General features: G+C 42.0%; 2 protein-coding genes across 6 annotated transcripts; one reads left to right on the top strand and one right to left on the bottom strand.

Moving 5' to 3' along the window:
* Positions 1–24,844: 24,844 nt before the first annotated feature.
* On the bottom strand, positions 24,845–56,833 carry CHST10 (carbohydrate sulfotransferase 10). Of its 3 annotated transcripts, none has more exons than XM_045981346.1 (8): positions 56,628–56,833; positions 54,629–54,698; positions 45,902–46,037; positions 45,230–45,361; positions 36,819–36,910; positions 30,586–30,820; positions 28,224–28,329; positions 24,845–26,709 (listed from the first exon to the last, which is right to left on the bottom strand). In XM_045981346.1, the coding sequence occupies exons 3-8, from the start codon at positions 45,942–45,944 to the stop codon at positions 26,172–26,174; spliced, it is 1,146 nt and encodes a 381-aa protein (XP_045837302.1). In that variant the 5' UTR covers positions 45,945–46,037; positions 54,629–54,698; positions 56,628–56,833; the 3' UTR covers positions 24,845–26,171. The 3 variants fall into 3 exon arrangements, with proteins under 3 accessions (XP_045837302.1, XP_045837301.1, XP_045837303.1); XM_045981345.1 differs by having other exon boundaries at positions 45,902–45,996; XM_045981347.1 differs by lacking the exons at positions 36,819–36,910; positions 45,230–45,361; positions 45,902–46,037; positions 54,629–54,698; positions 56,628–56,833 and adding an exon at positions 34,719–35,195.
* A 279-nt stretch (positions 56,834–57,112) lies between these two features.
* Positions 57,113–102,981, top strand: NMS (neuromedin S). 3 transcript variants are annotated; one of them, XM_045981350.1, is made up of 10 exons: positions 57,141–57,200; positions 67,585–67,609; positions 72,269–72,470; positions 97,494–97,517; positions 97,610–97,663; positions 98,987–99,064; positions 100,178–100,213; positions 100,814–100,855; positions 101,921–101,968; positions 102,846–102,981. In XM_045981350.1, the coding sequence occupies exons 3-9, from the start codon at positions 72,357–72,359 to the stop codon at positions 101,957–101,959; spliced, it is 387 nt and encodes a 128-aa protein (XP_045837306.1). In that variant the 5' UTR covers positions 57,141–57,200; positions 67,585–67,609; positions 72,269–72,356; the 3' UTR covers positions 101,960–101,968; positions 102,846–102,981. The 3 variants fall into 3 exon arrangements, with proteins under 3 accessions (XP_045837305.1, XP_045837306.1, XP_045837304.1); XM_045981348.1 differs by lacking the exons at positions 57,141–57,200; positions 67,585–67,609; positions 72,269–72,470 and adding exons at positions 91,107–91,337; positions 93,699–93,754; positions 94,061–94,099; XM_045981349.1 differs by lacking the exon at positions 67,585–67,609 and having other exon boundaries at positions 57,113–57,200.
* Positions 102,982–144,179: the final 41,198 nt, after the last annotated feature.

The following is a 144,179-nucleotide window of genomic DNA, read 5'->3' as shown; positions in this document are numbered from 1 at the left end:
AGCTGAAGGCAGACGCTTAACTGACTGAGTCACCCAGGCACCCCGACAATTATTTTTTTAAAAAGCAATACAGAATGACTGAGCCATCCAGGTGCCCCATATCACCACTCTTTATCTATTTATTTATTGATGGACCCTTGGATGCTTCCATAGTTTGGCTATTATAAATAATGCTTCAATAAACATAGGAGGGCAGGTATCCTTTTGAATTAGTATTTTTGTATTTGGGGGGTAAATGCGCACTAGTGCAATTACTGGATTGTAGGGTAGTTGTATTTTTTTTTAAGATTTTATTTATTTATTTGACAGAGAGAGACACAGTGAGAGAGGGAACATAGGTGGGGGAGTGGGAGAGGGAGCCTGATGTGGGGCTCGATCCCAGGACCCGGGGTTCATGACCTGAGCTGAAGGCAGACGCTTAACGATTGAGCCACACAGGCACCCCGGGTAGTTCTATTTTTAACTCTTTCAGGAACCTCCATACCGTTTTCCACAGTGACTACCTGGGTTTGCATTGCCACCAGCAGTGCACAAGGGGTTCCTTTTTCTCCAAATCTTCACCATCACCTGTTGTTTCTTGTGGTGTTGATTTTAGCCATTCTGACAGGTATGAAGTGATTTCACATTGTAGGTTTGATTTGCATTTCCCTGATGATGTGTGATGTTGAGCATTTTTCATGTGTCTGTTGGACAGTGGGATGTCTTTTTTGGGGGGAAGTGTCTGTTCATGTCTTTTCCCTATTTTCTAATTGGATTGTTTGGTTTTGGGGTGTTGAGTTGCGTAAGTTCTTTATATACTTTGGATACTAACCCTCTATCAGATAGGTCATTTGTAAATATCTTCTTTCATTCAGTAAGTTGTCTTTTGGTTTTGTTGTTTCCTATACTGTGCAGAAACTTTTTATTTTGATATTGTCCCAATAGTTTATTTTTGCTTACTTCAGGAGACAAATCTTTAAAGAAAGTCGCTACAACTGATATCAGAGAAATTACTGCCTGTGCTCTCTTCTTGGAATTTTACATTTCATGTCTCACATTTAGGTCTTTAATCTGTTTTGAGTTTATTTTTGTGTGTTTTTTAAGAAAGTGGTCCAGTTTCATTCTTTTACATGTAGCTGTCCAGTTCTCCTAACACCATCTATGGAGGAGACTTTCTGTTTTCCATTCGATATTTTTTTCCTGCTTTGTCAAAGAATAATTGACCATATAATTGTGGGTATATTTCAGGGTTTTTCTATTTTGTTCTATTGATCTATGTGTCTATATTTATGCCGGTATATTACTATTTTAATTACTATGGCTTTGAAATATCACTTGAAGTCTAGAATTTTGGTATCTTCAGTTTTGTTTCTCTTTTTCAAGATTACTTTGGGTCTTTGGTGTTTCTATACAAATTTTAGGATTGTTTATTCTAGCTCTGTGAAAAAATGATGTTAGTATTTTGATAGGGACTGCATTAAATGTGTAGATTGCTTTGGGTAGTATAGACATTTTAACAATATTTGTTCTTCCAACCCATGAGCATGGCATGTCTTTCCATTTCTTTTCATTGTCTTCAATTTCTTTTGCCCGTGTTTTATAGTTTTCAGAGTGTAGATCTTTTACCTCTTTGGTTAAATTTATTCCTAGACATTTCATTCTTTTTGGTGCAGTTGTAAATGGGACTGCTTATTTACTTTCCCTTTCTGCTGCTTCACTATTAGTGTTTAGGAATGCAACAGATTTCTGTACATTGATTTTTTATGTCATGACTTTACTGAATTCATTTATCAGTTCTAGTAGTTTTTTGGTGGAGTTTTTATGCTTTCCCATATATAGTATATCATCTGAAAATAGTGAAAGTTTTACTTCTTTACCAGTTTGGATGCCTTTTATTTCTTTTTATTGAACAGATTTCTGTACATTGATTTTTTATGTCATGACTTTACTGAATTCATTTATCAGTTCTAGTAGTTTTTTGGTGGAGTTTTTATGCTTTCCCATATATAGTATATCATCTGAAAATAGTGAAAGTTTTACTTCTTTACCAGTTTGGATGCCTTTTATTTCTTTTTATTGTCTAGTTTTGTTGCTAGGACTTCTAGTACTATGTTGAATAAAAGTGGTGAGAGTGAAAAAAAAAAAAAAAAAAAGTGGTGAGAGTGGAAATCCCTGTCTTGTTCCTGACGTTAGGGGAAAAGCTCTGTTTTTCCCCATTGAGTATGATGTTAGCTGTGGGTTTTTCATATAAGGCCATTATTATGTTGCAGTATGTTCCCTCTAAGCCCACTTTGTTGAGGGTTTTTATCATGAATGGATGTTGGACTTTGTCAAATACTTTTTCTGCATCTTTTGAAATGATCACATGGTTTTTATTCTTTCTCTTTTTAAAAATATTTTATTTATTTGACAGAGAGAAATCACAACTAGGCAGAGAGAGAGGAGGAAGCAGGCTCCCTGCGGAGCAGAGAGCTGGATGTGGGGCTCGATCCCAGGACCCTGGGACCATGACCTGAGCCAAAGGCAGAGGCTTTAACCCACTGAGCCACCCAGGCGCCCCTATTCTTTCTCTTATTGATGCAATATATCACATTGATTGATTTGTGAATATGGAACCACGCTTGCATCTTGGGAATAAATTCCATTTAAATGTGGTGGATGATTTTTTTAATGTATTGTTGGATTTGGTTTGTTAGTATTTTGTTGAGGATTTTTGCATTTTTGTTCATCAGAAATATTGACTTGTAATGTGCTCTCTCTCTCTTTTTTGGTATCTTTATCTGGTTTTGGTATCAGGGTGATAATGGCCTTGGAGAATGAATTTGGAAGTTTTTCTTTTTTCATTTTTTGTAATAGTTGGGAGAAGAATAAAGATTAACTCTTCTTTAAATATTTGATATTATTCCCCCTATAAAGCCTTCTGGTCCTAGACTTTTGTTTGTTGGGAGTTTTTTGATTATTGATTCAATTTCATTGCTGGTAATCAGTCTGTTCAAATGTTCTTTTTCTTCCTACTTTACTTTTGGTAGGTTATATATTTCTAGGAATTTACATATTTCTTCCATGCTGTCCAATTTATTAGCATATAATTTTTCACAATATTCTCTTATACTACTTTGTATTTCTGTGGTGTCTATTGCTAGATCGCCTCTTTCATTTCTGATTTTGTTTATTTGCCCCCCCCCATTTTTTTTGATGAGACTGGCTAGAGGTTTATCCATTTTGTTGATCTTTTCAAGGAATCAGCTCCTGGTTTCATTGATGTGTTCTATTGTTTTTTTTAGTTTCTGTTATCATTTATTTCTGTTCTAATCTTTATTATTTCCTTCCTTCTGCTGAATTCAGGTTTTGTTTTTTTCTTTTCCTAGCTCCTTTAGGCGTAAGTTTAGGTTGTTTTTTGTGATTTTTCTTGCTTCTTGAGGTAGACCTGAATTGTTATAAAATTCCTTCTTAGAACCACTTTTGCTGCATCCCAAAGCTTTTTGCACCATTGTGTTTTCATTTTCATGAAATTTTTATTTCTTCTTTGATTTCTTGGTTGACTCATTCATTGTTTAGTAGCATGCTTTTAACCTCCTTGTATTCATGCTTTCTTCAGGTTTTTTCTTGTGGTTGATTTCTAGTTTCATAGTGTTGTGGTCAGAAAAGATGCATGGTATGACTTCAATCTTTTTGAATTTGTTAAGGCTTGTTTTGTGGCCTAATATGTGATATATTCTGGAGAATGTTCCACGTGCATTTGAAAAGAATGTGTATTTTGTAGAAATTCTGAATATATTTATTAAATCCATCTGGTCTGGCATATCATTCAAATCCAATTTTTTCCTTATTGATTTTCTATTTGGATGATCTGTCCATCCAGGTAGATGGATTATTAAAGTCCCCTACTATTATTGTGTTATTCTATATTAGTTCCTTTATGTTTGTTATTAACTGTTTTATGTATTTGGGTGCTCCTATGTTGGGTATATAAATATTTATAATTGCTATGTCTTCTTGTTGGATTGTCCCCTTTCTTATTACTTAGTATCCTTCTTTTTCTCTTGTTACAGTATTTGTTTTAAAGTCCATTTTGTCTGATATAAGTAATGCTACCCGAGTTTTCTTTTGACATCATTTGCATGATACGTGTTTTTTCATCTCTTCACTTGTAGGCAACATATAGATGGGTCTTATTTATTTTATTTTATTTTATTTTATATTTTTGTCTACTCTGTCATCCTATGTCTTTTGATTAGAACATTTAGTCCATTTACATCCAAAGTAATTATTGAAATATGTATTTATTCCCATTTTATTACTTGATTTGTGGTTGGTATTATAGTTTTTCTCTGATCCTTTCTTCTCTTGCTCTCTTTCATGGTTTGTTGGCTTTCTTTAGTGATACTTGGATTCCTTTCTCTTTATTCTTTGCATATCTATTACTGGTTTTGATTTGCGGTTACCATTAGGTTTATATATAACATCTTCTGCATGTTGCCATCTATATTAAGTTGATGGTTGCTCAAGTTTGAACCCATTTCTTACTTCTCTCCCTACCCCATGTTCTAAGTGTATGGTGTCATAGTTAACATCCTTTTGTTTTATGAATTCCTTGACTGATTTTTACAGAAATACTTATTTTTACTGCTTTGGTGTTTTTGTTTTTTTTTTTTTTAACTTCTCATACCCTCACTTATGGTCTTTCCTTTCCACTTAAAAGTCCCCTTTAATATTTCTTATAGGACTTATTTAGTGGTCATGAACTCCTTTTGCTTTTGTTTGTCTTGGAAACTCTTTATGTCTCCTTTTCTTCTGATGATAGCCTTGTTGGGTAGAGTATTCTTGGTTGCAGAGTTTTTCCTTTCAGCACTCTGAATATATCATGCTAAGTTCTTCTGACCTGAGAATTTTCTGCTGAAAAATCTGCTGACAGCCTTTGGGATTTCCCCTTGTATTTAACCGTCTTTTCTCTTGCTTCCTTTAAAACTTTTTCTTTACCACTACTTTTAATTATTGTGTGTCATGTGGACCTCGTTGGGTCAATTTTTTTAGGGAGAATCTCTGTGCCTCCTGGATCTGGATATCTGTGTCCTTCCCCAGATTAGGAAATTTTTCAGCTATTATTTCTTCAAATAATTTTCTACTCCCTCTTCTCTCTCTTATTCTTCTGGGACTCCTATAATATGAATGTTATTATGTATGATGAAATTACGAATTCCTTAAGACTATTCTCAGTTTGCATAACTTTCCCCTCTAATTTGCTCAGATTTATTAATTTCCAATTCTCAGTCTTCCAGGTCATTAATTCATTCCTCTGTTTCATCTAGCCTTCTATTTATTTCATCAAGTGTATTTTAAAATTCATTTATTATCTTCTTCATCTCTGACTGGTTCTTTTTTTATCTCTTTATAAAGGGTCCCACTAATGTCCTCCATTTTTTCTCAAGTTAAGTGAGTATTTTTATTATCATTACTCCAAAATCTCTATCAGGCATACTACTTATATCCTTTTCACTTTGGTCTTTTGTTGTGGTTTGGTCCTGTTCTTTCACTGGGGAGATATTCTTCTATCTTCTCATTTTGTCTAACTCTATGTCTGTTTTTTGTGTATTAGGGAAGTAGGTTATATCTCTTGCCCTTGAAAATAATAACCTTATGAAGAAGAGGTCCTGTAGTGCCCTGCAGTGCAGTGTGTCCTGTTCCCCAGGACCTGGTACTTCAGAGTGATTCCTGTGTGTGTTGCTCATGCCCTACTGTTTAGTCCTAGCATCTTTACCCTTCAATCCAGTTGTCTGGAGAGGCTCTCTTTGCCTGTTGTGAGTAGCGTTTGTTCCCTGGCCAAGTGGAGAACATTTTAACAAGATTTGTGCTGGTCTGCTTACAAAATGAGACCTGCTACCATTGCCACTGGAACTAAGGCCATGCCGACATTGCAGGTGGGAAGTCAGGGTGCTGGCAAGTTTTGTGCTGCTTCTCAGGTAGGAACCCTGCAGCACCAAGTCTGAGGCAAACATGACTGGGAAGTGGGGATCTGCTGAAGCATCATGGGGGGCTATCTTGGTGTAAGCAAGTCAGGTAGGGAATATTGGTGCCATGCTGGCTCCCGCAAGTGGTACTGTGTTTGTGCTTGGGGGCAGAGGAGGGAAACGCTGCCTGACATTTCTTTTGTTCCTGGAGGGGTCTTCCTGTGATTCCTGCCTCTCTGGGCCACACTCCAAGATGAGTAAACACTCTCCCTCCAGTCTGCCCATGACATTTTTTCAAACTGCTTCTTCCCTGCTATATCTCTGCCATTTGAATGCTGTCTCCTTAACAATGGGGTCTCAGATTCTTAATGCCCTGTAGACCCACCGAGACCAAGCCCTCTGATTTTTAAAATTCTAGGCTTTAAGTCCTGCTGATTTTAAGAACTCATGAGATTTGGCCCCTCTCACTTTTCAAAGCCAAATGTTATGGGGATTTGTTTTCCCAGTACAGACTCCCTAGTGTGATAGTCTGTTTTGTCCTTCTCTGTGCCACCTGCTCCCTACACACCACGGACCGCCATCATCCATTTCAGTCCCAAACCATATCTTCACTTTCCTACTTTCCTTGATGTAGCCTCTTCTCTCTTTAGTTGCGGAGTTTGTTCTGCCAGCCTTCGGATCATTTTGGAGGTTATTTTGGAGTTATGTTCTATCCATGGGACAAGGTAAGTTTAGGGTCCTCTTACTTCACCATCTTCCCAGCCTCTCACCCCCACCCCATCCAGTAATCTCAAGATTGTTTTTAATGTCTAGAAATTCCATTTGGTTCTTTTATATATTTTTCACTTCTTTCCTTAGTATATTAATCTATATTAATATTTTATTAACTTAAGCAGAATTATAGTAGCTCTTTTAATGTACTTTAATGTCAATTCCATCATTTCTATAATTTCTGGCCCTGCTTCTGTTGTCTAATTTTTCTCCTAGTTATGGGTCACATTTTTCTGTTTCCTGGCATGTCTGGTAATTCTTAATTGGATGCTAGAAATTATAAATTTTTTTTGATAAGTATCTGGATTTTCGTTTGTTCTTAAATGTGTGTGGGGCATTTTTCTGATAGGTTATCTTCAATTCTTTTTGATGTTTCTTTTAAGTTTTGTTATGATTCTTTTGGAGTTGCATTTTATTTTAGGGATAGGGCAGCTTAATTTTTAAAAAAATTATGTTTTTAAAGATTTTATTTATTTTTTAAATTTTTATGTATTTATTTATTTATTTAAGGGCAGCCCTACTTCTAAGATGTGGCTCTTTTTGATGTTTCTTTTTATTTATTTATTTGACAGACAGAGATCATAAGTAGGCAGAGAGGCAGGCAGAGAGAAAGAGAGACGTAGGCTCCCCGCTGAGCAGAGAGCCCAATGTGGGGCTCGATCCCAGGACCCTGAGACCATGACCCAAGCCAAAGGCAGAAGCTTAACCCACTGAGCCACCCAGGCGCCCCTCTTTTTGAAGTTTCTATTGAATGGCTTGAACAATTATGGAGGACTCTTTACTCTGGCTAATGTTGAATTTGCATAATTTGTAGGACTGTCTGAATTCTGGGAACCATTCAGCTCATTACTCTCTGACTTTTGTCCTACCTCATGGAGTTTCATCCTGTTATTCAGGAAAGACTCAAGGAGACATCCATGCAAATTTCTGTGGCCCTTTGCCTCTTTCATTCTGTTACTCTCTTCTCTCTTATACTCTGCCCCACAATCTCTAGTGGCCTGTACTCCTATCTCTGTTTCCTAAACTCCATGAGAGTTTTCTTCTCTGTTTGGGATACCCTCCCTGTTCCATGATCCAAACAAGTAGATGGTTAGGATATTATGGGGATAAATATATACATGCTTTTTGCATGAATGGAATAATACAGAATAAGCTGTCTCATTTATACAATATTTACTACTGAAACAGAAACAACCCATCTCCCATTTTAGGATCTAATTTTCTCTAAGCTTTAGGTTAATCTGATGCGTAGATGAAGTAAACCCATAGAAGAAAGCTATTTAAGCAAACAACTTTTCTCCCCCAGGCATTCCAGAAGAAAAGGAGGGAAAAAAGAAACTGATATTTTCAAGTTTTCTTCAGGATCTTCACTCAGTAAGATTAATTAAAAACTATTTCAGTGTAGCATGGATGTTAAGTGAAATGACAATGCAGGAAACATGAAACATGATGGGAGGATGACCAGAATGAGAATAAAGAGACTTAGATTCTAGTTTCAATTATAAACTGTTACTCTGTGATTTGTGGCTTTAATTATCTTATCTATAAATGAGGCACTAACCAGTGTTCTGCCCAATCCCAAATTGTTTTCAGGATTGAATAAGCTAGTATACACGGAAGTGCTTATAAACTATAAAGGGTCAGACTGAAAGATTATTAGAATGATCAAGATTAAATCATTTTGGGAGTAATTTAAGGCATCCATAGTGACACGTCCAATTAGGAGAAGCCAGTCAGATTAAACATCGTGAACATGCTTGACAAGGGTTTTCAGACTCTGAGCAGAGTGGTAGGCGAGTACTCCAAGGCCAGATTGTAGGTACCCCTATTTTTATCATGATAGGACCCCTCAGAAGCCAACTTTCAGATATAAGTCTATTGAATGCTATCTCCTCTGTGCTATTTTTTTTTTTTAAGATTTTTTATTTATTTACTTGAGGGAGAGCATGAGAGGAGAGAGGTCAGAGGGAGAAGCAGACTCCCTGCTGAGCAGGAAGCCTGATGTGGGACTCCATCCCAGGACTTCAGGATCATGACCTGAGTGGAAGGCAGTCGCTTAACCAACTGAGCCACCCAGGCGCCCTTCCTCCATGTTGTTCTAAAGTCTCCTTTTGTCTCCTTTGCTACTATTGTAGCAAGCTCTGTCCTTCCCAGTTAGTGCTCATGGCCCATCCCAGCTCCCTCCCACAACATCCTTCGCTGGCAGGGCTTCAGGTCCTCTCCTTGTTGTTCCGCCCCCATTAAGAAGTATCATTCCTGGGCTGCCCACCCAACCAGATGGCATTCTTCTGGACTGTGACAGTCAGAAACTCTAATTAACTGCTGCCTAATTATCAACCTAATTAAGGACACCTGCTAGGGATATCGGCCCCTCTGATCCAGGTTCCTGCTGTAGCTGTCACAGTTCATTTATTCCTGGATAATCAAGGGCTGACTATGGCCTTGTTTTCACCATGATGTTTGATTATCTGTAAATTGGCTCCCCCTTGGTAATCTGGATAATTGGGAATAGCCTATACTATAGAAAAAGCAGAGTGGGGTTTCTCAAACTTTACTGCTCAGAAGGAGGGGTCTACAAACCAGCATCACTGACATCACCTGGAGCGACTTAGAAATGAAAGATCTCAGGTCCTGCCTCAGATATATTGAATCAGATCATGCGTTTGTTTTTTTTTTTTTAAAGATTTATCTATTTGACAGATAGAGATTACAAGTAGGCAGAGAGGCAGCCAGAGAGAGAGAGAGCGGAGGAAGCAGGCTCCCCGCTAAGCAGAGAGCCCGATGCGGGGCTCGATCCCAGGACCCTGGGATCATGACCTGAGCTGAAGGCAGAGGCTTTAACCCCCTGAGCCACCCAGGCGCCCCCAGATCATGCGTTTTAACCAGAGCTGCTGTGCTTTGAGTTTGAGAAGCTCTGTTCTAGACCAAGCCATACCCCTCAGAGAGCTGTGGGAAGTTGCCAGAGGCACCAGCAAGCATACAAGGACAGCATCTCCCACGATGTGAGGAGATCAAATGGACAATGACCACACTGGAGGAATGAAGGGGGAGACAGTTACCACCGACATGGAGGGAAAGGCAGTGGATCACTCTCAAGGCCAGAATCAGAGGGTTCCGACCACCTGTAGAGGAAGTTCCCCTTATCAACAGTGGGGCAGTGGCAATTTGAGTGGGGCAGCCCATCTACCCAAATAAGCTCTAAGACATATTAATATGAATAAACTCTGGTTTCTGAATAATTTTAATTTCAAAACAGCAATTTTCACCTAACACACTTAAACAAGATCAAAATGAGCAAGAGTGTACAGAATGAAGCAAGGATTTATACCAAAAAGCCAAGAAAGGTCAAAATCTAAGAATAAGAATACATTAAAATAGACGACAGTTATATACTCTATTGTTAAGTGTTTGTCATCTTGGTATCAGGGAGAACAGACCAGAAGATGTCATCACAGAGAAATGGTGGGAAAAAGTTGAGATAAGGAATTAGAAGACCTGGCTTTGAATTTTGTTTCTACCTTAGTACTTAATAGTTTCATGCCTTCAACTTTGTTGGCAATCTTTGATAAAATAGGCTCAAAATACAAGTCTCAAGGGGGTGTTGTGAGAATCAGCCAGGACAACTGGAAAACACCAGCTTTACCTGGCACCCTCCTCAGTGTACAGTATATAATTCATTCCTTCATTCCTCAATGCAAGATGATGTTGCTCGTAGCAGGGCCTGGGGTTGGCAGCAGTCCTGGGCATGGGAGTGCTGCAGGACGAACTCCTGTCTCTTGTAACATCAAACAGTCTCTTTTAGAAAGGAGTCATTTTCAGGTCTTTGGATGGAGTTCTGGTTAATGTACCCAAGAGTAGGGACCCATCCCAGTCCTGTACTGGCCAGAAAGATCCAAGACAAAAGTGAAAATCATCCTTTCAGTTTTGAAAAATATGAAACTCCCTCACTCTTCTCCAGGTATTTATTATGTTTTCTGCAATATTGCTTAACATGGAGAGCCTGCTTTTTCTCAGCCCAAAGGGACCTAGATACACTCCTCTCAATTTTATTTTTATAGCTAACTTGATCATATAAAAGGGATTCAGGTATTTTGATATATTGCAAGTCTCAGCAGAAAACCAGAAAAGAAAAGAAAAAAAAGTCAAGCTTATGAGGCAGATAGAAAATTTATATGTATTATTTTTAGTTGAGTGAAATGGAAAGAAAAAAATAAACTGGAAGAAAAGAGGTGGATAAAATCACTGAGAGAAGTTCTGATTACAAAATAAGACATAGGTAGCAGATTTTATAAACCTACATGCTGAGCCAAATGAATATTCACCCATGCAGCCCATAATGCAACAATAGTGAGAGCAAGGAAGGTACAGGCCACAAATGAATGAGTCATTAATAAAACATTAAAAGCCTTTTCTCACTGGATAGTCAGTACAAGATGTGCTGAAGCATAAAAATGTGCAATTTAATAAATAGTATGGCTTAACAAGTGGGTGGAAAAAACACTCAAATCCATGTAAATCATGCTGAAGATATTGTTAAAAGATTTTATGAAATGCCTTGGGAAAAATATGCTGATCTGCTCACAGATGTTGGTGGGCAATTTTGTACACATTTAAGGTTTTAAATTCGTTTTCTTTTTCTAAGTCACTCACTTTGTTGTTTAAAAAGGGCTGGGGGAGGAATGCTCAGAAAAAAGAAAAAAGTACACAAATGAGGAAGGAGGAAGGGGAGGGAAGAGAAACTGTGAATAAAAAAAACAATTGGGACTTTCTTTCTATTTGGGATAACAAAAGAAAAGGATCTAGGGATCATAGTGAACCTCACACACAAAAAATTGAGGCAGTATTATGGTATACTTAGATAAGAGTTAAGTGTATTTATTTGCCATAGTTAAAAACAAGAATACAGTGTGTTTTAAGAGCACTGGATAGGGGTTAGGAGTTTCTAAAAGTGACTGCCATGTACATTGTGTTCATAAAGATTTTGTGGTTCTATTCAGGCTCAGTGGGAAATAGTGCAGGACTGATTTCTGCCAGAGATTACTCGTTCATATTAGATAAACTAGCAAGTTAGTTCATATTGTTATGAAGAAACTCTGGGAATCTGCATTTTTCCCCTAATTTATTTAAGCCTAAATTTCCTCATCTATAAAGGAAGGAGAATAAATAAAATGATTCTTCCATGAGACTCAGAGGAAACCTGGGAGCATAGCTGAATTGGACAGGATACCCACTGTCAGAGCTGGGTTCTGTGGTGAAGTATTCAGAACAAGGGGCAAATCAAGTCTATCTACTTGAAATGGCCACATTCAGGCTCTAGAAAGGCCAACATAAACACCATGTTTGAGGGATAAGAGCTAGAATTAAAGTTTGAATCTCAGAGTCAAAAATCCAAACTCAAGACTAAGTTCAGAATAAATTTGAGGAAAAAATAAAAAGGAGGATTTCTTATTTTGAAAGAAGGATGCAAAATTCTAATGGCATCATAATTTTCTCTCTCCTTTAAATCTCCTCCTAAAAATGGATACAAAAATGAAGCCAGCAAAAGAAAACCCATGGACCACATCTTCAGTAAAACTAAGTGGCAAGATATCCCACAGCACCTAAAGTACGTATAAGTAGGACAGACTTTCTGCCAAAAAGAAGGCCTTCACAGGTCCCACATGCGATATGCAGTTTGTGGAGGGGAAAGAAGAGTGCAACAATGGACCCCCACTTGTGTGGAAACCTGTACAGTGGGTCTGAAAACAATTGGCAGAATGGGAGTAGTCTCTACAGAAATAGAACAGAACAGTCTCAAAGTTCCTGGGTAAGCTCAGAGTATACAGTCTAATAGTATAGATGACAGGGGGTAGAACTGATAAATGTGAGGATAGATCCATAAAACTCTCCCAAACTAAACAGCAAAAAGTGACTCAGAAGAAGGGACAGAGCCCTACAGAATTATTATGAATAATAGAAGATCTGGCATTGTTATCCCTGGAGTCCCAAAAAGAGGCAAGAAGGAAAGTGGAACTAAAAGAATAAAACAAATAATCAGTGCACATTTGGTGAAAGATGCAAACTTGCAGATTCAAGAAACATAATGAATCCCAAATAAAATAAACCCAAAGAAAATGAAATCAAGATATATGGTATTAGTTTTCTATAGCTGCCATAACAAATTACCACAAATTAAAAACATAACAAGCTTATTACCTTATAGTTCTGTAAGTCAAAATCCAGTATAAATTTCATCAGACTCAAATCAGGTTGCTACGTTCCTTTCTGGAGACTGGGGAGAATGTGTTTCCTTGCCTTTTCCAGATTCTAGAGGCTGCCCATGTTACTTGGCTCCATCTTCAAAGCCTGCAATGTCACATTTCTCTGTGCTTTCTTCAGCTGTCACGTTGCTCTCTGATGATTGCTGGGAAAATTTGGTTGTACTCACCCAGATAAACCAGGATAAGCTTTCCACTTCAGAGACCTTAACCTAATAAATACATCTCCAAAGTCCCTTTGCCATGTAAGGTAATACATTCACAGGTAACAGGCATTAGAGCCTGGATATCTTTGGAGGTGTTATTTTGCCTACCACAGGCATCGTAATTAAGCTTCTGAAAACCAAAAGCAAAGAAAAAAGTCTTGAAAGCACAGATAAATGAAAAAGTCAGCTGCAAGTTCATTACCAGCAGTGAGCTATTCCTAAAGAATAAAGGGGAAATAAAGACCTCAGATGAAGGACAACTAAAGGAATTTGTCACTAGCATATCTACTATCCAACAATAGAAAATGGCAGAATGTCTGAAAAAAAAAAGATTAACTGTATGCTGTTGAAAAGAAATTCACTTCAAATTCAATAACATTAAGCAGGTTGACAGTAAAAGGATGTAAAAATATATCCCATGGAAACATCAATTTAAAAATTAAAGTGTAATAATTAAGATTATTAAAAATATGTGTAGGGATATCTCCTATTTCATTCTTGCTATTACATTTAAATGATTAAAATTTACTTACTTTTAATTTAGAATTTTAGTTTTTTAGACAGTGGACTTTACTAATATGTGATAAAGTAGAATTGGAGCAAAGAAAATTCCCAGATACAAAGAGAAGCATTGCATAACGATAAAAGAATCAATTCACCAAAAGACATAACTATCCTAAGTGTGTATCAACCAAACCACAGAGCCTTAGAAGAAATGAGACAAAAACTTATTGAGCTAAAGAAAAAAAAAAAGAAACTGACAAATCCACAGTTATATTTAGAAACTTTAACATCCTTCTTCAGCAACTAATAGAACTGCCAGACTAAAAATTAGCGGGGATACAGAAAATCTGAATAACGCAATCAACCAATGAATCTAATTGATACATGTATTGCATACTGTACCCAATAACAGCAGAATACGCATTTGCCCTCCCCAAAAAACCATGAATATTCATAATTTAGACCATAACCTGGGTCATAAAACAAATTTCAACAAACTTAAAATAAATTGCATCATAAAGAATATATTTTCTGACCATAATAGAATCAAGCTAAAAATTAGAACAATAGAAAAAGTTATAAACATGAGGAAATTAAATATAGGTCTCCTATGAGTAATTTTGAAGTGTGTTGTTTAATTTTTCTGTTGTTCTAATTTGTAGCTTGAGTCTATTATGGTCAGAAAATATATTCTTTATGCTACAATTTATTTTAAGTTTGTTGAATGGATAAAGAAGATGTGGTGTATATACACAATGGAATACTATGCAGCCATCAAAAGATATGAAATCTTGCCATTTTCAACGATGTGGATGTAACTAGAGGTATTATGCTGAGTGAAATAAGTCAATCAGAGAAAGACAATTATCATATGAGCTCCCTGATATGAGGAATTTGAGAGGCAAAATGGGGGGACTTGGGGGTAGGGAAGGAAAAAATGAAACAAGATGGGATCGGGAGGGAGACAAACCATAAGAGACTCTTAATCTCACAAAACAAACTGAGGATTGCTGGGGGAGGAGGATAGGGACAAGGTGGTTGGGTTATGGACACTGGGAAGGGTATGTGCTATGTATGGTGAGTGCTATGACGTGTGTAAGCCTGACGATTCACAGACCTGTACCCCTGGGGCTAATAATACATTATATGTTAATTAAAAAAATTTTTGTTCTTAAATTACCCATAGGTCAAAGAGAAAGTCTCAAAGAAAATTTAAAATAAATATGCAGAACTGAAAATAAATTAAAACACATATCAAAATACATGGGATGCATTGAAAACAGTTCTTTTTTTTTTAAGATTTTATTTATTTATTTGACAGAGAGAGCACAAGTAAGCAGAGTGGCAGGCAGAGGGAGAGGGAGAAGCAGGCTCCTTGCCAAGCAAGGAGCACAATGTGGGGCTCAATCCCAGGGGATCTCAACCCGGGGATCTCAACCTCAGCCAAAAGCAGATTCTTAACCAGCTGAGCCACTCAGGCACCCTGGAAACAATTCTGAGAGGAAATTTCATAGTACTAAAGCAGTGACACTAGAAAAGAGCAAAGGTCTCAAATCAGTTGAGTTCTTATCTCAAAAAAAAAAAAAAGACAAAAAAAGAAAGAAAGAGAAGAAGAATAACTTTAGAAAATGTATAAGAAAGGCAAAAATAAAAACCAGAGTAGAAGATGATGAAATTGAAAATAGGAAAATAAGAGAAAAATCAATGAAACAAAAAATATGTTTATTTGAAAAAAGTCATTAACATTAATAAAGCTCTAGCAAGATGGACAACAATAAAAAGAAGGAAGACACACATCAGAAATTATGTAGGGACTATCACTACAGATTCTACAGCCATTAAACAGCTAATAAGAGGGTGACATGAAGGGAAATATAGTAGTAAGTACCTTCAAACACTATCTTCTCCATAAAAGCAATGAGACAACTGGCAAAAAAAAAAAAAAAAAAAATTCAGAATCAACTTTTTTTTTGGAACTTTGGCAAGATTTTGCAGCAATCCAGGATGTATTTAAGATAAATGTTGGAATCTCAGTAAGAACAGTGAGCTCTTTGGTGTTTTAACTTGGTCTACTCTCCTCCCTCCTATTTAAATTTTTTTATTTTTTATTTTTTAAGATTTTTGCCTATTTATTTGAGGGAGAGAGAGATCACACCGGCAGAGGAGGAGGCAGAGGGAAAGGGAGAAGCAGGCTCCCTGCTGAGCAGGAAGCCCAACTTGGGGTTCAATCCCAGGATCCTGAGATCATGAGCCGAGCTGAAGGCAAATGTCTAACTGACTGAGCCACCAAGGTGCGCCTAGTCCCTTCCGCTCTTGCCAGCCCCAGAGTAACTTTGAAAAGCAAGAGCCCACAATCACAGTGAAACCTAGCACCCGCCAGCCATTGAAGAAGGAAGAATGGGATTAGGGAGTTCCTTTAAAGCCTTATTCACAGGGAACTGTCATTATTTGATAAGTCTGGTGGTTCTCTAGAAGATCCTACTTACAAGGTTATCTTTATTTGACATGATTTGTAGCTCACCCAATACAGAAAAGCCTGTCCTCTATGGGCAGTTGTAGAAAACATTTAGAAGCAATTGCTCAATTTACAGCTGCCTGAGGAGGTCAGCAGACTAACCATAAAGCCTAAAAGTAAAAGCTGGTGAATGAGATATCTGTAAGGCTTAAGTACAGATACAGAAAAGATTTTTAAATTAGAAATAGATATTACTTTACTTCATTAACTTTAAAAGTTGGATGAAAGAGATACATGAGCATAGAAATTTACTGAAAGTAAAGTGAAAAGTTTGTACAGACCAATAACCATAGGAAAAAAATGAAATAAAATTCAAAATGCTATTCTCCCTGCCAAAGGTTTAAGGTACATTTAGTGGTTAAGGTGTAGTTTCTTAAATCTCTGGGGAACAAAGATCTTATACAAACTGTTCCAGGGCACAGAAAATAATGGGCAACATTGCTTTATGCTCAGATGAGACAAAGAAAGATAAGAAAATTATCTTTCTTGTGTTCAATCATTGGTTTAAAATATTAGCTGTCAGGGGCGCCTGGGTGACTCAGTCAGTTAAGCACATGACTCTTGATTTCAGCTCAGGTCATGATTTCAGGGTCGTGAGACTGAACCCTCCATTGGGCTCCATGCTGGGCATGGAGCCTTCTTAAGATTTTCTCTCCCTCTCCCCCTGCCCCCACTCATACTCTCTCTCTGGCATTACTATTGATTTGTTCTATAAATATATAATTTTTTTTCCTGTTATTGTTAGGGAGTTTGGTTTCCCCTTGATTGTGCTGTTTTCTTCCAAGTATCTGATGTTTCTTGATTGTATACCCATTCATCGTTAGGTTTCCCTGTTCACATGTCAGTAGCCGCTGTTCTTGTTTACGGTACTCTGCCTCTAATATTTTATTTTATTTTTTTTTTTTTTTAAAGATTTTATTTATTTATTTGACAGAGAGAGATCACAAGTAGACAGAGAGGCAGGCAGAGAGAGAGAGAGGGAAGCAGGCTCGCCGCTGAGCAGAGAGCCCGATACGGGACTCGATCCCAGGACCCTGAGATCATGACCCGAGCCAAAGGCAGCGGCTTAACCCACTGAGCCACCCAGGCGCCCCTGCCTCTAATATTTTAGAGGAAGGAGGAAAACTTGCTCCCTGGGGAGCTGGGCAAGAAGGAAGTTGGAGAGAAATAATGAAAGAAGTGGGAAGGAGGGTAAGTGTGTGCGCTGTCAGCCCTCTTGATCCCATCTTTATGTCTATTCTTATTTCAACTACTTCAACTTCATCCCACTACAGACTTATGGTGCTGGCATTTAAATAGCCATCCTGAGATTACGTCCTATAAGAGGTTTGACTTCTCCTAAAATATATTTGCTTAATTTTACTTTTTTCTCATTTACCCAAAGGACACTGTTAGTTGATTTAGAGTGTATGTTCCCTGAAGATAGGCTCTCTCACTAGATTACAAGTTCTTTGTGGATCTTATGTTGAGCATTCCAAAATGATTCCTATTTGATGGTAACAATGGCAAGAATATTGGAATGCTTTATTCAATGTGTCCTTCTGTTTCTGATAGGGTCACTGAGCTGACAGTACTTTGGAAAGCCTATTGCTGTGTCCATTTATCAACCTTAAAGTGAAGAATACTTTCATTATAAATTCTATAGCTTTATTATTTAATAAAGCATCCAAGGTCTTCCTGGTTGTAAGTATTTTTAGCCTGGTATCTCCTCTTATATACTAAAACTTGAGGAAATGTCATTGGGTTTCATAGCATCACATCCCAGCATTGTAGCTGGCATTATTATTCTTACTGAAAAACAAAAACAAAAAACAAAAGGAACACACAGTGGTGAGGTAATTAATCGTATGCTAATGGAAGGAAAGAAACAAAACAAGATGTTTTGTATGGGGAAACCCATACAACCCATCAGAGTCTACCCAATAGACACCGATGCCAGCCCTTGATGAGCACTGAGTATACTTGCTCCTTATTCTCACAATTATACCTACACTACAATTGCATTGCAAAAACACGCTGATGCCAAAATGAGTAGGACTCTCTATGCATTAAAGCTGAATGTTGGATAAGGAATTCCTATAGGACGGTGATGTGAAAGCTGGTCAACACATTTAACATCCCCCCATCACTTCATTATATACTGGCCCTTAGCAGATGTTTTTTTGTTTTGTTTTAAAATCAGGCTCAGACTTTACAGGCTTCATAGAGTATAAAAATAAACTATGGGAAACATTGCAACCATCTGGGACACAGATGCACAGTGAGAAGGAGATAGTGAGGATGCCTGTAGAAAGTGACCATCAGTCATTCTTCAAACTTAGAACTTGTTGCCAAAAGCGGAAACCAGCTCTCAGTGTTAATGGAGTTATTAGCTGAGCAGTAATGAGGCTACTGATTGGACAAAAACTCTGTGGCCTTTTTCTTCTTTGGAAACTCTGAGCCTGAGCTTGCACAGCGTTACAAGGGACATTTCTCTTCACAAATACTTTCCAAAATGCCCTAGCAAATTTTCTTCACAAAGTAGTCTTTAAATATATAACTCAGTTTCATATGCCACCTAGCAATTGATTTCCATTCTCCAGAATCATCTGGTAAAAAACAAGCAAGTAGGCTAAGAAGAAATTAAAGGCATAAAACCATCATACCTATTCTATATTGTCTTCATTCATAGCTCTTTCTGAAAAAGCCATGTCCCTACTTCTTGGACTCACTATACACCTCTCTCCTCTTTACTTTATGGCATTAAAGGATTGTACCCACCAGGCCTCTCCGGGTGACTGCATTCACATTCAGGTTCCCACCTACATTTTTAAAGCCACCTTCCATTAATACTGGGAAGGCGAAATCAACAGGATGCTGTGACTTCCATGCGCAGGAGACAATTATCTTAGGTGGTACAGGTGAAAGGTTGTCAGTGAAGTGTGTATGCAGTAACAGGGGAAGCAACACACCAGCCAACGTGTGGAGCACACAGCTTTTACAGAAGGAAAACCCCAGTGAGCACATGAAAGTAAAGCATGCATTTCATATCTGTTTGCCAAGACTGGAACCTATAGGCCTACTGAAATGAACCTAAATTACACATAACTACAGATAGACGGGTATGTGCATATGTTTACGGATAGACGCACATGCACACACAGACAAACACACACAGAAATCTGTTACTGCATATATTTTTACTGGTTGCTGGGCTCTTGTTAAGCAGGAAAGCCTTTCTGTAGAATAATTAGTTTATCTGTAAGTTTGAGAAGCTGTCGAATAAGAAAACTGCTCACAACTACATGCCTAACCATTCATTGCTCGGTTTCAGTTAGCTGGGTTTTATCGACGTCAGAGAGTATGCAATTGTTGACAGACATGGGGGAAAGATTTCTTTTGAAACTCACACCAAAGCCTTGAGGAGTGTCTGTTCAGGCAGGGGCATCTGTTTTAAGGTTTTATTTATTTATTTGACAGAGAGAGGCACAGTGAGAGAGGGAGCACAAGCGGGGGCAGTTCGAGAGGGAGAAGCAGGCTTCCCAGGGAGGAGGGAGCCCGATTTGGGGCTCCATGTGGGGGGTCGATCCTGGGACTCTGAGATCATGACTTGAGCCAAAAGCACTTCTGCTCAACCGCCTGAGCCACTCAGGCGTCCCAGGCAGGGGCAGGTTGAGCCCTCTGCAGTGGACTGTCAGTTTCTCCACTGCAGTTGAAGACCACCCTCCACAAACAGAACAGCTGCTCTGGACTCACAGTCGGTCCCCATTCCTTTCTGAACAAGACATACAGTTAGCTTGATTTGCTCCAACTATCCCTGGGGTGAGCATGAGTAAAATCACAGGGGAATCGTATGAAGACCGAAAGCAAGGGGTTCCAGATTTAAAATGAACCACTACCATTGCCTCCCCCACCCAACAACAACAACTGCAAGCTTCAGCAGTTTTTACTAAGAATAACCTCCTGAGAAGGGAAGATTCCACTCTTTGTTTCCAGAGCTTACCATTTAATGAAATAGACAAGATTTCTGTTTCCATGGCTCAGAAATTTTCGGTGATCCCTCTGGTGATTTGACCTCTTATTCTCTACGGGTAATTTAGCAGAGAGAAATCTGTCCATGTACATCCTGGGCCTAATTTCCGTACAGTAGTGTTTTCAACAGTCATCACTGTGCTAAGAATCTTACAGAACTTTCCTGCTTACATAAAGGGAACCTAGGTTTTGGGCAGGCAGGGGCGCGAGAGACCGAGAATAGGAAACAGCGCCCCCTGGAGGAAGATGGTGAAACAAAGCTGGCGGAGAAAAGGTTGGTGAATGAGGGGTGGCCCTAAAGGCCCCTTAACTTCTGCAGCTCTTGTTCTGTGATATCCCCAACTGTAAAATAGGTATTTTCACATCAGTCTTCCTGTTCATCTTATACTTGGGAGTGTAATAATACCATGCAGATCAGAGTCTCTTGACCTTTTCCTTCTAAGGAACCACTTGCGATTTATCCAAAATTTTATGTGCTCCCATATTTGGCTGTTTTTAAGATCAGTAAGAGATACCATCAATGGGAATGCCAAAATTGTGAAACATCAGGAAATTAATGAATCACGAGGTTTCGTGCGTATATATTGGGGAGGTGAAACGGGTTTTCACTTCTTTCTGCCGTAGCAGATTGGAGGTACTGGGGTTTCCCCCCACTTCCTGACCTACATGGGGGTGACCACGCCTTCCTATGGGGTGGTCCCTGGCCGGAAGTCCACAGCTTTTGGTCCCAACTGGCTAGTATCTACTGACCCACTGGAGACTGGAGAATACACCACGGCTATTTTTATCATCCTTCTAGTTTTCAGATAATTTCTCAGAGCAATAGGCTTACGGCTAGTTCTTCAGTCTTATTCTCTCCATTTTATCTCTTCTCTTAGAATATCAATTAAATTTCCTTTTCAAACTGTTTAGCAGTTGTTCTTAAATTTGTTTGCATATACATGAATAAATAACCTAAGTCGGCCTTTAAACAGCACCATAGAGCTGCAGATACCGTTCTGGGTCTACTGGTGAGTCCTTTAAAGGCATTCTAGATCTGTTACATTGTTGTGGATTCCTAGCATTTTCTTCATATTTTTCTTAGTTTCCATCTCCAAGCTTACATTACCCATCTGTTCTTTCATGGGGTCTGCTTTTTTCCATTGGAGCCCTCAGTGTATTAATTAGTTGTTTTAAATTCCCTGTTTGATAATTCCAACATCTGTGCCCTATCTGAGTCTGGTGTCAATGCCAGACTCAGTGTGGGGTTTTTCCCTTGTTTGTTTAGCATGCCCTGTGATTTTTTGTTAAAACTCCAGCCCTAACGTATCAGGTAACAACAACTGAGGTAAAAGGCCTTTACTGTGAGGGTTTATGTTAATCTGGCTAGGAGCTGGGCTGTGTTTAACTTTTGTTGTAACTGTAGGGTCAGAGGCTTCAGCTTCCTCTAGCGTCCCTGCTTCTGTGTCCTCTGCTGTTTTGGGTCTTCCTGAAGAATTCCTCCTCACAGTCTACACCTTGTTCTTTCCGCTCTTTCAGTTGTAACTCATTTACATTTGATTCCTGTTGATATGGTGGCAAGCTGTAAGGGAGCGGAAGGACTCTACAATTCTAATAATTAAATCTCAGTCTTTTAGGGCCTGTGTCTCTGGGCTTTGACCTTCACAAGGGATTTTTGGTATTATCATTATTATTATTATTGATGTTGTTTTACCATTAGGGTGAGATAGGGAGGCTTGAGGGGGCTGGAATTGGATTAAAGCCCTTCTTCCTGCAGGAAGGCAGGGAAGGCTCTGCTAGTCTCTTCCCCTAGAAAACAGGGCTTTCTTGTGGAGAATGTTTAGGGAGTATCTCAAAATGGTTCTTTCTCCTCCGCGTGCCAGAGCCAGCAGAAGTATCTATTGACCCGTTGCCTTAAGAAACTGGTGGAGTTCCTGGAGGTAAAACCCTTGAAACTCTGGAAAATCCCCTGTGACTGTGACCTCCAGGAGTTTCTCACTCTCAAGCTAGCCCACACTCAGCACCCAGTAATTTGTTAAAATTGCCATCTGAGTGATCCTGCCAGTTCGACCCTAGGTAAGGAGAGCTCAGCTGTGAATTTCTGTATTCACCCTTCCCTACAAATTTCACGACAGCAGTTTGTCTTGCAACCTCATGTCTCTGATGAGTATAAGAAAAGGTATTGGTTTTCAGGGTTTTTCTTTCATTTTTTGTTACTGTTGTCGTAAGGGCAGGAGTGATAACTTGCCAACTCTTTACATATTGGATCTGAACCAGCAGTCTGGTTGTATAATCCTGCACCAGTTAACATCTCTGAATCCATTTCTCCCTTTATGACATGGAGATAATAAACCTTTTAGGCCTACTTCGTGCCTACAAGGAAGGCTATTGGTTGTTATGTGTGCAAGAAAATCATTTTATTGTCTTAAGCCACTGAAATCTTGGTGTTATTACAACAGCTAGTGTTATCCTATCTAATAAAGAAATTAATACCTTGATACTGGAACTAGTTACTTATATACATGACCTACTAGTTAGGTGCTGAGTGGTGCAAAAAAAAAAAAAAAATAAATAAATAAATAAAATACCGTAGACTAGAAGGATTGAGACTCAGGTCATACTGTGGTACAATATTGAGTAAAACTATCACCTGGGATAAGGATGACAAAGACAAAACAGAGACTGCTTTGTTATAAAAATTGAGTGTTTAAAGATTCCAGACAATAGGAAATAAGATGGAAAAAATACCTGAAACAAAGGCCCATTAAGATTTGTCAGGTAAACAGAGACTCAGCCTGAGAAGAAAGATTATGGGTGTGATATTCTCACTCAAGCCTTGTTTAAGATGGCTTTAGGGTAACAACTAGAGACAGGGAGACTGCCCTGGGGGCAAGGAAGCAAAGCTATACTTTCTGCTCCCTACACCTTCCCTGATCCTTCCCATATACCTGCCACTTCCACCTGAAACTTTCCCCACTTACCAGGGGGCCTGTGCTGCCCTGTTCCAGCACTTTCCACACCTCTCCTCTCTTGTGAGCTTGTTGTTCCGGGTTCAGGTCTGGAACCTCACAACCCTGGTAGTAAGGCTCAGAAAATGTACCTGGACAACTTAAATTTCATCCAGTGGGGTGGCGAGGCTTGCTTCCTCTCACATTGCCACCATCTTGATTATTCCCCTCTCCTAATCCAGGTTTCTGCTGTTTCCTGCTTCTGGAGATTCCAGCTGAACAGGCTATGCTGGGGTTTAGAGGGGGGAAGCAGGGGTATTGTGGGGGTGTGGGGGGAGTAGGGTGAAGGGTTGAGTGTGGGGCTTGGGAAACCAACATCCCTGAGAACCTTCTGGGACCCCTCCCTTTAACCCCTGCGTTAAAGGCTGCCTGCATGTGGTGATCTGCCTCATCCCTGTGTACAGTTAGCCACTATGAAAATCAAATTTCATCTCGGCTCTCAACCCTTCACTGTAATGGTTTTTGGAGCTAAGACTAATGAAACTAAAATGTGTGAGGAGAGAAATCCAATAAGAGAAAGCAAATTAAGATACAACCCTATTAAGTCAGCCTACGATCATTAAACTTTTAAACTTAAGATAGGGATTGCCCTCCCTATCTTAAGATCACTCCTGGGATGCAGAGTGGCTTATTTCTTTTAAGTCCAGGCTTAATGTTACTTCTGAGTTCTCACCTAGACTTTCCCAGGGGCTGCCCTCTGGCTGCCCATCTCTTCCTTACCCAGAGGCAGAGGACATGCTCCCTGGCAGGTGGTGGCACCCCTCTGGCCCGGCCTCGCCCCACCCCCACAGCAGTGGTGGGGTCAGGGAGTGTGGGCAGCAGCAGAGAAGGCCCCCACTGATTGGGACTGTTGGGAGAGGGAGGTCCTGGCTGTTGCCAGTAAGGACATCAGGAAGGATGCAGTCAGGTTTGCTCCAGGTTGCTGCTGTTAATCTCCCTCCAAGCAGCAGCGTGGCGGGGAAAAAGCTGCTTCAGGAGACAGAGGCATGGATGCTGTCTCAGGCTCCAAAGGGAGGCAGTGGGTTCTGGAGGTGGAAGGAAGCCAGATGACCTCAGTGAGGGGTGAGGGCTGAGGGGCTGCATAGTTCCAGGGGGCCGTGCAGAGTCAGGAGCCCCGCTGGGTAGGGAGGGCTGCAGGAACGCAACGCAGGTTTTGGACACACTGTGGAATGCCCAGGAGAGGTTGTGGTGGCAGTCTCTACTCCTTTGGCAACATGTTAGGAAAATGAACCAAATGCTAGAGGAAAATGACCTAAATCTAAATGCCAGAAGTGGGGGGGTGGGGCTGGCACCCCAGTGTCCAACCTTTTGTTTCTAAAAGGAAGTGCTATATTTTTAAATCAGGGCTGACTTTAAGGCCTTAAATTCACAAATGTTATTCAGACTATTATGTTTCAAACAGAAAGAGGTAATCAGCTCATCAGGTATGAAATGATTTTAACAAGACTCCACTAAAACTTTCTAGAAAATAACTCCTTTACATCCTTTGTGTGTCAGTTGAGGATGAAAGACTACCACACTGGCTGCCCTTCGTCAACGCAGCCAACGGTCACACTCGAGCCTCATTTCCCCTCCACAGTCCTGTTACCAGCAGCCATCTAAGCGGCCAGAGCCGCCCCTCACTGTCACCGGGCCTCAAGGACCACTGTAGCCACAGAGCACGTTCCCTGGAACTGCAGCACATGGCAGGTTTGGCACATATTTTTTATTTCCTTTTACTTTCACATTTACAAACTCAGGAAGCCATTTGGAGAAGGGGGAGGTTGAGGCTGCCTGAAGAAAACCTGGGCTCGTGGGCACCACGCAGATTCGGGACACTTAGGACTTCTCACAGGGAAGCCTGGTCTGTCTCCCCAGAGCCCTCACTGTCACAGACATCTGAAACAGTAGCTATGGCCTGGAAGCCTCCGTGCCTGGAAGACGCCTTGGCCCGGGGTTTTATTGCTGGTGAATTTCATTATCCAACTTGAGAGTCCAGGACGATGGCCTTATCAGAAATGGGTCCAGTGGAAGCCTTTTGCAGAGATGAAAGGAAACTGGCATGTGTACACTGCACTGATTCTGCAGTGCCGGCCAGGTGCCCAGGCTTGCCTCTGGCCTGGGAGGGCCCTAGAGATAGGCATTGTCCATCCAGAGGGGACAAAGAGGAGAACAATAATCAGGGCCGGCGTGCTCAATCCCACAGCAGCTAGAGCGCAAGAACCCAACCAGCATTCCCTTTCCCCCTGCTACGTGCCCTTAAGGCCCCCCAAGATGTTCCCTATCTCAGGTGGAAAGAATATACACACCCTTCTTTCCAAAGTTGCATCTCTTGGGCTGAGGGGAGACAACTGTTTGGCAGGCAGTTTAGAAACATGGACTAGAGGTACCTAGGCATAGATCCTGGAAAGATGTACTGCCGAAAAGTACCCCCAGGTTACCTCTGAGTTTCACAGAAACAAAAGTCATGGAAAGAATGGTTTGCCTCTGTGATTATAGCAGCGCCAAGATGAAAGACAGGTGTAATTTTATTACTCAGATTTGATCCTGTATTAGCCCCGTATGATTTTTGCAGACCATTAGCTTCTCCATCTCTCCTCAAAGTGCGCGGTGCCATTCTTGCAATCCTTCAGTGACAGGCGGGACCAGTGGATCCCGAGCCTCCAGTGGGTCTGACATAGGAGGGAAATAACTCCTCCACCATGTAATTTTTCTTCCCAGACTGTCGGATTGCAAATGTTTGGTCCCATTCCCCTTTTGAGGAGAGTAAAGGCCTAATGGCATTGACAGGGGAGGGGACCGAGGGGGGACCTGCCAGGGCCCTCAGTGCACCTTATGTCCAAACTAAGTTGTAACGGTCAGGGTCCAGCTTCATCGGCCAAGGCATGCCCAGGTCCATGGGAGCTGCGGCGTCTCCAGAAAGAGTGGAGGGGAGGACAGGGCATTTCTGTACTCACATCTCCCACCTGGTTAGCCTCTGGTCTAACAGATATTTGAATTCACAGTTCTACACATTAGTTTAACAAAAAATCTGGCTTCTGATACCCGAAGAGTTTAAAGTCTCCTTCAAAACGTGCATACAAGCGCCGGATGTCCCGTTTGCTGATGCCCAGGAAGTAGCGCTCCACCTTGGTTTTATTGTACACGGTAATGCCCGGAGGGATGGTGGGGTAAGACACCAGGTGGTCTATGCCAGCTTCTTTTAAGATGTAGGGGGCATCGTCCTCCAGGGTCTCATGGTGACCGATCACACTGTACTTTATCTCGCAGGGTGCGCACAGTTCAACATACGTCACCCAGTGAATGATGTGGTCCCCAAACTGAAGGTCCAGCCATCTGTGGTTTGGATCGCCCAAGTACCGTACAAAATCTTCGAACTGGATGCCCCGGGTCTCCGTGCGGTTCTTCCTGTATTTCCTGATGATGCCCGGGGCAATCTCGTGCCTGTACCATGGCTCAAAGCGGGGGTTGTGAACAAACTTATCTTTAAATGCAGAAATCAGTCTTTCGAAGGGATCTCTGACAATAAAAAACTTAAAATACGTTTTCAAGCTAAGAAGAGAAATGAAGAGAAACATGCAGTTAGGCCACTGGCTGCCAGTGGTAGCCAGGGTGAGGGGCACAAGGACAGAGTGCCTGCTGGAGCGGCAGTGGCCGCAGCAGCCAGAACGCGCCCTCCGGTGAGGAGCCAGTTCCACGCATTTCTGAATCCACCCAGCCGCCTTCGGCATCAGAGCCTGTTACTGGCCCACCTTATGGTGAGGAGAGGCTCAGAAACCATTAACCATTAACTGTCCCAGGCCACAGGACTCATCACCCCAGAGGGCCACCGTGAAGACACTACTTAACAGTTAAGTTGAGTTGAAATATACTCGAATATTTCAAAACTTCAAAGATGTCTGAAAGTCTTGTTTTGGGGTACAGACGTGATAAGGTCAGGAACCCTGAGTGAGGTAGGAATGGTGGAGGCCAGAGGAAGATACTCTAAGGGACCTCTGTATAAACACAATTCACAGTTGCCAGGGGAAGGGCCAGCCAGAGTAGGGGGCAGGTGAGAGGGGAGTGGCGAAGCTGTGGCTCTAGCTGGCAGGAAGGCGGCCCCGGGGCGCTGCCCACAGTGGTGAGGTTGGTGCAGAGGCAGCCGGGACAGGCCTGTTATGGTGCTGACAGAATAATGACAGTGCTGGCCACCGCCGTAATTACAGTGCCTCCTCCATGCCGGAAAATGGCTCATGGCCCTATACACCTGAGCTCATCTTCTCTCACAAGAGCCCCCAAGACAGCGCTCAGCCGGACAGACAGGACTGCACTTAGCTGGGGGCCTCTCAGATGCCGCATCTAACACCTGCGTTCAACAGGTTTTGCACAAACTGGGAAGACTAAACAACCAGCACTAGAAGTAATGAGAATCAAATAGCCAAAAAGCAAGGGAGGTCAAAGTTCCTTTGGTGCCCTGACATCGACTTGCCGCTCATGGGTTCGGATTCCTTCTAAGCCTTGTTCTGCAGCGTCATTTCACAGCTAATAACAAGAAATTTTCAGTTTCCTAGCTAAGTCATTTTTAACATGCTTAGTCTCTATCCTCGCTGTGATCAGTGAGGTCTGACTCTCTTAGCCTGTGTTAGGTCCAGTCCCCAACACCTGTCCTCCGGGCAGCTACCACGGAAGCAGGTGCAAGGCCTCTGGAAGAAAATTGGAAAACTAAGTGGGGTTCCCCTGTAATCCCAACCCCTTCCCTGTGACCTAAAGGTTATATTCAGTAAAGAATCCATAAAACTTAACAGAATCAAAGCAGAACAAAAATGACTACTCAATTCTATTAAGAAAATTATATAACCTTTGTTTTAATGGACTGCAGAAGGTAAGGGTGGAGAAGACTTCCTGAAATTCTCACAAAGGTTTGTGAATTTAAATGCACTGAACATGGGGCATATGCTCAGCTGCCTCTCACAAATGTAAACCAAAAGCCCCCAGCAGTCCTTGGAGCAATTTGAAGCATTTGGCAAGGACAGAAATGAGCCTCGGTTTTTACCCAAGTTCCCCTCCCCTTAGGAACCTACTCCTACCGCTTCTGAATTTCTGCATCACTGAAGGAAGATAGACGAGGGAGGCCATTCTTCTCATGGTCATGAACCACATTTTCAGGGATCTCTTCAATGGAAGGAAAAGCTCCTGGGAAGGAAACATGGGAGAACAGGTTGGCTGCCTCAGTGCTACCCTTAAAGGAAGATGCCTGGTCTCTCACCTTGGCCCCCATGTTCCCTGCAAGCTCCCCTTAAATCCCAGTTTAGTCTTTTAATTCCAACTGCTTCTGCCAGCAGGATGAGAGGGTGAAGAAAAGCTTCTGGTAATCCATAAGCCAACTAGAGGAAACAGACGAGCTGGGGTGGGGAAAGCAGGAAACAAGGTGGGGGGTAAACACTGCCAATACCTACCCCTGGCAAAACACCTAAATTAGGTGAAATTGTACATTTAAAAAAGATCCCTGTGTGCAGAAAGGATTCCTAAAATGAGCAATACTCATTCTACTCTGAAACTGGGGGAAAATGCCAGAGCAGCAGGACCAAGAAACATACTGCTGGCTGATGCCCCCATTGGGGGCCCACCATCCCCAATGGGCTTGGCTCTCCCAGCAACACATCCCTAAGCCCAAGGTGGTTCCTAGGTAATGTCACCATGTACCAGACTGCAAGTGGCAAAGCCGACTACTGCTGGGAAAACCTAGCCAATGCTGTGGGAATAGTGTGATAAAGCTGAGGCAGGGGATGAGGAAGACAAAGTGTCTAGGAAGGCAGGACAGGATCAAAGCCACAGCGCCAAGGTCAGTGCTGGGGTCTTGGGTGGACCCCATCCTCAGGTTGGTGGACTGGGCGGGTTTTTCATTCTCTTCTCAAAACAAATAGACACAAAGCACCAGTATCCACGAAGGTTCTAGCCAAGCCGCCCCAAACCTTCGCATCTATCGTTGTGTTAATCCCGTCGTGTTGAAGTCTGGCAGGGAAGGATCTCTGTTGGGCCATCTACACAGCAGCCCTCCCAAGTACGTAAGCACCACTCCAGAACTCTGTGCTAAGTGCTATGGATGGCCACGAAATGAGCAAGACAAACATCTGCTCTCAAGGGATAATGGAAGAACCAGCTCTGGACCTGCTCAAGTACTTGTCCCCATGCAGGCGTCTCTAGGGATGACTGAAGAGAGCCACAAGGCCCATCTTCTATTTTATGACCTGGCAACCTGCCCCCATTTTTATCCCGTACTTGTAAATTGGTGTTTACTTCTTTAAAGTCTAATGCTTTGAACTGTGGTGGCAGATTTATAAGACTTTTGTGTATTCATTGTTTTAAATTTGATTTGTGACCTCATTTTTTTGATGTTAAAAATCCAATACACTGTCAGATTACTCAAGAAACACATTAGTTATACACCATAAGATGAGGCAAGTGCCCCCCCCCCCCCCCCCCCCCGCCAAACAACCACAAAAAGGCCAGATGAAGCAACCAGGAAAAGGACCATTGACCACCAACTCTGAGAACAGCAGCAGGAGTGGTGGGCTGGAGGACAGAGACCACAGGACCACCTCCCACGGAGCTCGGAGGGCTGATTCCTGGTCCTAGAGTCAACTGCTGTCGACTGGAATTATGTTCCTTTTGAGGCTGAAGTTAACAGACAGGGCCCATAATTATCTTGGACCAATTCAGGGTAATTGGGGCTTAAACAAACAAACACGGTATCTGAAAAGAGCAGTGAGTAATCAAAACCAGTAGAGTATGAGGTCACTTTTCAATGACCTAATTTGTTCCCAAATAAACATCTGATTTCCTGAAGCAAGTTGATTCAGTCTTCTGAATATGGAAGCTCAGTATAAAATGGGGACCCTTCTTTCTAGCCACGTGGCACAGAATACTTCATCTGTGGGTGGAGGGGCCCCCAGGTCCACTTGGCAGGGCTCCCTTCCCAGGCATGGGTGCAGGCGCTTCCCTTACAGAGGGGCAGCCGGGAGGCCAGTGAGTGTGGAGCCTCAACGTATCAGGACAGAGCTAACCATCAGTAAGGCGCCAAGGCAGTGCACTGAAGAGAAGAAAAGGGATCAGCCCAGGGGAGGGTGGTGGTGGAGAGGGGTGGACAGGCTGCTTGAGACAGGAATTCCACTCTGGAAAGTGAGGAAAGGAGATTCTGACCACAGATGTGGCCCTTTGAAAACCTCAATATCTAAAACTTTTAAGCCACCAGCTTTGAAAGTACACCACCAGCAGGGGAAACACTCCAGAGAACCATCCATAAGGTTACCAGCCCTTCCACAACTGTCCCTGCCTTTGGCCCCGCTCTGCTGCCTCCATTGCCCAGCCCCAGGCTGCCGCCCCCACGCCCCCAGCCAGGCAAACCCTGCTGTCCACTGACCACAGACATCCACCCAGCCCTGCACCCACCATTTAACACGATCAACACTTTCTTCCACTGGGTGTTGCCCACTTTAGGAGTCTGGCAGAAAAGAATCTTGTGCTTGTCACAGACGAATATCCGGTCCAGGACAAACTTGGAGACCGCGGTGTGCGACAGATTTTTCAGGGCTTCATCCCTGCAGACGTTTCTGATGAGTTCCAGGCGCTCCACATAGACGAGGGGTTGAACAAGCCGGCTGTCTGAAGGCACCTTCCCAGTGGGCTGCAGGTAACAAGGAGACAGAAGCAGCCCAAGGGCTCGGTCAAAAGCAAACAGGAGTGAGCCCGCAGGAGCCCCCGGGGGAGGCCTTGTCCCCTGACCTCATGCTGCCTGCTGACACGCAAGGGCAAGAACCAGAGCTGCGGGAAGAGGACGGGGGAGACTCCTTCAGGGGCCTGGCATTCAGGCAACATGGCTGGGCTGGACCAAAGCTCAGCCAGAGACATGAGGAGGCTCCTTCACCCTCAGCGGCTCAGACCGAGGAGGAGGCACGGCTGAGAAGTCTGCCTGCCACTTTGCTGATGGCAGGCATTAGGGCCCATAGTGTCCTGGACACAACAGGATACTTTGCATTCTGGGATTTCAGTGAAGGCCAGGTTCCACCCCCTTCCTTCTCCCTAGCACTTCCCTCCACATAATTCTGAGTGTACGTATGCGGACGGTACGTGAGGACCAGTCATCTACACACATGCTGTTTCAAAGACTCTGGTACACCGGTAGAATGGTTTATTAACTAGAGAAACACACCCTAGGTCATTCAGTACAGGTTTTCAAAATGCTGAAGCCATTATTCCATCTCCTCAGTGACAAGCACGTGGGTATGCCTCTCTGGCATGCAGTTTAAGGAGAGGGCTCTGTGTGGTAGCGGTGTCTGCTGTCCTGGAAGCGTGGCCCCTGTGGGCAAGTGCTGGAGCATCCCGGCGCTGGTTTCTGCCGTGTCCTCCCACCAGGCGGGAAAGTCCATGTGAGCACTGGGCAAAGACTCTGATCCAGAAACCCTGTCTGCCAGGAAAGCGGGCCTGGGAGTGAGCCGATGTGGACCACAGGGCCTGGGGGTGGGGGGCGTGGTCCCCGGCTGGGTTTGAGGTTGGGTGCACCTGCACAAGGCACTGCTGGGCTGTGTTTACTCTGTGACGTCTTGATTCTGAAGTGTTTGATCACCTCGGAGTGAGACATGGGAAACATGTCTCTCAGAAGCTTTCCCCCTCAAAACCAGTGTAATTTCCAGTGTGTGTGTCTGTGTGTGTGTGTGTGTGTAGCTAGGATGGTTCCTCTGCAGCCTTCACACACGGAGTCATCACTCTCCCTACGTGGGCTCCAGCTGACACCCAACACTGCAGCTGTTGTCCGCAGCCCACCCTACCCACCCCTGCCTCAACTGCCACTCTTTGCGGGCAACCCATTTTTAATACCTGGGCGCTGGTCAGATTTTTTCCATAATGTTCCAGCACATTACACATTTTACCAGGATAAGTCAGTGTGGGCTTCTCTGTGGATTTGCCTGGAAGGCAGGGAGCCCTGTCTACCTGCATCGTTGGCTCAGAAAATGTCCTTTTTCCTCAGGATGCTTAGGAGTGGAGCTCAAATGTGACAGTGTGTGGAAGTCATCTGAGGTTAGGTGGTAGGCGGGGGTTTCTGGGTCAGAGTGTCCCACAGTTCACACAGATTTTCCCACCTGGTGGGAGGACTCTTTAGAGCAGAAACCAGCACCAATGTGCCCCAGCATTTGCTCACATTGGCTATGCCTACGTATGACAGACACCACTACTAAGTATAACCCATCCCCTCTGATTACAAATAGTTTAAGAGGTATGATTGTGTGCTTACTCAGGAGATGGGAGTCTTATACCATATATTTGTTATACCTCAATGAATGTCTTTAAAAAAGGAGACATACAAAAGTTCTGACGGTGGGGGCGCCTGGGTGGCTCAGTGGGTTAAAGCCTCTGCCTTCGGCTCAGGTCATGATCCCAGGGTCCTGGGATCGAGCCCCACATCGGGCTCTCTGCTCCTCAGGGAGCCTGCTTCCTCCTCTCTCTCTGCCCAGTTGTGATTTCTCTCTGTCAAATAAATAAAATATTAAAAAAAAAAAAAGTTCTGATGGTGGTTGAAGAGAGCTATGGATTGCAATGGGCCGTAGTTGCTGTTTTTCCTTTTAATGCAGGATATTTCTTTAAAATACATGAGTATATCTTCCTTCTTCATAAAAACAACAACAACAACAACAACAACAAAACCTTGGTTTAAAAATATTGGCTGCTGGGGGAGCACCTATAAAGACTTCTACAAAGTCCTATTAAACTGTCTCAAGTCCTCTGTGACTGATTTCTACCACACTTGGGTACTTTCTGTATCCAAAGGTGGCTCTGCAAACACAGCACATTTATGTCTCTCTTCCTTCAGCATGATCTGCAGCAACTAAAAGCCACAACTCTGCCATAACACCCTCTGAATTTCCTTCCAGGGCTTACCTGTCCCTTTCTTAATAGCCATGGGCCACTTCTCATCTTTCCTTCCTCCCCTTTTCTACAGAAAGACAGCCACTATTTCCAGCCACTTCCTGAAGTGCCCCATAAATCAAAGATGAGTCAGTACGGTTGGCAAGGAAAGGAGACGCAAAATGGGTTTGACTTTCCTTCTTATGAGAAAGTTGACTTAAAAAAACAAAAAAGATGATGGGGCGCCTGGGTGGCTCAGTGGATTGAGCCGCTGCCTTCGGCTCAGGTCATGATCTCAGGGTCCTGGGATCAAGCCCCGCATCGGGCTCTCTGCTCCGCAAGGAGCCTGCTTCCTCCTCTCTCTCTGCCTGCCTTTCTGCCTACTTGTGATCTCTCTCTCTGTCAAATAAATAAATAAAATCTTAAAAAAAAAAAAAAAAAGATGAAAAAGCTCAAGTTCCAAATCATGCCAGATACACTTTGGGACTGCTTTAGAACCTAACACCGTATCTATAACAGAAAAGGGCTTTTGTTAACACTTGACTCAAAACTCTACTGCTCTGTCCACTCGGCAGAATGAACTGTTCAACAAATACTTATCGAGTCTTTACTCTGTGCTTGGATGTAGTTGCAAGTGTTCTGTGCAGACACTGGGAGAGCCTCAGCTGAGGAAGAACATGTGTGGCGCTGTCCACATGTGTGTGTACATGCGGAGGTGGGGGTAGGAGGCGAGGAAGACAGCGTGGTCAGCGGGAGACATGCCAGCAGTTCAGTGCCACCCTGTCCCCAGCGACTTACTAACCCCTCCCCGTTCACATCACGGTGGAATGTCTGCCCACAGAGATCTTCTGGCTTTCCAAGAAGCATCCCAAAAGGTAGTTCTGAATAAAGAGTCTGTTCCTCCAAGTCCACTCCTTTGGCCACCTCAGTCATGGCCCTTTTCCTCAGTCCTTTTCCTCAAAATGTTTCTGCTGCTGTTTATTGTCTATTCATTCCCTTTAAGTTACACAGAATTTCTTCCCAAGAATTCAAACCAGACGGTCCCCTAACTTAACTTTACTAAATGGACCAAAATGCCCTTTTGTCTATTAAAATGCACTAGGGTTTAAAAAAAAAATGCACTACTGTATTTAGGCAATCCATTTATGGGGCAGTTGTAAAACCAGTCCTCCCTCAGGGACTGGGTCAGTTACAAAATCGGGAGAAGAGCATGGCCTTCCAGAACACATGAGAATGAGGACCCTGGAAATACTGGGAGGACAGAGGTTTCCACCCCTCCACCCCAGCTCCCTGGTCTTCCCTCATGGATCTGCCATAACCAAACTCCCTGACATAGTTTCTCACATGTATGACTCAATTTCCTGGGTTTCCCTGGTGAAGGGAAGTGTCTTCCTTAGGTCAACACATTCTGGAAGTGAGGGTGGGCACCCGCAGACTTACCCAGCTCTGATCCTTCATGGGGACCTCCCTTCCTCCCCGGGGCGCACGAGCACAAGCCTGCCACACTGGCCCCTGCCTTCCTGCTTTCACAAATGGAGTCTAATTAAACCTCATTCCCTCCCTCACCCCAACTCTTGCTCACTTCTCTCCTCTCCTCACTCCATTTCAATTGCTCTAAACCTCAGCTCTAACCTGGATTGTGGATGACACTCAGGAGCTGTGCATCTCAGGGCAGTACCTACCTCCAAATAAGAGCTCTTGAGAAACTGCAGAAAAATCTCCCTCATTTTCAAAGCTGTTCTTCTTCAAGCTTAATCATTGTATATAGAGAAAAAACCATTTCTATTCAGTTGTGCTTATAGACTGGCATGGTTTTGTTTTCTTCCTTTGCAAATATACTAAGCAAAACGCATTATATTAGTTTCGGGTATACAAACACATTGATTCGACAGCTGCACACAATAGACTTTTAAAGGCAAGCTACACAACCTAATTACATTTATAAGTCTCTTCCTTTTGGAAAGACATATGCTGAGTTTAAACAACTAATGACCCCTGGTTTCAGAGAATCATGTTTGATCACTGTTTCCCACTCTCTTTACCTTGCATCTGAGTTTCGTGAGCATCAAGGGGACAGGGAAGCAAGAACAGGGGACAGAGGACAGGTAGTTGAAAGTCCCAGCCCACTACTTGCTGTCCCTGACATACTGGTTCTGTTCCTTGAGCCTCACACTTTCCAAATGCAAAATGAGAGTAAAAATACTTACAGCACAGGAGTGCCTGGGTGGCTCAGTTAGTTAAGCATCTGATCCCACGGTCCTGGGATCGAGCCCCACATGGGCTCCTTGCTCAGCTGGGACTCACATCCCTACTTGTACTTACTCTCTCTCTCTCTCAAATAAATAAATAAAATCTTTAAAAAAAATACTTACAGCTCAGAGGGCTGTTTTTGAGGACCAGTAAGGTTAAAACCCAGTGAAGTCTTCTGTGGACTGCAAGGCATGTTCTGGTGCAGTATTTCCCACCACGATTACTCCCTCAGGCCCACAGTCTTTGCAGGAAGAGTGCTCCTCCGTCCCTCAAGAGTGACCTCCCAGGATGGTCACTTTTGTTCTTCATGAGCCTCAGCAGCCTAGCAGCACCCTGTCTCAGAGCGCTTCATTCTTCTTGTGAAACTCTTGCCCCACCTCCTTGTCACTACTGATCCCAGTAACTAAACATTCATTTCCTTACCTCCTTTTATTAAGGCCACCCTCCTACTTCCTACAGGTTTTTCTGGTTTCCTGTCTCTGGGGTTTATCCACTCTCTTTCCTTGTCCTGGAAAGCCTCAACCTAAAGGCAACATTCCAGGCCTACTTCACGAAGTTCTGCAGACTTAACCCATCAATTAGTGACTTGCAACCTATAAACTCCAACAGCATGTCACTCTGACCACATGCACACTCACTAGACTTTGTTGGGTTCTAATCTGTTGTCCTTACCCTGCAAATCAAGGACGGGAACTGTCTCTTTCTCTGTGGCTTAATGCTGGGTTGGTAAACGTCTTATAGCTTGATCTACCCATTTCATTTCTTTAGACATACATGCAACCCAAACTTTCCAGACCCAGAATGGGGGGTAGTAAGCGAGAGGGGAATCTCAAGAGTGTGCCCCCCCACCTCAGCTGGGGAAAGATTAGGAATTTTTGTGAAAAAGGAGACTGAGGACGAAGAGTCAGAATACCAAGGAAGGTGAGCCCTGGGTAAAAGTCAGTAGCCTTGGGCCCTGCCACTAAGTCCCACACAATTTGGAATGATTACCCTTTTCCCCAAACTCTGCTCTCTCATCCATGCCATCCAGAGGTGAGATTAGCTGCTCTTCTGTCCAAGAACCCTTCTAATTTGAAAAGTCCATGATTCTGGGTCACAGACCTTTCCCCACTCCCCTGGTTTTCTCCTGACCTAGCCCAACATCCTCCATTCCCCCGGAAGGCTCCTTCTCCTCTGGTCAGGGATTCAACACAATCAACATTAACAGAGGATCCATGATGTACAAAGCGCTGCGAGGAACATAAAAATAGATGTGACCATACCACCTCCTAAGAGAAGCTAAAAAGATGAGCGGAAATGTGCCGAAGTGACACAAGGCACAACTCCACAGCAGCAGAATGTGACAGTCAGAGGACACCAGCTGATGTGAGCATAGACAGAGGGGAGGCTAGTTCCATGTGATGGGAGTACCCACTGGGGCCACAGGGGGTGAGAAGGGGCCACCACAGCTCATTTAGGAAGCAGCAACCCTGCGCCTCCCCCAACGCTGACCACGTCACAGAGGACAGCGCCCTCTGCCTTGCTGTGCCCACCTTCAGCTCCTCAGGAAAGTGCTTCTCTCCAGGCAACTTCCCCGCATCTGGCACAGCTGTCAGGAACAGGAACTCCTGTTTGGCGCTGTATGCTAAGAGACAGAGAGGTTAAAGCGTCTTCTCCTGGAGGAACAGACACACAGATCAGCAGGACAGAACAAAGGCCCCAGAAATAGACCCACACAGATATGCCCGACAGACGTTTGACAAAGGTGCCAGATCAGTTCAGTGGAGGAGAGTCCTTTCAACAAATGGTGCCCCAGCAACTAGACATCTGTAGAAAAAAAGAGCCTTTACTTGACCTCACACTTTATTCAAGAACAAACTCAAAATGGATCAGCACTTCAATGTAATAAAACTTTTTTAAATCAGGAGAAAATCTCTGGAAAAGATTTCCACCTTTTCTGGGCTCTCATCAAAATCTAAAACTTACACTCTGCAAAAGACCCTATATAGAGGACGGAAAGACAAGCTACATGCTGGGGGAAAATATCTGCAAATCAAGTATCTGACAAAGGTCTCATACCTAGAATATATAAAGAATTCTCAAACTCTACAGAAAACAAACAAACAATCTAATTAGACCCTCTCACACTGTTGGTGGGAATCCAAGTTTGTGCAGCCATTTTGGAAAATAGCATGGAGGTTCCTCAAAAAGTTAAAAATAGAGCTATTCTATGACCCAGCAATTGCACTACTGGGTCTTTACCCCAAAGATACAGATGTAGTGAAAAGAAGGGCCATCTGTACCCCAATGTTCATAGCAGCAATGGCCACAATCACTAAACTGTGGAAAGAGAAAAGATGCCCTTCAACAGATGAATGGATAAAGAAGATGCGATCCATATATACAATGGACTATTACTCAGCCATCAGAAAGGATGAATACCCAACTTTTGCATCAATATGGATGGAACTGGAGGAGATTATGCTGAGTGAAATAAGTCAAATAGAGAAAGTCAATTATCTTATGGTTTCACTTATTTGTGGAAGATAAAGAATAGCATGGAGAACATTAAGAGAAGGAAAGGAAAAATGAAGGGGGGGAAGTTAGAGGGAGAGACGAATCATGAGAGACCTCGGACTCCAGGAAACAAACTGAGGGTTTTAGAGTGAGGGGGTTGGGGGATGGGTTAGCCTGGTGATGGGTACAAAGGAGGGTACCTATTGCATGGAGCAATGGGTGTTATAAGCAAACAATGAATCATGGAACACTACATCAAAAACTAGTGATGTACTGTATGGTGACTAACATAATAAAAAAAATAAAGGGGCACCTGGGTTGATCAGTGTGTCAAAGCCTCTGCCTTCAGCTCGGGTCATGATCCCAAGGTCCTGGGATCGAGCCCCACATTGGCTCTCTGCTCAGCAGGGAGCCTGCTCCCCCCCCACCCTGCTTGCCTCTCTGCCTACTTGTAATCTCTCTCTCTCTGTCAAATAAATAAATAAAATCTTTAAAAAAAATAAAAACAAGAAAATGGGTATGATATGGACGGACATTTTACCAAAGAGGATCTACAGATGACAAATAAAACGTGAAGAGACATTCAATGTCATTAGTCATCAGGCAAATACAAATGAAAACCACAATGAGATACCACTACACACCTATCAAAATGGCTAAAATAAAACATAGCGAAAACTCCAAATGCTAATGAGGATGCAGAGAAACTGAAGAACTTATACGGCTGGTGGAAATGTAAAATGGAATAGGTGCTCTAGAAAAGTTTGGTAGTTTCTTTAAAAACTAAGCATTTAGGGGTGCCTGGGTAGCTCAGTCCTTAAGAGTCTGCCTTTAGTTAGGGTAGTAATCCCAGGGTCCTGGGATTGAGCCCCGCATCAGGCTCCCTGCTCCATGGGAAGCCTGCTTCTTCCTCTCCCACTCCCCCTGCTTGTGTACCCTCTCTCACTGTGTCTCTCTCTGTCAAATAAATAAATAAAAATCTTAAAAAAAAACCCAAAACACCAACTAAGCATTTAACTGCCCTATGACTTAGTAATTGCATTCCTGGGCACTTATCTCAGAAAAATGAAAACTTATATCCACATAAAAACGTATACACAAATATTTATAGCAACTTCATTTGTAATAGCCCCAAACTGGGAAAAAAACCCCAGATGTCCTTCAACAGGTGAATGGATAAACAACAGTGGGACATTCATATGATGAACTACTACTCAGCAACAAAAAGGAAAAAAGTATCGAGACACACAGTAATAGTTGGATGAATCTTCAGGAAATTATGTTACTAATTGAATTATGAATCTTCAGGAAATTAAATTATTGTAAACAGAGCCCAGGGCAAAAGGTCATATACTGTATATAACATATTTTTTAAAGATTTTATTTATTTATTTGACAGACAGAAATCACAAGTAGGCAGAAAGGCAGGCAGAGAGAGAGGGAAACAGGCTCCCAGCTGAGCAGAGAGCCCGATGCAGGACCCCGAGATCATGACCCAAGCCTAAGGCAGAGGCTTTAACCTACTGAGCCACCCAGGCGCCCCTGTATATAACACTCTTAAAAAATATATTAGGAGAGACTAGACTAGTTGTTTCCAAGGCGGGTAGAGGCCAGGGTATGGAAACAGGAAGAGGGAAGTAAGTATGGCTACAGGGCACCTGGGTGGCTCATTTGGCTGGGTGTCTGCAGTTGGCTTGGGTCATGGTCCCATGGGGCTCACTGCTCAGAGGGAGTCTGTTCCTGCCTCTCTCTGCCTCACTCCTCATGCTCTCTTGCTCTCAAATAAATAAATAAATAAACCTTAAAAAAAAAAAAAAAAAAAAAAAAGGGCAACCCAGGGCTCCTTGTGGTGATGGAGATGTTCTGCATTTTGACTGTATCAATGTCAATACTGTGATTCCAACTCTGCACTATAGTTCTGGAACATGTTACTGCTGGGGTAAAGTGAGTAAAGGGTACATAGGATTCTGCATTCTCACAACTGCATATGACTCTACAGTGATCTCAAAATTAAAGGTGTAATTTTAAAAAACCAAGCTAGGGGCGCTTGGATGGCTCAGCTGGTTAAGTGTCCGACCCTTGGTTCTGGCTCAGATCATGATCTGAGTTGTGAGATGGAGCCCCCAGTTGGGCTCTGTGCTTGAGATTCTCTTTCTCTGCTCATCCCCCACTCTTGTCTTCTGTCTGTCTCTCTCTCTCTCATAAAAATCTTAAAAAAAAAAACAGAAAACAAAACCAGAAACCCAAGTTAGCAGTCAAGTTAGTATTTACACATTAGTTTAAAAATTCATGCAAAGCGGGGCGCCTGGGTGGCTCAGTGGGTTAAAGCCTCTGTCTTCGGCTCAGGTCATGATTCCAGGGTCCTGGGATCAAGCCTCACATCGGGCTCTCTGCTCAGCAGGGAGCCTGCTTCCTCCTCTCTCTCTGCCTGCCTCTCTGCCTACTTGTGATTTCTGTCTGTCAAATTAAAAAAAAAAAAAATTCATGCAAAGTGAGATGAGATCAGTCCAATCTTCCAATCTTATAAAATTCTAGTCCAGAGTAATAATTTACTACAAAAAATTGCTTTGGGAGAAACACTTGGGTAGAATTTTAAGATAATTTTTAGATCTCTACAACCAAAGAAACATTTACTTTCAAAATTCTGCAATGTCTAAAAACATAATTAGAAAAAGTAGGTAGCAAAAGAAAGCATAAAAAATGGGTGTAACAGAGCATGAACAAAGGCACATTTATTTCATTTAAAAAACAATCAAAACCTCCTCCTCTTGGTTATGAACACACACCGGCCTGCAGCCCTCCACCTGTACAGGCTGGGCTGCTACACCTCCCCTAGGCCCCAGCTGCATGCTGTAAGTACACACCATGGTCTGGTGTCCTCCCTGCTAAGGGAGGGTAAAGACGTCTTCCAAGTATCTGACAACAATAATAATCCCATCCCTGCTCATTAAATACCTTTGGGTTGTCCGACTCCAATATAAACATTTGCCACACACCTTTAGCAATGCCACTAAAATCTCTGGTCTATTCTATGTGTGATTCAAAACACCATCCCAGCCAAAGCTGTACACGGGAGCTGCGACAAGGTCAGAGAGCCCTATCTGCGGTATGAAATAGAAAAAGCATCAGTACCCTCAGCCCCCAGAGCTCCTGAACGCACTCTGAGGACTCCAAGAGACCACCCTCTATCCATTCTCCTCCTCTGCAACCTTGTCATCTTTGAGCACTCACATGCTAACGAGAAAATTCACATTCTAAGCTTTTCTGGTCACTTCGTGTTCTGACAGTGTCTTCTAAGACGAGCACTGCAATGCTTAGCTCTGCCCCAGGCCTGAATGGGTTTTGCAGAATCCTAACCTTCCTTAATAACATTTTAGATGGGACAATGTATCTTGAATTCTAAACAGCTGACTTATCAATGAATTTCTGAACCAACCTGTTTCCAGTACTTGGAAGCACAGAGAACAAGCTTTGGCAGCCGTGGAACATCTCATCTTCCAACATGACACACACCAGCCAGTCACCCACCAATTTTTATTGTTTTTATGATTTTGAACTTCTTGACCTTTGCTTCTTCCCTCCCCTGGGTCCTCATTCAAGTAGCTTCAAGTAAAAGTGGTAACACGGTTTACATTTGGTTTTGTTTGTTTCTGTTGCTCTGCTGACAACCATTTCTTTTCAGCCGATTCTGTTACCCCTGCTATGATCGAAGAGCAGTCTCTTTCCCCACCCTGACACCTTAGGAGCAAGCCTCCAGCTCCAGGATCAAGGATTCTCAGCCTGTAGTTATGGCCAAGTGTCCTCAGCGTTTCGGATCACTTTGTTACACTCATCATTATATTTACAGTGTTCTATAAAACGTCTTTACATTTGCCAAGTGATGCACCGCCTTGTTCCTCTAGAAGTGAACACATCTGCGAATCTCCCTGACTACCCCGCATCAGTCCCCCAGTGGCAGTCACCTCCCATCACACGCTTGGCAGAAGTCAGGCAAAGACATTCAAGGCATGGGCTCTGCCCTTAAATAGCTTACAGCCAAAGTGAGGGGCTGAGTGGAGGCAAAAGATTGGACGAGGAAGTTGAACTGCGCTGAGAAGAAAAATCAGTGTCTACACATACATACCAGATTCACAACCGGGTGTCATTTTTAATTTCTAGTCTCACCATACCGTGCCATCAAATTCCCATCACTGAATGGGCTTTATTTCCCTGTGATACAGTCTAGTTATAACACCCAAAACTTGTTTCTACATGACACTGAGGTTTGTTAAGCAAGGGTGAGTCGTTGCTACAAATAATTCTGTGGTTTCACTGCTGAGCTGAAGATAGACCATAACACTATGTAAAAATAACAAATAAAAAAAGGTAAGCAAGGCTTTAAACAGCCATTTCAAAACAAATCTCTTCCTATCAGTTTAAGTGGCAGGGAAATCATGAGGAACAGGTAGGTAAGAAGAAAACACACGCACAGCGACAGATTGGAAGAGAGCCCTGCTTCCCAGAGGTCAGAGATACAAGGAGCAGCCCCAGAGACACCGGAGTTACAATCGGCTCCCTGAAGCTGAGACCAGGATCTGCCATCTGCTTTACAGGAAATGGAACTTCACCATGTAGGAGACGGCTGTGTTGTCAGTCTCTTCTTTGTGATGACACTTCACATTGGGCTTTTGATTCCAAAACCAAAACACTGTGAACATGAGCGAAATAAATCCCAGCACCTGAGAAAAATCTCTTCCAGACACATGTTTACAAGCATCTTTCAGTTTCCTGTATAACTCCCAGATCCACCAGGGGGCTTAAATGCCTCCCTGGACAAAGAGGGCCCCCTAAGGCTAAGTGGCTGTACCCCCGAAACCACAGCCCTAGAGGGGCAGGAGATGCCCTCTTGGACGACCTCCTCGGAGACTGTGTGTTTCACTTCTCATGGGTGCTCCATCCCTGCTCGGTCACCCAGACTGGCAAGACACCCTGCATGCAAGCTCATTTCCTTCATTCAGAACTCAGCCAGTGAACATCCATCTTCATGATCCCCACCAGGAACTTAGGGACAATTAGATAAGTTTTGTGTGCTCAAGAAAGGCTGGGTAATGTTTTGGGCCTGACAACAAAGGGTTCTCACTCTTAAGTTTTCTGCACAGTATGGGGCTGACACTGTCCTCACTGGCAGCCCCCCTGCTTCCTGGAGGTGGGAGGGGGCAATGGGGCAAGTGTGCACTGGCTCAAGGGTTCCCACCAGAAGCTGTCTGCATCACTGTGCTCCCATTCACTAACCACAGCTCCACACTGACCATCCAAGGGCACAAGAACTACTTGGTGAGCAGCGCCCAAGATGACCACAGATCTTTCTTCCAGCTTTAAAATCCTGAAGCTTTTCATCCTGCCCTGTAGCTTTCACCTTCTACCCCTTAACTGTTTGCTCCACATGTCACAAAACCCTATAGAGCTTCTACACTTTCCTGAAAGTGGTCAGCATAAAACTTGCCACATCCTAGCAGAATGACATGTCACTTCTCAGATACCACTGAGGAATGAAATGCTCTTCAGAGGCAGTTCTGCCAGAAAACATTGCAATTCATAGGTACACATCTCACTTAGTTATTTTTGGTGGAAGTCTCACAAAATACAATACCTATACTCCTAGTTTTTAAAACAAAGTAAACCATAAACAATATGACCTCATGACTTGCCTCTGGAGTGCCTTCCTTACCAGGAGGTGACATTTAAGGGAATCATGAGTAAAACGTGTGGACTTGTGGTAACAACAAATTCATAGTCACAGCAGCTGCAGCTCTTTCTACATTTGCGGTTCTCTAGAGCTGTACTCCTAGAGATTCTAACTCACTTGGTCTCTGGTTGAGCCAGGAGAGAAAGGTTTACGAAGTCCTGCAGATAGTTCTGAAGTGCCCTGGGGTTGAGAACCATTACTCTAACTCTTAATGGGGGAATCCCCATCAGAGGTAAGCAGAGGTAAGCAGAACTGGACTGAAGCAGCTGGAGAAACATCTAAATGGTCAAGCTAAGATCATGGTCTCTGAGTCCAACGACCCCCGCAGATCTGGTGCCTGCTATTCTAACAAAGGCCCAGGTCCCTAGTGGGAGCCATGATTATCTGTGATTACCCACAATGCTCTGTGATGCCCCTGACCACACCCTATACCTGCAGTTGACACACACTTTCCGAGGCTATGAAAACCTTTCAGGTTCTCCCAAGAGCTCCTGGAAGTTGGGGGGTGTACCTGTCAGGCCTGTCAGGCCGGAGCACAAAGAGGCTGAGTTATTGAGTGGAAACCCTAGAGGTGAGAACCACCTCTTCCAATTAATTTTAGGGCCTCCCTCTTTGGCCTTCCAGCCCTGTTGTTCCTCTACCAACAGCATGAGAGAGGGAGGGAGAAAGAGAATGAATGGGAGCAGGACGGGTGGAGCTCTGGGCAGCCTCGGCACTGAAGGGAGTTCTCTGGGCTGGAGTGGAGCCCAGAGCCTGAGGGCCACTCAGAGAGCACCGTTTGTGCAGCTGCTGGGAGAAAGCAGGGAAAATGACTGGAATGGATGGATACTCTCCTGATCCCCCCTTCCTAAGGGCCACTGCCTGCAGGAGGATGTGTGAAGGATTATACAGAGTGAAGATGCTGTGCACACCCATGTCCGCAAGCATCCTCCCTACTAGGCAGAGGTGGTCAGGCCAGCCTGAAGCTGCTCATGAGTCTTTTCAACATCTCCTATTTGCCTTGCCTCACTCTGCCATGGAAGGAGTCGCCTTGAGGTGGCAGGTACATCTTCTTATGTACACCTGCAACCGCACAGATCAGAAAGCCTCACTGTACTCAGGTCAGTCTTGGAGCTGTCAGAGCATGTCCATTTTGTAGGGGAAAAAACCACTAACACCTAGGTAAGCAAAGGTCAAGGGCATAAACTAAAGTAAGTTCTTCTGAACCTGGGTTTGCTCTTTGGATGTCTTCATCTGACCACCTACATCATCAAGTCAAGGGGAGTTACCTCAAAGACTACCAGACACAATATTTAAATCACCTCCTCGTGAGCGAAGGTGACTTTCAACCATGTGACTACCAGCATGCAGCACCAGCTAGAACATGGGGATGCTGGTCAGTCATGGCAGCATCTCATGATGACACCGAGCAGGGCAAAGTCCCAAGCCTGTGGCCTAGGAGATGACCTGGCAAATGGTACTGCAGGGAAGAGGCCACCAAAGAAGCCCAGAGAGAAAGCATGCCCCACCCACCCCAAGGGGAGATGCAGGGAAGACACTTTTGTCCTTTTCCACCTCCTCTTCTGTAACCTCTGTAACAGGAGGGATTTGACCTTCGAGGTCACTTCTGACATTAATGTTCTTTTGATTCTGTGACAAAGGTCATCTGTGCCTGTACCCAGGAACAATACCACGGCATTGTCTGGATTAGCTGAAATCCATTCCACAAGGAAGCATACCTACCATCAGGGTCTTTAAAGGTCAACGTGATAAATTTGCTGGCCACCATGAACATGAAAATCACCCAAAAGCATGCGGCCAACAGAAGCCACTGGTGGTGCATGTTGTCAAATGTCAGCCACTCGGTAATCCTTCCTGGAAAACAGGAGTGAGATAACCCTGGTGCTTATAAATAAATCAATTAAACAAAAAGTAATAAAAAGAACAGGTGACTTTAGTTAACAACTTCAGTATAAATATTTGAAATAATTTTTCTATTGATACAGGGGTATTTCGACTGAGTATTTAAATTTTATTCTTACTAATATGAAGCCATCGATCTGATAATTCAAGCAACTTTAAAACACTCTAGTGGAAAGGAGCCATTTCTGTTTGTTTTTGGAATACATGATAAGATTTTGCTTTTGCAGATTTGCTTCGGAACTCCTTTCTGGCCCAAGCTAACATCAAAGCATACTTTTAGTATCCAGCAATAGCCAGCACCTGGAAGCAGGAGGGCAGGAGTCTGCCAAGGGTCAGACCTTTGCTGTGGTAATTTGCAGAGGGCAGAAGCCATACTGAGACAATTACAAGCAGGCCTTGTGTAAAATCCTGACATGCTGACAAGATAGATGTAGCCACACCCAGAATCCCTACAACAGTGAAAATCAACACCGGAGCATCGATGTCACTTGCCTGCAAGAGTCTGCGCAGAACCCTGGGGGTGGGTGTTTTTCATGCTGTCACTGCCCAGGAGTGAGGCAGGGCATGCCAATCCTCACCAGGTCATGCTGCAGGAGACACACAAAGAGCCGGGAAGTCACAGTCAATTCTTTGCAAGAGAGACAAAAAAAAAAGTGTTTCATTTCACCTTTAACACAGTGCTTCTTCAAGCTAAACCAAACCACTTAAAGAGACCATGCTGGGCTGGGCTGGTTTCCACTAGCCAACCAAGGCCATCCATCACTCCTGGGCAGCAGGGAGAACTGGTCCTCTCAACGAGGTGCTGATGACGTATGATTTCAGAAAGCTTCTGAATGCTGGATGGGACAGAGCTCAGTGGGGACCTACGCAAGCAACTCTCCTTGTCTCAACAACATTTACCTCCTAGAATCTCACTGGAACCAGGCATCTGAAGCCTGAATTCCTCCACCAAGTGGTTATCCACCTAGACTTGAATATATCCTGTAATGGGGAGCTTACCACCTGAGATGCAGCCTGTACATTTACTGGGTGGTTTGGGAGCTACCCTGGCACCCTCAAGTGCCACACATTAGACCCAGAGTGTTTCCTGGGGTCTACAAACAGGGTTGTCAGATTAACTGAATAAAAACGTAGGATACTGGTTAGCTTTGAATGTCAGATAAATACGGTAGCTCCCCTTTATCCAGTGGAGATACTTTCCAAGACCCCCAGGTGATGCCTGAAACTGCAGAATAGTACCGAACCCTGTATATTCTGTTTGTTTTTTTTTTCCTATAGATACATGCCTATGGGAAAGTTTAATTTATAAATTAGGTACAGTAAGAGTTTAACAATGATAACTAATAATAAAACAGAATAACTACATCAATACACCATAAGGAAAGTAAAATGAATGTGGACTCTCTCTAAATATCTTACTGTGCCGTACTTACTCTCTTCCTGTGATGATGTGAGGTAGTAAACTGCTTATGAGATGAGAGGCAGTGAGGGAAAGGATGTGGGCACAGTGACGTAGCGTTAGGCTACTACGACTGACCTTCCTGACCATTCGTCAGAAGGAGGATCATCTGCTTCCAGACTGCGGCTGACCACGTAACTGAAACTATGGAGAGTGAAATCACAGATAAGGGGAAACTACTGTGAATAATATCTTAGTAGAAGTATGTCCCAATTATTTATGGGATATACTTACACTTTAAAGAGTGACTTGTCTCTTGAGTTTCAAATTTTACTGGGAGTCCCAGATTCTCTCTGGCTGTAGTGCCCAACACAGGGCATGCCCACCCCTCTCTAGTTGCCTGAGGCCAGCCTGCCTGAGTTGAGTCTCCCTTCCTCCCTCAGCCCTGCTCCTCTGAGGCACCAGGGCACAAAGGAGAGAGGCTAGAGGGCCCCACCACTCACTAGCTCTGTGACTCAGGAAGTCACTTAACCTCCCTAAGCCTTGATTTCCCACCTCTGAGACAAGGCCCTCCTCCTCCTAGAGTGGTAGTGAGGATTAAATGGCCTGTATCTGTGCCCCTATGAATAGAAACTGACCCTCTCTAACTTTCCAATTCGATCTGCAAGCAGCCTTCTAAGTTTAGTGGCGAGAAACGAATGTGACAGTGTAGTATGCCCCAGAAGAGGGAAAAAGAAAGCCAGGCTCATCCCAGGGCACTCGGGTTCCTAATTCTTCTCCTCCAGAGACAAGGGAGACACAGACTGTGCCCGGCAGCATAGGGCACTGCTGTCCTTTCCCTATAAGACAGTGATACTCAGAGGGGTCCATCCCTATGGGTCACAGTGGGAACACTCCATCAAGAAACCCCAAATGCAGGCCTTTTCTAACAGAAGAGCAGGGGGGTAAAGGAGCCAGTGTGGACTGGAGTGGGAAAAAAGACAAAGGAGGCAAGTACCAGGCAGGAGGTAGGCAACCAGAACACAGGGGCATTGTTCCCTTGTACCAGTTTTCAGGAAGCCTTAGAGGCTGAGGAACACCCTGGGCACTGAGTGGCCTGGGGCTTGCAACCCATGCTTTGTTACAAGAAGTGCTGTGGACCAGCGAATACAGATGAGGGGAGCCACCTGGGGCTGCCTCCCTCACACCCACTTACTCCACAGAGCAAGAGAGCCTCCTGGCACTGCTAGCTCATGGTGCCCGGCTCTGCTCAGACCTAGACATCCAGCTCTTGAGCACCCTCCTGGGCATCAAGCCGGCACCTGGGAGGTATTTATGGCTTAAGGATCTAATCTTTCCAGCGGGAACTAGTCCTCTGAACGGATCTGAGTGTGCCCACTGAGCTTACCTCTGGGCTCATTGAGATGTAAGACCTGCATCATGCTGAGGCCAGGCCTGCCTTCCTAAGGCTTGCATTTTATTTTCAAGCCAGGAATGCTTTACTCTTTCACCCAGACCTGGGGTCGGGGGTGAGGAGGGTCTAATTCTCTTTTCCCAGAAAATCTGCCCAATTTTCACATCTGTAAGGATAAAACCACTGTATACCTACCTATCAGTGTGTTGTGAGGCCCCCATGAAAAAGAGCCTGCCCAAGTACCTCCTCTACAACTTACAGTCCATCAAGCAAATGTCTTCTTTCCGACAGGGAATTTTACTTCAAACACATTCAACTTTGAAAGTGAATTCAAGTAAACCTCTACTGAACTAGGACATCTAGAGTGCCCTTTCCTGCTCTGTGCCTGGTCGCTGCACCGAGTCAGGAGAAGGGAGGTCTGCAAGGGCCCCCACCTCCCTTTCATCCCTGTCACAGCCCACCTGGACAGGGCAGGGACAGCCAAAGACACCTGGGGCCCCTGATAAGGGCAGCAGATGTGGAAAGGATCATGTGCATAAGCCCTAGCCACTGCCAAAAAATGTTCTCTTGACAAGAGGACAAAAAGTCACAGGCCCTGACCAGTGTCTTGGGTAGGGTTGCCCAGACTAGACCGAAGTCTGACAATGACTCCGTGCCCCGTTGCCTGAGAGTGGTCACTGTGAAAGGCAGCTAGGGAGGGAGCACTCTCTGCTGGCCGGCAGGCTTCTGTAAATGGGAAGTAAGCAGGGCCCATCCCTGCACAGCACAGGAAGATGCAGCTCTCTCTACCGCCCACTCTGTTGGAACCCCCAAGGCCTCTCTCCATCACCCTACCTAGTTTCACATCCTGCACTGTACCTACCACAGCCTGTTTTCACTTGTTCACCATCTGCGCCCTCACCACCCCCCTAGAATGTTAAGTGCCCCCAAGTACACCAAGGACTAAAATAGTGCCCGGAACTCATTAAAACAACAACTGTTATGTGCTGAATACCTATATCCACCTAGAAACTTCTGAGGAAAACTCAGGAGAGCTGAAAGGTACTCCTGAAGGCACCTCTTCCAACCTTCTATCTGAGAGTTCCCAAACTCTTTAAAGGATGAGGCCCCCAATTTCAACAACCTCAAAGTATTTCTCCAGTATCCACATGAAAGTAGTTATATATTTAATACCTATTATCTGAGACTAGAAAACAATTAAAAGCTACTAAGACTTCAGTATTACTTGGAAATAAAATTACATTTTATAAATCACAGCACTTAACGTGCATTTGAACAGATATACAACTGAAATACACTGACTGGATGGGTGGTTAAGAAATCTCACTGGAGACCAAAAAAATTTTTTTTTAATTTTAAAACAAAACCATGTGCTGAAGGGCAAGCCCATTACAGAGATCTAAAATGTCAACTTATATCCATAAACGAAAAGGGCAACTTGCAAAATTGGACGTATGATCCTTTCTGTAAAAGTTATATTTGTGAATATATGTGATTATATACATATCCAAACACATACATGCATGTAATGCACAGGATAAAATCTTGAGACAATGAAAGCAGTTATTTTTTGCTTTGTACACTTAAATATTTAAAAAAAATTTGCAACAAACATGTTTCCATTTTATAGTAGAAACTAATAAAATATAAAAGATGCCACTCATATACATGTCCCCTGGTGTTTTATTTCTGCTGTTCATTTTTCCTACCTGATCACTACCGACTACAGTTTCTTTACCACTTGGTAAAGTGTGGGAAAGGATGGTAAATACTCTCCTAGCTGGGAGAAAATGTGGTTAAGTGACAAAATCAGCATGTATCTAAATATTTAGTAAATACATCTCTGTCTTCATTAGTTTTGTTTTTTTTTTTTTTTTTAAAGATTTTATTTATTTGAGAGAGAGGGAAAGAAAGGGAGAATACAAGCAGGGTGAGAGGCAGAGGGAGAAGCAGACTCCCCACTGAGCAGGGAGCCCGATTTCCAGCTTGATCCTTGGATCATGACCTGAGCCAAAGGCAGCTGCTTAACCGACTGAGACCCTCAGGCACCCCTGTCTTCATTAGTTTTTATTTAGCTTTTAAAAATGATCTAACATTTAAAACATAAAGTGCAGAGACTATTGTAACAAAAACAGATTCTTGGCTCAATAGTTTTGCTGTACTTACTTGAGTGTTTTTTTTTTAAAGGAAAGGAAGTATTAAGAAAAGAAGGCTGGAGCCCCTCTCTGCCCCCACCTGCTCTAATCTCCTTGCACCCCAGACCTACTCCTCCATAAGGGCTTTTCACTTTGTCAGACTCAAGTCCTCTGACAGAAGCAGCAGCAGGGGTTTGGAAGATGGTCTTCCCTGCAGAGAGAAAGGCAGGGCCAGCTGCAGAAGCTGGGAAAACATGTTCACCCAGGGCCTGGGTGCTTTCTAGGAGGCTCCTGCTGGGCGGAGAAAGCCTCGGGTGGAGAGATGCACTATTTTTAAGTGCCTACCTTTTCCCCCTCATGGTCTTTAGTGAAAAAATTCACACATTACACAGAGACTTAAGAGAAAAAAGCTGCCAAGGCCAAAATTTAGATAAACCAGGACTTGTTCATGGAGTCATGTACTATGTGCCCCAACCAGAACCTGTAAGACTAAAGCCTGGTCCCTCTCAAGTACCCCTCCCCTTAGGCCCAATATCGCTATAGTTCATAACATACGACACACAAACACAAGTAGATGTTTATCTGCATACACTTTTAAGGACACAATTAAAAAAATAATTATTTGCCAAATTCATCATGAAAAGGTATATTCATCCACCGCACAAAACAGGTGCCAGGGATATGATCCTGTTCCAAACCAAACACATATGCAGTTTATGTCCTTACAGAGCCTGCTGTCTAACAGAGAGAACCCACATGCATCAAAGAGTCTATCCCAGAAGTGGTGTGAGGTGGACACATGGCTCTATGAGAGGGAAGAAAGGACAGAACCTGGGTGGAGAGGTCAGGGATTGCAGTTATGTAAGGAGGTACCCAGACCAGGGGACCAGCCGGGAACCGAGGCCTGGGTGTTGGGCAGGAGAAGTCAGGGGCCCTTGAGTAACCAAAGAAATCCCCAGAGGCTGGAGTTTCCAGGTCAACGTTAGAGATGAGCCAAAGCAGCTATGGTCAGAGAACGCTGATTCCTACAGGGCATTTATGGAACTTAGTTTCACCTTGTGAGCAGTGGAAAGCCAGTGAAGAGTTTTCCCTGAGAAAAGCGGTAGTAGTGTCATGATTCTGATTTAAATTTTGAAGGTATTTTTCCGACAGCACAGTCAAAAATGTAAAGCACTATCCCCTTGGCCACTCCCCAGCCTCAACATCATTTCCATTAGTGCAGCAGGAGTGTTCTGACACCGCTCAGTGCTCCACATCACCACCCAGACCGAACCTCCTAGACGATGACGACCACCACTGCTGCCACAGTCACCGTCATCATCACCATCTCCAGCAAGGTCTCTAAAAATTAGCATGTAAACTTGTAATATCCACAGTATCTGACAGGTTGGGTTTTCACAAATCCTGAGGACTAAGGGTTCCAGTTAGCCATAGCATGCTTCTGCTTTATAAATTCATGTACTCTGAACCTAGGTGTCTACCTAACAGTGGCTAACTTTATGTGTAGGCCAGTGGTTCCAGCCCTGGGTGTACATTAGAATCACCTGGGGAGCTTTAAAAATAGAGCAATGTGCTGGGCCCCAAGAACACTGAACCCAAGACAACACACATTGCTGGAGATGGATCCAGGGTTTGTTTTATAAGCTCTGCACAGGATTCTAAAGAGCAGCCAGGGCTGAGAGCTGCTGGTCCAAGCCCCCAGCCCTTTAAAATGCAGATTCTAGGCCTTCTGACATAGGAACCATTCTCCTTCCACCTCCTTCCTTTATAAGAATGAAAACTAGTAGCAAAAGAATATCTGTCAAGGAGCGTTCACTGATACTATGATAAAACAGCTTAAAGAGGTTTAATTAGAATCAAAGACTTTATCACCGTTCCTACTTACTCTTCTTTCTAGCCCTCCTACCTATAGGTAACTAGATTCTGTAGAATTAGGATTTGGTCTGACCTTGGAAAAATCATAATAATTTGCCCTATTTATTTGAACAAAATGAAAGGCATTCCAAATTCCCTTAGGCCCAGCCCCTCTAGACCCACCCCACTAACAACGTTGTTTGCCTGAATATACCAATTCTCCATGGGGTTTGCCTCCTGTACAAAGATGACACCCTCAAGGCTCATGATATCTGTGTGCGGAGAGACTAGGGCCTGAAATGAACAGACCTTCCAACATGGCTCTGCCAAGGGCCACTGCTCTCCCTGCAGCCCAGTGACAAATTGCCTTTAAAAAGCTTGACATTTTCTGTAATTAACTCTCCTTTGTTCAAGGAGCCAAGACAACTCCCAAGTTGCCTCTTGCAGCTAATGGTGGCAAACCTGAGTGTGCCCCAGGCCCCCGGTTGGTCACGGTGTGCTGCCCTGAACTGAGCCCCCGGGGCCCTCAGGAGTCAGCATACCTGTCTTCCGAGCTTTCCTATTTCTAGTCATTAAATGAAAATTTTCACCTGGAGATGTCAGGTTCTGAAACCAAGCCAGAGGGTTGGGCTCTTAGAAAACCCACAAGTCAGAAATGATGGTCAAGGTGGTTTCCCTTCTTCTGGGGAAAGCAGGGTTAGGGAAGCAAAAATATAGCTGAACCTACCAGAAATCTCAGTCTTCTTCTTTTTTTTTTGTCCTCTAAACTAAAAGAAAGACAGCACACATTTTACATGTTTGTAATGACTAACAATGGGTTTGGTATTATTACCATCTTCTCGTGCAAATTCTCCTCTACATTTTCAAAAAGATGCTTGTAAGTCCACTTTGGTCAGCTGCCAATAATATTTCTGGCAGTGGCTTTTCCTTGTGTTTCAGCTGTCCTCCAAAAGCATAAAACCTTTTTGGGTTTTTGCTGAAGAGCTTGACTTTCACCTGCCTTGTTCTACTTTTGCTATGCATACTCACTTATTAAAGGTTCTGCAAAGTTCTGTGGTAAATAAGCTCATTTAACTGTTTAAATAGCTTTTCTCCAAATGTCTGTCACTCATTCAGCACTATTGACCAAGTGCCCACTTTAAGCTAGGAGTTGTTCTAGGCCCTGGGGATATGGCAACATATATACGCCCTGCTCTTATGATACTTCTATAGAGGCAGACAGGGCAATAAATAGAGCTGTTAATATATAAGATTACACAAAGTGAGAAGGGCCACAGTTAAGGGGAATCTTGAGAAGAGATGGAACAGAGTAAGGGAAATTATGCAGCAGCTTGGTCTGTGGCCCAGGGTCCCAAAAGCAGCAAGGAGACAGTGACCCTCATGCCGAGTAGCCCAGATAAAGAATCCTGTCAAGGGTCCTTTACTGAGCTGGAAACTCCGGGATCCCCCACCCCCACACATACATAACCCAGGGAAAGGGTCACGTGTCTGTGTTCAGTTTTTTTCACATTCATTCAAAATAAAGCCAGGCACTAAAGGAAACTTCACAAAAAAAGCCTGGTAATGAACAAGGAGTTGGTAGCCCTGGGGTGGGGGATTAACAAGAAGGGAAACTCCGTAGTTAAGGGCTAGAGCAATCAGAGACCTTCTACAATCAAACCTTCCATGTCTTTGGATTTTGAACTAAAATGTTACTGCCTAATCAATAAAATTACTAAATTACAATGTGATAAGACACTGCATGTGAATTTATAAAATATGTAAAGTGCCACGACACTTGTGCTGATTTTTAAATTCATAGGGTTTCTTCAATCTAAGTTCAGGAACTTCGTCTACTTGGTCATAATCATTACAACTTACTGTCTTAGAATAACTGATCCTCCTTAGTTATCAGCATGGAAACACACTCCTTACTCTGTCCAGCTGAAGGATGTATCTGAGGTTAAGACACATTCTCATGGGAGTGCCTGGGTGGTTCAGTTGGTTGAGCCTCTGCCTTCAGCTCAGGTCATGATCTCAGGGAGCCTCGTGTCAGGATCCACGCTCAGTGGGGAGTCTCTTTGTCTCTCTCCTTCTGCCCTCTCCCCCGCCCCCACTCATGTTCTCTTTCTCTCTTTCTGCTCTCTCTCAAATGAATAAATAAAATCTTAAAAAAAAAAAAAGACCGATTCTCATGAGTAACAATAGTGAATAATAATAAACTTCCTGGGGTTATCTACATGTCAGGCACTGCTCTTAGCAAAACAAAGATACCTAATCCCCAGCCTAGGAAGATGCTTCTACTATTATATTTAAGAAAACATTTCTAAGTATAAGTGTACACACTCCTATTTAAGAATTTTAAATTTCATAAAATCTCCTTATAAGCAAGAGGCAATGAGATCAATAAATGACATGAATCTCAAATAACTAGTGAGCTCACATTCTCCTTCACATACCTTCCGAGGCCTGGGATCCACATTTGCTTGCAGTATTTGCTTTGCCTGAGATTCCTGGTTCCTCCTGTCACTGTACAGGAAAAAAAAAAAAAAGCACCATTAGAAGTGATAAGATTAACCTACTTAGTACAACTTGGTTTATACATGGGAAATAGTTAACCACTTTGATTATTCAAGTGCATTTTGCACAACAGGTCTCTTACAGAGGTGGGTTATACCTGGAATTCCTGGCAAATGAATAAATATTCTAAAAGTGCCAAAAGAGATATGTGTTTAAAAGACTGTTCCCTGTAACTTCAAAGGAAAAATGAAATAAGTTTTGTAGCAAAAAGAATCAAATATGTTTGACATTGGGTAAAGAATTCCTGCACAGGATGATGGGATGATGAAATCTTCCAATGCAAGATGTTCTCTGGATTTTGAATTTCCTTAGGCTTTAACACCCTGGCAAATCCTAGCCAAATGACACATCATGAATGAATAACTGGAAACAAGCCGAACTTGTGGAATTAGAGAGATTACAGATTTAATAGAGTCGGCTGGCAAAATAAACATACAACTCATTTAACACATAATATAGCCCAAACTGTCTGGAATACATGTAGCACAGTCTAGCTGTGTTTCCTTTTACTCTGAAGAGCTCAGTGTTAAAACTAAAAGCAATTTCATGTTATGCAGATAGAAAGATTAAGCTTTATGTACTCAACATTCAGATTCTTCCAGACCTGTATCAGAAGAAAAGACTCTTCATTTCTGCAGTCTTGAAGGTCCTGAATTCATCCCTCTCCCATTTCCATTCTGGCTCTATCCCACCTTTTTATTGTCTAACCTCAAGCATTTGAATACTGATCTGAATATACCTGCAAATTGCCTGGGAGATTGCCTGATTCATTCTCTCCTTTGTTCAATTCTGCAAACCCTCCAGTTTTCATCTTGGGCAAGGAAAGGATTTTTCTCTCAGGTATTTCTTTGAGATTCTCTTCTTTGGGGTCAAGAGCAAAGATGGAAAGATTTTTCTTTCCATCTTGAAATTCCAATTTTGAGCCAAGATGGACTCATCATTACAATGGTAGAAAAGAGAGAAGACTATTTTCTCTCCTTGTATCTTTTCTTTTTTCACCCCGACCCTGAAAATTTCAGAGTGAATAGGTATTGGAGATCAGCAAGGGGACCTAAACTGAGCTGCCTAATTTTAAGAATGTCTGAGACATTTCTCATCCTGGCAGTTAAAACTGACCAATACCCAACTCTTCACGGCCCAAAGCCCCAGACTCTCTGGGTGTTTCAGACAAAAAAGCCCTTTATGACAGTCCTCCCCCTTAGCTAACCAGACAGAACCTGGCTGCACTGCTTTCTATTCACTGCCCGGCTCTTTCCTGCCTTCAGAGACTTGGAAAACAAAAACGACAGCTTTTGGAAAACCTGGTTCATCTTCCCAGCCAGAAGTGCAGAAATTTATACTTGAACCTCCAACTTCTGACCAGCCTCTCCACTGTCAAAATCAGGGCTGAGGGCACTCTGTAGCCTATCTGGCAGGAAACAAACATTTCCAACCATTCTTTCCCCTGTCACCCACCAAAGACATACTTACAGTGCACTTAGGAAAGGGTGCACACGTTCCTTCTTCCCTGCCCTCTCTCTCTCTCTCTCTCCATGTTCCTTGCACCCAAGGGGAACATTTTCTTCCACTCTGCACCCAATCACAAATGCAAATTCTCAGCCAAAAATGAAAGAAGTAAATTACAGATCACCAAGTATCAATCATTTCACCGGTCACACCACCCCGCAACAAGGACGCCGCCTTATTGCATAATTAACGTGATGGAGGTTCTTCTCATTAATCCCACCAACTAGAGAGGTGCTCAAGTCACCAAAACACACAGGGATGGTGCTCACAAAGAAACGCCGGTTCGCCCCGTTTTCCCATCCACCCGGGATGGGGTGGGGGCCGGGGCCCCCGGGGTCTACGAAACCCACACCCGCCAGTCCCAGAGCTCACCCACTGCGGAGCCCGAGCTTGCCGGGGTCCTCTGGCCCTTCGGCGCCGCCGGCGGCGAAGCTCAGCCCGGACCTCGCGGGCCCGGGGGCGAAGTGCGCGGGGTCTTGGCGTCCCGGGAGCGCGGGAGGCCCGCCCCGCCGCCCGGAGGCCTGGGCGCCGCCACCGGCGGCTTCCGCGCCGCGGCCCGCCCGGCCCGGGATGTGGCGGCGGCGCGCCGGAAGGAGAAAGCCCGGCGCGCGAGGTCCTCTCGGGATTGGGGGGGCCGGGCCCGCCGCCGCCCCACGCGGCCCCCGCCCGCCGGCCAGCGCGCGCCCCTGCCGGGTGTGCGCGCCCCCGTCCCCGCCGCCGTCCTCCGCCCCCTTCCCCCAAGGCGCGCGCGCCGCCCGAGGCCGCGCGGGGAGACGCGGCCCAGGGGCTATGGACCCGGTCTACCCCCGCGCGTCTCCGCGGTCTGATCCTGCGCCCAGTCCTTGCGCCTCTCGTCTTCCCCGCCGGAAAGAAACTCCATCCCAGGAAATTAGAGAGAGATGTGCGGCGGAACCAAATCCCGCCTGGTCTCCATTCAGAACACAGGTACGATGTTTGAGAAAAAAAAAAAAAAAAAAAAAAAGCCCAAACTTGGAAAAAATGAAGAAAAAAAATCCAAACTTGGAAAAAGGCAAAACTGCTTGAGTTTGGGGTACCTCCCAGCATTTTCTGATCACCCTTCCTAGTAAAAGTAGGACCTTCTGTTCTTTGCAGACCCCCCCTCCTCATCTGACAGTCTAGGGGATGTTAACTGTAGTCTGGGTGTAGTTGGTTAACGCACAGCTGAGAGAGGCCAGAGCAGTCCCCTGCCCTATAGCGCTGTGCCTTCCTAACCTGCAGAAGTAAGACGTTGAGGTTTTAGAGCCTGGTAGAGAAGGCGGTCCCAAAGCTGTTGGGGCGGGGGTGGGGTGGGGGTGGGGAGAGGTTATTGCCCTGGAAAAAGGTAAACTAGTTTTGTTTTGATCTAACCTGCATGCTTGTTAACTCCCTAGCTGTATCCATTTAGCAAACGAAGTAGTATAGATAGTGAATGCAGACATAAAACTTGTCAAGCTTTCAAGGAACCAGGTGTTTTTGTTTTCTGTTTCGTGTGTGTGTGTGGTTGTTTTGTTTTGTTTTTTTGCCTACCCTGTTGGTTCCCTTCTTAAGGAGTTAAACGTACTATGGATGGGGCACCCCATTTCAGAATTTCACTTTTAACATGGTACTGACCCTTGTGGCTTCATGATGGCAAGGTGGTTTACTTGGTCTTTTGCTCACTCATCCCGGTATTTATTCAGCCCTTTCTCTGGGCACTATGGTTGGCATGAGACCGTTTCCTTTTTCCTGGAGGATTTGAATGGACACACAGACACGGGAGAAACACAGTAAGTTTGGAGTATAATGCAGGGTTGAAGGGTCCAGGCTCTGGGAATTAGGCCTTGCAGATTCAAATCTTTACTGCACCACATACAGACTGTGACCCTGTCAAATTCTTTTATTGTTCTTTGCCCCATTTTCTTCATCTATATAGTGAGGATATGGTACTGGAGAGTATTGGAGATAATGCATTGAAAAATGCATAGCATGGTTCTCTCCCAGTGGTAAATATTATGATAAACTACTTTTATTGTTGTTATTTATTTATTGCATTCCTAAGGTGCTGTTCAAATATTAAAAAATACAGTTCTTTTTAGGGGCTTGCATATTGGTGACTAAAGTAACTGAGTATTTTTCTCTCCCTTTTAAAAAGGATTTTATTTGTTTATTTGACTCAGTGCAAGCACAAGCAGGGGGAGAGGCAGGCAGGGGAGAAGCAGGCTCCCTGCTGAGCAAGGAGCTCAGGACCCTGGGATCATGACCTGAATGGAAGGCAGCCCCTTAATTGACTGAGCCACCCAGACACCCCCAACTGGGTATTTTTCTTCGGGTATTTCCCAAATTATTCTAGTTTTTTGTTTGTTTGTTTGTTTCTATAAATGGACATCAGGAAAGTATTAATATTTAGTCTTTATTACCGGAGGATAGTTTGTAATGTAGTGGTTCTCAAAGTGTGATCCTTGGACCCTTTGGTCTGTAATGTCAAGACTGTTTTTCCAGTAATGCTATGACCTTGGTTGTCGTCACTATTTAGACATTTGTCCTGATGGCACAAAACTAATGGTGGGTGAAATTGATGACAGTTAACATGAATCTAGACAATGGAATAAAATGGGATTGATGGGCATTGCATTTGTCACTGCCAAACACTTACAATAAAAACAAACAAAAAATGTCACTGAAGAATGTCCTCCATGAAGCAGTCATACCCTTTGGAACAGGATGGGAAGTACACACAAGGCCTCCTGCTGCATCCCTAAAGTATGGTGGTTGTCTGGAGGCAGAGCTCTTGGGTGATGGTTTGCAATGCCTTTTTTTTTTTTTTTTTTTTTTTCATGGAACACCATTTTTTCTTGAAAGAAGAACTGACAGACAAACTGTGGTTACACAGACTTGGGTATTTGGCAGACATTTTCTCCAAATGAATTAAATGGCCTGTCACTTCAGCAGAACAACTGATGGTATCTATTACCAGTGATAAAATTCAGGCTTTCAAGTGAAAATTCAAGCTTTTGGAAAACCTGTGTCCGCCACTAGGAGTTTGACAGCATCCCAATATTTAACAGTTTTTCTGATAAAATCAGTGGTGATGCTAACAACCTTTTCTTTCATTCTTTTCCTTTCTTTCTTTCTTGGTATATTGTATGCTGGTAGATTGTGGCTCAGTAAGAAAAATATTTGTCTCTTTCCAGGGTTCCTGAGGCAGAGCTCCTGAAACTTTTGTAATTTCCTGAATAATGGAGTGAAAGGAACATTTTTTTGTTCTAATAGGTAGCCTTTGTTTCTGGTTCCTGACACAAAGCTCCTAAAACCTTTGGAATTTCCTGGGTGATAGGAGCATCTTTTGTTCTAATGAGGCAACTCTAGCTAGCTTAGCTTCAGATGGGGACTGGTCACTGCAAGGACCAAACCTTGATTAGAAGCCAAGGACTTTCAGCCCCACCTTCCCCAACCTGTGGGAAGAGGTGAGGGGCTGGAGAATAAGTTAATAATCGATCCTGCTGATGTGGTGAAACCTCCATAAAAACACTTAAATGACAGGGTTTAAAGAGCTTCCACACTGGTAAGCTCATTGAGGTGCTGGAAGGGTGGCCATATAGAAAGGGCCTGGAAGCTCTGTGCTCACAGCCCCCCATAACTTGGCCTAGGAATCTCTTCCATTTGGCTGTTCCTGAGTTGTGTCCTTTATTATAAATCAGTAATAATAAGTAAACAGTTCCCCTGTGTTTGGTGAGCCACTCTAGTATAATCAAAAGTGAGAAGAGGGTGTTGTGGGAACCTCAATCTCAACCTCGATTTGTAGTCCTAAATTGGGGACCCAATATTTGTGACTAGCATCTGAAATGGGAACATCCTTGTGGGACTGAGCCCTTAATCTTGTGGAGTTTGACGCTAACTCCAGGGAGTGTCTGGATAGAATTGAATTGTAGTACATTCAGTTAGTGTCTGGAGAATCAGAGAATTGGTTTTTGGTGTTAGAAAACACCTCGGCTGATGAATTTTAATGTCACAGTATGAAAGTTTATTGACAGGGTTTTAGATTCCACATCATTCTAAACTTTAAGAAACTATGACTTTTAGTATTAAAGAAAAACACTCAAAATTATCTGAAAGATTAAAATACTTCTTCCTTTTCTACTTATCTGCATGAAGAAGGATTTTCTTTATATGCTTTGACCAAAATAACATTGCAACAGATAGATGCAGAAGGAAGTATATGAATCCAGAAATCTAGATCCTAAGCAAGACGTTAAAGAGATTCGCAAAAAGATAAACAATGCTAAATTTTTGGTTTAGAAAATATAGCTATTTTTCCTTAAAGTATGTTATTTATGGCACCATATAATGGGAATGTTATTATTTTCAAGTGAGTTAATAAATAAATGTTTTAAGTTTCTTAGTTTTAATTTCTGAATCTGTAAGTTTAGATAGATATCCAGATGAACAAAAGCTCTTTGCATTCTTTGATAATTTTTAAGACTGTAAATGAATCCTTAACCAAAATATTTGAGAACTGCTATACTAAAATACACCCAGATTCTTAATGGTAAAAGAAAAACATACCAGATTCTTTTACCTTCCACAATTGCCAAGTGTATATCTTTAAAGTCAAAGCTGGAGATGATACTATGAAATAATGGACGTTAACAACTGACCCAGAATATTGCCATCTGTTTGAATCAAATCAGTGAAATAAGCAAATAGATACATCTAGAGAAACCTAGGTGTCCTTATGGGGATACGGGTTACATATGAAGAACCATCCTATGAGAGTAAGAATTTGCCAGTTCCTCTGAGCATTCTATGGTAATAAGATTTTATAAATTTCTCTCTAGTACTTTGTTTTGGCCTAAGCACAAGTGGACTTGGGGTCCAAATGTCAGGTACATTGTTTTTCTTCTTACCACTTTCCCGTCTTCTCACTATGCCACAGACATTGTCCATGTCAGCCCAGGCAGGAGACAGTTCCCACAATACTGGCTGTCCCCTTCCTGAGCTCTTATCTCAGTGTTCACAACTGACACCAGCCACTCACAGGCTTCCTGGGGTTTTCTTTTAAAGAATGTGTTTGGATATTATTTCTCAGCCACCCTGGACTGTAAAGGCAATGAAAAATTGCATACAGAAGGCACACATCCAAGTTCCTTTTCCCGAGTGCACTGAAAAATTGCCCTTGGCTCCCTTGGTGGGTATATGAGGAGAGTCAAAATGAGATTTTTTAAAACGGAGTCAAAGTGAGATTTCCCCCCCCCCCAGGCTGAGGCTTTAGAAGAGCTGTAGTGGCCGCAACCAGGCATCTCTATGTAGCCCTAGAACTGCGAAATGTTCAATTACTTAGAGGGTTCTCTGTAGGCATGTTGCAGAGAGGTAGGGATTATACAGACCCCCAGAAGTTGGTGTCCCTTTCCAATTTATAGATGGCCCTGTAATTCAAAGGTTTTTCGTTTGTTCGTTTGTTTACCAGGAGGCAGTGGAGTGAAATAGGCTGGATTCCATGCTCTGACCCTCAGAAAACCTCTAGTGAGTTTATTACAGTCTTTTTGGGGGGGGTTGTTTTGTCTTGTTGATAGTTTCTCCTAAATTAGCTAAAATATGATAGGGCTTCCCATTAGGAAAAATTTGCCAAGAGGATTTATTTCATATTTTAATTCTGAGGCATTTTTAAGACCTACATTTTGAATTGTTGAAAATATATTTAAATATGATTAAAATGAGGAAAGCCAAAGAGATACTGGACTCTTGAGATGGGAAGGCACACCCCACTGTTAGACTACATTCTCCATGTAATTGGCTAAAGGATAGGAGATTACATTGTAAGTAAGGTGGCCACCCAGAGTAGGTTTGGGCCCTGGACTAGGCCAACAGGATGTACACAGAAGTGATCGAAGCCACCATCTTAGGGCTCACCATTAAGAACGTGCCAGGCGATCCTGAAGTTTTCTTCCCCCTAACATGTGCCCTGGAAGGCAGGCACGCAAAATAGAAGCAGCTGTGATCCCTGAGTCACCATTTGGAGGAGAGCTGCAGTACCTGAATAGAATAAGATGAGCACAAAATCAGTATTCATTGTGGTAAGCCAAGAATAGCTCAGGGTGTATGCCTTCTGTAGCACAGCCTATCCTAACATAATATTCTGGTTGAGTGATGAGGACACTGAACTGAAAGTTAGGAGACTTGAGTTGTGTGAGGTTGAACTATGAGAAATTGCTGGTAATTGTTTGTTTTTGATGTTCAAGAATGGCAGTTTCACATGATTCACCCTAGTATTTCCACCTCTGTGATCAGGTAAATATGCAACCTGGAGTAATCCACTAATACCTTCTGTATCTCATTTTTCTCATCAAACATCAGACCTCATAGACATCTATGAAACACTCCACCCAATAACAGCAGAATACACACTTGTCTCAAGGATACACAGAACATACTCCAGGATATATATACTGAATGCTAAGCTATAAAATAATCCTTAATAAATTTAAAAGGGTTGAATTTATACGAAGAAAGTTCTCTAACCACAATGGAATTAAATTAGAAGCCAATAACAGGAGGAAATTTGAGAAATACACAAAATTAAATAATACAATAATGAATGGGTCAAAGAAGAAATTAGAAAATACTTTCAAATGAATGAAAACAGAAGCACAGCATACCCAAACTTATGGGAATACAAAGTAAACAGTACTCGGAAATTTATAACTGTAAATGAGAACATTGAAACAGAGAAAAGATCTCAAATTTAACCTTTCACCTTACAAAACTAGCAAAAGAACAGCACACTAAACCCAAAGCGAGAAAAAGGAGGGGGATAATAAATATTCAAGTGAAAATAAATGGAAGGGAAAATAGAAGAAACAAAAATTGGTTTCTTTGAAAAGAAAACAAAATTGATACACCTTTTTCTAGACTGACCAAGAAAAAAAGAGAGGAATAAAATCACTAAAATCAGGAAGAGAGGGGGAACATTACTACCAAACTTATAGAAATATAAATGATTGTAAGTGAATACTTGAACAATTGTAAGTCAACAAATTAGATAAACTAATATAATGGACAGATTCCTTTTTTTTTTTTTTTTAAAGATTTTATTTATTTATTTGACAGAGAGAGATCACAAGTAGGCAGAGAGGCAGGCAGAGAGAGAGGAGGAAGCAGGCTCCCTGCGGAGCAGAGAGCCCGATGCGGGGCTCGATCCTAGGACCCTGAGATCATGACCTGAGCCGAAGGCAGCAGCTTACTCCACTGAGCCACCCAGGCACCCCTATAATGGACAGATTCCTTAAAGAGACACAAACTACCTAGAATTGACTCAAGAAGAAAATCTGAATGGATTCAATCTCTTCCGAGATTGAATTAGTAGTTTTAAAACTTCCTGCAAAGAAAAATCCAAGCCCAGGTGATTTTACTGTTGAATTCTACATTTAATGAAGAATTAATGCCAATCCTTCACAACTTCTTCCAAAAAACAGAAGAGAATGGAATCCATCTCAACTCATTCTGTGAGGCCAGTATTACCCTGATACCACGTAGGCATCACAAGAAAACAATCTCTTCCGAGATTGAATTAGTAATTTTAAAACTTCCTGCAAAGAAAAATCCAAGCCCAGGTGATTTTACTGTTGAATTCTACATTTAATGAAGAATTAATGCCAATCCTTCACAACTTCTTCCAAAAAACAGAAGAGAATGGAATCCATCCCAACTCATTCTGTGAGGCCAGTATTACCCTGATACCACGTAGGCATCACAAGAAAACTACAGACCAATATCTCTTAAACACACAAATCCTCAACAAAATAAAAGCAAGCTGAATCTGGCAACATATATAAAGGATTATACACCATGACCAAGTGGAATATAGCTCAGGAATGCAAGATCACTTCAACATCTGAAAGTGAATTAATATAATGCAACCATGTCAATAGAATAAAGACAAATCACATGACTGACTAGAAGCAGAAAAAGCATTTGACAAAATTCAATTCCCATTTATGAGAAAGGCATGCACTAAATTAGGGAGAGAAGGGAACTTCTTTAGCCTGATAAATGGCATCTACAAAGCCCCACAGATAGCATCATACTTATGGTGAAAGACTGAAAACTTTCCCCCAGGATCAGGAACAATACAAGATGTTTTTATTATTTCTTTTATTATTTCTACTCAACATTTTATTGGAGGTTTTAGGTAGGACAGTTAGTCAAGAAAAAGGCATAGACGTATCCGTATTGGAAAGGGATAAGCAAAGCTATTTCTATTTTATTTATTTTTTATTTATTTTTATTTTTTAAAGATTTTATTTATTTATTTGACAGAGAGAGAGAGAGACAGATTACAGGTAGGCAGGGAGGCAGACAGAGAGAGGAGGAAGCAGGCTCTCCGAGGAGCAGAGAGCCAGACGTGGGGCTCGATCCCAGGACCCTGGGATCATGACCTGAGCCGAAGGCAGAGGCTTTAACCCACTGAGCCACCCAGGCGCCCCATATTTCTATTTTAGATGACACACTCTTGCATACAGAAAATCCTAACAATTTCACTGAACTATTAGAACTAATAAATGAGTTGAACAGATTTACAGTGTGTAAGACCAACCTACAAAATCAATTGTATTTTTATAGATTAGCAATGAACAATCCAAAAATGAAATTAAGAAAACAATTCCATTTATAATAGCATCAAAAGTAATCAGTTCTTATGGACAAAGTTATCAAAGGAGGTACAAAACTAAAACTCTGAAAACTATGAACATTTCTAAAAGTAATTAAAGAAGACTTAAATAAGTGTAGAGACATCCCATGTTCATGTATTAGAAGATTTAATACTGTTAAGATGGCAATACTCTCCAAATTGACCTGCAGATTCATTGCAATCCTCATCAAATTTCCAACTGGCTTATTTACAGAAACTGGGACTGTGATCCTAAAATTCTCTTGGAAATTCAAGAAACTCAGAGTAGTCAAAACAATCTTAAAATATCAGATCAAAGTCAGAGGAATCACTTCCCAATCTTAAAACTTACTGCAAAGTGGGGCACCTGGGTGGCTCAGTGGTTTAAGCCTCTACCTTCGGTTCAGGTCATGATCTCAGGGTCCTGGGATCGAGCCCCACATCGGGCTCTCTGCTCAGCAGGGAGCTTTCTTCCCCCTCTGCCTGCCTCTCTGCCTGCTTATGATCTCTCTCTGTCAAATAAATAAATAAATAAAATCTTAAAAAAAAAAAAAACTTACTACAAAGCTACAGTAATCAAGAGAGTATGGTACGAGCGTAAGAAGAGACATAAAGATCAATGGAGTAGAACTGAGAGTACAGAAATAAACTCTCACATTTATGGTCAATAGATTTATGACAAAGTTGCTGACAATTAAGGAACACAGAATTGTCTTTTCTACCAATGGTGTCAGGGTGACTGGGTATCCATATGCAAAAGAATGGATTTAAACCCCTCCTTCATCACATATTCAAAAATTAACTCAAAATGGATGATAGACCTAACTGCAAGAGCTAAAACTAAAAATCAGGCAGAAAAATAGGCATAAATCTTTGTAACCTTGAGTTAAATGATGGTTTCTTAGTTACGACACCAAGAGCACAAGGTCGAAAAAAGAATAGCTAAGTTGCATTTCATCAAAATTGAAAAATGTTGTGCTTTAAAGAACGCTACCAAGAAAGTGAAAAGACAGTCCATAGAATGAGAGAAAATTTTTGCAAATCATGTATCTGATAAGGGACTAGTATCTAGAATGTATACAGAACTTCTCCAAATCCATAACAATAAGATAAAAAACTCAATAAAAATCGGCAAAGGATCTGAATAGACATCTCTCCAAGGAAGACATGCAAATGACCAATAAGCACATGAGAAGTTTCTCCACATCATTAATCAGCAGGGAAATGAAAATCAAAGTCACAAGGAGATACCGCTAGAATGGCTAAAATCAAAAAAGGTGAAAACAGAGTTGTGGAGAAATACAATACTCGTACATTGCTGGTAAGAGTATAAAATGGTGCTGTCACAGAAAACTTGGCAGTTCCTGAAATGTTAGACGAGAAGTTACCATATAATCTAGCAATTTCGTTCTGAGGTACATACCTGAGAGAAATGAAGACTTAAGTGTACACAAAAACTTGTATGTAAATGTTCACGTCGCTATTTATAATAGCCTAAGAGTGAAAACAAATGTCCATCAAATGATGAATAAACCAAATGTAGTATATCTATCCAGTACAATATGACTTAGGAAAAAAAAAAAGAATGACATGGATGGACCTTGAAAACATTACGCTAATGGAAAGAAGCCAGATACAAAGGACCACATATCCTATGTCCAAAATAGGCAAGTCTATAGTGACAGAAAGTGAATCGTGGTTGCCTGGGGGCTGGAGTAGAGGTCAGGAATTGGGAGTGGCTATTAATAGAAACAGAGGATAAAACTAATCTGAAATTAGATTGTGATTGCTGCACAACTCTGTGAACATACCAAAAGCCATTGAATTTTTAATGGGTGAGTTTTAGGGTATGTGAATTAAAAATATGGATGTGTAATGATTTAGAAAAATATATTTTTCACATATATTGCAGTTCGCTTCATTGTATATATCTGTTGAGCAGAATGGTAGGTGGAAAAATGCTCAGCTAATACTTAGATGTGATTTCCAATCTGGCTTTCGGGTAGTCTGGTAAATCACTTGACTTCTGAGCCCCAATTTTCTTTTTTTATAAAGCGTTCTTTTTTTTAAGAGTTTATTTATTTATTTGACAGAGAGAGAGAGAGAGATCACAAGTAGGCAGAGAGGCAGGCAGAGAGAGAGGAGGAAGCAGGGTCCCTGCTGAGCAGAGAGTCCGATGTGGGGCTCGATCCCAGGACCCTGAGATCATGACCTGAGCTGAAGGCAGAGGCTTTAGCCCACTGAGCCACCCAGGTGCCCTGAGCCCCAATTTTCTAATAGGAAATCAGAATGTTATTTTGAGTGACTGCTCTGTTCCCCTCCAGCTCTAATAGCCAATTATTCTATGGAAGCTAGATCTGAATCTGTGCAGAGTTGTTGTGGGGGATGTACATTTATATCTGGGTTTAAGTCATGTAACAAAAATAGCAAAGTGTGGAAGGAAAAATGTCAGAAACATTCATCTAAGAAGAAAATAATATGGAAAAATAAGGAGATTAAAAAAACAAGTAAGTAAATTTTTTGTGTATGTGGCATACGGTTACATAATTAACTATCCATCCAGCTGGTTGAAAATATAATTACTATTTTCTTTTCAGTCATGGCAAGATGGGACCTACTTTTACGTCTCTTACTTATAAGAAACTGCCAGTTAAAATAAAGTTACTGTTCTCTTTTTTCATACAGGCAATTCTTCTCAGAAAGCAACATGGTAAGTAATGTAGTGCTGGGGCGACCCTTTGAAAAACTAGTCCTCACTTCTGATACTGAACTCACAAAGCATGGAAAAATGTATCATTCTCAGATAAGATGTGTTAATAACAGAGCATGCATAGGCTGAGAATATCAAGAAGTAACAAACTCCTGCAGTCTTGTGACTAAAGATTGTTTTAGGATTGTTATCAGAAAAACTCTACGTCAGGTGGAAAGTTGGAAATTCACCACACATCTGCTTTATTTTCGTTACCACCCAAATCTTCCATTAGTAATAAGTTAGGGAGGTGCATTGATTCTTCAGACCAGGAGAGTACTACTTGGTTCCCATCTACTATTGATTCTCAAATCTTGCCGATCATCAGGGAAATGTGTAAAGATAATGCAGGTCAGTAGCTCTGTTCCCTAGAGATTCTTTCTCAATAGGTCCAGGTAAAACGCCTAGAGACCCTAATTTTATTTTTAAGGTTTTATTTATTTATTTGACAGAGAGAGAAAGAGAGCATGAGCAGTGAGGGGAGGGGGGAGCAAAAGGGGGCAGGAAGAAGCAGATTCCCAGCCAAGCAGGGAGCCCCATGTAGGGCTCGATCCCAGGACCCTGAAATCATGACCTGAGCCAAAGGCAGACGCTTAACCAACTAAGCCATCCAGTTGCCCCTGGGGACCTTAATTTTTAAAAGCTCCTCAGATGACTCTGAGCAATCAAGTTTGGGAATACTTGTCAAATCAAGGCCTTGAATTACTGGATATCCTTAGTACTCAGAGTCCACGGACCGTAAATACTATTGATGGAGGATTTCAACCACCTTCATTTTGATCTCAGTCTGTACTTTCTAATTGATTAAGTTCTTCTTTCCAACTTATCTCTTAATTCAGGCAAAAGACTCAGCAGGCAAATCATCCCGTGATGGGAATGGAAACTACAGCTGTAGCAATAGATACTACCCTGTTGCCAGCAAGACCCTATGTATTTGACTCCAAAAGATGATGATCAACCTGACTTTTATTGCCCCTAGCATGTACCCACTGACCTTTGTCCCACATTTTCCCTATGTAAACCTTGAAGTATTTTCAGAACTTTGGAGGAAGTCTTTGAGATGATAGTCCAACGTCTTCCTAGTGTTGGCCTCACTGAGATAAATTCCTTCCTTCTTCCACTGCCGCTCATCTCTCTGCCGTTGGATTTTATCAGTTGCGAGTGCGCCGAACCTGGTCCATTTGGGAGCCAGGTGCTACTGCATCCTCGTGCCCCAGTTACACTATGTTAATTTCTATTTAATTTTGGGTACAGGACAGAGAAACACTGTATTAATTGTACCAAAACTCTTTATGAAGTGAAAATAGTAATCATGCACCCGTACAATTACATACCCTTCCTTTTTTAGCATCATATTCAAAGTTTTAGCCTAAATTCTGTTTCCAGAGTCTTAAGAGTCTACTGATTCCCTGGCAATGACAGCAGCGTGGAAACACGCTGCCTTTATTAACCCAGGCTCATGTTCTTGATTGCTTGAAAACTCTTAGGATTGAGTGATTCAAAACACACTGAAGAATACTAGTGTTTTATTTGTATTTTCCATTTGGTCAAAATCTGTTTTGTTTCCTCTTCCCTTAATTGACTCACTCATGACTGGATGTTTAAATTTTCCTCTTCAAAGTTTTTGACAGAGGGTAGTTCAAGGCATTGGAATAGTCTATTGCAATGTATGTGTTGCTTACAATTAACTTACCAAGCTTTGAAAATTCTCTGATCTGAGAAGTTTGATAATTCCCTCTGTCTTGAATTCACTTGCTTTGTATACCTAAAGACCCAGTTTCAATACTTCATCATGGAAGTAAGCCTTTTCTTTGTTAATGGAAATTGGTAATCCAAATTCAAGTTAGAATTCAGCCACATTTGGAGCCATCAAAGTAATTTACTGGAGATGACAACGGGGTGAACAGATGCCTTGTTTGTGTGAATTTGTACAAGCACAGCCAATGACAACTACATGACAACCTCGTTTTCACTCAAATGGCAAATTTCTTTTAGTTTCTATTAGTTAAAAGAGGCAGACATGGATGTTCGTGATACCCTAGTTCCTAGTAGAAGTTAAGAAGAAGAAAGTCTTAAGAGGGGCTGCTACTCCCAACTCTCTATTGAGACCACTCTCTTAAAGTCCACTAATAGCAAAATGAATTCATTTACAGACATTTATCAGATGCTTACTATGTGCCAGGTATTACGCAAATGCCGGAGATCCCTAGATGAATAATAATAGTAATCATAGCAAATATTTATGTAGTGACTACTATATGCAAGCACTGTTCTTCCAACTGCACGTAGCAACCTATTAGTGGGTCACAAAATCAATTTAGTGCTTCAGAATCATCATTTAAAAGAACAGAAGAGAATTGAAATAACAGGGTGGTTCCCTCATATTAAGATGATAGGTCTTACTGCCAGCTGCACCCAAATGGGCCATTTTGGCATGAACGTTATTTTGAGTTACAAGCGATCAAAACCCAGCAGATTCAGGAAAATTTCTATATCTCCCCATTTACTGTCTGCTAGTACAAGGAAGAGAGCTATCAACAGAGATTCTTCTTTACCTAAGAAAATTATTTGCATAACAGGGCACCTATGAAGGGCACCTGGGTGGCCCAGTGGGTTGAGTCTCTGCCTTTGGCTCAGGTCAGGTTCTCAGGGTCTGGGATCAAGCCCCGTGTCCAGCTGTCTGCTCAGTGGGGAGCCTGCTTCCCTCCTCCCCTCTGCCTGCCTCTCTGCCTACTTGTGATCTCTCTTTCTCTGTCAAATAAATAAATCTTAAAAAACAAAACAAAACAAAACAAAAAAAACAGGGCACCTGTGTTTCCCAAACATCTCCTTCCTGCTAATGGTTTTTCTCTCCTTTGTATCCTCAGACCCTTTCCCCTGTCCTCAGCTCATATAAGTCTCATGTTGCCTCATTGTTGTTGGAATTTCCATGTCCGCGTAGATTTCCCATGTGTATACTACTAAATTTGATTTTTTCCTGTTAATCTGTGTCAAGTCAACTTGATTCTTAGTCCAGGTAGAAGGATCTTGAAGGGCAGAGGAAATTCTTCCTTCTCAACAACAGTAATAATTGGTTTCATAAAACTTTTATTTCACAAACATATACACACATGCACTATGTCCAGTGGGTCGCAATATAAAATGTATTTCCTATTGTTTTGGTCAAAACAGTTATAAAGCAAATGAAACAAGATAGGATTGGGAGGGAGACAAACCATAAGTGACTCTTAATCTCACAGAACAAACTGAGGGTTGCTGGGGGGAGGGGGGTTATGGACATTGGGGAGGGTTTGTGCTATGGTGAGTTCTGTGAAGTGTGTAAACCTGGCGATTCACAGACCTATACCCCTGGGGATAAAAATACATTATATGTTTATAAAAAATAAGAAATAAATTAAAAATTTAAAAATTTAAAAAAAGTTACAAAGCCACTGATCTAGAACATTATTACTAGAAGCATTAATATGCATTATTTATAGGTTCAATTTTTAAACAGGTATAAGACAATTCAGAATTTTTGTTTTATTTTGTGTAGGTTGGTTGAGTTTGAGTAAGTTGGTCTTTTGGTTGGTTGTGTTTGGGGGGGTTTCTTTTTCATCTAAATTTTCAAATTTATTTGCATGAAGTTATCCATAGTACCTTATCTTGTCTTAATATCTGTGGAATCTACATTAATGTCTCCCTTTTCATTACTGATACTGGTTGTTTGTGTTTTCTTTTTTTCTTGCCCAGTTTTGCTAATGTTTATAATTTATTATTAATTTCTAAAAATGTGTTGATTTATTGATATTGATTTTCTTTATTTTTCTCTCTTGCATGTCTGCTATTTTATTGATTTTTACTTTTATCTTTTTTCTTATCTATTTATTTGCTGTTCTTTTTAAGATAGAAGCTTAGATCATTTATTTTCAACCTTTGTCTTTTCTAATATTTACATTTAAAGGTATAAATATCCCTCTAAATACAACTTTGGTTACATTCTGTAGGTTTTGCACGGGTAAATATTCCAGGTCATAATGAGACAGAGAAACTGAAAGACTCCATAAAAAACCCTGCTTTTTGCTCCTTTTCCTGCTTTTGTTCCTGCTAGGACCTTCACCCTCATTTTACACATGCCTCATCATGCAAATAGTGTATGTCCTCTTTGTAAGGGACAAGGAGTTAATGATTTCTACAGAATAGATAACATCCAAGAAAGGGCCAGGTGAGAATGACTGGACAAGACCACTTGTATTGTGTATTCTAGACCATCGGGTGCTAGACATCTCAATGGCAAGGCCCCCTGTCTCCAAGGAGTAACACTTGGGCCCCTGTTTTTGCTCTAACCAGCTCTTGGATGCTCCAGAGGACACATTAACCAGGCTACAATCTTCAGTTAAAAAACTGCCTTCAGGGCACCTGGGTGGCTCAGTTGGTTAAGCGACTGCCTTCAGCTTAGGTCATGATCCCAGAGTCCTGGGATCGAGTCCCACATCGGGCTCCCTGCTCCTTGGAGAGTCTGCTGCTCACTCTGACTTTCTCCCCTCTCATGCTCTCTCTCTCAAATAAATAAAATCTTTAAAAAAATAAAAAATAAAAATAAATAAAAATAAAAAACTGCCTTCATTCCTCTGACTTCAGTGATGACCTGAAGAAGATACTCATGCCTGTTGTCACAAAGCTAATGTGCACCTGGCAGGAGGGAGAACACCCAGAAGCCTGAGGAGGAATGCAGCTGGAGCTGAAAGAGCTGAGGGTCTGGCTGCTTCCTCACACCAAGGCCAGGGGCAGATCCGCAGTCTCAGTCATGGTCTGCAACCATACCCGACTCTCTACAAACCAGGTAGAGACACACAGTTGACCCTTGAACAGCATGAGTTTGAACTGCATGAGTCTACTTGCATGTGAATTTTTTTACAGTACAGAACTGTAAATGTATTTTCCCTTCCTTATGATTGTCTTAATAACATTTTCTTTTCTCTAGCTTACTTTATTATAAGAATACAGTATATAATACACATAACATACAAAATATGTATTAATCAGTGGTTTATGTTATCTGTAAATGCTTCTGGTCAACTACTTATAGTTGATTATTAGTAGTTAAGTTTTGGGGGAGTCAAAAGTTATGCAGATTTTTTTTTTTTTTTAAAGATTTATTTATTTATTTATTTGACAGAGAGAGAGATCACAAGTAGGCAGAGAGGCAGGCAGAGAGAGGGGAAGGAAGCAGGCTCCCTGCTGAGCAGAGAGCCCGACGCGGGGCTAGATCCCAGGACCCTGAGATCATGACCTGAGACGAAGGCAGCGGCTTAACCACTGAGCCACCCAGGCGCCCCTTCCTAATAGCAACTCAATATGTTTTTTTTTAAATAAAGATTTTATTTATTTATTTGACAGACAGAGATCACAAGTAGGCAGAGAGGCAGGCAGAGAGAGAGAGAGGAGGAAGCAGTCTCCCTGCAGAGCAGAGAACCCGATGCGGGGCTCGATCCCAGGACCCTGGGATCATGACCAGAGCCAAAGGCAGAGGCTTTAACCCACTGAGCCACCCAGGCGCCCCGCAAGTTATGCAGATTTTTTAAAAAGATTTTATTTATTCATTTGACACAGAGAGAGAGAGAGAGAACACAAGCAGGCAGAGAGACAGGCAGAGGGAGAGGGGGAAACAGGATCCCCGCTGAGCAGAGAGCCTGATGCAGGGCCTGATCCCAGGACCCCGAGACCATGACCCAAGCTGAAGGCAGAGGCTCAACCCACTGAGCCACCCAGGCGCCCCAGTTATGTGGAATTTTGACCACATGGGAGGTGGGGGAGGGTCAGTGCCCCGATCCCTGTGTTCAAGGGTCAACTGGTACACCCAACTGGAGTAGAAGTACACTTCTGAGTACAGAGAAACATGATTTCTGCTTTACTTCGAGCCACACACAAAACTGTCCTGTGCCACACAGGAAGTCACGCCACATAGCTGAAATCAGTTGTCATAGGACAAGCTACTGTGTCCTCTATTTGCTACTAACCCACTGAGGGGCCACGAACAAGTTGTCTATCCTGTATGGCTCTCCAAACTTCTCCAAGATAATAAAAAAAAACAACACTAGCCCCTTTTTGCTTTGGATGGGTAAAGATGAGACAGACTAGACATAAAAGTATTGGGTGAATGTTAAGATTAATTTTGTATCATCATTTTAAGTTGTTTTATGTTCACTTTTCTCTGACATAGACCTTTCCTCTGGATATACTGCTCACTGTTAAGCATAAAATAATATGCTGCTCAAATTAGTCAAAGAAGATAAAGCCCAACTCAATAGTATGGATATACTGCTCACTGTTAAAATGCATAAAATATTAAGGTCTGATACACAAAAGCACATGTATATAAGCCGAGAATAGCTCATAAGGGTATATAAATAGTCCTAACAAGCAAATGAATACCTTGAAGTTTTCTCCCCAGTGGGGAACCATGATAATATGTCTCTTATCTGTGTACTAAAAGAATAACTCACAACTCTCTCCTCCGCTGAGCTGCAAATATATAGCAAGCAGACAGCCTTTTATAGTAATGCTGCTCACTGAGCCCAAGTCCTGCCTGTTGTCATGTATTGAATCACTACTATGTGTCATCCCCTGTCCAAATGGCTTTAATACATATTATTTCATTTTCTCCCTAACTCTGCAAGATAAGTCTACATGTTTGTATCTTACAGATGAGATAATGAAGACTCAGAAAAGTTAAATGATTTTCCCAAGGCTACAAAACTCGTAAGTTGTATAGCTGGAATTTGGACAGTTTTGTCTGCTGCCCAAACCTAGGCTTTATCTTCAGGACTCAAGTGTGGTCCGCACACCAGCTGTACCAGCATCCGAGAGCTGCTGGAAATGTGGAATCTTAGGTCCTATCTAGACCTACTGGATCAAAATCTACAATTCAATAAGATCAGCCGGTAATTTGCATGCACCTTAAAGTTTGAGAAGCGCTGTTTTGCATACAACACTATTCTGCTCTATAATCGTGTTGGGAGACCAAATACGCTTATATTCAGTGTTGAAATTAATTATTTGCTAAGCTAGATAGGAAGGTGGCTTTGTTGATTTTCGGTGATTAACCTAAGCTTCCAGTACAGCATCTGTTTCCCCCGTGTGCTTGGAGTAGCACACCTATTACCCAAATTGATGTTGAGGTTACATGATTGAAAGCTTCACAGACATAAGCAACATGGTGATTGAATTCCTTTTAGAGAGCCGTCTGTGATCTTTTTCTTACCTGTTAATATGATGGATTATCTAAGAACTTGCAAATGGAACAGGCCACTAGAAAAAAAAAATTAGTCAAAGAAGATAAAATCCAACTCAAGAAATTATTTAACCCACCATCCCTCCAATCCCCAAATCCTGAGGGTATTTGAATTTTAAAAGAGGAGCTTGGAAATCAAATGATCTACAACAGGTTGATTATTGTCTGCAGCATATATTTTTTGAGAAGATGGATACATATTCTTTGTGTCCTTAGCTTGCCTCCATTAGCTCCAGGCTCTACATTTTATCCGCATTTTTATCCTAGTGGAACAATAGTATCCACGATTGACATCCCTCTTCTAAAAGTTTAAGAGTAGCCTAAGAGTAGAAGACCCATTTAGTTTGCTACTGTGGAATAGTTACCAAAGGAAGTTATTTTCGTACATAACCAACATAGATCATGCCAACTTTCATACAAGGAGCACATTTCCAACTAATATCTGTACAGTCCTCCAGGCTCTGGTTCCCTCCCACCTTTCCAATCTCACTTGGTTCAGCATTTCCTTGTCATTTTCCTTTTCATCCTGGCTGCACCAGCCCAAATGAACCCTCGACACTACTAATTCCAAGGCTTGCTTCTGATTCTCTTTCCACCTGAAATGTCTTCTCTCCCACATTTGCTTTTGCCCCAGACCTACTCATTCTTTTTTTTTTTTTTTTTTAACCTACTCATTCTTTATGTCAGATGTCAGCCATGACACAACATCTTTCTTGGTCCACGTTGGCTAGAAACTCTGAGCCCCAAAGGGTTTATTTTCTCTCCAGTGGGACACTTACCACTTTCTGTCTTTACATAATATTTATCTGAGACTTTCCCTGGCCTGGTAGACTGTAAAGACCCTTAAAGAAGGATCCTTGTCTTAGTGCCCAAGATTTCCCCGCAAATGCCTCATCCAATACCTACCACACCAGTCCTCAATAAATGGTTCCTTTCTTCCTTCCTGGCTGATGAGGTTAAATACCTTTCATGTGCTTAACTGGCATCTGTATACCCTCTTCATTGAAATGACTCTTCAAATCCTTTGCCCATTTTCTAACTGGATTTTTTTTTATTGTTGAGTTTTGAGTACTCTATTTATATGTTAAATCTTTTGTTAAATAGTCTCACAGATCCGTGAGGTTCTGCTCTTTTTTTTTCCCCAGTCTATTTTCTTTCTGTTGTTCTGATTGGATAATTTCTATTGTCTTTTTTCCGTTCACTAATTATTTCCTTTTCCCCCTCTGTCCACTGAGTTTTTAATTTTGGTTATCACGTTTTTCAGTTCTAAAATTTCTACTTGCTTCCTATATATATCTTCTATTTCTTTTTTGAGACTTTGTTTCTTTATTGAGGCTCTGGTTTGTTTTTTTTTTTCCATTTGTTTCAAGTGTGTTAACTATTATTAATTCATAGCATATATATTACTTTGTACTTGGATATAAATTCCCATCCACTCCATTTTAAATACGTTCTCTCTGACATGGCTTGTCTTTAAATTTAATTTATAACGTATTTTATCATATAAGAGTTTAACATTTTTATTTTAGTTTAGTTTAGTTTAACATTTTTGTAACAATATAAATATTTTCTGCCATCTTTTTAAAAAAGATTTATTTATTTTAGAAAGAGAGAGAGTATGTGTGCATGATTGGGAGGGAGGGGCAAAAGGAGAGGGAAAAGGAAAACAGGTTCCCCATTGAACAGGGAGCCCAGCGTGGGGGCCCTATCTCCTGACCTGAGTCAAAACCAGGAGTCAGGGGTGCCTGGGTGGCTCAGTGGTTTAAGTCGCTGCCTTGGGCTCAGGTCATGATCTCAGGGTCCTGGGATCGAGTCCCACATCGGGCTCTCTGCTTTGCGGGGAGCCTGCTTCCCTCTCGCTCTCTCTGCCTGCCTCTCTGCCTGCTTGTGATCTCTCTCTGTCAAATGAATAAATAAAATCTTTAAAACAAACAAACAAACAAACCAGGAGTCAGATGCTGAACTGACTGAGTCAGCTGGGCACCCCACCCACTGTCTTTATAAAGAAATCATCTTTCTGTCACATAATAAAATGTTATGACATACTTTCTTTCATTTGTTTTAAAATTTCTAAATTTCACATTTAGATATTTAAAATCCCTGGAGTTTATTTTGATATGGTGTCAGGAAGTATACAACTAATTTGTTTCCATGTAGAAAGCTGATCAAGGCCAGACCACGTTGCTGGTATAAGACAGGTGAGAACGGTGATATCACTTGGCTTGGGTTACTTTCTCTCTTGTTTATTACTGAGCCAGTCAACAATTCGGACAAAGGGATACAGAGGTTAAGGACACGCTTTTGAGGAAATAGCTCTCCAAAATCTCCTTTGTCAGTGTGGACATGCATCTGAATATTTGGGGGTCTCAGCAGCCTGCAGGGAGGGAAAAGTGCCAGAGGCTATAGAATCAAGGCAGCTTGCCTTTTATATCACCTTGGAAATTGAGAGGGCTTTGGTGGGAGGTGTCACATCAACACTTAAGGATGACCCCCTGGTCTCATAAAGATATTGGTACAACACGAACCTTCTGTTCCATTTCGAATTAGGCATCCTTGAGATTACAGTGCTAGGAGACAACTCCCAGCTCCATTTATTGACCAGTCCTTCCCCTGATTGGTAACATTTTCCACACCAAATACCCCTTATAGACAATGTCTGTGAATACAATAGATAATGTAATACAATACAATACAATACAATACAATAGCTAACGGACAACTTCAAATGTTGGCCATCTTGATTTTGGTTTGTGGATTCTAAATGTCCAATATCGAAATGCTTCAGAGTTGAAGTGAAAGGAAACTAAATCCTCATTTTCCTTTTGGTGACACATCCCAGGTTTTAAAGATTCATAACACCATCCAAAGCCTTTTCATACAGATGCCTAATGGTATGACATGGGCTTAGGACTTGGATTTGTGCCTTCTGAAGAATATAGTGGTATCACATATTATAGCTGGGTAATTATAATTGCAATAATTCTGTAGCCTTCCCACAGTAGGGAACTAAGTCAGTCCATGACTTGGTCACCAAACTCTCCACAAAGAAAATTATTCACATGGGTAGTGGAGGAATCAATGTGTGGTTATAGCCCAGTTTAATTTCCTATGAACCGATTGCTTCCTTAGTAATGGTCAACAGGTCCCTTAGTGCCTTTTGGGAAGCATGCTGCTATGGTGTCGTGATGGATAATAAAAACACAGAATCCGGAGGAAGAGCATCGTAACAGGGTATTAAAATATGGCTCTGGGATGAAAAAAAAACAAAACAAAACCTGTGACATCTAATAGGGAGATGGAGCATCGTGAGAATTATTCATAGTAGGTCATAAAATGGAAAGGCCAGGATACCCACCAAGCAGAGCAGCCAGCAATACTCGGGTATTGTTTGCATACTGCTTCTCTAAATGACATTGTACTCATCAAAGGCTTCTCAAAACTTTCCATTTACCAGGGCTGCTTAGGCAAGTGCACAAATGATATTTTTACATGTACAGATGGCTATGCACAGATCATACGGACGCCAGCAGCTGTGATGGGGCCAGGCTGTGGCAGAGATCACCCAAGACAGTCCACGTGGCTTCTGGGGAGTCCTCTATTACTCATTTGTTTGGGGCATAAGATTTATCTTTGTAAGTGTTTCTCAAGAACCAATATATAAATACCTTTGGGTGTCCATAGGTCTCTAAGGTGATGGAGAGAGGAGAGTCTAGGAACATGCTGGCTAGAGACAACACAGAAAGAGCCCCAAATGAGCTGAGAATGAGCTGTTGAGCAAATGCGAAAATGCCTAATTCTGCTGAACTGAGATTCTCCACCTAGAGTCTGAACCCATAGGTAGGGGTTCTCAAACTCAGATTGTGCAGAATCCCCTGAGAAGTTTCCTTACAATGCAGATTCCTATGCTCCACTTCCAGGGATTCAGCCTCAGAGAGTCTGAATGGGATCCAGAAACCTGTGCATCCCAGGTGTTTCTGAAGCATGTGGTCTGGAGACTATATTCAGAGGAAACCCTCTGCTGCTTGTGGGTGGTTGTTTGTGGTGGGATTCATGAAAAAGGACTATGGAAAAGAATCATACACCTGACCCCCCCCAAAATGCTGTGAAAACTTGGCATCTAGATATGTCTGTGCATTTTTAAGAGATGAAAATCCATACCTTTCCTCACATATTCAGAAGGATCCATGTCCCCTAAGAAGTTACATATCATGATAGCATACAGTGTCCACGGAGCTAATGATCTGATCTCTATTTCCAAAGAAGGTATTTAACTTCTCTCCACCTTCAACCTCAGGTAACTCCCCCAGAACCATCCAGCATCTCACAGAATTATGAACGTACTTGGGCCTGAGAGGGTTCTGGTCAGAGAGAATGGCCAGGTCTCTGTGACTCTGTTGTCATTATTGGGAAAGTGACTCAAAGGGGCATCCTACTGAGATGGATAGGCAGCTTGTCTCTGCAAACAAAAATAGCAGTTCAGTTCTGTGCACCAGACTGCCTTGCTAATAGCTTCCAAAGATAAGAGGAGCAAGGATCTCCCCTAGGGGCTGGTTCTCGTCAGTCAGGGCCTGGGAAAGAACCCTCAGAGTCAAAGTTCTGATTCGAAAAGAGGTCTTTCTAGTCCTGTGACTTCAGTTCCAGAGCCATCTCCACAGCTCCTTGACCTTCCTCTCCTGTCCCTCAGGCTATGTAAAACTGCAAAGAACAGCTCACAGTTACACAGGGTATCCCCATTGACCATGCTCACCTTAAGTCTGCCTTTAGACTTGTTTTTTTTTTTCATTTACCACATGACTTCTTAAGCATTTATTAATGTTAATTTACATGAATTATTCTTTTGAACTTTGTTTAAACAAGATAAAAGAATCATAGAGTTAATTTTGTTGTTGTTATTATTATCATTATGGTATTCTTACCTTTGCACGAATGAGAGATGAGAGAAGTGTCCATAACCCTCTTCTGACTCAGGAGACTCACAAATATGTATGCTTTCAGAAAAACATGTCTCAAATGTTTTTTTTTTGAGACATTACCAGAGCCACACATTTTTAAACAGGACCTATGAGGATTACCACCTTCCTGGAAACTACAGCAACATCTTCAAGTCATAGCAACAAACTCTGAAATTCAGGTGTTTTTTACTCCTTTTTTTTTTTAAAGATTTTATTTATTTATTTGACAGAGAGAGAGCACAAGTAAGCAGAGCGGCAGGCAGAGGGAGAGAGAGAAGCAGGCTCTCTGCTAAGCAGGGAGCCTGATGCGGGGCTTGATCCCAGGACTCTGGAATCATGACGTGAGCCGAAGGCAGCTGCTTAACCAACTGAGCCACCCAGACGCCCTGTGTTTTTTACTCTTGAGTTAGAAATAACAGTGACAAGTGTAGTTAAAGATGTCAAAGGATAATTTCTTTGTGTTTTCATTTGGTTTTGTTTGTTTCAGCTAGAAGATATATTTTCTTCTTAACTAGCTGAGATTTCTCTTCCCCACAATTCGAAGGGCCTATTATTCCAGGACTTTGATTTCCTTTACTTAACACTGTGAGAAATAATACAGACCTACTTTATTAATATATTTAAAAACTTAAAATATAGGGGCACCTGGGTGGCTCAGTCAGTTAAGCATCTGCCTTCAGCTCAGGTCATGATCCCAGGGTCCTGGGATAATGTCCTCCATTGGGCTCCCTGCTCAGCGGGGAGTTTGCTTCTCCCTCTGCCCCTCCACCAGCTCATGCTCTCTCTCTCTCTTTCTCTCAGATAAATAAATAAAGTCTATTAAAACAAAACAAAACCTTAAAACATAGGCAAGAAAAAGAAAGAGAATTTATTGAATTTGTTATGGAGTATGTGAAGTTGAGCAGCTAGCTTACCCTTTCTAGCTCCCCATTTCTTCCTGCCAGCCTCCAACCAGGTAACTTAGCCTCTTCTTTACAAAGAAAGGAGAAGTTCCCCATCAGGTGACCTGCTCAGATTCCTTCCTACCATCCCCAGATCTGTGTGTGTCTTTACCTTCCTTCCTCCTGTTTCAGGGGTAGAAGACGCATCCTTCCTCTTGGCTTGTGATTATATCCCTCTCAATTACTCCATGACTTTGGCTCCTTAGTTTCCTTTCTCTTTCCTGTGTGCCCCCTTCCTCTCCTTTGCCTGTCTACATGTTCACGTCTCCCTCATCCTGTGTTTATTACAAAGCCTCCCTCGTTCCCAAGCTCTTCACTTTCTGTCCTTCCTGAAAGGCTGATCTCTTTCTGCCTTCTCTGCACACCCTCAACCTGGCCCCTACCAGTGCTGCTCACCAGGAACACCCTAAACACTAAATCCACTTCTCTCGTGCAGGGGGGCTTTCCCTGACAGTTGCCTCTTGGCTTCTGCTCAAGCACGGATATTCACCAGGGTCTCCTTCACTCCCTCCGTTCTCCCAAAGCGATCTCATCTTCTCTAGTGACATCAGCCACCACACACATGCTCCTGATGATTAAATCTATACACATGACTTCAGTTTCCTTCTTAAGCATGAGTCACTCATCTCCAGCTACATCCTGGACACCTCCATTCTCTGTCTCTGTGAAGACAGCCATTCTCTTGCATCACAGGCCTGACCCCTTGGAGGCCTCTCCAGCTTCTTCCTTTCCTTTAGCCTTCAGATAATCATCCCCTATTCTTGCCAGTTCTCCAGTTAAAATGTCTGAGTCCGCCCCCTCCTTTCTGTTCCTGCTGACACTACGTTGGGTCTGGTCCTCACTACTTTTCACTTGCAGATGCTTCCTGATAGATTTCCACAGAAGCGTCTCTCTGTAACCACAGCTGGGTCAGATCCCAACAACCCCTGCTTTTAACCCTTGGTGACTTCCTGAGATATACACCACACAGCCCACTCCTGAAATGGCATACTGGGCTCTCCAGTACAGCATTCCATGTCTCTAACCAGTGTGATTCTCTCCTTCTCACTTCCCTTCTCCATCAGAAGTGAGGCCAAGTTCTAACATCGGAGGTACCCAGCTTGTATAAGCACTCTGCAGAGGGGGAAAGTAATCTTATAAAAATGACACCATTCATTTCCTCCTCTCTCTACAAGTCTGCAACCTGACAACCTGTTTTATTTCACCCTTCCTTCTGTTTCCCTTAATATCTTTGTCATTGTCGTAAGAACCTTCCAAAAGATGCCACAGCTATCTCTCCTCCTACTCTAGCTACCAACCATGCTTCTGTCCCAGCCCCTGGAAACACCAAACTTCACTTTTGTCTGATATTTTCCCACCTATGTACCTTTCATATGGATACCCCCCCTTCTGCCTGCTCTGCTTGGCAAACTCTCTTGGCCTTCAAACCCCCGTCAAAGCCAACTCCACTGTGAAGTCTTCTCTGCTTCCCCTGTAATGGATACCCTTCTCTAGGGCTCTCCTAGGGAATTATTGATGTGTTTGCTTTTCCTGCTCTGCCATGGCCTCCTTGAACTCAGTCTTTCCCACTCATCTTCCTATCCCTGGTACCTGGCTTAGAGTTGGAGCTCAGTAAATGCGTAAAGAAAAGAATGAATGAGGGGCACCTGGGTGGCTCAGTGGGTTAAGCTGCTGCCTTCAGCTCAGGTCATGATCTCAGGGTCCTGGGATCGAGTCCCGCATCGGGCTCTCTGCTCAGCGGGAGTCTGCTTCCCTCTCTCTCTGCCTGCCTCTCTGCCTGCTTGTGATCTCTCTCTGTCAAATAAATAAAATCTTTAAAAAAAAAAAAAAAGAATGAATGAGTGAGTGAGTGAGTGAGTGACTCTCATTGTTCCAGGTGCCATTGACAGGCAAGGCAGTGGGACAAACTAATAAATTGTGCGGTTGAGAGGAGGCAACTGTTTCAGGTTGCTCCATGTTCCAAACAAGAGTCATCCCTTCCTTCCCATTCTGGTAGTCCTCCCTTCTCCAGCTCTTGAATCGTCAGGCTAGATGGACCTGTGTGCCTGCCCACAGCACACTGACTCATCCCACGCACCCACCCCAGGCACCTGTGCAGAAGACGCCGGCTGGGGGAGCCACCAGAGCCAGGGACTCTGTCACCATCAGATCTACTGTTCTGATCTCCTGAGGTTGCGCTGGGACACGTGGGCTGCTTGTTTATGTTTTCTTGTATTGAGTTATTTTAATTGGCCCCCGTGAAACCCCTCCTTCTTATTCAAATCTGTCCTTATCTAGAGCTCCACTCAACATAAGCCATTGTCTTTTCTATTGATTGCCATTCCTAGTTATCCTCTCTTGCTTGCTAAATTACTGATTCTCCTCTATACTCTTCCATTATTTGGTCTCTATTTCTAAACCCTAGCAATTTACTCTTCTCTGTTAAATGTTTCCCATCCAGTACCTCTGGACCTTCCACCGTGTGTTTGCTAGAGATTCTTTCTTGCTTCCCTCCTGTACTGACACCTCAAAAAGAGCCTTCATATGCTCACTTCGTCCTAGTCTCTGCCTGCCTTAGACATTATACTTGATTTTTCATCCTTTCATAGTCCTGACGGCTTTCCTCTCAATAAGTTTTTCATTCATTCATCTAATACATATTGAGTGTTGAGTCACTTCATTTTTATATTGAACCAGCATCCAACTAGGATAAAAAAAGAAATCACTATAAGTATCATAAACAGAGGAAGTTAATTTAGAGAGTTGGTTACAAAAGTGTTGGGAGGAGTAGAATGGCTAAAGTTAAAAATAGTAACCATATCAAGGGTTGACAAGGATCTGGAGCAACTGGAATTCTCATGTACTGCTGGTGGAAATGAAAATAATACAACTATGGAAATTACTTTGCTCTCTCTCTCTCTTTTCCATTCTTTTTTTTTTTTTTTTTTTTTTTTGCTTTGCTATTTCTTAAAGAGTGAGACTTTATTACTACCCTATAATCTAGTCATTCCACACTTAGGTAATTCCCTAAGAGAAATGAAAGCAGATATTCGTACACAGACTTGTACACAAATGGTCATAGCAGCTTTATTTGTATAGCTCAAAACTGGAAACAAACAAGTGTCCATCAAAAGGTGAATGAAGGGATGCCTGGGTGGCTCACTCCATTGAGTGTCCAACTCTTGATTTCAGCTCAGGTCATGATCTTAGGGTCATGAGATTGAGCCCCATATGAGGCTCCATGCTGGGTGTGGAACCTGCTTAAGATTTTCTCTCTCTTTCTCCTTCTGCCCCCACCTCTGCAGGTACATACTCTCTTCTTTGGAAAAAAAAAATTGGTGAATGGAAATGCAAACTGTGATACATATATACAACAGAATAAACAGATACTATCCAGCAACAAAAAATAAATGAATAATTAAAATATGCAACTTGGGTCAGTTTAATTATGCTGATTAAAAAATTGAAATTAAAAAGAAGCATATACTATATGAATCCATTTATATAAAATTCTAGAAAACACAACCTGTGATGACAGAAGGCAGATCTGTGGTGGGGTAAGAAGAGGGAGAGACTACAAAGGAGCATGAGAAACTTTTGGAGCATGAGAAATAACGTGTTATTTTTATTGTGATGATGGTATCACAGCATATATTAAAGTTCATCAGAAGATACAGTTTAAATACATGTGATATAGCTCAATAAAACTGTAAATAAATAATCTCAAAAGGAGGCTGGAATTGAAAAGTGGCAACATTACCCAGAGATTAGCAACTGCAGAGAGCCCCCGTTTACCACTAGGGTTGGAGGAACAAAGAAAAATGGTGTTCACAGAGCCTATGTTCCTTGGTCACTGAGACTAATGGGGTCTCTACTAGAACTGCTGTTTCAATTATCACCTCTCCTTCTCTCCAGGAAGCCAGGGGCACACACTCTAATTACACCACAGGACCACGGGAGTGTGAAGTCATGTGTAAGTGCTGCTGCTTGTGGGTGCTTGTGGAGCCCCGGAGAGCTGTCTCTGCTGGGAGCATCACCCAAAGCAGGGAAAAAAAAAATGGCTCTCCCTTCCATCTTCCAAGCTTCTCCCATCCTCTAAACTACCAGGAAGCCAGCTGGGAAGAGAGTTTATTTTGTAGGTTTCTAACTCTCTAGGCAAAGGAAAATATACAGTAAGTAAAGCTATGGTTCTTACTTTAATGCATTTTTGTCTATTAGCATATCCTGGTTCTCCTGAGGTTACACAGCTCTCCCATCCCCTGCCTCCACTAAGTAACCCAACAGAAAAGCACGTGTAAAAGCCAAGAGAAAAGCACAGGATACAGGCTCAGAATCTGGGAGGACAAGAGAGGGTACATTCAGATGAGTGGGAACAGTGCTAACAGATGTGGGAGACTGGACTTTTGTCACCAGACAGCTTTTGGGGGATTTAACAGCCAGCCCCTCAAATACACCTGTCACTACTTTCTGTGAAACCCTGCTAGGGATAGAAGCCCTCAAGTGTTAATCTGCCTACCTGCATCTTCACTTGCTGTAGACTCAGAGGGTTCTCGAAGGACGTTGGAATCCACTGAAGAACTCAGGAAGTTATGCTTCGAACACAGAAACTTATGATCAATTTTGAAATTACATTTCTTCAAAATAGCCTACAGATTAAAGTCTAGTTCCTTAAAAGCCTGCTGAGTTTTTTTTCAATAACCATTTACAAAGCGGGAGCTAACTTGATGTGGGAAGGAGGAGGAATTTTTAGTGTAATTCTTGGCCTTCAGTTCTGTTTCAAATGGTGTGGGAGCTCCCCATGGTGAGTCCATGTATTTAAAAAAAAAAAAAAGATACCTCATTAAATTGGCTTGGAACTGACAAATCCGCTGGTTGCAATCTTTTCAATAATGCCTAACAAAGGACACACTTTGGAAAAATAAATGTAATGAAATAAAGAAAGAACCATGAGAGACTATGGACTCCAGGAAATAAACTGAGGGTTTTAGAAGGTGGGGTGGGGGAGGGAGGCCAGGAGCTGGAGGGGGGGCGGTTGTGGGATAAGTTAGGCCGGAGGTGGGTATTAAGGAGGGTATGGATTGCAGGAACATTGGGTGTTATACCCAGCCAATGAATCATGGAACACTACATCAAAAACTAATGATGTACTATATGGTGACTAATATAACACAATAAAAATAATTAAAAGAAAGTTGCTTTTTCATATATGTAAGTTCAGATGTTTAAATGTGAAGTCATATACTCATAATAGTGTTTGGAGTTTATTATATTTTTATCTTTTTTAAGATTTTATTTATTTATTTGACAGACAGAGATCACAAGTAGGCAGAGAATCAAGCAGAGAGAGAGAGGGGGAAGCAGGCTGCCCGCTGAGCAGAGAGCCCGATGCGAGGCTCATTCCAGGACTCTGAGATCTCAACCTGAGCTGAAGGCAGAGGCTTAACCCACCCAGGTGCCCCCAAGTTTATTATATTTATTATATTTTTAAAATTTAGTTTTACTCATACAGGTAATTCACAGATAGCTGGTGTGATAATTCAAAAGTGCAGATAATGTAAAAGGTTTTTATGACCCCCTCACAATCCCATTTCTCTAGAGCCACTGCTATTTGTGTGTCTGTGTGTAACATCCTAACCCTTTTTCTTTGTGTTACCAACATATGCACTCATGGAATTGCATGGGCTATTTTGAAAAACATGTGTACAGAAGTGGAGATCTGTAGATTGCAAAATTGGCTGTATACTTTTCATCTACGTTCATTGAGAGATGGAGTTTTTCCCCCACGCTTTGAATCCAGCTAGCCTTGTGACTTGCTTTGAACAATATAACACAGATGTGATGTTTTGTTAGTTCCAAACCTAGAGGCTTCATAGCTTCTACTGTCACTGTCTTGGAACTCAGAAACCAGCACTGGAACAAACCTGGACTAGCCATCTGGAGACCAGAAGACCACATGGAAAGAGGTCCCAGATGCTCTAGTCTATCTACCAGATGAATGTAAGGGTCTAAGTGAGCCCACCTGAGATTAGCAGAGCCCTGGCCAAACCATAAGAATTACCTAGCTGGGTCCAGTCCAAATTACTGACCTGCGTAATATTGAGCTAAATAAATGGTTGTTCTAAACAACTAAGTGTGGAGACTGGCTGTATTATGAGCAGAAGCAAACTGATACTAGACCATATAGTATGTAGTTCTAATAACTTTTTTTCTTTACTCACTATGTTACAAAGAGTTTGACTTGTCAATGCATAAAGATCCATCTTCTTCTTTTTAAGAGTTACATGAATTTCCATATTATGGATATTCTACAGTTTAACATTTGCTCTATACCAGACATTTAGATTGTGCCTGCCTCCTTCCTTCTCTCCGTCTCCCCTCTATTACTGTATTGTAAGTGTCTCTATAGTTGTTGTATACTTCCCCTACTCTGTCTTTTCTCAGCTAATAAGAGTTATCTTTTTCATAGACATTTTAAAAATATAATAAAGTGTATCACTCTTTTCCTTAATGGCTTCCCTATTCTAAATTTTGCCCAAGAGCAGTTTCCCAACCATATATATACTCTCTTTCTAATACAGAATTTTATGTATCTATATGTATGTGTGGGTGTGTTAGGTTTAATTCATTAATCCTCTGAAACTTATTTGACTTTATAGTGTGAGATTGTGAATATTTTTGTCGACTGGATGGCCAAATGTTCTAAACACTATTTAGGGTAGTTAAATCATTTTGCACTGATTTGAAATACCGCCACCACTCTGCATTTAGATGGTCTGCTTCAAGACTCTATTCTGTTCCATTGATCTACTTATTAGCCTGTTACCAGATCAGTAACAAAATGACCACTACAATGTAACAACTACTACTGCTTTATAGTACATTTTGATATTGTCGAAGTATATTTTTCAAAAATGTCTTGAATATTCTTCAGTATTTTCTCTTTCAAAATAATTTCAGAGTCAGTTAAAATTCCATGAAAAAGTCATTTTGGAATTTTCATAAGGCTTACATTAACTTTATAGATTAATTTGCCACCAGTTGAACTTCTAACAACCTTGACTCTTGTTGTCAATGATCATGATATGCCTTTTCACTTATTTCCTATGTTCTTTGGTAAAATGTTATGGTTTTCTTTTTAAATATATTGCATTCTTATTCCTTGACTTAGTTCTCTGAATTACATGGTTTTTTAAGCTATTTACATTTTCTAATACATTTTATTTTATTTATTTTTTATTTTTAAAAATTTTTTAATAAACATATTGTGTATTATTAGCCCCAGGGGTACAGGTCTGTGAATCACCAGGTTTACACACTTCACAGCACTCACCATAGCACATACCCTCCCCAGTGTCCATAACCCCACCACCTTCTCCCTACCCTGCTCTACCTGTCTAATACATTTTAAAATTTATTTTTGCTCATGTTTGAGAAAATTAATCCTGAAAATAGTTTTCTTTCAATTGACCATTTTGGTAAACTTATTCATTCTAGGAATTTGCCACTTGATTCCTTTGGATTTTCTGGATAGATAATCATATCATTTAAAATCATGGGAGTTTCTTATTTTTATTTTACCTTTCATTTCATTATTTTACCTTTTTTTTTTTTTTTTCTGATACTGAATTTGCTAAAACCCCCTGTGTGTTCATATTAGCTCAGGCTGTCATAACTGAAGACTACAGTCTGGGTGGCTTAAACAACAAAATATATTTTCTTATAGTTTGGAGTCTGGAAGTCCTGGATGAAGGTGCCAGCAAGATTGTTTCTGATGAGACCTCACTCCTCAGCTTACAGACAATGCCTTCTCACTGTCCTCTCCTCGCCCTTTCTCTGTGTGCGCTCAGAGAGAGCGCTCTGGTATTTCTCTTCCTCTTCTTACAAAGACACGAGTCCTCACAGAGTAGTCCCGTCCTTATGCTTCATTTAACCTTAATTATCTCCTCAAAGGAGATATTTACATGAGATATTAATTATCTCCTTAAAGGCCAAATTTCCAAATACAGTCACACAAGGGATCAGGGCTTCAACATACTCCATTTCTGGGATATCATTATAATCCCATTTCTGAATTAGCATTAAAAATAATATTTTTAGGGGTGACTAGCCAGCTCAGTCAGTGGTGAGGCATGTGACTCTTGATCTTGGGGTTGTGAGTTTGAGCCCCAAGTTGAATGTAGGGATTACTTAGAAAAAAAATCTTCTAAAAAATGGTTTAAAAATAATATTTTTATTTTCTATTCTGAATATCTGAGAAATAATGTGTGCCAAATGTGCAAAAGAAACAAAATCAATTTGATATAAATAAGAGCTATCACATAGGTTTATTTGAAAAAGGTATGTTTGTGCATAGAGTACCTAGTTCATGGTAGAGAGACCAAAATTAAAAAATACTTATTGATTGACAGTAAAACTGCCATAAAACTTTGTTATTATGCATGTGTTGTGTCTAAAATGTCCATAAGTAATTGTGTTTAATACCATACAGATAGGTGGTTTATGCTCAGAAAACAGTCGTTCATGTTTTCCTACTCATTTAGTAAAGATTTGCAGTTGGACAGTGGGTGCACCCACTTCGATACAAAGATATTATCTCTTCCTGGTATTTGAAGACCTTAGGTTATTCTCCTTGAACTAAAGTGATAAATACTGTAATAAGCAAATCTCAGTTTCTTGCTATCTCAAGGAAATAGACAAAATATTATGGTGATACAGTAGTTTATAATTCCTACTCCCTTATGAATTAGAAATTTTTGGCAAAATACCACATTTTAAGTCATAAAGTCTATTCTGAGCAACTCCCACTGAAAATTATTCTCAAAACTTTCATTCATTGAAAAAAATGATATAAGATGACTTAGGTAAAGTATTAACATGTTTTAAGCACATTGTAAACTTTCAACAATTGTTAGTTACTTCCTAATCCTTAAAAGAGCAAAAATTAAAGATACGCATGATGATAAAAGGATACTTGATATATGCCTTATATAGGTTACCCTTTCTGCAAGAAAGAAGACTTCATTCTTTCTCCTTCTTTCTAATCCATATCCAATCACAAGGAGGCTCTTTAAGACTTTTTTATTATTGAAGTAGAGTTGACACACAATATTATATTAGTTTCAGGTATACAACATAGTGAATTGACAGCTTTATACCTTACACAATGTTCACTATGGTGCTATGGTACCATCTGTCATCATATGACATTATTATAATATTATTCCCTGTATTCCTTATGCTATACTTTTTTAATCCTATGACTTATTTACTTTGTAACTGGAAGTTTGTGCCTCTTAATTCCCTTTTATTGCTTTACCCTCCTTCCTTCTGGCAACCCCAGGTTGTTCTCTGTATTTATGTCTATCTGTTTCTGGGTTTTATTGTTGTTGTTGTTTGTTTGTTTTGTTTTATGGATTTCACATATAAGTGAAATTATATAGTCTTTATCTATGTCAACTTATTTCACTTGGCATAATACCCTATTGTTAAAATGTCCAAACCATGCAAAGCGATCTTTAGATTGAGTGAATTCTCTGTCAAGGAAGGTCTTACTACAAAAAAATGAACACATTGACTAAAATCCCAGACTTTTACAGACATGACTGGGCTCAGATACCCTTATGTCTAAATCCCTGCTCTGCATCCTTTATGGCTTGGTGACCTTGGCAAGTTCCTTGTTGTCTCTCATCCTCAATTTTCCCATCCATAAATTTAGGGTAATAATACATTCCTTATGGATTTTCTGTGAGAAGTACATGAACTAACTTATATGAAATCCTAAATAGGATCTCAGTAGGTGAGATATTATTATTACTAATAACCACTGTCATATTTTCTTGCATACTGATATAATTTGAAATATTTAACTTGTTCATGGAAATGAGTCTGCCTCAAGGAGTCTAATTTCCAGCCACGATTTTTAAAAAATTTATGTGAACTTTTGAGTTTCTTGTAATATTATATCTAGGACTCCAAATTTTGTTCTCAGATGAACCAAAGACTAAAATATCCTTTGTTAATGGTGGAAAATAAACAGCTTCTTAGGAAATAAGACTTCGTCATGCAAGAGTATATAGATTTATGTCCAGTTCTTTGATTAAAAAAAGAGAAAAAGCTTTTCCGGCGTTTTCTCAAAAGACTATAGAATAACAATTATGACTCTCCACTTTTTATTTTTATTGCTGGATTGAAAAAGATGACTCTGTACAATGCCTACACCAGGAGGATATTATTCTACAAATAAGGGCCCAGCGTGACATTTATGAGAAAGCCAGGGTCCTTCTGTGCAAAACTGATTGGTGCTCAGCCAATGGGCTCCAAGGCATTGCAAATAAAGGTACCTTTTCCACTGGGCCTGATCAGAAGCAGGGCAGAGTGTTGCCTCTGCCTATGAAACTTCAGGAAATGCTCCAACTCCTGTCCTAGCAGACTACATCTGTGGTCAACAAAGAGAAACTGGGCTTTGAAGATGAAGCACTTTGTTCCTCAGTTCCCTTCCATCTTGGCTATCTATTGCTTCTGCATGGTACAGATTACCTCTTCAGGTAAGGGGACCCCTTCATCAGACTCCCATCTAGCCTGAGCTCTCAGGAAGACTGAGACAGACCTTGATCCTTCAGTGCAGTTCTGGAGGGAGTCAAATGTAATCCCCTCACCTACCCCCATTTCCACCCTTTTGAAATGGCTTCTCATTTGTCTCTAATCTTTTAAGAAAGGGTGGACAGAATTAGATGCTGCAGCCTTTTACCAAAAGAGACAACTTTCCTTTGTGGAACTCTCTTTAAACAATTCTTGACTCAGGGCTGTCCCAAAGATATGCCACTGAAACTGTAAGGGATATGATTTGGGACCCCAATGTCTTAGCCATCTATACTCTGGGAATTCTGACGAGAGGAGAACAGAGACAGTGAAACTGTGTTTACAGACCCAAAGACTGAGGATTGAGGGACAGTTGGAAAGGGGTGGGGAGGAAGCAGAACCAGGGAAAAACAGAATATTTTCATAGCCTTCCTGTGGGCTCCCAGGAGGCAGGATCCCCGACAGACCTTCAGAGACCCTGAATCTTCCTGGGTGCTGGGTGCTGTCCGAGGTGCTGAATGGACAGGGGTGTTGCTTCATCAACTTCTGAGAATCAGTATGATTGCAGGGAATGAGGGACGGGTGGAGTGTGGGATCAGTTGTCAGAATGTGCTACCCATTTCAAGGTAATTTGCCAAATGATGCAGGGAAGCATGTAATGGTAGATCCAACTGGAAGAAGGAACTATTTCAAAATTTCAGATTTTGCCATTAGAAATTTGATCTAGGGGTGTAGAAAATCTTTGAAAATACATTCAAACAGAAAATACATTTTTGAACAGTATATTTGTTTTGCTGTGTTCTGTAGTGTAATCAAAAATCCTAGGCATTGTAAAGAACCTTCGAAGTCATTTAACCTTTCATGGAGAGCAGGGATCTATGATTTCCCTATTTGTGATACCCAATTCACTACCAAACTAAGAGAACAAGTAGCTGCCTCTTCTGGGGTCCAGTAGAATCTGTTTGTGTTACACTTTTGGGAATTTGTTATTACTTTTTATCTGTCTATATATTTATATCCACCTCCTTTTTCCTACTTGATTTTATGTTTCCCAAGAGTAGGTCCCTATGGTCTTTATCATTGAACTGTTAACACAGAACCTCTTAATAAATCCTTATAAGATTCGTTCAAATTACTTTGTATTTTTGAATGGCTCCAATCATCAAAATTTTCTTTACACTAAACTAAAATCTGATCACGTGTAACCTCTAACCATTAGCCCAATTTCTATCCTTTGGGAATACAGAAGAGTAGTAATATCTTGTATTTATGACAGTTCTCAAAATAACTGAAGGCAGTTAGCATACATGTCCTAATTTTCCTCTTTGCCAAAGAGGACTATTCTTAGTACCTCTAACTCAACTACATATTCTATCATTTCAAGTATGATTATCACCTTTCAAAGCTTGGACTCTATTATTTCTGTATAGCACAAGATTGCCTCAGCTTTTTCTTGGCTCCTAGAGAGATTACAGGAAGTAAAATATCAGTATTTTAGATCTATACTACTCTTGAGCCAGATATTCCCTGTCCTACATTTTAAAAATCTAAGTTCAGGGTTTTGCATCTATCCCATTTAATTTCATCTATCCAAATGATTCCTTCAGTTGCTGTCTTAGCTATTTTCCCGTGTTGTATCATGCACCAATGAGATGAAGACTTCATTTAAGTCAGCTAAAGATTGACTGGCATAGGGTGCCACTGCTTGCTGGTAACAACCTTACCAGAACCTACCCTTGAAGAGTCTGATGAGGCAAAGAGATGAGTATCTGTATTTCTTAAAAGTTCCAAGAGTGATTTTGATGCACGTACTTTCTTTTTCTCTTTTTTTTAGATTTTATTTATTTATTTGACAGAGAGAGATCACAAGTAGGCAGGGGAGGGGGCAGCAGGCTCCCCGCTGAGCAGAGAGCCTGATGTGGGGCTCAATCCCAGGACCCTGAGATCATGACCTGAGCCGAAGGCAGAGGCCCAACCCACTGAGCCACCCAGGTGCCCACATACTTTCTTGACACCATTTCCTGATAGTCTATCTTCATAAATTGCATCAAAATACAAATTATATTGTACCCAGGTATCTTTTCCCTTTTTCTGGAGTTACTAACTTTTATACTGCTAACTCCTGATGAATAAAAAAAAACACTGTTTTTTATAAATTTTGGTACAAATCTCAAATTACTGTTGGTAGGTAAAAGTGTGTTTTCTTTGTAAATCCTTTTAAAAATACTGTATTTTTAGAATCTCTATAGGTTTTTCATGATAAAGATTTAAAAATTAATGCTAGGACTTCCCCCCCCCATTAATACTTTTATGATTTCTCACAATAGGATTTCCTCGACCTCTAGCTGATCCCCCAGATGGCATGGATATCATGCAGCTTGAGGTACACTGCTGTTTGGTAATGTGAGATTTTTTATTTAGTCTTGGCCTTGAGAATATCTTGTGGATAATGTTCATTTGAAATGATTTTAGGATCAGATTCTTGGATGCGGCAGGAACTCATGTTGCCATTTTCATGGCCTCATTTAAGGCATCTTGAGGGTTGTGTTGAAATTCACTGCCATTGTATGAGAAGATAATGCAAAGTTCATAAATGGGACATTTTAGAATTTTATGTGTGTTTTAATAGATTGCTATTGACTAAGGAATTTATACTGACCTTTGATTCATTCTTCGTATTTTTCTTTAGCGGCTGGCGTATTGGGCAGCTCTTTCTATGCAACCTAAAGTAAAAGAAAAATAATATATATGTAATAATTCTTTTCTTTTTATCTTTATTTTTAAAAAAGATTTATTTATTTATTTGAGAAAGAGAGAGAGTCAGCACCCCTGTTAATAGGGGGTGCTGAATAAAATGGGGAAAAAAAAATAGGGGGTGCTGAGATCATGACCTGAGCCAAAATTAAGAGTCAGGCACTTAACTGACTGAGCAACCCAGGTGCCCCCATGTAATAATTCTTTTAGTTATAAGTGCACATGTTTATACTATAATTGATATCTGTAATAAAAGCACACTTTTTTGCTGCCTACAGGAGAAGTCTGTGTGTGTGTCTAAGTAAGTGGGTAAGAATGCAGTTTTAGTAAATAACAAGTGAATCTCTCAAATACAAAATACTATAAACTACAGGTAGTTCGTGTATATTCTTACAATTATCATTATAATGTATACATGTGTAATTACATTAATTATGTATGTTATGACATACTGTGACATACGTTACAGATTGATACACTGTAATATAACAGTTCTTCAAAAACAGTAGGTCTCATGTAAAGGACCTAACAGTGATAGTAACCACAACAGAAATATTTCCATGGATACAAAGTTGATACAAAAATCAACAAAAATGTTGATTCAATCAAAAGGGCAAGAGGGTGGTGTTAGGGTGGAGTCCATGATTCTGAAGCATAAACCGAATGTTTTCATGTTTTCACCTTGAGCTATATCTTTTCTTTCTCCTTCTCCTCTCCCAAGCCACAGCATACTGCATCCTGGCCACATTGAACTTTTCATTATTCCCTAAATGCACCAAGCCCTTATAACTGTGCACAGGCTTTTCCTTAGCCAAAAATACCTTTGTAGGCTGCATTAGGAGCTCAGACTGGAAAACCAAAGTACTTGAGTTCAAAACCTCTATCTCCTTAGCTTTGGCAAGTTTCTTAATCTCTCCGTGTCTTTGTTTCCCCATTTGTCATATGGGAATAATTGTTATACTAGCCTCATAATGTCATTGTGGAGTTTGAGTGCTTGAATCTCTGTGGAGTGTTTTTAACAGTGTCTAAAACACAGTAAATGACAGCACTCAAGTACCAGCTGCTACCATTGTCCCTGATGCAACTAGTGGCCATTCCTCTAGACTCGAACATTACTTTCTCTCTCTTTTTAAATTTTTTGAAAGATTTTATTTATTTATTTATTTGAGGGAGACTGAGAGAGCACAAGCAGGGGAGCAGCAGAGGGAAAGGAAGAAGCAGGCAGCCCGCTGAGCCAGGAGCCTGATGCAGGGCTCGATCCCATGAGCCTGGCTGGGATCATGACCTGAGCTTAATGGACTGAGTCACCCAGGTGCCCCTACTTTCTCTCTTCAACCTCATAAGTATATCATGCCTATTTCTCCTGATTTTCAGTTTATCCTTATGCACGTGTCTGAAGAGAGTTGTCATCTCTTATCTTTAAAACTAATCTTTACAGCCTTGCTACCCAGAGCAAAAATTTGGGGCAAAGATTCAAAGTTTTCCATCTCCTTGCTACTGCCTCTTCACATCACACAGGATAGGCTTCCCTGTCCCTCACATGAAGACTGGGAGGGTGTCCCCTGCAAAGCAGAAGAAGTGGAAATGTAGCTGTCACATGTGGGTTTCCCCAAGTGCAAGGGCTCACCTGGAATGAATTTCTGTCCACTTTCTCCATTTTCCCAATGATAAAGTCCTCTTTATCATTTTCAGTTATAGAAGAGCAAAAGGTTGTTCAGTGAACAAAACTATCAGTATTTTACATCAATTAACAGAGACATGTGGCTCTTCCTGGTCTTGCCCCTGCATTAAAATAGGGCATTTGTCCTGTAACTTCCTCTCCTGGAACTCTGGTTCCCTCATCTATCCCACATTCCAGATGAGCTACCTGGGCTCTAAGTCCACTTCTGGTCTTCAGAAAAGCCAGGTCTGTGCCTCCAGGGCAATTTTATCTTTAAGCAATTCAGAAAGCAGAGTTACATTCTACAAATAATGGCACCTGCAAAAAGTCTTCCTGTTTTGTGTTTCTGGTGAGATCAGAACTTTAGATAGCAAAGGGGGCAATAGATTCTTGTCAATGCAGTTCTACTCTTCATCTGTTCAAAGATAAATACTTACTGAGAGCATGCCAGTGTGTTAAGTGTTAAAGGTTCAGTGCTGAACAAAACAGACAAAACTACCTGCTCTCATGAAACTTAAGTTCTGTTGGGGAAGTAAATAATAAATTAGATAGGTAAGTACATTTTGAAATAGATTTTTTTTTTCTGTAAAAAGAAAAAAACTGAAGCAAGGAAGGTGCATATGAAATGTGGAATTTGAGCACTTGAAAAATCATCTTCATATTCCTTGTTATTTTTTGGCTTGAAACATAACAGTATAAAGCTGGCGAATATGGTACATAAAATTAATTGTTTGCCCAATACATGTTCAGAAAACACACATACACTCACATACACATGAAAGGGCAGGTGTGTGCGTGTGTGTGTGTGTGTGTGTGTGTGTGTAGTATACATAAGCATGGGCTGCTTCCCATGTAGAAACTTCACATTTTATAGGATGATGTAATTGTATCAACAGCCACAAATTAAAAGTTATTAACAATTTAATTTCTGTCTTGATTGATGTGTGAGCTGATTCAAAAATGTTTCAATGTGATTGAGATCTGAATGATCATTATTAGCCAGATCAGCATATTTAAAATATCTTTCACAGTAATCATCTCAAGTGATTTTACAAAATGCGGACATGGAAACCTGATTTATTGTTTTGTAAGATGTCTTCTTCACAATAGGATCCTGGAGTAGAATATGCTGCAAATACAACCATTCCCACCTGTCATCTGTGCAGACAAGGAAGAGATGGTGCTCTAACAAGGATTTAGAAAGGAAGAGTTGGGCTTTCTGCAAAAAGAGTGGAGGTTCATGTAGAAAGTTTTTTTTTGCAAGGGGAGACTTTGGTTGATTTGAGCCAACCCTAAAAACAAAACAAAACAAAACAAAACAAAAACAAAAACCTGAATTCTAGAGTACACCCAGGAAAAAATTAAAAATTGCTATCATTAATTTTATTCCCAGTCTTTGATGGTTATCTGGGAATTGCTTATGGGATTGCTTCTGTGCACTACAGAGCATGTTTTTCTCCCCAAGATTAGAAATGTAATATGAGATTCAGTCTGAAAATAATGATGTATTGTTGGCAACTTGCTTTTTTGTAAGACCCAGCATCTACTATAGTCTTATTAAGTTTGGATTTCATTTTAGACTGACAATTTATTTCATAATATTCAGTTAAATTCAATAAGGTCCATGGTGTAACTTAAAATGAAAACCTCATCAGTTGCCTGCCTCAGTAAAATTCCATGTAACTTACCCTCACAATTCTCTTTCTAGGATGATCAAGACATATACAAAAGGGTGAGTACCACCCAGTCCTCTGGTAATGCAGGCATGTGAATTTATGTTGGTAACAAGTAACATTGTGCTAAACTCTTTTTTTTTTTACTCAGTTTTTATTTCACTACTCCAGAACTCAGAAGCCAATACATCCAGTTAAAAGTGGGGTCAGTATTTTACTATACTCATCCTTCTGTAAATGTGACTCTCATCTGCTTGTCTTTTATCCTGTTCTAATTAATATGTGCGAATAAGTAGAAAAGCTGGGGGCTTGCAGACACTGTCTGTGTAATAGCTTTCTAAGAGCTTTTTCCTGGGGCTTCAGGGATTCTCTCTCTCCCAGTCTGGGCTGGAGGTGGTGGGAGGCTGACAGATCTGAAAAGTTAGAGAATATACTCCAGAAAAGGAAAAATAAGTGAGGAGTAACTTTTTATTATGCACTTTAACAGATGTTTGAAAAAGACCTGATAAATACTGAGCTCAATTTACATTTATCATATTACCTTATTTTTATTTTAAAAAGTGCTTTGTGACGTGTAAAGTACCTATCCCAGATAGTGATCCACACAAGGGCACCTTCTGTAGCCATCACTGTGTATATGTGCTATGGGAAAAACGTCGCCTTGTTATTAGAAACTTGAGTTACTCTCAGAAGCAGGTTGTGTAAGTGAATTTCTGCGGGGTATGATTTGAGGAATATTAGGAAGGTCACAAAATACATTTTTTAATTCAGGGGCTCTGTTACAGTAACTGAAATTCTACCATTCGAAAGTCACTTATTTATATAATCAAGACTTTCCAAGTCTTCAAGAACACCTTTAAAAAAATACTAGTAAAGTGTTGTTGTTTTTTTTTTTTTTTTTTTTTTCCCCCTAAGAGGCATAGTCTCATCTGTAGTTTAGGTTTAGGAATGAGGATTCCAAGTGAGGATGAGGATAGTATCAGGAAGGGCCAAGGGCACTATAAAGGGAGAAAAGACAATGGAAGGAAAAAGATAAGCTCTGTGACACAAATGAACCTTTACTCTGAGCCAAAATACTCAGGGAGGAGTCACATAAACTGGGTATAAGACACAGGTATGTGTGTCTGAATGTGTGCGACAGTCACAGACAAGAAGGACAGGAAAAGCAAACACCTTGGGGAAAGCACATTCGGAGTGCTGTCCTTCCACTTCCTCCCCTGGACTAGGAGAGAGGCCTGGAGCGAAAAAGGACAGTGCACTCCACCCTAGAAGGACAGAATACTTGGGGAGAAGGCAAAGAAAAGTCTGATTCACTCTAAGGGAATATTTGTAAGTGATGTGTTGGAATTGTAACCTGCTATAAAGGCAAGCAGTTCTTTAGTGAAAACCTAGAAGTTTCAAGTTTAGGCATGGACATGGCTTTTATTCTGGACATCAAAGCCGTCTAAGGGAGGGCATGGAGAGGGCAGCATAGCCTGGGCTGTGTCCTGGCAGGCGTCCGACCCCCCACACCTCCCCTCTGTTACAGTTTCCTCCTGTGCACCCGCTAATGCGCATGGCTGCGCAGCTCGCCAACCGGAAGGTGAAAAGATTTCCACAACAACGCGTAGGTGCTTTCTCTTGGGCCCTCTTTTTATGCCACGGCAAGTTCACTTTACCGTGGTAAATGCGTGTGGTCGCTGGGCGCTGGGGGGAGGGGGGGAACAGGGATTGGGACGGGGGTGGTGGTGGGACGGGGGTGGTGGTGGGACGGGGGTGGGGGGGTCTCATTTTCATTCTGTCTTTGAATCTCAGCCTCCACCTTGGGAAGGAGAGCTGGCCCAGCCTTGGGCCACAGTTCCCTACCTTGAATCCCACAGAGTGGCTGCAGGGCCTGGGAAGGCCCCTAGGATAAAGACATCCTCTTCTCTTCCGCTCTCATCTTCCATTCATTTCCTTTTCGTTTCCATGCTGTTTCTTCACTTTCCCCAACCATTTCTCTTTCTCTTGACATGGACATTGCCTTGGTGATCCCCCAGGCTCTCTTTTGTTCCTCCACCTGCCTTTTTGTCCTATCTCAGAACTTTGTTTCTTTTAAATATAGTTCTTTGTTTGTTTGTTTGTTTTGTTTTGGGGTTTTAGAAATTACCAGCTTCAGTAATAAGTATAGTTGTTCGAAATGCCCATTGAAGTTTGATTACATTGTAGCCAAAAAAGGAAGGAAGGAAGGAAGAAAAGAGTATTTCTTAGAGAAAAGAGCATTTCTTCCAAATGCTGAAACTCGTTCCAGTTTGCCCAGAACATTCCTGATTTTAGCTCTGAAAACCCCCAGACCCCCCAGGAAACTGCTCAGTTCCTGGAAAATAGGTTGATCATTTTAAGCACCTGCAGCAGTGTGTCTTGTCTGATCCAGCTGCTGCCTGCCGCCTTCCAGATTGAGCCTGGTCCTTTAGGAAGCTGCCAGGACATACCCTTGGACTGGGACGTCAATCTCAAGTTGACACTGTTGGGAAGAGCAAGCCAATGTGTTCATTGTCCTGGACACAAATGGTACCTCAATCAAGAGAACATTCCTGTCTTCCAGAACAGGCAATTATAATTGGCTCCATGGTTAGCCCTTCCCTAACTTCTTTTTTGCATCCAATTTCTGGTACCAGGAGGCACAGGGTCACAGCCAACTGACGGTAAGCCTGGGGGATGCAGCTCCTGTTACATTAACCTGTGCCTCATTCACTCACAGGATTCGGGGACTGCTGCAGTGGATTTCACCAAGAAGGTATGGAAGACCTGTGGAGAACCCAGCTCCAACTCTTGCAGATCTGCAAGAGAAGTGCTTGGAGCTGGGCAATCTTGTCACCCCTTTATATCCCTTCTGGAAAGAACTGGACATGGTATGCCCCCTGAAAATCTTCTCTGAGGCTGAGCGTTTACTTGCAGGTTTTCCTGAGCTTGTCCTGAGGCAGTGAGGACTCACTGGGCAATGCTTCTGGCTGTTCATATTTCATCTCCAGCCTTGCAGATGAGTCACCTGGACCCATCTGTTCCTGAGGATTTGCTTTATGTGACTCAGGGGCCCACATGGCCGTTGTGCAAACTTGGGGAGAGGTACTATAAGTGCATAAGCCCCATCTACCAGCGATTGACTCTCCAAGTTGACCATGAGTCATCCATACCTCAGGATGTTTTTAAAATTCAGGTGGCTGGGCCCCAACTCCAGGTAGTCAGTAGGGACCTGAGAATTTACATTTTTAACCAAGTCTCAGGTGCCACTGATGCTTTTGGTTGGGGACCACAGTTTGAAACCTGCGGTCATGACATCTTCAGAAGACCTTGAGCACAAAGTGGTTGTATAATGGTTTGTGTTTTTATGTTGCAGGATCACACTGCCACCTGGGGACAACCATTTTTCCTTTTCAGGGTATAGTATTCCTTTTTCTCTGTTTTTAAACCCCAATTCCCTTCTGGCATGCAATTACGGATTCCTCCGGAATGAGCACAGCCCAGCACCCCATGGCAAGCTGGTGAATGATTATGGGGACTTTTTCATCCTTTCCTTAGGGATGACTTCCAAAGTCTCCTCCCAGAAACTTGATGTTTATAAAAGAAAGGGTTCAGAAGGACATAGGCTGTGTGACTAGAGCTCTGTGAGCATGAGTGGGTGACAGGAATGCTGCTGATGGACAGACATGGGGGCCAACCAGAATTGGTGTCTGTGTCCCTGAGCGTGAAGATCCAAGATACCCTCAATAGTATAGGCGCCACCCTCTCCTCCTCCCTTGGGGTCCTCGAGCAAAGGTCAAAGAATCAGAAACTGTCTTAGTTTGTGATCTGCCACTCACTAGCTATGCTTTATCCTCTAAGATCCTCAAGGGTTTGCATCCAAAAAATCAGACTATGAATCAGACGGACTCCTGCCTCTCAAACTGTATTCTGCAGGTCACTGGTGCTAAGAGGTTACTCTGCAAAGGTCAGACAAGTTTGGGAAAGAGTGCACCCGGCACTCTTGAAGATTCACAGCACACACCAGCACGTGTGAGAAAGCTGTGAGAAACATAGTTCCCTCCGTGTCTGATCATGGAGTTCTTCCACCTCCCTGCCTCCTGTGTGACCTGTTAGTGGTTGTTCTCTAGAAAGTACTTTGAGAAACAGTGGGTCTCCACGATGTCGTCAGGGTGAGAAGTCCTGTAATAAACGGTTTGAAGACCATAGTGCCACATAAACAGAGGCTGGGGGGTGGAGGGGCGGGGGAGGGGGCAGTGTCAGGGCTGGAGGAGCAGCAAGGCTCCTGGGTTTCTGCCACAGGGGACCTGCATACTAGCCCTGGGTGAGGGCTTCCCAGGTGAACTCCCACGGAGGCTCTGACATCCCAGCTGGGAGAACGAGATCTTAGGGCCCAGCTGAGGAAGGATCTGAGACCCAGAAGCAGGTTCCATGTAGTTTTGTCTCAGTATCTGTAAGTTGCTTCTTTTTCTTTTTCCCCCAGCCAAGGAACGGAAGAAACACTGAAGATAACACCCAGTAGGAGTCTGAGGTCAGCGCCATTGCAGCTGTTCTCCTCCAAGCAAACGTATCTGACTGAGGGGGAGTGAGAGGCAGCCAGAGGGGTGGCAGTTCAAAAGGAGGAGGACCACGTGGAATGTGGGGTGGCCCTCCATCCCCACCCTTCCCTGCTCCACACCACAGAGACCCCCACCGCAGTCTGGTAGAGGCTGTCCTGAGCACACATTGCAGCCTTTGCCCACTTGCTGGCTCTTTGCAGGGGTTTCCAGCAGGAGCTATGAGGGAGTGAGAGCCCCATGTGGCCCAGGTGATCCTCAGGATGTCTCACCTGACCCTTCTGATAAGGGAAAAGCCACCCCCTCCTGGGCATGCTTGGCAGGGGAGGAGCAATACCTTAGAGTGGGAACATCTCTGAGGCAAGGCTACTCCCTCCATTCAAAAGTGTTCTGAGACCCCGAGTTTAAATCTGCGGAGATTCTTGGTCTTCAGGCCTACGGAGGTGAAGTCCGTGTACGAGGGCAGCTCTGGGCCTCCTCTGCCTCTCATGATGGTGTGGTCCCAGGGACAAGAGGTGGCTGTCCTTCGGAGGTGTCACGGCCTCCCGCCTGGAGCCTGATCCTAACCAGCCAGGGCCTGTGCAGGCCAGGGTACCTGAGAAAGCTGTCCAGATGCTGGGAGACAGAGCTCCCAGCTGAAAGCAGGGGAAGAGGTTCCCTGAGGCCATAGCACTCACCCTAAACGGCCCAGTTAGATACTGCAAAAATAAATAAGTACTGATTTGGGGCATTTGTGACTTGTCAGAATGAGGCATAATTTTAAAATATGTTGTACAATAACATGCCCACGGGCCTCTTCTTGATTCTGATAATGATTTGATCCAAGCACTGTATTTTTCTCTTCTTTTTCAGAATTCAATGGCAAAGAGAAACTGGATCAGATAAAGAATTGGGCAATTATTTTGAACACATGTCAACTTTCTGTGAGAGATAAAAGATAATTCTCTTGCTCTATGTTCACTAGAATATTCAGTTGTATAAAAAATAAAGTTGCATGGACACAATATTTTCATTTCTTATTGGGAAGTCTTGTGGGAGGGAGAATATATATTTAATATATATATATTGATTAAATGTGCTGTGTTTGGCATTGTTTTACAATGCCCCAGATATCTTGTCGTTATTGAGAATTGAGAGCCCAGGCTAGGGAGAGACTGGCTGGCTTCATGTTCTGATTCTTTCACCTTTTATCTGGGGGACTGTGGGCTGGTCCCTTCCCATCCCTGTGCCTCATTCTCCTCCATGGTGAAATAGAGTTGATAATAATAGAACTTTCACATAATTGTTGTGATGATGGAGGAGACCGTCTACGAAAGGGCTTAGCAGGGTCGTACAGTGAGTGCTCCATAAACGGCTGTAATGACACTTCAAAGATGATTTTTATGACACAAATTGTACCAGAGCAACTTGCCCTAATCACAGGTGCTTCTAGTTCACTGGCCAGGGACTTGAGGCTACAATACCAAGTTAACATATAACAATTACAGACCCCCGAGAAACAGGGCAGCTTGGGCCACCTGGCGCATCCCAGGGCCTAGAAGCACAGACCACCTTGGCTCAACCTCACGCTTCTGTAATGGTGTGAGCAGAGCACAGCCCTGGTGTGCAGCGCTCCAACACAAGTCTGCAGGAACAATCTCGATCTTTTGAAGTGGCCAAGGATGCCTATTCCTACCCTAAACCAAGCCCCAGGATCCTCTTCACTCAATCGTTATAATTGATTCCACCCCAGTGGAGGATCATACACTTGGCATAGGCCTGCCATGGGCCAGCCTGGAAGATAATGGTTATGGGGGCGAGGGGTGGGCAAAGAGGGCCACCGCTTCTAAGGAACACTGAGCTAAAAATTCTTCCTCTGCCAAGCCAGACTCCCATGATGGGAGATGGAGACAGTCTCTGCAATCTCAGACATCAGCTCATTCCTTTCCCCCACAGTAGTGACCGGACACTCCACCAATGCCAATAAATCCAGAGAGGAAAGCAGACTGTGATTTAAGCTTCAGCTTCCACACTGTGACAACTGGTTCTCCCTGTATACAGGGCTGGGCTATTTTTAGCCTGGTGTCCTATGAAAAGGAAACTTACGATATCAGTCTATCCAGGTGTCCCATCAAATAAGACTGAGTCCTAGGCCCAATGTTGGTCTCTAGAGGGAGAATGCCTCCATCTTAGCCCTGATGGTCACTTTATAGGGAGAGGTCATGCCTCAGCCCACTGTCCAGGCTCCTGAGAGCCTCAGGAAGACCAGTGGTCTGAGGCTAGCCAGAACAGAATTTGAAAGGAACTCTCAGAACCTTGGAGTGGGCAGAGGCTTAGCTGATCATGCAGGCCCACCTTCTTGTGAGCTGTGAAGGAAAACAGCCCAGAGAGGCCAAGTGACTTATTCATGGCTACAAGGCTACTGTCAAGCATGTCCAGAACAAAGTTCACATTTTTCAATTAAAGACTAATTGCTGGGGGGCGCCTGGGTGGCTCAGTGGGTTAAAGCCTCTGCCTTTGGCTCAGGTCATGATCCCAGGGTCCTGGGATCGAGCCCCACATCGGGCTCTCTGCTCAGCGGGGAGCCTGCTTTCTCCTCTCTCTCTCTCTCTCTGCCTGCTTCTCTGCCTACTTGTGATCTCTGTCTGTCAGATAAATAAATAAAATCTTAAAAAAAAAAAGACTAATTGCTGGGGCACCTGGGTGGCTCAGTTTGTTAAGCGTCCTCCTTTGGCTCAGTCCTGGGGTCAAGTCCCGCATCTCCTTCTGCCCTTCCCCCTGCTTGTGCTCTCTCTTTCTCTCTCTCTCAGATAAATAAATAAAATATATTAAAAAAATAAAGCCTAATTCCTTTCTTCACTCTGGCTTTACTATCTCATATTAGTTTTCTAGGACCTCCAAAACAAATGTTTGCAAGCTTATTGACTTCAAGCAACAGAAATGTATTCCTTAATAGTTCTGGAGGCCAAAAGTCCAACATAAGTGGATCATTAGGGTCATGTTCCCTCTGAAGACCTTAGTGGAGAATCCTTTCTCAACTTTTCTAGCCTCTGGTGGCTCCAGATATTCCTCTTGGTTGTGCAGCTTAACTCTAATCGCTACCTCTGTCATTGTGTGCCCTGTCTGCCTTGTCTTCTCCCTTTCTTTTCTCTTACACAAATACTCTTTAAACACTGATAATGACACACAATTTGTTACTCTTTTTTCTCCAGTCACACTTATATTAGTTCTTTTCATTGTAATCTATAGGTCTTCCATATTGTTCTATGAGTCTGGAATGCATTTTGGATATTTTCTTCTGATCTATCTTCCAGTTCACTTAATCTCTGTTCAGCTATATCTCTTATATTATTAAAGCCACCAGCTGAGTTCTTAATTTTGGTTATTATATTTTTCAGTTCCAGAATTTATATTTGCTAATTTCATTATTTTCCAGCTTTCTGATGAGATTCTCAATCTTGTCACTTTTCTCCTTTAACATAGTAAGAATAGATTTTTTTTAGAATCTTTCTTGTGAGTAAATTGTCTAGTTTCCCTTTATGTCTATTTCTCTGTTCACTATTATCTCAATTTTTGCTTGTTATTCACTCTCACTCTTTTTTAAAATACCTTTTTTTATTATGTTATGTTAGTCACCATATAGTACATCATTAATTTTTGATGTAGTGTTCCATGATTCACTGTTTGCATATAACACCCAGTGCCCCATGCAATATGTGCCCTCCTTAATACTCATCACTGGGCTCAGCCATCCCACATGGCGTGTCTACCCTCTAAAACCCTCAGTTTGATTTCTGGAGTCCATAGTCTCTCATGGTTCATCTCTACCTCTGATCAGACCCCCTTCATTTTTTCCCTTCCTTCTCCTAATGTTCTCCATGCTATTCCTTATGTTCCACAAATAAGTGAAACCATATGATAATTGTCTTTCTCTGTTTGACTTATTTCACTCAGCATAATCTCCTCCAGTCCCATCCACGTTGATGCAAAAGTTGGGTATTCATCCTCTCTGATGGTTGGGTAATATTCCCTTGCATATATGGACCACATCTTCTTTATCCACTCATCTGTTGAAGGGCATCTTGACTCCTTTCACAGTTTGGCTATTGTGGACATTGCTACCATAAACACTGGGGTGCATGTGGACCTTCTTTTCACTACATCTATAGAGTTCTTTGGGGGCCCTGATGAAATTGCTGAAAGTTTTTCATGGGCTCCTCCATTGCACAGCCTTGACTCCAATGATGACAAACATTGCTGTCCAGTTTTTCAGTTTCATAGCTGCCATCCTGAAGCCTTCAGATATTCATATAAGAAATACACTAGCCCCAATGTTTATTTTACCCATCTGGGTTTACATCTCAATCAGCTCTTGGCCCTATAAGTCTTAACTGCCATGTTATCCTTCCTGATACCTATTTAAGAGAGAAAGTCTTCAAAGTCCACAAGGACACAGATATGAGTGATCACATGATTTCTTAGAGCAAAAGAGCTGGAAAGAACCCAGATGTCCATTAACAAGAGAAGAAAGAAATATTATAATAGTCATATAAATGACATTTATATAGCAACAAAGATGAATGAACCACTTGCATAAAGTTAGAAGAGTCTTAAAAATATGATGTTAAGTGAAACAAGTGAGATGTTTTTTATAGCAAGATAACATTTATGTAAGTTGAATACTGTGGTGAGAACAAATAACAAATGTAGGAGACTAGTAATTCCTGAGGGTAGGAAGACTGACACAAACCAGGAGAGCCATAGTGGGGCTTCAGCTGTATTGATAATCTTTCTGTTGGGTATTAATTGTTTAAAAAGTAATAATTTATAAATGAATTTATGTGGAAGCATGGAAAAGGAAGAGATTTTTTGTGTCCAGGAAAATCAAGGAGAGATGTGTTTCTTGAATTGGTTCTTGAAGCATCTGTAGGATTTCTGTAGATGGCAATGGAAAAGAATCCCTGACAGAAAGAATAACAGACATAGGTGGGAAAGTGCATGTTCAAGGGACTGCAAGTAGCAGGATGGTATCTTCCTGCTTTCCCAGCCCTGCTCACACACACACATACAACCTTCCTGTTAGACTAGATATCACTTGTTGAAACTGCGGTGAGATGAGATTTCAAGCACCTGGGATATCAGGTTATGGCCCATGTTGAGGAGCTATGACAAGCCATAGTTGAGTTATATGGACAGTGTGCATGACCTGGCAGCCAGACTGCCTGGGTTCACATTCTACCTCTGACTCGATTTGTGTAACCATGGCTCATTACCTCACCATTCTGTGCCTCAGTTTCCTTACCATTAATGTGAGCACAAAAATAGGACCTATCCTGTATGGTGGTTCTGAGTATTAACTGAGTAAATACTTGGAAAGAATTTAGAACACTGCCTGATATGTCATAGGTATTCTGTTGGTATTTGTTATTTATCTTCATGGTTATTATTACAGCGCAAGCCAAGGAGACTGTCCAAGGCCTGTTGCCAGGGGAGTCATCCTGACTGGGCTCTAAAATCTCTCTCTCTCTCTCTCCTACATCAAATTAGTGATTAGGCTTTGTGTACCCTATAGATTTCTCCTTTCTGAATTAAAAAAAAAAAATAGAGTAACTGAAACTGGGCTAAGGGCTCAGCTCTGTCATTGGCTACGCCCTGTGTATAATATCTTCTTACCATCTTTGATAACTTACTTAACTTCTCAGAGCCTTAGCTTATTCAGCTGTAAAATGGGACACACGATAGACTCTATTATCTAATAGTGCTGTTATGCTTAAACATAGGAATGAATGTAAGGTCTTAGCAAGTGTGGTGCATGCACAATTTACAAACGTGTATCTACAGGCTAATGTTATATCATAGATACTGGGCAGTACATTTCCATTTGTGGAGACCTGAAATAGTTACATTTCCTGAGTAAACACCCTTTGGGGCATTGTGGTGAGTACCTTATATGACTTTATATTATATTGCAAAGTATTAGAGAAATGCTAGTTACTTCCACAAAAAGATCTTATACTCTTGGTGGCCTAATCCAGTAGAATTTCATTTCCAGCTCCTGGATAGCCCACTGCAAGTTCTCCTTCTTATTGGACTCTTGTCTCTGTTTATGATGAGCTCAAGGGCCTCTAGGTCTATTCCGTGGATAGATGTGGAAAGCTAGGAGACTCTCAGGCGGGAGGATTTTTAGGGGCCAGACCACTCCATTTAGTAGAACTCTGACATGTGCCCATGCCTGAAAGGAATCTGAAAAAGAGTCTGGAAATGTAACCTAGCTTAGTGGCCTGGAAGAAGGAGAGGCAGATTCGGTAAACAGCTACACAATTTCTGCTGTAGTAAAAGCATTATCTGTAGGGCATGAGAAAACTGATACTCACAGATATTAAATACTTGGCCAAGGTCTTTGACTAAATGGCAGAGTAAGAATTCAAACCTAGAGGTAACTGGCTCCAGTATCTAGAGCTCATGACTCATCATTGCTTGCTGTCTCCCACGGACACAGTATTAGACCCTTACTGGGTGCAGGAGTGGGGTGGGTTTAGGGTAGAGGGTTTAGTTGTACATGAAGTTACAAAGCTATAATCGCTGCTACCTCAGCCCTTGACTTGTTAGGTAGAGGTAATGTGCCTGGTGCAAGAATGGAATGAAGCAATAGTTCACACAGCCAAGTAATTCCAGGGCCATGTCTGATTAGGGGACAAGGGAGGGATCTGGATGAACTGGGGGAGGTCGAGCTGGGACCTCCCCACCTCAGCCTGGGCTCTCACATTCTTTTCCAATTCATGATGGTTAGAGATGCTGGCTTTATTAGTTTTTATAAAGTTATTTTTTGTGTGTATCTCAATCCCTGAAAGAAACAGATGTGCCTGGCCCAAACAAACCCCTTAAGAGAGTTGGAAAAATTCCACTTCTGGACAATTTTTTTTTGTTGTTCAATTCTCTGATCTCTTTGCTGACTCTTGGCATTTCAGTTTAATATTAAAACCATCAATTTGCCTCAAGAGATTAAGTCACAATCAATAGAAACCCTGAAGGAGAAGGTAATAGGACTTACATTATTTATACGCTTAGTCTTTGTCTTCCAGACATTGGTGAAATGGAACTGAAGAAATTGCTATAATAAAGCAGAGCCCAGAAGAAGAGACTTGCTTTACAAAGCAGCTACAGGGATGCTGGACGCTAGCTACAGGACGCAGTGGGCAGCAGATGATGTGGCTGCAGACTCAGAAGGAGAGGTGGCCAAAGAGAAAACTTACCACTTGTCACCCTATCCCGGGGAAAACTCATCATGACCTCAAGAAGTGGAAGAAGTGTGAGGAACATTTGTGGGAAGGAAAGCCACAGGAGAGGAGATTTTATGTTTGCTTGGTGCTTCAACGACAGATAGCCCTGCAAAATTTACCTTTATATCAGGGGATAGGGACCCCTCCCACTGACCTAGAAAACAGAGACCTCTGGGTAAGGAGACTTAGTTTACTTAGAGTGAGAGACCCAGCAATATAGTGATTTGAAGAACAAGTAAGATTTTCTCTCTAGCTTATAGTCTCAAAGTGGGTGACTCTGTGGAGCAGCTCTGTTCTGCGAGCCATTCAGATACAGGGCCCTGAAAATCACTGCCCCACTATCCCGTGCCTTGTCAAAGCTGAGTTGCCGCTAATCTGTGCTCCAGCTTGGTGGGGTGCTTCACAGTGTGTTAAGGGAATGACAAACACCACTTCCCTCCCTTGGAGAGAAATCAGCAACAGGACCACACTCAGGGGATGTGATCTGTACCTGGGTGGCCATGGCCTACTACAACCCGGCTGCCTTAGATTTAGAAGAAGAGAAGAAGGGTGCCTGGTGGGCAAGAAGCTGACTAACACATGATCCAACTTCAAGGAAAGGGAAGTGATTCTTTTAGCAAAGTACTCATGCTGTGATATGTGAGGGGAAAGAGGCTATCAATGGTGCAAAAGCCTGTCCCAGCTTGGTAGATGCTCTACCAGCAGGATCCAACGTGCCCTCTCCTCCACCTCATCTGAGAGGAATTTGATGAACTTAATGGCTGTCTACTGAAATTGGAGGTCAAGGAGAAGAGGTGGGATTCTGCAGACCAGACCACTCAGAAGAGAGAAGAGAGAGGATGTAAAGGGGAGGGGTCAGTGACCCAGTGGCTCTAAGAAGGAATGGATATGTGGAGCTGCCCCAGAAGTGAAGTGAAAGCTGTGTCTGTTGAAGAGATACCGGGTAAGAGAAGGTAAGTGGGATGGTAAAAAGATTCTATTCCCGAATATTTCTGTGAATATTCTCTCAAAGAATGAGAAAGCATGACTGGAACTTGAAGTGAAAAACTGAAATCCTTCTGGATTCTGAGTGACTTGTTGAGAGATAGACTGTTCCACTCTCTTCTACTGTGGTGGGGGTGGGAGGAACATAGTGCAGGGCTATTCTTTTCCAGCTTAGAGAGAAATTTCTTTACAGGGACACTGTTTGCCCACACAAGGCATATTTTCCCTAACATTCTCCTCTTGTGCTTGCCCCTTGAACCACTTATAATTCCCAATTTAATGTGTCTTCTCAACCAGATATAAAACACCATGAGGGCACAAGGGCCTGAGGGAATGCACCCCAACTGCCTAGGTCCATGCTATACATACAGTTCCAAATACATGCTCAACACATAGTAGCTGCTCAATTAATGACTGAACTGAACTTCTTCCAGGCCTTATGGCTTGTTGCCAAACAGGAGAACTACAGTTTAATGGAGAGACTATAGTTTAATGCAGTTGAGATCCCTCCCAGGGATTCAGAGCCACCTCTGGCATCTGCCTACATCAGCCCCAGGACGTTAGACGGGGTACTTGATCTACTAGGGCCTTGAGCACCCACCTAGGCCAGTCACTGCTAACTGCTCATGACTGCTCAGCCCAGTGTCTCAGGCATTAGGGTCTCTCAAAGCAGTCCAACCTAATGGACCCCTTCACTCCCCACATACGTGGTCTCTGCACATGTTGCCAGCAGCTACAGCCTTCACAGAAGAGGAGACAAGTTTCACACCATCTTGGAATTTTCTCTCAGGCATCTTCCCAATGCCTGCCTATCCCCCAGGGCCGTTGCTACCTCTGGGCTTTTTGGACATTTGCACCAGGATAAAAATCCCTCTTTATTCACAATCTCCTCTGTGAATTCTGTACTTGCACTTCTTTTCTCTTCCCTGAGGACTTCTGGGCAGGGGTTGGGGTGGGAGAGGCTGCTTAGTGTCCAGAACCAGGTTTTCCAGGATACCTCCAGGGGAGGTCCTCCTCACCACCTTAAGAATTCCATACCACTCACCCTCTGTCCTCCCTTAAAACTGAGCACTTCCTGGCAGCTCATTTCTTCCAGATGAGCCATCCCACCCCTCCTCAGTTCTGTCATCTACAGATACCTTGGCTTCACTTTTCTCTTCCTTTGAGGGATACAGGAATTTGTTCATGGTCCCTCACCACCTCTTGTCCTGTGTCATCCTCAAAGCCCCTGTGAACATATGATACTCAGGACTTGGGTTTCTTGATCCCCTCATCCACAGAGCTGGTAATATTCGACCTTTGTGTGGGACTGTTATAAGAAAATACTAATGATAAGGAGAGGCAGAGGAGGGGTCTCATCTGAAATGTGATGAGACGTCATCACGGACAATTTCTGTCCTTTGGCTTCCTTTCTGTGACCTGGGATCTAAAATTGGGAATGAAGTCAAATCAAACAAAAAAACATCACCACCTCTTTCCTCAAATCAAGGGCCAAGGGGCCATTTTTCTTCTATTAAAGCTTCAGCAGACAAAGACCTCCAGGGACAAGCCAACAAAATAGGGTTTATCAATGTGATGCTGTGAGGGAGGGAATTCAGTGGAGCTGTAAAATCTGCTCAATAGGAAGGATGAGGTTTGTAAGGTTAAGGCTCCTACTGGAGGATCTGAGGAGAGTCTAAAGGAAGTGAGGAGCATGTCTGTGCTGGTTGTAGTCTCTGAGGCAGTTAGGAGAAAGTAGAATTAATCAGGGTTTGGGTACCATGATGAGCAAGGATGGCTTGGCATCCGGATATCCCTAGTAAAAGACAGGTGTAATAGAGCAGGTCTGGGGGCATCTCTGCTAAGAGAGCTGTGGCCATTCAAAGCAAGGGTTTTATGGCATGTTACAGCCACAGCCAGACTTTGGAAGAAATGTGGTTTTCTGTGAACTTCCCCTTTGGTTTTATCGGGGTCTGCTCCGCCAGCCTAGAGAACAGCAGAGCAGCTTGTGTTCTTTTTCAGTCTGAGCTTATCTTCTTTGTTTTAGGCCTGGATACGTTTTAACTCCTTCAGTTAGTTGGATTTTGCCCACTGAAATATTCTCTTTTAAATCATGCTAAAATCAGATATCCACATTTCCCTCTGCCACAATGACCACCAACCACACACAGGATCAAAGGCCCCCCCAAAGCCTGATGCGGCCATGTGCAGGGCAACTGCAGGATGGTTCATTAGAAACAATTGGAGTCAAATAAAACTCAGGCTCAAATCAGAGGAGACTTATTCCCAGCAAAAAGTTGAACAAGCTCTCTGCTTGCTGTAGCATGACCAACTTCCTGTGACTGGTGTCTGGGGACGGTTATCTCTAATAAGGCCCTAAAGCATTCGCTGAAAGTGCTTATTAGCTCATTATCTCTCACTTCTAAAAAAAAAAAAAAGGTGGGGGGAGGGAGGAAAGCCATTTAGAATCTGGACACGAGATGAGCCCAGCTATTGTGGCTGATGAAAAACAACTCATACTCTCGTGGTTCTTAGACTTTAATGTGCTTCAGAATCACCTGTGGGTTGCTGAAACCCAATTGCAGAGATACTGATTCAATAGGGCCCAAGAATTCACGTTGTTAACAGGCTCCCAGGTGAAACTGATGGTGCCAGTGCAGGACCACACTGGAGAACCACTTCTCTCCCCCAGAGCTTCCTTTGCATTTCCACCTTCAACACTTTTGCACTTCCTGCTCTTCCTGCCTGAAATGCCTTTCCTACTCTCCACCCAACTGATTGCTTGTCCTGACTTGTTATAACACCTTCTTGGACATTGCTATTAGTTATCTATTGCCGCATGACAAACGACCCCAGTGACAACCTCTGGAATGGTAGTATGAGGTGCTCAGGGCAACCGTTCCCCAACAGAGACCCTTATTAATTAAACTGATCAAAATTAATATAGGCAATTGTTCAAAATCCTGGAGATGGAGGGGTTTACAACAAATGGAGAAACACTAATTCAACAAAATCTGTGGAAACTTAGCAGGAATGGTAGCAATCCATGGTATTCAAGCCCATCTTCCCACAGCTCTGCCTTACGGAAGAACTGTTCCAGTGAGGTCAGCAATCCCATGGCATTCACATCTCTCCCAGCTCTCTGGGTTGGAACAGATATTACCAGTGTTTTTGGCAGACAATGAACATGGGCAGATTCCATTTTCTATATTTCTATGCTGTAGAACGACTACAGCAAGTGAGTGGTGGAAGTTAGGTGGCATTCATTTTCTTACCCACAACTTCCACGATGTAGAGAAGATTCTGGAAGGGAAGCTACTGAAGAGTAAAATCTGCCTTTCCAGCACAGCTCTATGTTGCAGAAGAGATGCTTTGGTGGGCTCGGCAGATGAACAATAGCTCCCATCTTCCTAGCTTCCCAGGGCAGAAGACTTATTCTGGGTAGATTTGGGAACCAGTAAATTTCAGATCTCATCGTCTTTGGACATGTGTTGCAAAAGATCCATACTGGGGACAAACTTGGGAGTGGCAGCATCCTAGCATGGGACCACCTTCCAGCACTCACTCCCCACCACACAGCTCCTGCTCCATAAGGAGGATCCAGTTAGAGCAGTCAGTCAAGAGTGAGTTCCCTGATAGCAGGATCTGAAACACCTTTTTAAACTGCCCATAGAACACTCACCAAGATTGATCATATCCTGGATCATAAGCAATCCTTAACAAATTCTTTTAAGTTTTTTTTTATTATTATTCATTTGACAGACAGAGATCACAAATAGGCAGAGAGGCAGGCAGAGAGAGAGAGAGAGAGAGAGGAGGAAGCAGAGAGTCCGATGTGGGGCTCGATCCCAGAACCCTGGGATCATGACCCAAGCCGAAGGCAGAGGCTTTAACTCACTGAGCCACCCAGGTGCCCCACCCTTAACAAATTTTAAAAATCTGAAATTATCCAGAGTATATTCTGTCCATAATGGAATCAAAACTAAAAATGAATAAAATCTGAAATTATCCAGAGTATATTCTGTCCATAATGGAATCAAAACTAAAAATGAATAATAAAAAGGCACTTAAAAAATCTCCAAACAGTTGAAAAATTAATAGCTCATGTTTACTAAACTCAACCTTGTCTGTGCACTTGATGTAAGTAAGGCAATGTCTGGGATACCAGGTTTTTTTTTTTTTTTTTTTTTTTTTTGGGATACCAGTTTTGAAGCAAAGAAAGATTTACTATCAGAAGAGCAGCCCAGTGAGAAGGCAGGGAATTGTTCCCAAAGCTGCCTTGCCCTGTTGAGTCTGTGGACAGCTTATGTACATGATAGAAAGGTAAGGGATTTCTTTAAACTGGGGATGAGGGGAGCAGTTTGAAACAGTCTGTGGGTAAGCATTCTTTTGGACAATGGGGTACTACCTGGGGCATGGTTCAGCCAGATATGTCAAGACAAATGCTACCATTCTGTTCCCATTAGGTTTCTATAACCACTGGGTAAATGAGTAGGAGTAATGATTTATCAAGCATAAGGTTAAAAGGTGCATAAAACATAAGCAGGGAACAAAACAGAACATGGAGCTAAGTAAATAATACAACAAATACAACCAGTTGTTCTTATGATTTCTAAACAGGTCCAGGAACCAAGAGTGTGACCTCAACATTTTTTAATCATCAGTGGGTGGGGTGTCTGGTTGGTTCAGTTAGTGCAGCATGAAACTCTTGATTTTAGGGCCATGAGTTTAGGCCCCATGTTGGGCATGTAGCCCACTTAAAAAAATTGGGGCCCCTGGGTGGCTCAGTCACTTAAGCGTCTGCCTTCAGCTTGGGCCATGATCCCAGGATCCTGGGATGGAAACCTGAGTCAGCCTCCCTGCTCAGGGGGAGTCTGCTTCTCCCTCTCCCTCCGCTCTCTCCTGCTCCTGCTCTCTCACTCTCTCTCTCTCTATCTATCTCAAATAAATAAATAAAATCTTTAAAAAGTTTTAAAAAATCATTAGTGGGTCAAAGAGGAAGTCGCAAAAGAAATAAAGTAAATAGAAACAAAAGAAATTGAAAACAACACATCAAAATTTCTTAAGATGCATTTAAGCAAAGGAAAATTTGAAGCACTAAATACTTAGATTAGAAGACAGAAAGGCCTCAAATCAGTAATTTAAGTTTCTACTTTAAGAAACTAGGAAAATAGTGAAAGAAGAGAAAAATAAGCTCAAATCGAGCAGAAAGAAGAAAATGATAAAGGATAGGTATCATGCAACTGAAAACAGAAAGATAAGAGAAAATTAATGAAACAAAAAGCTGGTTCTTTAAAAAAAAAAGTCATTGCCATTGATGAACTTCTAGAATTACTGAAAAAAAAATCTAGCCTGGGAATTGGAATTTTAAAAAATTTCTCCGGGGAGTTAATGTGCTCTCAGGGTTGAAAACCACAGGTAAAGGAGTTCAGGTGAGCTTCTGTTGGCTCCTCGGGCTGAAGAAAGAGGGACCAGGGTGCAGAGAAAACACTCTACATAACCAATAGCTCCACCCTTGCTGAAATACCGAGCCTTCTCCATGACCATGACACCAGTTAAATCTGAGATATGCTCACAGCTCATTCCTCTCTGGGCCTCCCTTTTCTTGCTGTAAAACGGAGATAATCATCCTTATCTTGAAGGATTATTGTGAGCATAAATTATGTGATGTATACAAAGTATCCAGTCTAGTGCTTGACAGATAAACACTTCTGGCTGTCCAGTAGCAGAAACCCCAATACAAGGACATTTACTGTCTCACAGAAGAGCAGTCTAAAGGCTAACCTCAAGGACCAGGATCTTTGGGTTCTTCCCTCCTTAGTGTGTTGAGACTTATCTTTTGGGTTTACGAGATGGCATCAAAAGCAGATAGGACAATGTTGAGCTGAGGAATAGTCTTTCCTCCCCTGTGTTGTGAACATCAAAATCCTACCATGAACCACCCATCTCTTTGTATCTTGTGGGCTAGAATGGAAGCCTACTTTGTGTCCAAATCAATGCCTGGGAAGGGAGATGACATCACCACAAACAGCATAGAAGAAGTGGGGGGGGGGGGGGGGACATCACCAAAAACAGCACAGAAGAAGGGAGAGGGATATAAAAACAGAAACAGAAAAAGGATATGTGGGTCCTACTCCCAGAGGTTGAGTAAATTGGTTGGGGATGAGCCTGAGTATGGGTGGATTTTCCATGCTCTGAGGTGACTTTGATGTGCAGTCATTCCTGAGAACCACTGGTTTTGACTCCTCTGTGAATAATGCCATCATGCATTTGGTGAGAACCTGCAGTGAATAGCCCACATTGGTTGCCATAGTCACTTTGTGTGAGATCCATCTCTCCTGAAGGAGTGGAGATTGGCTCTGCAATGAGAGTCTGCAATTTAACAGGATCCCTAAGCGAGTCTCATGACCATGTAAGTGTGAGAAATGCTGTATAAAAGACAATTCTGCATGATCTCCCTGTCTGAAACCTGCAGCTACATCTCCAACTCTTTCTACAGTCTACCCTCTGGCTTCTCCCTGGGTTCATGGAAGCTTGACTTCCAATGTCTTGCTACCTGGGGACAGACACTCCTGTCTCACTTTGCCAGACAGACTGAGTCTTTAGAGCATCTGCGGTGAGACTCCAACAGGTGATAGACTGCAGGTGAGAATAATGTTGTTATTGTCTTGATAAACACATGATGTTTCCTTCCACTGGTCAAGGCCCTTCTGGGGAGCTTTGAGGAATCAGAACTGAATAATGCATGGCCTTTCTCACGAAACTTGCAAAGTAGAAGGGCCAAATGACAAAACCACAACAACAATGAATGCATTTACAGAACTTTGAACCTGCAAGTTGGCTTTACGTCTATATATTCCTTGCAAAAACAAGCTTTAAGAAGGTGCCTCTTTGTTCAAGTCCATACATCTAGGTGAGTGCTAAGTTTTGCTCTGAGAATTAGGACTTTTGACTCCACACCAGGATTGCCAGGTAAAATACAGGACACCCAGTTAAATTTTAATTTCAATGAATAATTTTTAGGATAAGTATATCACATGCAATATTAGAGACATTCTTAATATTAATTAATTTATTTTTTCCAGCATAACAGTATTCATTGTTTTTGCACAACACCCAGTGCTCCATGCAATACATGCCCTCCCGATTACCCACCACCTGGTTCCCCCAACCTCCCACCCCCGCCCCTTCAAAACCCTCAGGTTGTTTTTCAGAGTCCATAGTCTCTTATGGTTCGCCTCCCCTTCCAATTTCCCTCAACTTCCTTCTCCTCTCCATCTCCCAATGTCCTCCATGTCATTTGTGATACTCCACAAATAAGTGAAACCACATGACACTTGACTCTCTCTGCTTGACTTATTTCACTCAGCACAATCACTTCCAGTCCCGTCCATGTTGCAACAAAAGTTGGGTATTCATCCTTTCTTTTCTTTCTTTTTTTTCTTTAATAAACATATAATGTATTTTTATCCCCAGGGGTACAGGTCTGTGAATCACCAGGTTTACACATTTCAAAGCACTCACCATAGCACATACCCTCCCCAATGTCCATAACCCCCTCCCCCTCTCCCAACCCCACCTCCCCCCAGCAACCCCCAGTTTGTTTTGTGACATTAAGAGTCATTTATGGTTTGTCTCCCTACCAATCCCATCTTGTTTCATTTATTCTTCTCCTATCCCCCTAACCCCCCATGTTGCATCTCCACGTCCTCATATCAGGGAGATCATATGATAGTTGTCTTTCTCCGATTGACTTACTTCACTAAGCGTGATACCCTCTAGTTCCATCCACGTCATCGCAAATGGCAAGATTGCGTTTCTTTTGATGGCTGCATAGTATTCCATTGTGTATATATACCACTCTTCTTTATCCATTCATCTGTTGATGGACATCTAGGTTCTTTCCATGGTTTGGCTATTGTAGACATTGCTGCTATAAACATTCGGGTACACGTGCCCCTTCGGATCGCTATGTTTGTATCTTTAGGGTAAATACCCAGTAGTGCAATTGCTGGGTCATAGGGTAGTTCTATTTTCAACATTTTGAGGAACCTCCATGCTGTCTTCCAGAGTGGTTGCACCAGCTTGCATTCCCACCAACAGTGTAGGAGAGTTCCCCTTTCTCCGCATCCTTGCCAGCATCTGTCATTTCCTGACTTGTTAATTTTAGCCATTCTGACTGGTGTGAGGTGATATCTCATTGTGGTTTTGATTTGTATTTCCCTGATGCCGAGTGACGTGGAGCACTTTTTCATGTGTCTGTTGGCCATCTGGATGTCTTCTTTGCAGAAATGTCTGTTCATGTCTTCTGCCCATTTCTTGATTGGATTGTTTGTTCTTTGGGTGTTGAGTTTGCTAAGTTCCTTATAGATTTTGGACACTAGCCCTTTATCTGATATGTCATTTGCAAATATCTTCTCCCATTCTGTCAGTTGTCTTTTGGTTTTGTTAACTGTTTCCTTTGCTGTGCAAAAGCTTTGGATCTTGATGAAATCCCAATAGTTCATTTTTGCCCTTGCTTCCCTTGCCTTTGCCGTTGTTCCTAGGAAGATGTTGCTGCGGCTGAGGTCGAAGAGGTTGCTGCCTGTGTTCTCCTCAAGGATTTTGATGGATTCCTTTCTCACATTGACGTCCTTCATCCATTTTTAGTCTATTTTTGTGTGTGGTGTAAGGAAGTGGTCCAGTTTCATTTTTCTGCAAGTGGCTGTCCAATTTTCCCAGCACCATTTATTGAAGAGGCTGTCTTTTTTCCATTGGACATTCTTTCCTGCTTTGTCGAAGATTAGTTGACCGTAGAGTTGAGAGTCTATTTCTGGGCTCTCTATTCTGTTTCATTGATCTATGTGTCTGTTTTTGTGCCAGTACCATGCTGTCTTGATGATGACAGCTTTGTAATAGAGCTTGAAGTCCGGAATTGTGATGCCACCAACTTTGGCTTTCTTTTTCAATATTCCTTTGGCTATTTGAAGTTTTTTCTGGTTCCATATAAATTTGAGGATTATTTGTTCCATTTCTTTGAAAAAAAATGGATGGTATTTTGATAGGGATTGCATTAAATGTGTAGATTGCTTTAGGTAGCATAGACATTTTCACAATATTCTTCCAATCCCTGAGCATGGAACATTTTTCCACTTCTTTGTGTCTTCCTCAATTTCTTTCATGAGTACTTTATAGTTTTCTGCATATAGATTCTTAGCCTCTTTGGTTAGGTTTATTCCTAGGTATCTTATAGTTTTGGGTACAATTGTAAATGGGATTGACTCCTTAATTTCTCTTTCTTCTGTCTTGTTGTTGGTGTACAGAAATGCAACTGATTTCTGTGCATTGATTTTATATCCTGACACTTTACTGAATTCCTGTACAAGTTCTAGCAGTTTTGGAGTGGAGTCTTTTGGGTTTTCCACATATAGTATCATATCATCTGTGAAGAGTGATAGTTTGACTTCTTCTTTGCCGATTTGGATGCCTTTAATTTCTTTTTGTTGTCTGATTGCTGAGGCTAGGACTTCTAGTACTATGTTGAATAGCAGTGGTGATAATGGACATCCCTGCCATGTTCCTGACCTTAGCGGAAAAGGTTTCAGTTTTTCTCCATTGAGAATGATATTTGCGGTGGGTTTTTCATAGATGGCTTTGATAATATTGAGGTATGTGCCCTCTATCCCTACACTTTGAAGAGTTTTGATCAGGAAGGGATGCTGTACTTTGTCAAATGCTTTTTCAGCATCTATTGAGAGTATCATATGGTTCTTGTTCTTTCTTTTATTAATGTGTTGTATAACATTGATTGATTTGCGGATGTTGACCCAACCCTGCAGCCCTGGAATAAATCCCAATTGATCATGGTGAATAATCCTTTTAATGTACTGTTGAATCCTATTGGCTAGTATTTTGGTGAGAATTTTTGCGTCTGTGTTCATCAAGGATATTGGTCTGTAGTTCTCTTTTTTGGTGGGATCCTTGTCTGGTTTTGGGATCAAGGTGATGCTGGCCTCATCAAATGAGTTTGGAAGTTTTCCTTCCATTTCTATTTTTTGGAACAGTTTCAGGAGAATAGGAATTAGTTCTTCTTTAAATATTTGGTAGAATTCCCCTGGGAAGCCATCTGGCCCTGGGCTTTTGTTTGTCTGGAGATTTTTGATGACTGTTTCAATCTCCTTACTGGTTATGGACCTGTTCAGGTTTTCTATTTCTTCCTGGTTCAGTTGGGGTAGTTTATATGTCTCTAGGAATGCATCCATTTCTTCCAGATTGTCAAATTTGTTGGCGTAGAGTTGCTCATAGTATGTTCTTATAATTGTCTGTATTTCTTTGGTGTTAGTTGTGATCTCTCCTCTTTCATTCATGATTTTATTGATTTGGGTCCTTTCTCTTTTCTTTTTGATGAGTCTGGCCAGGGGTTTATCAATCTTATTGATTCTTTCAAAGAACCAGCTCCTAGTTTCATTGATTTTTTCTATTGTTTTTTTGGTTTCTATTTCATTGATTTCTGCTCTGATCTTTATGATTTCTCTTCTCCTGCTGGGTTTAGGGTTTCTTTCTTGTTCTTCCTCCAGCTCCTCTAGGTATAGGGTTAGGTTGTGTACTTGAGACCTTTCTTGTTTCTTGAGAAAGGCTCGTACTGCTATATAGTTTCCTCTCAGGACTGCCTTTGCTGTGTCCCACAGATTTTGAACCGTTGTGTTTTCACTATCATTTGTTTCCATGAATTTTTTCAATTCTTCTTTAATTTCCTGGTTGACTCATTCATTCTTTGGAAGGATGCTGTTTAGTCTCCATGTATTTGGGTTCTTTCCAGCTTTCCTCTTGTGATTGAGTTCTAACTTCAGAGCTCGTGGTCTGAAAATATGCAGGGAATGATCCCAATCTTTTGATACCGGTTGAGACCTGATTTGTGATCTATTCTGGAGAAGGTTCCATGTGCACTAGAGAAGAATGTGTATTCTGTTGCTTTGGGATGAAATGTTCTGAATATATCTGTGATGTCCATCTGGTCCAGTGTGTCATTTAAGGCCTTTATTTCCTTGTTGATCTTTTGCTTGGATGATCTGTCCATTTCAGTGTGGGGAGTGTTAAAGTCCCCTACTATTATTGTATTATTATTGATGTGTTTCTTTGATTTTGTTATTAATTGGTTGATATAGTTGGCTGCTCCCACGTTAGGGGCATAGATATTTAAAATGGTTAGATCTTCTTGTTGGACAGACCCTTTGAGTAGGATATAGTGTCCTTCCTCATCTCTTATTATAGTCTTTGGCTTAAAATCTAATTGATCTGATATAAGGATTGACACCCCAGCTTTCTTCTGATGCCCATTAGCATGGTAAATTGTTTTCCACCCCCTCACTTTAAATCTGGAGGTGTCTTCGCGTCTAAAATGAGTTTCTTGTAGGCAACATATTGATGGGTTTTGTTTTTTTATCCATTCTGATACCCTGTGTCTTTTGATTGGGGCATTTAGCCCATTAACATTCAGGGCAACTATTGAGAGATATGAATTTAGTGCCATTATTAGCCTGTAAGGTGACTGTTACTGTATATTGTCTCTGTACCTTCTGATCTACTACTTTTAGGCTCTCTCTTTGCTTAGAGGACCGCTTTCAATATTTCCTGTAGAGCTGGTTTGGTGTTTGCAAATTCTTTCAGTTTTTGTTTGTCCTGGAAGCTTTTGATCTCTCCTTCTAATTTTAATGATAGCCTAGCTGGATAGAGTATTCTTGGCTGCATGTTTTTCTCATTTAGTGCTCTGAATATATCATGCCAGCTCTTTCTGGCCTGCCAGGTCTCTGTGGATAAATCTCCTGCCAATCTAATATTTTTACCATTGTATGTTACAGACTTCTTTTCCTGGGCTGCTTTCAGGATTTTCTCTTTGTCACTAAGACTTGTAAATTTTACTATTAGGTGACGGGGTGTGGACCTATTCTTGTTGACTTTGAGGGGGGTTCTCTGTATCTCCTGGATTTTGATGCTTGTTCCCTTTGCCATATTAGGAAAATTCTCTCCAATAATTCTCTCCAATAGACCTTCTGCTCCCCTCTCTCTTTCTTCTTCTTCTGGAATCCCAATTATTCTAATGTTGTTTCGTCTTATGGTGTCACTTATCTCTCAAATTCTCCCCTCGTGGTCCAGTAGCTGTTTGTCCCTCTTTTGTTTGGCTTCTTTATTCTCTGTCATTTGGTCTTCTATATCACTAATTCTTTCTTCTGCCTCATTGATCCTAGCAGTGAGAGCCTCCATTTTTGATTGCACCTCATTAATAGCTTTTTTGATTTCAACTTGGTTAGATTTTAGTTCTTTAATTTCTCCAGAAAGGGCTTTTATATCTCCAGAGAGGGTTTCTCTAATATCTTCCATGCCTTTTTCGAGCCCAGCTAGAACGTTCAGAATCGTCATTCTGAACTCTTGATCTGACATATTACCAATGTCTGTGTTGATTAGGTCCCTAGCCTTCGGTACTGCCTCTTGTTCTTTTGTTTGTGGTGATTTTTTCCGCCTTGTCATTTTGTCCAGATAAGAGGATATGAAGGATCAAATAAAATACAAAAGAGTGGCAAAGACCCCAGAAAAATGCGCTGTAACCAAATCAGAAGAGACCCCAAATTATGGGGGGGAGAAAGGGGATAAAAAGAGGTTCAGTAAAAAAAAAAAAAAAAAAACAAAAAAAGAAAAAAAATTTAAAAATAAAACAAATAAAGAAAAAAATATAAAAAAGAAAGAAAAAATATATATTTTAGATAAACTAGTAAAAAAACGTTAAAAATGAAAAGGATAGAAGTTTTAAAAAAATTTAGCAGAAGAAGAAAAAAGAAAAAAAAAATTGAAAAAAAAATTGAATAAACTGAAGACTAAAGAATCATGGGGAGATAGCCATGAGTTCCGTGCTTTGCTTTCTCCTCCTCTGGAATTCTGCTGCTGTCTTAGGTATTGAACCTGCTTTCCTTGATAGATGAACTTCGTGCTGGCTGGATATTTTGTTGATCTTCTGGGGGAGGGGCCTGTTGTAGTGACTCTCAAGTGTCTTTGCCCGAGGCGGGATTGCACCGCCCTTACCAGGGGCCGGACTAAGTAATCAGCTTGGGTTCGCTTTTGGGAGCTTCTGTTCCCTGAACGCTTTCCGTAGAGTTCCGGAGGACGGGAATGAAAATGGCGGCCTCCTAGTCTCCAGCCCGGAGGAGCCGAATCCGGGGCGCCACTCCTCAGTGCGCCCCCAGAGGACAGCACCCAATCACTCCCGTATCCCCAGCCTCCAGCCGTGCTCCGAGCTCACCCAGCCCGCGACCAGTTCAAGGTAACCCCGAGCTGAGAGTTCAGTCCTCGGCTCTGTCTCTGCAGCTGGCTTCTCTGTTCTAACGCCTGCGAGCTCTGCGACACTCCGACACCCCCGATCCTTCTGTGACCCTGCGGGACCTGCGGCCACACTGACCCCGCGTGGGCTTCACCCTGGTTTAGCCTCTGGAGCAATGTCCCTCAGTGGAACAGACTTTTAAAAGTCCTGATTTTGTGCTCCGTTGCTCTGCCGCTTGCCGGGAGCCGCCCCCCCCCCCCCCCCCCCCCGGTCTATCTTCCCGTCATTTTAGATTCACTTCTCCGCCAGTCCTACCTTTCAGAAAGTGGTTGATTTTCTGTTTCTAAAATTGCTGTTCTTCTTCTCTTCGCTCTCCCGTTGGATTTGTAGGTGTTTGCGATGTTTAGATAAGCTATCGAGCTGATCTGCTACCTGATGTAGTCTCAGCCTGCTACTTCTCCACCATCTTGACTCCTCCCCAATATTGGAGACATTCTTATTCCAAAAAAATATTTATCTGAAATTCAAATTTAAGTAAGCATCCTGTATATTTTTTTAAAGATTTTATTTATTTATTTGACAGACAGAGATCACAAGTAGGCAGAGAGGCGGACAGAGAGAGAGGAGGAAGCAGGCTCCCCGTCGAGCAGAGAGCCCAATCCCAGGACCCCGGGATCATGACCTGAGCCAAAGGTGGAGGCTTTAACCCACTGAGCCACCCAGGCAACCCAGCAGCCTATATTTTTATCTGGAAACTTTATTTCACAACCCTCTTTCCTCTATATAGCAGAATGTTACTTGCATCTACCAAATTCCTTTCCTTTCTCCATGATCCTAATACTTAGGAAAGCCATTATCGTATATTATAGAAGTGGCTGAGGCATGAGGTAGCAGTGATTACCAGCCTGAAGTTGTGAAATGGAAGGTCTGTAGGGCCTTTCAATGTGACACCCCTCCTCTCTGTCCTTGGGGCATCATCATGAGGAAAGTCCCCAAGACTGGAGACCACAGTGGGCTTTCACAGACACTCCAGACCCAGGCCTGTAAAACAGTTAAGAGCATGATGCTTCCTGTTGAGGGAGCATAGGCCAACATAAACTTTTCTCTATTTCCCTTGTAAGTTCTGAACCAATTGAAAGAAAGGCAGACACAGAAGTTAAGAAGATGGAGGTCAAAATAATCATCTTGAACACACACTTAGCATTTGCCATTCTGTGTTCAGATGGGGGATGGTAAGGTATGAATCCAAGGGACTGATTTCTGAAACAAGCCACTGTGGACCTGATATTTTAACCTGACATTAACATTTTAATAATCAAACCCTTTAGAAGTTATTTTGTGCCTTAGCCATCTCTTAGGATCATCATGCTCACTAGTTCATTAGTGGTTGTTTTACTCTATTTTAGCCTGTAGTCCAAACTCCCTGACTTATCTGCCTTAAGACTTGTTTCAGTAACACCACTTACCTCCTCAAAAAACTTCAATGTCTCTGTTTTCAGTTCCTTACATCTCAGTTCTGCCTGCCCCTTCAAAGCTCCCCATCATCGGCCCTAATCCCACACCTGACTCCCACTCCCTTCCATGCCCCTCTGCCCTGCCCTCCCACTCACTGAGCTCACCCCCTCTTAAACCATTCCAGTTACACTTCTCCCTTGAATGTCCTCTTTTCTCGAAATTCTGCACCTTCCCTGTCTCTGAAAACTCACCTCCAGTCCATTGATTTAACCCCCAAGTTTCCACTCTGAGAAATATATCAGCCTTTTTGTGTCATCATTTATCAGTCACTATTTCTCCCCCAGTAAATCTCCCAGAGTAGACACCACTTCTGCTGAAACTTCTATATCCCCCATTGCACAAACCCACAGTGGAGAGCTTCTAGAGATCCCCAACTTGCTTGTTGATTATCCAAAACTTTGTCTATCCAAGCTCAGGATGAGGATTTGATGTGGATTTGATGAACCCACCTAGATTCTCCCTATTCCTTTCTTCCTGATACATAAACATTTGTCTTAACATCATACAGTTTTAATGAATGCTGCTATCATTTATTTGTGTCAACTATGTACTAGAACCATGCTGGGCACTCTAAATTTATTGACTCCTGAGGACACATTGCTATTAAGCAGCAGAATCTGACCTGAACCCAGATACACCTGCCCTGTAGCCCATGATTTTAACCATGAGGTATATTTGCAGTCATTATTACAGTGTAAAGAGACTGTGTAAAGTGTAAAGTACAGTGTAAAGAGTCTCTGTGGTGCATCATTTCTTAAAGGGTAACTTTGGGGATCCTAAGATTTTTATATGAAACCAAGATTCCATCGCTAAATCAATTTGGCAAGCACTGCATAGAACAAGAGTGGTTTCTTTTATTAAAGAAGAGCTTTGCACCTTTGACAGACTGATACACATTATGAATAGTCAGAAAAAGAATATGGTCTACAGGGTTCCAGATGTATTTGACTTGGGATTTTTTTTAAACAGCGTCTCAAAGGACCAGTGCATTCTGGAATATGCTTTGGAAATGTGGCTTGACAACATACTTATATGTCAGCTTGTTTCCCATTTTTGGATTCACTTTATTTCCATGATGTTTCTTTGAAGGGGAGTACCCAGCGCCCCATTAAGCATTTCTATTATTAAGGTTTTTGACTATGGTAGGATGACAAGTATCTCTGATTTTTAATATCTTTCTAAGTGATAGACATAGTGTCAATTATTGACCTGTTGGGACAACTTGCACACTTGGGGTCAAAGTCATTGGACAACATGAATCTCCAGCTACCACTCCCAGTCATCTCTGGTGCCCTTTACTCATTTTACCCTGAGTTCTGTGTACCTAAAGGAGCTGAGGCTGGGATGTGCAAGGGGACATGATGTCTGCTGCAGAGCAGCAGAAGACAGAGAGCAGGTCAATCTGCCTGTGACGAGCAGTGAGACAAGTGAACAAACTGCTGGGGAAGGAAACTAGAAAGGCTTTAAGGGCAAGATCAGCATTTATTTATTCTAAATCAATTAAGTTATTTTTGCTCCAGTTGAAACTTCTTAGGTAATTTTTTTTCCTTTCTTTTTTTCTTTTTTTTAAATTTTTTATTTTTTTATAAACATATAACGTATTTTTATCCCCAGGGGTACAGGTCTGTGAATCGCCAGGTTTACACACTTCACAGCACTCACGATAGCACATACCCTCCCCATTGTCCATAACCCCACCACCCTCTCCCAACCCCACCTCCCCCCAGCAACCCCCAGTTTGTTTTGTGAGATTAAGAGTCATTTATGGTTTGTCTCCCTCCCAATCCCATCTTGTTTCATTTATTCTTCTCCTATCCCCCTAACCCCTCTTGGGTAATTTTTTAAAAGATTTTACTTATTTATTTGACAGACAGAGATCACAAGTAGGCAGAGAAGCAGGCAGAGAGAGAAAGAGGGGGAAGAAGGCTCCCTGCTGAGCAGAGAGCCCAATGCAGGGCTCGATCTCAGGACCTTGGGACCATGACCTGACCTAAAGGCAGAGGCTTTAACCCACTGAGCCACCCAGGCACCCCTCCTTGGGTAATTTTATGTGCACTCACTCAGTCTCAGTTTTTCCTAGAACAGTTGGAGCACTGGACCCTAACTGTTTCCTGGGGACTCGGTTCCTGAGAAGACATATCTTCAGAACCTTAGATTGCTCCTGACCCATTTGTCCTGCAGGTCAGGCAGTTTCCCATCCAGAAATAAAACCTTGTTGATTCCTTCTTGATTGACATTTTGAAGGAGCTTTGATGTCTAGCTTTGGAGTAGACTTACTCACGTATTTAGTCCTTTATTCAAAATATTTTCTGAAAACCTATTCCATGCCAAGCTCTATGCTTAGTGTTTGAAGAACAAACAGAAGCCCAGACTTGTCCCAAATTAATTCCCATTGCAGTGTGGGAGACAGATGCACACTATATTGCAATGATGCAGAGATAAGATGTGTACTCAAATAGAGGGAAACACAGTCTTAACTTGAGTGGAAGCTTCTGGAAAAGTGGACCAATTGGATAGGAGTTGGCCAAGCAAAGGAGGAGAAGGTGAGCATCCAGGGCTATGGGAGCTGAGGAAAAGATTCCTGATAGAAGGATCAAAATGAGCCCACTGTGGAGCTGAAAAATAGAACAGAGTGCATACAGACTCATTGAGCTTTAGTAAGTCATTTACAGCTCCTAAACACATACACATTTTTAAGGAAAGGCTGGAAGTAGAGAGATGGACCACAAGCATTGCATTATCTTCTGTTGCCCCTGTCTATTTTCCTTGGTCTTAACTATCAAGAAATAATCACAGTGTTCCCAGTGATCTTGCAGTTTTCTCAGGTCCCATGACAGATTTTCTTCCCTCCTCCACGCACAGATTAAGGCAGCCTCAGAGCTGAGTTCAGACTACTTCTGTGGTTAACACTGGGGAGAAGGTCTCATTTCAGCAGTTAGGAACAACAGTATCATTTTTCAGAGTCATAAGCTCAAGATCAAGGTGCCTCCATTAATAAAATAAGTCCCAGCAGCCTAAAAAATGCTTCTCCAACTTCAGGAAACGCTAGGCAATGAAATATGCCCACTGTAGTAGTCAGGGCAGAGTTAATACATTTACTTTTTCTTTCAGATGTTAAATGGTAAGCACTAGCCCTGTGTTTTCTCCAGTGTTCTTAAGAAGGAACAACTCTTCCACGGAAAGGTCAAGTTGCTTCGTTAAAATCATATTCCTTTTCTTTGATGCTAATAGCATCACAATTCTTCCACAATCCTGAGAAATTGCCAGACACAATGTAGATCTGAGTATATGTGTTGCAAATACAGAAATAAAGCATGGCTAATCATGGTTCCAAATCCTGTAGTCTATAATTTTAAGTAGTGTTAGAGCTGATGAGAAATCCTTTCTGCTAAACATGAATTAAATTAACTATTTCTGGACCCTAGCACATTTAGGTACCAAAGGAAAGGTAGGATGGTAGAAGGACAAGGGCCCATATTTTTTGTTGTATGTTTTCCCAGCTTGATTGAGATATAATTGAAATATAACACTTATTAAGGTGTTCAATGTGATGATTTAGTACATGCAACAGTAACCTGACAGAATTGCTATTTTTTGGTCATTATGGTAAGAACATTAAAACAATACTATCCTAGGAACTTTAAAATATACAGCACCATATTGTTAACTATAGTCACCATGCAAGACATCTGGTCCCTGGAATTTATTCATCTTATAGTTAAAAGTTATTGCCCTTTGACCAATGTCTCCCTATTTCCCCCACCCCTCAGTCCCTGGCAACCACCATTCTACCCTGCTTCTAGATCCCACATATAAGTGAGATCATACAGGATTTGTCTTTCCTCAGCAGACTTATCTCACAGCATAATGCCCTCAAGGTCCATCTACGTTGTTGCAAATGGCTGGACTATTTCTATGGCTGAATAATATTCCATTATATATATCACATTTCCTTTTGCCATTCATTTATTGATGGACACTTGGTTTGTTTCCATGTCTTGGCTATTATGAATAATGCTGCAATAAATATGAGGGTATAGATATCTCTTTCAGATAGTGATTTCATCAAGTGGGATTAATGACATGGGACAATGGAACCCACGTTTTAACCTCAGAAAACATGGACTGGAAACACAGATCTGCTTAGCCATGGTGTGACCTACAGGTGTCATTTGACAGTTTCTTTATAGGCAAAGGAAGGATAAGATCACCTGTTTTTGTACAATAACTTTGATAGTTTAAAGATACTTATAAAACACATAGAATGATACTTGGCAGATACTCAATCTTAAATAAGGGAAGCAGCTTGTTCCTAAATTAGGATTGCATCCCTAAGTATCTAAAGCATATAACTCCTTTTAGTTGATTTGTGAAATGGCTCTGCCTCCAGCTCACTCTTGTGTCTTTAAGTTATGAGCTCTGAACTTTTATTTTACCCGTAGCTGCATCTAATTCCCTATGGTGTCTTCGGTAATAAATAGCTTGCTTTATTTTAATTCCTAAGGGATTTTTACCCAGTTCTCTGTACATTAAGACAAAATGAATCTACATCCCTCATTCATTTTAGAGAATAAAATGACCTCGCTAAGGCTGCAGGATGGGAGGAAGATGAAAATAAATGGTATGTGAATTTGACCAGTCATTGAGCAACTTGCAGAAGCTGTCTCTCCAAGCATAATGCTGAGCAGCCCTTTCCAAGTTATGTCATGCTCTTTTGAGTTCAGGAGCTTTATTTCTCTGGAGAAGAAGCACAAGGAGTTCAACCATTATTCCTTTAACATGATTTTCTAGTTCCAGTTTTTGGATCCCTAGGGCCGCTCAGGCAGAGTTCTCCATATGTCTCTTGCTGGAGGGATATTTCTCTGGTCTGATTTCTTCTAGAGATGGATGATATCTCAGCCCCATTCCTAGGCTTGCTGTGGGCAGAGGGGACATTGGATTAAAGCTTTGCTCGGAAAAATGTAAATGACCCTGGAAGATAATTAGCCTTATCCTTCACGTACAACTTAGTAAAAGGGATTTTATTTGGGGCGGGGTGAAAATATGAAAGATCATGATGAAGAGACTGAAAGGATGTTCCAAAGGACCAGAATTAGAGGAAGTCAACTCACCCCCTGCAAATATTTATGTGGCTGGGGAAAACATAATCATCTTCAGATTCCCCTGTCTTCCATCTAGCCATTAACCACAAAGAGTTGCTATCACAAAGAGACTCCTTAGCTAACCAGTCTAAGGAGGGTCCTGCCTTGCTCAATTTATTCCCTATGTTTTTGATATGCAAAATTGGAAGGAAATGAGGATGAAAAAGACAAAAAGTCTAAAAGCGTGGCTGGGTGGGCTATTTTCCATGCTACTTTGAAAGGAGAGTTGTGGGTGCATCTACAAAAGTATAGCAGTTGATGGGATAGAAAATGGGGTTTTTAGGGGCGGCTCAGTGGGTTAAGCCTCTGTCTTCAGCTCAGGTCATGATCTCAGGGTCCTGGGATGGAGCCCTGCATCAGGCTCTCTGCTCAGCTGGGAGTCTGCTTCCCTTCCTCTCTCTGCCTGCCTCTCTGCCTGCTTGTGATCTTTCTCTCTCTCTCTCTGTCAAATAAATAAAATCTTTAAAAAAAGAAAAGAAAATGGGGTTTTTATAAGTCTCCTTGTGGTCCACAGGGCAAGACGAAAAGGCCAAAGTAATTTTGGATTTCCTTTGTGGTATACTGACTCTGTTTTTTGGATTTTTGGATTATGACACTTCTCCAAGACTAGAGCTCTTGGGTGATGACTTTATAAAGTGACTAAAGACCAAGTGGTTTTATTGTAGAAGTAGCAAGATTTGAAACAGGAGGCTAGTCCTGACTTAGTTACATGAAGGAAGAAAGAATCCCCTTTACTTGTTTAGTCACTTTTGTAGCAACAGCAATAACCAATACTCTTTTTTTCTCATGTTGGCTGAGATATCAGCTAATCAGTCAGTTGCCTCCTCATTCAAAATCAAAAGGTCTGGGCTTTTGGTAAACATGAAATTTTGAACATGTATGTTTAGTGCCCCTTCCTCCAAGTACTGTGCTGGTGAAGGACTAATAAATGGGGATAAACTACAAAGAAAGAGGAGAGATTGAGCATCATATGTAGAGAAATGGAGTGACCTAGAAGGGATAAAAAGACCAAAGTCAAATTTCGGGGGATGAAAACTACAATACCTAGGAAGAAAAATACACTGGATGAGGTTAATAAGAGATCAGTGTTGCAGAATAAAAGATGAGTAAATCTAAAGACTTGGGGGAGAAACTATCCAAAGTGAAACAGAGGGAAAAAGGAGATCAAGAATTTCCCAAAGTTAATGACAGATCTAGAAAGCTCAGAGAACAGTACGCAGGTTACACACACACACACACACACACACACACACACACGATCTGATTATGTAGCAAAAAACTGGTTTTCTCTAGCATAGTGAATAGATTTGTCAAATCACTATATTGTACACCTGAAACTAATTTAATACTGTGTCAACTATACTTCAATAAAAACACTTTCAAAAAATATATACTTTCAATAAAAACTAAAAAAAAAAAAGAAAACCTCCTATGGTTTTTCCACAAAATGATCATCTCTGCAAAGGCTATCACATATCCATAGTCATTAGCACCAAGAAAGTCAAGGATAAAGTCAGTCACTTACAAGATAATATTCAAAGGGTAATCTATCTGGGGCGCTGGTGCTCGCAAGGTGATGTGGGTAGTTTATTTCAAGGCACGGAGCCCTTTCTCTGTGTTATGCAGTTGTGTGAGCTGATGACAGCTGATCCTCACCTACCTGCAGACCGCTGGCCCAAAGACGCACGTGTCTTATTGGCCAGGGTCAGCCCTCAAAGCAGTCAAGAGGAAAAGCAGGGAACCATCCAAGAACTCTAGACATTGTTGTGCTGGTCCTCTGGACTTGCATCTCCAACACCTGCACCAGCTCAGGGTGAACATTTGGGTCCTCTCAAAGGGGGACTAGCAGAGAGCACAGACCCAGTTTCCGCACCAGTCTTAAAGAAAGCAGCGTTTGTTCAGTTCACAGGAGAAGCCAGGCCTGAAGTTGGGAGTGAGCAGTCCAAACACACACAGTGTGTGTGTGTGTGGGGGGGGTGGTGGTGAAAAAACTCAAACTGCTGCATGTCAATTCCTGATTTTAAATGAGCTCTTGCAAATTCCTCTTCGCTATCTCTTGGGCAAATGCGCTTTTTCTAGATGCACAAAGCTATTTAAATCCAGCTTGGTTAAACTCTTGCCCCTCTAATTTGGATCTCACACCCTCTGTATGAGTTTGCTCCGGCTGCTGTAACAAAGCACCACGGGCTGAACAGCTTCAACAACAGAAATCTGCTTTCCCATGATTGTGGAGGCTGGGAGTCTGAGCTCAAACAGCTAGCAAGACTGGTTTCTTCTGGGGTTGCTACCACTGGCTTGTAGATGGCCATTTTTTCCATTTCTTCACATAGTCTCCCTTTTGTGTGTTTCTATGTCCTAATCTCCTCATCTTATAAGGATCGCAGTCATAGAGTATTAGGGCTCACTCTAATGAATTTATTTAAACTTAACTGCCTTTCAAAAGACCCTATGCCTAAATACAGTCACATTCTGAGGTACTGGGGATTAGGACTTCAATATATGAAGGGGGAGGTGGGAACACAGTGCAGCCTACAATACCTTTCTTTCTTTTCCAAGTGCAGGCATGAGGAGGAGCCCTGGGAAAGGGGAGAAGGTAAGCTGGTTCTGGGATAGCACCTTTCCTCACCTAACTACTCTGACTTTGGGGTTTGGAAATGACAATGGGGGAAGGGCAAACTCCTCTTTACCTAACAGCCAGCAGCTGGTGTCCTCTCATACTTTTCTTGCCAGTGTTCTCTGGCACCCACAAGAGCCCCTCAGAGGTCTATGGTGAGCAGACTTTCTGAACAGCTTCCCAAGAGCTGGCTCAACCTTTATTCCTACTGGTCTCTTCACCCCAGCAGAAGCCTGGGCACTTCTTAATTTCCAGAGATTCCTCAAGCACAAGGATTTAAGTCTGGCTATTTCCAGGGTCCCAGAAATTTTGTTTCCTTGGCAACCAAATGATGACCAGGCAGGATTCTCTAATTCCCTGCTCAGAGTAGCAAAGGGCAAACATGCCTGTGCACAGTGTCTGCAGATATCTAGATAGTCAATAAAATGCAAAGGCAGGTAGCCCACAGCTTACAAAGTCCAGCAGAGGTGTCTGGCCCCAACTGATCAGTTCTTTAAACCAAGAGGAGTTCATTTCCCCCCGGCCTTTGTCTGGGCTTCAAACACCAATCTCTAGACACCAGAAAAAGCCCCACTCCACTTCTCCTTGCCCTGAAAACCTCACTTCCAGGGGAGCAGTCAGAACCTAGAATGACATCCTTGCTGTGAGGAAGTCTTGGGAGTCTAAACAAGTGGGTTAATGAGGGATCAGTGCTAGGGATGATCTCAGCATGGTAAGATCTGAACTATATTTTGAGACTGACTTAGAGTAACAATCTCTGATTCTCTGCCTTCCTTCCGTCTATCCTACCATGACTCATCTTGATATTTTAAGTTATAACAAAGTCTTTGCACTCAATTCTCAGGGCTTGATAATGGAATATTAAGCACTTGTGGGGCTTTGAGAATCATTTGACACAGCAAAGGGGCTTGTGTTCATTATTATAAAATGGATTCTAGATTCCAGAAAGAAAGAAAGAAAGCGCCCAGACAAGTCCTGCCACTGTTCTTGTATAAATTTGAGCCAATAACAAATTTCACAGGGAACTTCAGTGACAGAATCACATGGTGAGAATAGCCCTGGATTTAGTTTCAAAAGACCTTGGTGTTATATTTCTTCCCACTCCCCATCTTTTGTCCTCAACTGTGAGACATTGACCAGTAACCCAATAAAATGAAAATACCTATTTTGCATGGCTGCTGTGATGGTATATCATTTTGTATTTACTATTTATTGAAAAAGCTTTAAAAGTCAAATTCCATACAAAATTGAAGAATGGTTACACATTCTATATCAGACCATGGTCAATGACCCAGACACACACAGCCTTCTGAGGCTCATAAAGTCCTTAAATTATCATATAATTTTTACCAGTAAAAGCAGCTTGAATCCAGAAAGTTGGAAAGGTTTCTTGTCTTCCAGTTCTGCTGGCTTTCCATCATACCACACACCCAGATATGCACAAGCAATTGTTCAGTCAATCACAAGTGACTACAATCACACACCAAAATGATAATACCTTGGATTTTATTTCACATCACAGTAGTATATTTTCCTTTATACTTTGTTCCTCAGTTGCTAATCTATCTGAAAGAAGGTCCAAGTCCCAGAAGTAGGTTCCTGTGCCTTCGTGTGAGTCTTTCCAAGCAGCATGATTGGGTAAGAGAATCTTGATATGCTATAGAAGATGGTGGCTCCCAACTGTGGCTGCATATTGACCTCCCTCCCCACCAAGAAGTTTTAAAAATTAATGCCAGGCTTCATCACTACCCCCCTTCTCCATCCCCACCCAAACCAATTAAAAGAAGCCCTTGGGATAGATGCCAGCCATTGCATATATTCAACCTTTCCAGATTCTAATGGGCAACCAAGGTTGAGAAGTACTGACCTTGCCACTCAAAGTGTGGTCTGGAAGCCAGTAGCATATCTCACCTGGGAGCTGGTTGGAAATGCAGTTTTAGGCTCTAGCTCTGACCTGCTGAATCAAATCTGCCGTGTAACATCATTCCCAGATGGTTTGCATACAATTTAAAGCTGGGGAAGCCCTGCTAAAGAGAATAGAATGGCCTTAGAAGATAAAGGGGATGAGGAAGAAGGGCAACCTCACTCCAGATGAGAAAATGTGGTTGGATTCAGAGGCAGGTGCGCCCCTGGGCCTGAGACCTTTTCTATCCTGTTCCTCCGATCTAATCTCCTAGCCCCCTCCTACATCCCATTCCTTCCCAAACAGTTCCTTCTTGAACTCAGAAGTGACCTAGAGGATGTAAGGATGATCTGTCTCAGTAACAAGAAAACTCAGAAAAGTTTTAAAAGGTGAGAAAGTTTTAAATAAGTGGGAAGGCTGAAAGCCATGTTTTTATTCTAAGTGTCAATGTAACCCCAAACTCTAAGTAGGTCTCAAGATTTAATGTTTTTGATGAATCAAATTTTAGTTTTTTAAACCCTGAACTAATAGTATTACATTTTAAAATACCAGTATTTTTAAAATTTTTTTATATTTTTATAAACATATAATGTATTTTTATCCCCAGGGGTACAGGTCTGTGAATCGCCAGGTTTACACACTTCACAGCACTCACCATAGCACATACCCTCCCCAATGTCTATAACCCCCTCCCCCTCCCTACCCCCCCACCCCCCAGCAACCCTCAGTTTGTTTTGTGAGATTAAGAGTCACTTATGGTTTGTCTCCCTCCTAATCCCATCTTGTTTCATTTATTCTTCTACCCCCTTAACCCCCCATGTTGCATCTCCATGTCCTCATATCAGGGAGATCATATGATAGTTGTTTTTCTCTGATTGACTTATTTCACTCAGCGTGATACCCTCTAGTTCCATCCACGTTGTCGCAAATGGCAAGATTGCATTTCTTTTGATGGCTGCATAGTATTCCATTGTGTATACATACCACTCTTCTTTATCCATTCATCTGTTGATGGACATCTAGGTTCTTTCCATCGTTTGGCTATTGTAGACATTGCTGCTATAAACATTCGGGTGCATGTGCCTCTTTGGATCACTATGTTTGTATCTTTAGGGTAAATACCCAGTAGTGCAATTGCTGGGTCATAGGGTAGTTCTATTTTCAACATTTTGAGGAACCTCCATGCTGTCTTCCAGAGTGGTTGCACCAGCTTGCCTTCCCACCAACAGTGTAGGAGAGTTCCCCTTTCTCCGCATCCTCGCCAGCATCTGTCATTTCCTGACTTGTTAATGTTAGCCATTCTGACTGGTGTGAGGTGATATCTCATTGTGGTTTTGATTTGTATTTCCCTGATGCCGAGTGATGTGGAGCGCTTTTTCATGTGTCTGTTGGCCATCTGGATGTCTTCTTTGCAGAAATGTCTGTTCATGTCCTCTGCCCATTTCTTGATCGGATCGTTTGTTCTTTGGGTGTTGAATTTGCTGAGTTCCTTATAGATTTTGGACACTAGCCCTTTATCTGATATGTCGTTTGCATATATCTTCTCCCATTCTGTCAGTTGTCTTTTGGTTTTGTTAACTGTTTCCTTTGATGTGCAAAAGCTTTTGATCTTGATGAAATCCCAATAGTTCATTTTTGCCCTTGCTTCCTTTGCCTTTGGCGATGTTCCTAAGAAGATGTTGCTGCGGCTGAGGTCGAAGAGGTTGCTGCCTGTGTTCTCCTCAAGGATTTTGATGGATTCCTTTCTCACATTGAGGTCCTTCATCCATTTGGAGTCTATTTTCGTGTGTGGTGTAAGGAAGTGGTCCAGTTTCATTTTTCTGCATGTGGCTGTCCAATTTTCCCAGCATCATTTATTGAAGAGGCTGTCTTTTTTCCATTGGACATTCTTTCCTGCTTTGTCGAAGATTAGTTGACCATAGAGTTGAGGGTCGATTTCTGGGCTCTCTATTCTGTTCCACTGATCTATGTGTCTGTTTTTGTGCCAGTACCATGCTGTCTTGATGATGACAGCTTTGTAATAGAGCTTGAAGTCCGGAATTGTGATGCCACCAACTTTGGCTTTGTTCTTCAATATTCCTTTGGCTATTCGAGGTCTTTTCTGGTTCCATATAAATTTGAGGATTATTTGTTCCATTTCTTTGAAAAAAAATGGATGGTATTTTGATAGGGATTGCATTAAATGTGTAGATTGCTTTAGGTAGCATAGACATTTTCACAATATTTATTCTTCCAATCCATGAGCATGGAACATTTTTCCATTTCTTTGTGTCTTCCTCAATTTCTTTCAAAATACCAGTATTTTGATGTAACATTCCTAACACTTGATTAAACTTATTCATTTACATGACTGCCTATTTGATAGTGAGTACCTTGAAAGTAGGGATTGCATTTTATTCATCTTTGGATTTTTAGCATCGGCCACTGTGTATAGCACATGGTTGGTAGAAGCTTGATAAATGTTGAGCTCAATAAATATTCATTATGTTCTTAAATGAAAGAACATAGAAATTTTCTAATTACTTAGCTATTGATTATGTGATTTGTTTTACAAAGATGAAAGACAGCATTTACTGCTTTCTTTCTCCTACATTTCCAGATTTTGTTTTCTACGAAAGAACTAAGAATTTGAAAGAGAATGGCCCCAGTGAGTTTGGTTATGTCTGTCTATTCTGTTTGACCACACTTGCTCCATGTCATTAGGCATTCCAATGATATTGGCCAAGGACATCACAGAAAAATCTGCAGCAGTCATTGGTGCATTTGGATCAGGGAAGACACTTCTCCAATTCCTCCAGATCCCTGGATCCTTCCCTAGTATCAGTGTCCTTCGGTTCACAAACTCTTTGACCTTGGCTCAGATGCCACCATTCCAATGAACTCTGCTGCAGTCCATTGCAATGCAGGGTAGACTTGATGCAGTAAGTTTCAACACCTAGTTCAAGGCCCTGCCATACCTCCATCAGGCCTTTGGCTGCTCAATCCAGTAGTCAGAATAGGGAGGTGAACATCCTTGTTCTGACTACCTTAATTTCACACACTTAAAGAGAAATCAGAAGTGACAAATTCTTGGTTTGAAAATGAGGCAAAATTGTTTTAATCCCTTAGAATAGCTTTATTTTGAGTTGCATGGAAATCTGCTTTAAGAATATTGAGAAAAGTTTCAAATTTTGATGTGGTTAGTTCAAGTAGTTTTCTTCCTACACAAAGGCAACTAAAGACATTTCCTTATTGAATCTGCACAAATGCTACAACAAATGAATAAGAGACAGTTAAGTAATTTTCCTGGTAAAATGGAATTGCAAAGCAGTGAACATAGCTTGTTGTAAATTTTCACAGTTAGTATGAATTTCCATTGATTTAAAAGCCTTGTCTGAGATGACTGACACAGGGGGAAACAGCTTGGTTATCTTCATGTTCATCTTACACAATAAATACATATATCATTCAAAATAGTTCAATAATTAATTGCCTTTTCCTCAATTCCTCCCCTCACCCACCAAAGATCTCATAATGTTCTTGACATAAATGCTCACACTGACAACCATATATTTCCCTTCTTCAATGAGCTTCCTTCTTCTTCTTTTTTTTCTCTAAGATTTTATTTATTTATTTGAGAGACAGAGATCACAAGTAGGCAGAGAGGCAGGCAGAGAGAGAGAGGGGGAAGCAGGCTCCCCGCTGAGCAGAGAGCCTGATGCGGGGCTCAATCCCAGGACTCTTTGAGATCATGACCCAAGCCGAAGTCAGGCTCAACCCACTGAGCCTGATTTAGGTTTTGGCTGGGCCAGGTGTCAACTGCTGTCCCCTTCATAGTTCTCTCTAACATGGGTTTTGGTTCCAGCCTGTGATAGGCAGCACCCTGGGCTGTGCTGGACCCTGAGCTAAGTGAATGACAGGATATGTAACCTAAGAAGACAGCCATGGGGGTTTTAAAGTGTTTGTTAGGACTCTCATTTTTTTTTTTTTGAATTTTTAAAAAATTTATTTATTTATTTTTTCAGCGTAACAGTATTCATTGTTTTTGCACAACACCCAGTGCTCCATGCAATACGTGTCCTCCCTATTTTTTTTTCCATTTTATTTATTTTTTCAGCGTAACAGTATTCATTGTTTTTGCACAACACCCAGTGCTCCATGCAAAACGTGCCCTCCCCATTACCCACCACCTGTTCCCCCAACCTCCCACCCCTGACCCTTCAAAACCCTCAGGTTGTTTTTCAGAGTCCATAGTCTCTTATGGTTCGCCTCCCCTTCCAAATTTTTTTTTTTTAATAAACATATAATGTATTTTTATCCCCAGGGGTACAGGTCTGTGAATCGCCAGGTTTACACACTTCACAGCACTCACAATAGCACATACCCTCCCCAATGTCCATAGCCCCCTCCCCCTCTCCCAATCCCACCTCCCCCCAGCAACCCCCAGTTTGTTTTGTGAGATTAAGAGTCATTTATGGTTTGTCTCCCTCCCAATCCCATCTTGTTTCATTTATTCTTCTCCTATCCCCCTACCCCCCCATGTTGCTTCTCCATGTCCTCATATCAGGGAGATCATATGATAGTTGTCTTTCTCCGATTGACTTATTTCACTAAGCATGATACGCTCTAGTTCCATCCACGTCGTCGCAAATGGCAAGATTTCATTTCTTTTGATGGCTGCATAGTATTCCATTGTGTATATATACCACTCTTCTTTATCCATTCTTCTGTTGATGGACATCTAGGTTCTTTCCATCGTTTGGCTATTGTAGACATTGCTGCTATAAACATTCGGGTACACGTGCCCCTTCAGATCACTATGTTTGTATCTTTAGGGTAAATACCCAGTAGTGCAATTGCTGGGTCATAGGGTAGTTCTATTTTCAACATTTTGAGGAACCTCCATGCTGTCTTCCAGAGTGGTTGCACCAGCTTGCCTTCCCACCAACAGTGGAGGAGGGTTCCCCTTTCTCCACATCCTCACCAGCATCTGTCATTTCCTGACTTGTTAATTTTAGCCATTCTGACTGGTGTGAGGTGATATCTCATTGTGGTTTTGATTTGTATTTCCCTGATGCCGAGTGATGTGGAGCGCTTTTTCATGTGTCTGTTGGCCATCTGGATGTCTTCTTTGCAGAAATGTCTGTTCATGTCCTCTGCCCATTTCTTGATTGGATTGTTTGTTCTTTGGGTGTTGAGTTTGCTAAGTTCCTAATAGATTTTGGATACTAGCCCTTTATCTGATATGTCATTTGCAAATATCTTCTCCCATTCTGTCAGTTGTCTTTTGGTTTTGGTAACTGTTTCCTTTGCTGTGCAAAAGCTTTTGATCTTGATGAAATCCCAATAGTTCATTTTTGCCCTTGCTTCCCTTGCCTTTGCCATTGTTCCTAGGAAGATGTTGCTGCGGCTGAGGTCGAAGAGGTTGCTGCCTGTGTTCTCCTCAAGGATTTTGATGGATTCCTTTCTCACATTGAGGTCCTTCATCCATTTGGATTCTATTTTCGTGTGTGGTGTAAGGAAGTGGTCCAATTTCATTTTTCTGCATGTGGCTGTCCAATTTTCCCAGCACCATTTATTGAAGAGGCTGTCTTTTTTCCATTGGACATTCTTTCCTGCTTTGTCGAAGATTAGTTGACCATAGAGTTGAGGGTCGATTTCTGGGCTCTCTATTCTGTTCCACTGATCTATGTGTCTGTTTTTGTGCCAGTACCATGCTGTCTTGATGATGACAGCTTTGTAATAGAGCTTGAAGTCCGGAATTGTGATGCCACCAACTTTGGCTTTCTTTTTCAATATTCCTTTGGCTATTCGAGGTCTTTTCTGGTTCCATATAAATTTTAGGATTATTTGTTCCATTTCTTTGAAAAAATGGATGGTATTTTGATAGGGATTGCATTAAATGTGTAGATTGCTTTAGGTAGCATAGACATTTTCACAATATTTATTCTTCCAATCCAGGAGCATGGAACATTTTTCCATTTCTTTGTGTCTTCCTCAATTTCTTTCATGAGTACTTTATAATTTTCTGTGTATAGATTCTTAGCCTCTTTGGTTAGGTTTATTCCTAGGTATCTTATAGTTTTGGGTACAATTGTAAATGGGATTGACTCCTTAATTTCTCTTTCTTCAGTCTTGTTGTTGGTGTACAGAAATGCAACTGATTTCTGTGCATTGATTTTATATCCTGACACTTTACTGAATTCCTGGACAAGTTCAAGCAGTTTTGGAGTGGAGTCTTTTAGGTTTTCCACATATAGTATCATATCATCTGCAAAGAGTGATAGTTTGACTTCTTCTTTACCGATTTGGATGCCTTTAATTTCTTTTTGTTGTCTGATTGCTGAGGCTAGGACTTCTAGTACTATGTTGAATAGCAGTGGTGATAATGGACATCCCTGCTGTGTTCCTGACCTTAGCGGAAAAGCTTTCAGTTTTTCTCCATTGAGAATGATATTTGCGGTGGGTTTTTCATAGATGGCTTTGATAATATTGAGGTATGTGCCCTCTATCCCTACACTTTGAAGAGTTTTGATCAGGAAGGGATGCTGTACTTTGTCAAATGCTTTTTCAGCATCTATTGAGAGTATCATATGGTTCTTGTTCCTTCTTTTATTAATGTGTTGTATAACATTGATTGATTTGCGGATGTTGACCCAACCCTGCAGCCCTGGAATAAATCCCACTTGATCGTGGTGAATAATCCTTTTAATGTACTGTTGAATCCTATTGGCTAGTATTTTGGCGAGAATTTTTGCGTCAGTGTTCATCAAGGATATTGGTCTGTAGTTCTCTTTTTTGGTGGGATCCTTGTCTGGTTTTGGGATCAAGGTGATGCTGGCCTCATCAAATGAGTTTGGAAGTTTTCCTTCCATTTCTATTTTTTGGAACAGTTTCAGGAGAACAGGAATTAGTTCTTCATTAAATGTTTGGTAGAATTCCCCTGGGAAGCCGTCTGGCCCTGGGCTTTTGTTTGTCTGGAGATTTTGGATGACTGTTTCAATCTCCTTACTGGTTATGGGCCTGTTCAGGTTTTCTATTTCTTCCTGGTTCAGTTGTGGTAGTTTATATGTCTCTAGGAATGCATCCATTTCTTCCAGATTGTCAAATTTGTTGGCGTAGAGTTGCTCATAGTATGTTCTTATAATTGTCTGTATTTCTTTGGTGTTAGTTGTGATCTCTCCTCTTTCATTCATGATTTTATTGATTTGGGTCCTTTCTCTTTTCTTTTTGATGAGTCTGGCCAGGGGTTTATCAATCTTATTGATTCTTTCAAAGAACCAGCTCCTAGTTTCATTGATTTTTTCTATTGTTTTTTTGGTTTCTATTTCATTGATTTCTGCTCTGATCTTTATGATTTCTCTTCTCCTGCTGGTTTAGGGTTTCTTTCTTGTTCTTCCTCCAGCTCCTTTACGTGTAGGGTTAGGTTGTGTACTTGAGACCTTTCTTGTTTCTTGAGAAAGGCTCATACCGCTATATATTTTCCTCTCAGGACTGCCTTTGCTGTGTCCCACAGATTTTGAACTGTTGTGTTTTCATTATCATTTGTTTCCATGAATTTTTTCAATTCTTCTTTAATTTCCTGGTTAACCCATTCATTCTTTAGAAGGATGCTGTTTAGTCTCCATGTATTTGGGTTCTTTCCAGCTTTCCTCTTGTGATTGAGTTCTAGCTTCAGAGCATTGTGGTCTGAAAATATGCAGGGAATGATCCTAATCTTTTGATACCGGTTGAGACCTGATTTGTGACCCAGGATGTGATCTATTCTGGAGAAGGTTCCATGTGCACTAGAGAAGAATGTGTATTCTGTTGCTTTGGGATGAAATGTTCTGAATATATCTGTGATGTCCATCTGGTCCAGTGTGTCATTTAAGGCCTTTATTTCCTTGTTGATCTTTTGCTTGGATGATCTGTCCATTTCAGTGAGGGGAGTGTTCAAGTCCCCTACTATTATTGTATTATTATTGATGTGTTTCTTTGATTTTGTTATTAATTGGTTGATATAGTTGGCTGCTCCCACGTTAGGGGCATAGATATTTAAAATTGTTAGATCTTCTTGTTGGACAGACCCTTTGAGTAGGATATAGTGTCCTTCCTCCTCTCTTATTATAGTCTTTGGCTTAAAATCTAATTGATCTGATATAAGGATTGACACCCCAGCTTTCTTCTGATGCCCATTAGCATGGTAAATTGTTTTCCACCCCCTCACTTTAAATCTGGAGGTGTCTTCGCGTCTAAAATGAGTTTCTTGCAGGCAACATATTGATGGGTTTTGTTTTTTTATCCATTCTGATACCCTGTGTCTTTTGATTGGGGCATTTAGCCCATTAACATTCAGGGTAACTATTGAGAGATATGAATTTAGTGCCATTATTAGTCTGTAAGGTGACTGTTACTGTATATTGTCTCTGTACCTTTCTGATCTACTACTTTTAGGCTCTCTCTTTGCTTTGAGGACCCCTTTCAATATTTCCTGTAGAGCTGGTTTGGTGTTTGCAAATTCTTTCAGTTTTTGTTTGTCCTGGAAGCTTTTGATCTCTCCTTCTATTTTTAATGATAGCCTAGCTGGATAGAGTATTCTTGGCTGCATGTTTTTCTCGTTTAGTGCTCTGAATACATCATGCCAGCTCTTCCTGGCCTGCTAGGTCTCTGTGGATAAATCTGCTGCCAATCTAATATTTTTACCATTGTATGTTACAGACTTCTTTTCCCGGGCTGCTTTCAGGATTTTCTCTTTGTCGCTAAGACTTGTAAATTTTACTATTAGGTGACAGGGTGTGGACCTATTCTTGTTGACTTTGAGGGGGGTTCTCTGCATCTCCTGGATTTTGATGCTTGTTCCCTTTGCCATATTAGGAAAATTCTCTCCAATGATTCTCTCCAATAGACCTTCTGCTCCCCTCTCTGTTTCTTCTTCTTCTGGAATCCCAATTATTCTAATGTTGTTTCGTCTTATGGTGTCACTTATCTCTCGAATTCTCCCCTCATGGTCCAGTAGCTGTTTGTCCCTCTTTTGTTCGGCTTCTTTTTTCTCTGTCATTTGGTCTTCTATATCACTAATTCTTTCTTCTGCCTCATTGATCCTAGCAGTGAGAGCCTCCATTTTTGATTGCACCTCATTAATAGCTTTTTTGATTTCAACTTGGTTAGATTTTAGTTCTTTAATTTCTCCAGAAAGGGCTTTAATATCTCCAGAGAGGGTTTCTCTAATATTTTCCATGGCTTTTTCGAGCCCGGCTAGAATGTTCAGAATCGTCATTCTGAACTCTTGATCTGACATATTACCAATGTCTGTGTTGATTAGGTCTCTAGCCTTCGGTACTGTCTCTTGTTCTTTTTTTTGTGGTGATTTTTTCCGCCTTGTCATTTTGTCCAGATAAGAGGATATGAAGGAGCAAATAAACTACTAAAAGGGTGGCAAAGACCCCAGAAAAATGCGCTGTAACCAAATCAGAAGAGACCCCTAATTGTGGGGGGGGAGAAAGGGGATAAAAACGGGTTCTGAAAAAAATTTAAAAAATAAA

The sequence above is a fragment of the Meles meles genome, chromosome 16 (genome assembly GCF_922984935.1).
Source record: "Meles meles chromosome 16, mMelMel3.1 paternal haplotype, whole genome shotgun sequence".
Taxonomy (NCBI): domain Eukaryota; kingdom Metazoa; phylum Chordata; class Mammalia; order Carnivora; family Mustelidae; genus Meles; species Meles meles.
This window is presented reverse-complemented; position numbering and strand designations above follow the sequence as displayed.

Coding starts and splice junctions, on each gene's coding strand:
- CHST10 (XM_045981346.1), bottom strand. CDS start 45,944: ATGAAAAACACCCACCCCCAGGGTTCTGCGCAGACTCTTGCAG. Junction 30,821..36,818: donor ACTTTCCTGAGGAGCTGAAG/GTGGGCACAGCA, acceptor TGTTACCTGCAG/CCCACTGGGAAGGTGCCTTC. Junction 28,330..30,585: donor AGTGTTGATCGTGTTAAATG/GTGGGTGCAGGG, acceptor TTTCCTTCCCAG/GAGCTTTTCCTTCCATTGAA.
- NMS (XM_045981348.1), top strand. CDS start 91,262: ATGAAGCACTTTGTTCCTCAGTTCCCTTCCATCTTGGCTATCTATTGC. Junction 94,100..97,493: donor CTCTTTCTATGCAACCTAAA/GTAAAAGAAAAA, acceptor TTCTCTTTCTAG/GATGATCAAGACATATACAA. Junction 99,065..100,177: donor AAAGATTTCCACAACAACGC/GTAGGTGCTTTC, acceptor ATTCACTCACAG/GATTCGGGGACTGCTGCAGT.